The following is a 129,815-nucleotide window of genomic DNA, read 5'->3' on the forward strand; positions in this document are numbered from 1 at the left end:
CCCTCCCCCTCGCTGCCCCCCCCTCCCCCTCCCCCTCGCTGCCCCCCCCCCCTCGATTATCTGCAGGAGTGATGTGGAGAAGAGGCTGGTCTAATTGTCTACTGCTTGGATCAACACAGACATGCCCCTTCTCGGTTTCTTTCTGAAAATATTTGGAGTCTGCATGTCTATTTTCACAAACTTTGCTTTTGGACAGAAGTGAAAAGATTTTCAGCTGCTCTTTTTCCTTTTGCAGTGGGGACATGTGGGTGTGATGATACTAAAGGCTCCTCCTCTCTGGACAATGCCACTTGCTGTGGAGCTAAATAGTTTTTATTGGTGAAAAGTTTATTCAGTCTCCAGTTCAAGTGAGCAAAAAGCTCCAGCTTGAACAATATGAAGATCAAGCTGCCCCAAAACTGCCTGTCCTCCTGTAAAATAATTAACCCCAGAAGATCCAGCAACCAAACAGCACGATTGCCATACCTGGAGTTTGCTCGCTATTGCATTGGGCATCATGAATAGAGATTGGGCTGAATATAATGTTGCTGCTACAGTGAAACCACTGTCGACTCCCTTATACTGCCTGTCCCAAAGTTAGTCTTTAGCAAGGAATTTTCAAAACGTCTCCCAGACCTGGTTTTGGAGGGAAAGCTGGGTGAAGGTGAGGGGGCTTCATGATGCTGCAGAATGTTTCAAGTCAGTGTACAGTGACAGTAATAACACTCCTGTACAGCTGTAATTGTGTGGCATTGTGATTAGCACTGCTGCCTCACAGCGTCAGGGACCTGGCTTCGATTCCCGGCTTGGGTCACTGTCTGTGCAGAGTTTGCACGTTCTCCCTGTATCTGAGAGTTTCCTCCCACAGTCTGAAAGACGTGCTGGTTAGGGTGTATTGACCTGAACAGGTGCCAGACTTTGGCGACTGTGGGAATTTTGTTGAATAACTTCACTGCAGCGTTAATGTAAGCCTTACTTGTGACTAATAAATAAACTTTACTTTTTGAAAAACAGCTCCCTGCACACAGCTTTCTCACAGTTATTTCAGGGACTTTGAAGGTCAGGGTTCCCAGGATTACAAATAGCATCGGTATCCCAAAAAAAACCACCTGCGTTTGCCCACTGAACACGAATTGCTTGGCTGTCATGGCTTAAGGATGTCATGATGTGGGTATGCCGGCGTTGGACTGGCGTAAACACAGTAAAAAGTCTGACAACACCAGGTTTTAGTCCAACCTATTTATTTGATAATATTCTCACTAGCTTTCGAGGGGACAGCCTCTTCGTCAGGTGAATTCACCTGACGAAGAGGCTGTCCCCTCGAAAGCTAGTGAGAATATTATCAAATAAATAGGTTGGACTAAAACCTGGTGTTGTCAGACTTTTTACTGTGTTAAGGATGTCAGACATGATATACTGTTTCTGTTCCCTGTCTGCGGCTTTATTGGAATTTACAGCGTAGAAACGGGCCTTTTGGCCCACCTCATCTATGTTGGCATTTATTTCCCACTCAAGCTTTCTCCCACCCTTTCAACTACACTATCAGAGTAACCTTCAGCTTCTTTCTTCCTCATGTGTTTATCAATTTCCTTGATTGTATCTACACTAGAATCATAAAATGGTTATCAAAGTGTGAAGATGCTGGCGTTGGACTGGGGTGGACACGGTACTCAGGCAGTGCATTTCAGATCCAAGCCATTTGTTACATAAAGGAGTTTTTCCTCATGTCGCCTCTGGTTCTTCTAATCACTTTTAGAGTTCTCGGTACTCTGCAGGTGGGAACAGTTTCTCCCCATTTACTTCACCCAGATCCATCATGATTTTGAAAGCATCTAACAGACCTCTCAACCTCTTCAAGGAGACAGCCCAAGCTTTGCCAGCCTGTCCACATATTTGAAGTCTCCCATCCTTTGAACCGTTCTCATAAATCTTTTCTGCACCCTTTCTCAAACCTTCTCATCCTTCCCATTGAGGATGAACCAATGTTTTATGAAGGCTGTTATATATTTAAAAGTGGTTGCAGGTTTCTTTAAGGGCTGATCACATGATCTGATGGTGATGTCATTAGGGTGCTGCAGGCTGCTGTTTTACTCTGTTTGTACTCTACAGGCAAAAGCTGCTAAAATAAATCTGTTAGTTTGAATCTGTGCGTGCAAGCCACAGCTTTTCTTTTTGTTTAAAGCCTACAACCTTTAACATAATTAGGACATTACACAAAAAGAAAATTGGCAAAGAGTCTGGATTTGGTTTCATCATTGGTTCAGCCTAAGTAGGAACAAGTTGTGGGCCCTCACGCTTTGAATGTTTGAAGGCTGGGGAGAAGCAGCAACAGGATTAAAGATTGCCATGCCAGTTCAGGAAGACCAAGTAAGGAAAATGTTCTCTGTGTGATTTTAAAAGAAGGTTGTTTTCTTATAAAAGGAGATTCCAGGCAGTATCTGGCATGTTTAAAAATAAGAGATTTTTTGCTGTTCATCTGGGGTCATTTGAAAAGAATGCATCAAGTCAACTGTCCCCAGGTTTTAAAAAATGCAAGTATTAAGAAGACAGTAAAAAATATAGAGAGAGAGCAGTCTCAGGTCGCTGCGAGAGAAGTGGCAGGTCAGTCATTGGTGCTTTAGTGAAGGAAATGAACTGTAGAGTTCCTACGTAGAGTGTTTTCAGTACTTTGTACAAGCAAATAAAATTGAAAACTAGTTGCTCGTACCAGTTTTTCTCAGTACAGTAGGAAGTAAAACCTACAATTTGCTCTGGAACTTTGGTTCATGCAGCAACTAAACTTGCGTGACAAACACCCTTGAAGAGCATTATTCACTGAAACCATTGATCGTTGCAGAGCGATTTAGGTTCCATGGAAGGAATCAAGTGGAAAGTGAAAGTATTGCTCAGTTTGCCACAACATTGAGAGTTCGGTGAGTCATCAGAAGATACTCAGATTGTTTAGCTTGTGGACTCCAAAATGCAACTATCCAAAGGAGATTGCTTACTGAATATGCTCTGACTTTAAAGAGCAGTATAATACTGATGTGCCTGGAGCTGGCTGCTAAAGAGGCTTCGTGAAGGAATGAAGATCCACGAGTTAGGAACTGCCCATAAGAAGTCAAAAATGTTACAGATGGGCCAAAAAGGGCCATTCCACGAGTGAATGCTGGAGCAAGAATTGTGCTGAAATAGATACATTGCAAAAGCTAATTGGGCTAGACCAGTTTCCCTTGAAGTAAATTCAGAAGAATCTGGGTAGCTTCAAAAAGAACAAGTTGCATTCTACAAAAAGAATTTGCGTCATGGAAGAAAAGAATTAGAACCAAAGAAGAGAGTGTCCAGAAATGTGTGAAGATCTTCAACTGAACATCTTATCCATACAAGGTGAATCTCTCAGATTCTGGGTGATTCCAAAGTGGACAGTAGGATGGAGGTTGAAACTGGTGCTGTTGATCTTTAATTCATGAGCCTACAACAAGAGCTGAAACATCTTTCTTTAAAACCAGTTGATATGATTTTAAGGACATGGACGAGGTTGTGCTGTTCAAATATTACGTCGTGGTCAAAGAGCTGTGTGGGCAAACAGCGGAGTTACCTCTCCATGTGGTCCGTGGTAATTTTCCACCTCTATTTGGGGGATCATGGTTGGAGAAGATCAAGTTTAACTGGAGTGCTGTCCGCAGATTGGTCGCTGTCAAAACAGTGCCTTCTGGATAAGTGCAAGAGAGTGTATTCAAAGAGACGCTCGGCTTAAGGGAGTTCAAGTGAAACTCAAGGCAAAGGCTAATTAGCAACCAAAAAGTCTTAAAGCAAGAGCAGTGCTGTATGCACTTCTGCCCAAGGTTGAAAAAGAATTCATACGACTTGTTAACACTTGTGAGTTTGAGCCAGTTATAGTGAGTGACTAGGCTACCCTTATTGTATCTGTCATGAAACCAGATGGCCCAGTTCATATTTGTGGTGATTTTAAAACCATAAATTGAGTGATGTGTGCCGGTCAATATTTGTTTTCAATTGAAGATCTATTTGCTGGATTATCAGATTGATCTTTCACAACCATATTTACAGATGAATACAACAGTGATTCACAACCATTACTAACCATTGTTATTCATAAAGGTCTTTTTCATTATAAAAGATGATCTTTTGAAGTAACCTCCATACCAGCCCCATTCCAGGTATCAATGGATCAGATTTTAACTGGTCTCTCTGGTGTTCATTGTTACTTGGGCGATTTCTAATCACAGGGTCCAGCAGAAGCATTGAGATGATTTTTGGCGTATGAAGATTTCAACATTATTTATATTTCACATTATTGACTGATCATTGATCCTTAACACTTTTTGGTTGGTACAATGGAATACCATTAGCTGTTAGTCGATTGCAAAGTTGGTCACTGATTTTTATCTACATACTATATGTTATAAAATATTGTCATGCTGATGCAGTATCAGGCTTAACTTCACCTATTGAGTAGGTGCCATCAGCTAGCTTTGCCTGTGACGGATTCTCAAGTTCAGAGACATTCCAGAAATGATCCCGGGATGGAGAAGGTGATGGATATTGTATTAAAAGGAGTGATAGCTGGAATGCATCGTACACGTGCTGATTTGAAACTATATGTGTCAAGAAAATTTGAGCTGACTATCCGAGGTGTGTGTCTGTTTTGGGGAATCCGAGCGATCAATCCTCCCAGTTTTTGTGGAAGAGTTCTTGAACGACTACATGAAGGATATCTTGGTGTGGTCCAGATCAAGAATTAGTACAGTTATTTTTTGGTGCCTGGATCTGGGTGCTCGGATTGAAGAGAAAGTGGGATAGTGTCAATCCTGTGCACAAAAAAAAAATTCCATTGTCTACACCCTTAGGAGTAACCTAAAATGTCTTGGCAATGATTGAGTGTAGATCTTGCTGTTCCTTTTGATGATTATATGTTCTTGGTCATAATAGATGTACACTCAAAGTGGCCAGAAGTCATCCTGAGATCTACAACTGATCAAGCCATTGGAAAACTTGACAATATGCAAGATTTGATAAACCGGGACAGGTTGTTAGTGATAATGGGTCACAAATTACTTTGAGTTTAAAGATTATTCTAAAGTAAATAGTATTCACGTAAAATCTACACCTTATCGTACATCAGCCAGTGGATTGGCTGAGAATTTGTGCAATCCTTGAAGCATCCTTTTAAGACCACAGTTTATCACGTTGTGAGACTTTTTGTTATCTTATAGAAAAAATACTTACGGTTACCCAAAATTCATCTGTGTTATTACTTTTAAAGAGGAAGTTGAGAACTGTTTGATTTATTATTACCTCCAGAAACTTGAGATCACAAACAATCTCCAGTTGCTAGACGAGTGAGCGCAAAACAACAATCATTTCAACAAGGAGATCGAATGTTAGCACATAATTACGCTGCAGTGAGAAATGGGTACCAGCCATATTTTAGCACATTTTTTACACATTGCCAACAAAGTTCATCTTCAGTTTGCAATGCCATGTTGTCATCAAAGTAACTTCTCAGAATCATCTCCAGAAGCACCAAATTTCAATAGTCCCTAGTGTTGTGAATATTACTACGGAACAATTAGTTGAGTCTGAGTTGCCTGATGACTGTGACTATGCTACTAAACCATGTGGGAATGGTGCAGAATTAGGTCCAAGAGAAGAAACGTCATCTGAAGTTCTAGATCATACTACTTGGGTCACTTGCAGCCAAATTCCAGAACGTCGGAAAAGATGTCCTCTCGATCGAATTTCTCATTGACCGTGTATAATGATGCATGGTACTGTATAATGATTAATGATGCATAATACTGTGGAGTATTATTGATCTTCTATTATTGCATAATATCGTGATAATTTGTTGTCACGACTGCAGAAGTGATGGGAGGGTGTTATATTTAAAAGTGGGGCTTTGAGCTGATCACATGATTTTATGGTGACATCATTAGGGTGTTGCAGAGGCTGCTGTTTTACTTTCAGCTTGTACTCTGTACAGGCAAAAGCTTTTAGAATAACTCTGTTCTTAGTTTGAATCTACATGTGCAAACCACAGCTTTTCTTTTTGTTTAAAACCCACGTGGTTAGTACAAATGAACATTTGTAAGGCCCTGTGCCCCTATTTATGTCTGAGCATCCAGAAGCCTAATTTTTCTTGAAATCTATTACCATCTCCCTTCTCAGTTCACAAATCCAAGTCTTGCATGATCTTCAAATTTTGGAATTGTGGCTCCATATACCTGGGTCAGAGAATCTTAGAATCCCTACAGCACAGAAAGAGGCCCATCGAGTCTGCACCGACCACAATCCCACCAAGGCCTTATCCCCATAACCCCACATATTTCCCCTGCTAATCCCTCTGACACTAGGATCAATTTAGTATGGCCAATTCACCCTTAACCTGTACATCCTTGCATATAATGGCATGAAGGTTATTAATGTAAATCAAGAAATGATGTGTAGATGCTGGCGTTGGACTGGGTCAGGCATGGTAAGAAGTCTCTCAGCATCAGGTTAAAGTCCAACAGGTTTATTTGGAATCACGAGTTTTTGGAGCGCTGTTCCTTCACTCACCTGATGAGAGAGCAGCGCTCCAAAAGCTCATGATTTCAAAAAACCTGTTTGACTTTAACCTGGTGTGAAACTTCTTGCAATAAATCGAGAAAAGCAGTGGTCCCTCTGCGTGCCATCCACTAACTGTTTTCTGTTACTCATTTGACATTGAGATTAGCAACTCTAGACTCTGAACTTTATTCTCCATCTTGCCCCCTCCCCATTTATTTATTGGTTCCCTTGGCTTAAACATAAGCATAGAAACCCTACAGTGCAGAAAGAGGCTGTTTGGCCCACTGAATAACATGGCCAGTCAACCCAACCAGCGCATCTTTGGACTGTGGGAGGAAACCCACACAGACACGAGGAGAATGTGCAAACTCCACACACAGTGACCCAAGCTGGGAATCGAATCCAGGTCCCTGGAGCTGTGAAGCAGCAGTGCTAACCACTGTGCTACAATGCTGCTTGACCCAATACAAAGCCCTTCCCAGTAGGGCTACCTGTCTATTGTTCATTTTTGTTTCTGTTGAGCACTGACCTTTCTTCTATTAACACATGCTGCTATTTTCACCTTCATGCCATTATTAGCACCACTTCAGTCCTTAATGGCACCATTAATTAACATTCCCTTTGCCTTATGTCCATGATACCTTTGTCAATCTCTCCTTGACTCTGACCTATTCCTGACCTATATGTTTCTACAGCTATATAATTGATTACGTTTCTACCCCCAAATTCTGTGGAAGAGTCATAAGGACTTGAAAAGTTAACTCTTCCTGTCTCCACAAATGCTGCCAGACCTCCTGAGTTTACCCAGTATTTTATTTTTATTAATTTTACTGATGTTTGGGAACTCAAAGGATTAGTACTTGGGAAAACAATATGATAGGTTTAGAAATGGCATGGCTGACATGCTTGCTTTGAGCTGTCTGCAAGTCAGTTATCGTTATTATTTTCATAAAATCATACAGTGCAGAAGGAGACCATTTGGTCCATCAAATCTGCACAAACTACAATCCCACCCTGGCCCTATCCCCATAATCCCACACGCTTACCCTAGCTTGTCCCGCTGGCACTTTGGGGCAATTTAGCGTGGCCAATCCACCTAACGTGCACATTTTTGAACTGTGGGTGGAAACGGGAGGAAACCCACGCAGACGTGGGGAGAATGTGCAAACTCCACACAGTGACTCGAGGCTGGAATTGAACCTGTGTCCCTGGCACTGAGGCATCAGTGCTAATCACTATGCTGCTGTACTGTTCTTTATTATTGATGACTTTCCTTCTCTGGCTGGTTTTAATGGCAGATATCTCCCAGGTTGGACTGTTTGAAGTAATATGAGGATTTTTTAAAGAAATCTCCCTCATACATGAATTATTCAGTTTGACTTGGAGTCCAGGCTGCCAATTGTTGGATGCAGGAACAGGACAGAGGCCATAGTTGGAGGGATGCAGACTTCTCAGAACATTAGAGGAGGTCATAAGGCTAGGCAGGACTGAGGTGTTTGAACATGATGGTGGGTTTTACAATCTGTATTATAAGAAATAGGCCTGGGTGGGATTTTTGGCCACTGCAGACTCAGTGAGCCGAATGGCCTTCTGCATTATAGGATTCTGTGAAAACTTTAGGAGTCTAACTCCCTTGGTGAACAGTTTAACAATGACGAACTAAGTAAAAACACAGAAAAATGGATGATAAGCTTGTTGAAAACTGCTGTTTACCCAGTTTATAAATAAAGAAATTAAAGGATACAACTTAATCATGTTATATGTAGCTTTGAATAATAAAACAACTCAATTGCCAACTTGTAGAATCAAAGAGTGCAGATTTTATGTGTGGGGTGGGGGGGGGGAGGCGGGGGAAGGATTTTAGAAAATATTTCTTTGGTTGTAAACATTGTGAAATTCTTTATAACATATTGCAGAAGCAGACCAAAAACAGTTTTGAAAGGGGAGCAGTTCCTTGAAAAGGAAAATATTGAATAATGTGGGATTTAGTATGAGCTTGGGATTGGTCGCTTTAACAGCTGTTTGATCTGCAAGAGAGCTTTTCTTTATGTGAGTGACTCAGTCAGATCCTCTTCTGCTTTGTCCTGATCCAGTCAGCTTGTTTCCTGGCATCTTCCAGCAAGAAGTCTCTCAACACCAGGTTAAAGTCCAACAAGTTTATTTGGTAGTAAACGCACTAGCTTTTGGAACGCTGTTCCTTCGTCAAGTGAATGGAGAGCTCTGATCACAAACAGGGCATATAAAGGCACACACACAGTTTACAGAATACTGATTAGAATGTGAGTCTTTACAGCTAATCTGCTATTCAAGTCTTAAAGGTGCAGACAGTACGAGTGGAGATAGCATTAAGCATAGGTTAAAGAGATGTGTATTGTCTCCAGCAGGACAGTAAGTGAGATGTTGCAAGTTCAGGCAAGTCAGGCGGGTTACAGATAGTGTGACTTGAGGCTGTCCTCGTGTGCGGAACTTGGCTATCAGTTTCTGCTCAGCAACTGTGCACTGTTGTATGTTGTGAAGGCTGCCTTGGAGAATGTATACCCGAAGATCAGAGGCCGAGTGCCCATGACTGCTGAAGTGTTCGCCAGCAGGAAGGGAACAGTCTTGCCTGGTGATTGTTGAGCGGTGTTCATTCATCCTTTGTTGTAGTGACTGTATGGTCTCCCCAATGTACCATGTCTCGGGGCATTCTTTCCTGCAGCATATCAGGTAGACAAAGTTGGCAGAGTTGCAAGAGTATGTGCCATGTACCTCGTGGATGGTGTTCTCTCATGAGATAATGGCATTCATGTCGATGATCCAGCATGTCTTGCAGAGATTGCTGTGGCAGGGTTGTGTGGTGTTGTGGTCACTGTTCTCCTGAAGGCTGGGTAATTTGCTGCGGACAGTGGTCTGTTTGAGGTTGTGCGGTTGTTTGAAGGCAAGAAGTGGGAGTGTGGGGATGGCCCTAGCGAGATGTTCGTCTTCATCAATGATATGTTGAAGAGTCCGGATAAGACGACGTATCTTCTCCGCTCCGGGGAAGTACTGGACGACAAAGAGTAGGCTGACCACCGTGTTCTGTGATTGTCTTCTGAGAAGGTTGGTGCAGTTTTTCGCTGTGGTGCATCGGAACTGTCGATCAATGAGTTGATGCCATATCCTGTTCTTATGAGGACATCTTTCAGCATCTGGAGGTGTCTGCTGTGATCCTCCTCATCTGAGCAGATCCTGTGTATATGGAGGGCTTGTCCATAGTGGATGGCTTCTTTAACGTGTTTAGGGTGGAAGCTGGAGAAGTGGAGCATCGTGAGGTTATCTGTGGGCTTGTGGTACAGTGAGGTGCTGAGGTGACTGTCCGTAATGGAGATGTGTGTGTCTAAGAATGCAACCAATTCCGGAGAATAGTCCATGGTGAGTCTGATGGTGGGGTGGTTGATGTCATCATATAGTTGTTTCAGTGATTATTCACCATGAGTCCAAAGGAAGAAAATGTTATCAATGTACCTGGTGTATAGCATCGGTTGAAGGTCCTGTGTGTGAAGAAGTCTTGTTCAAGCCTGGGCATGAAGGTGTTGATATATTGAGGTGCGAATTTGGTCCCCATGGCTGTTCCGTGTGTCTGGATGAAGAACTGGTTGTTGAAGGTGAAAACGTTGTGGTCCAGGATGAAGTGGATGAGTTGTAAGATTGCACCTGGAGACTGGCAGTTGTGGGTGTTGAGTACTGAGGTAGTTGCAGCAATGCCATTGCCGTGGGGGATACTGGTGTAGAGTGCCAAGACGTCCATTGTGATGAGGAGTGCCCCTGGTTCAACTGCTTCATGTGTGCTGCGTTTCTGTAGGAAGTCTGTAGTGTCACGACAAAAGCTGGGGCTTCTTTGTACAATGGGTTTCAGGATGCCTTTGATGTAGCCGGAAAGGTTCTCGCATAGGGTCCTATTGCCCGATACGATGGGGCGGCCGGGTGTGTTTACTTTGTGTATCTTCAGGAGTCAGTAGAGATCTCAACACGGAGAGTATGTGGGATGAGAGCACGGAGTGTGCTCTGAAAGTCCAGATCAAAGGTCTTGATCAGAGTGTTGAGTTGACGGGTGTGCTCTTTGGTCGGATCTGGGGATAACTGTCTATAGTGTTCCTTGTTGTTCAGTTGTCAGTGCGCTTTGCAGTAATCCGTTTTGTTCAGTATGACGATGGCCCCTCCTTTGTCATCAAACCAACAGACAATGTTGCAGTTGGTCTTGAGAGCGTGGGTGGCGTTGCATTGTGTTCGGGTGATGTTCGGGGCTGTCTTGTGAGTGCGATTGATGAATCTGGTGTTGACACGCCTGCTGATGGCTTGGGGCATACATGTCAAGTTGAGGGCAGCGGCCTTCTGAAGGAGTCCAGTTGGACTCTTTCCCCTTCGGTTGCTGCACTGTGGTTCTCTGTCGGTTGTTCTGGTTCATTGGCTGTCACATTGTGTTCACTGTTGGCCTCTTGGGGTTTGTGGAAGAATTCCTGCAGCCTCATTCACCTGATGAATTCAGCAAACCAGTTTGTCTAGAGAAAGTGGACAGGTGCTGGTCTGTTTTTGCTCTTGAATGGGGGTTTGTGTCAAAGCAAGTCAACCAAATGGGGAGAGAGTGACGTAGGCTGAATTTTCCTTGTATATCCTATGAATTTGGTTCTCTTTACTATGCTTTTGAAGTTTTATGACAGTAGCAATCTTAATTTAAAATTTATTAGTGTCACCAGTATCAATGTAGTTGTACATTGCAATGAAGTTACAGTAAAAATCCCCTTGTCACCACACTCCGGCCCCCAATCAGGTACTCTGAGGGAGATTTAGCACAGTCATTGCATCCTAACCAGCACATCGTTCTGACTGGGAGGAAACTGGAGGAAACCCAGGCAGACATGGGGAGAATGTGCAGACTCAACACAGACAGTGACCCCAAACTAGGAATTGAACCCAGGTTCCTGGCGCTGTGAGGCAACAGTGCTAACCCCCTGTGCCACAGAGAGAGAATCAATGTTGTTTACCATGAATCAACAATGACTGCACCTTCTGACTCTCGATTCCTGTCCCACTGTGTCAAGGAAGAATTGCTAATAATCCCCCACGCTGAAGGTCAACGCACGTTTTCCAGAAATTAATCCTTAGTTGTTTGATTCATGAACTGGACAGGTTGATTAATTATCATTCAAGTTTTTAAAAAATTATCTTATGTGGATTGCATTTGAAGGAACTGTGCAGGTTCGTGCTGAAGTTTATAATGCTGTGTAGATCAGCATTGGAGTAAGTTGTAACTGTGACATGTTGGATAAATGATCTTCCTTTCCCATCACACACACAAACAAATTGTCAGTCAATTTCTTCTCTTTGCCCCTCCAGCGATAACGGGGAAGCTGATTCTATTTGGGTTTTTTACGGTCTAAACCCTAGGTTTTGTTTATGCCATAAGCTCCTATCCTGGTGTTCATTTTGATTTACAATTTAAAGCCAGGTGAATTTAGTTTCTGTTGAAAGAACGATAGTTCACTTTTGTGAGATATGGTACAAACTTGTACACACTTAGTGGATGTAGCTGTTACTAGGGGGCATAACTCTAAGGTTCGTGGTGGGAGATATAGGAGGGATGTCCGGGATAGGTTCTTTACTCAGTTGGGGTGTGGAATGCACTGCCTGCTGTGATAGTGGAGTCGGACACTTCAGGAACTTTCAAACAGTTATTGGATAGGCACGTGGAGCACTCCAGAATGATAGGGAGTGGGATAGCTTGCTATTGGTTTAGGAAAAAGCTCGGCACAGCATCAAGGGCCAAAGGGCCTGTACTGTTCTGTATTGTTCTATGTTCTGTTGTGTGAAGTTGTATCCTGTGTTTTGGTCTTTGTGAATGAAAGCTTTTTATTAGTTGGCTCAATGAGCTGTTCTTCAAATCAATCTGACATACCTTGGAATAGATCTGTATTAGTCTTGGATTACCTGATAGTGATGTTTGGTTATGCCAATATGGTGATACTAGTCTCAACCAGTTCAAGCACATCCCTGCCTGTGGTCAAGTTGAATAATTAGCTTGATTTTCTCAAGATTGGAGTTTAAAAATGCAAGTCTGCAATGCCAGATACATTGTTCAGTGCTCTGTGTGGTTTGCTATTGAACTGTAAGATATACTATAGCTTGTCGTGTAGCCAAAGAGTTCAGTCATTATTTAAGCATGACACACATCTCTGCCCATGTGCACACCACTGCTGCGTAATTACAGCATGTTCAAGGTTCTCTACTGACGGTCTCCACAATCAGACTTGAGTGTTTTACTGTTGCAGAAAGTACCGTCTGCCTTAGAATGTGTGAGATGGTCTGAGTACTATGTTAGGCTTCATGTGAAACTCTTTAAATTTCATTCCTGTAGTACATTGTCATTATGAGCAGATTTGGCCCTTGTAGCACATTTCACAACATTTGCTCATCAATATTTGTACAGAATTACAAGATTTGCATGGTTTGACTCGAAGCTGAGCAATAGGTGGGGGAGGCGGTGGGCAAGAGGTACGTACTTTACTACTGATTAAAGTATGATGCGCATCATTAATATCCTGTCATATTCTAGAGAGAATATAATCACATTTTGACAGTTCTTCTGAGTGAAACCCAATCAATTTGTGCTTTGTTGGTTCAGGAGTTAAGTTTGTTTCAGTTAATTATAATTTTCCTATTGTTTTTAACAGTAGACATTACTTTTACTGGTTGCAATTATGAGCCCTAGTTTATTGTTTATATGGTGTGTCTTGATAGCCTGATTTAGTTTTGTAGCTGATTGACTTTTGACTTCGGCAAGTGTTTGTTGGATGAGATGTATCTAAAAAAAAAGTGGGTATGTAGAGTTCAGAGGAAAATGTTAGTCTCCATTCTTGCTGAAACTCAGCTAAATTAAGTTTGTTTTACTGTCACAGGCTTACATTAACATTGCAATGAAGTTACTGTGAAAATCCCCTAGTCACCACTCTCCGGTGCCTTTTAGGGAAAATTAGGGAGAATTTAACATGGCCAGTGCATCCTAACCAGCACGTCTTTCTGACTGTAGGAGGAAACCCACGCAGACATGGGGAGAATGTGTAGACTCTGTACAGACAGTGACTCAAGCTGGAAATCAAATCTAGGCCTATGGTGCTGTGAGGCAGCAGAGCTAACAGCTGATGGGTGCAATCTATCTCACTAACTTTAAAACACTGAAGGGTGATCTGATCGAGGGATTTAAAATGTGAAGTAATAGGGGTGTATACAGAACAACTTCTTTCAGGGAGGGAGTGCAGAACTGGATGCATTGGAACATTGAAGAGTGAAATCAGCAAAAGCTATCACGCAAAGGGCAGTCAAAAGCTAGAACTCTTTCCCACCTCAAACCTCCTCACTCACCTTTCCAAAAGGCTGCGGAAATTGCGACAATTGAATCCTTCAAGACTGAGATCAGCTCTTTGTGTTGGTTAAAGATATTGAAGAATATGGATCTAAGGCAGGTAAATGGACTGAGATAGGTCCTATTAGGCAAAAGAATCAAAAGTTATCATGGGTAGATGGGAGTGTGGAACTCCAAACGTAACAGATCAGTCATGATCCCACTGAATGGTTGAGCAGTCTTGAGGGCCAAATGCCCTGCTTCTCAGCTGGAAACTAATTGAATGATGCAACAGGCTTGGGGTTGAATGGCATCCTCCTGTATTTTTGTGTGATCACTTTGTTAACTTAAATTCCTATATCTGTATTAATAATGGAAACTGCACTGTAATAGCGGAACTGCTGCAGTGTCGCCACTGGACAGGGTGTAATCACAGTGCGACAATTTTGCATGGACAGTTTGTATTTTAAAAAAAGAAGCACAAGAATTATAACAGAATAAAGAGGATTGAATCTTGCTTGCAGGTCCTGGCTTAGTTATTCAGCCACATTTTAGCCCTACTTCATCTTGTGGAGACGTTCTTTTTATTTTAATAAAAGACATAGTTTTAATGTCAAAATAATGTGTTTAATTAGTTAGAAGAATGACCAAGCTGAATATTGAGGAATCGTTTGCCTTGGGCACCTGAAATTCTTGGATTCTAACTTCAACCATTAATTTTTGTCTCTGCAGACTTAAAATGCTTGAGGATAAAGCTGGTCTCTCCGAGAAGGTATGCTGAAATATATGCCATTCAGATATATGCTGTCCCAAATGATAGTCCACCAATTAAAAAACACTTATTCCTAATATGCTGTTGAAGGATCTGAGGATCATCAGGTCAGAAGCAAGGAAATCCCCCTTTTTGCATTTTTTTTAAAGACTGTTGTAGGATTCTGTAATCTTTGCACAATTTTCCAAGATTTTGCCTGTGAACCTTTTTTCACTGCGTGCATGTGTGTGTTTGTGTTTTTGCTGCATCAAATAGAACAGATAGTTACTTTCACGAGTATTACTAAATCAAATCAGATTCCAGTTTCAGAAGGAGTGAGAAACAACTTTTGGTTGTGTTCCCCTTGCTATGCCATTGAAGTGATGTGTTCTGATTTTTTTTTTTGCCATGTTTTGTGCTCTCGCAACTTAAGAAAACCCCTTCCTCTTTCAGGAATGTGTGAAAGAAAAGCTGAGCTTGCTGCATAGCTTCTTGCAAACTGATACGCAGAATGACCTCAGTGAGCTGGAGACAAAACTCCAGAAAGAAGAACTGTCCGAGGTGAGTGGGTAACGAAACCTGGTGAGCACAAACACTGTTAGGGAAAAGAGTATTTGCTTTTTAAAGGGGAATGCCATCGAATGGACATGCTGAGGAAGGTACGAAAAATGACAGTGAAATGTTTAAAAACCCGATGCTAGTTTGCAGTGGACAGAATCATTGATATTGAAGAGTTGGAGCCTTCTGTGTCAAGTGGCAGCCGCAGTTCTGTTGTCTGCTAACTACCTCCTGCGTGGTGTCGATAAACCTGTTCAGTTGCTGTTCTTCCAACAATAAATTGTATCTCATTCTCTCTCCTATGGGAAACACGTGGGAGGACATCATTGTAGAATTTAAACCACTCACCATCCTTTTAAGACTGCTGCAGATTAGTATTTACTTCCTGACCTTGAATTTTCTGTTGGACAAAGGAGTGCTTGTGCCTTCTATCCACTGGGTTTTGAAACCTTGATCTGCTAAAGTACATTATCCCCACTCGACATTGGGACTGAGATGGGTCACTGTCATTCCACTAGTCTGAGGTAAATTGATAATCTGGTGCTGGATTTATTGTCTCATCTACATATGCCTGCTGCACACCTGTCTTCATAAGTTTTTTCACTGGTGTGACTGTCCTTTTTCAGGAGGGTTACCTGGCCAAAGTGAAAGCACTGCTCAGTCAGGAGCTTTTCGAAGGGAATGGAGATTCTGAGCTTGGCGTCAATTCAAATGGTTGCTCTGAGAATGGCGCTGTGGACAGCGATAAAAATGAGACCAACGGAGTGGCTGATGAGCAAAGTGGCCAAGAGGAGAACAACATGGAAACTGAAGTGGTGGCTTTCCCGACACCAAAGAATCGGGGCAAACGGCTAAGTAAAAGCAACGGAGATAACAAACGTATGTTTATTTCCATTGCTCTGTGTTGTTTATTGAGCCCTTTTGCTGAAAGATTTTGTATTTAGGCAACATGATGGTGCACTGGTTAGCAGTGCTGCCTCACAGCGCCAGGGACCTAGGTTTGATTCCAGCCTTGGGTCACTATCTGTGCAGAGTCTGCACATTCTCCCGTGTCTGCGTGGGTTTCCTTCGGGTGCTCCGGTTTCCTCTCATTTCCAAAGATGGTGCAGTTAGGTGGATTGGCCATGCTAAACTGCCCCTTAGTGTCCCAAAATGTGTATGTTAGGGGTATTAGCCTTGGTAAGTGGGGGGGGGGGGGGGGGGGGGGGGTGGGGGTGCGCGTGGGCTGGCTGGTAAGATACTCTGTCGGTGAGTCAGTGCAGTTGCAGTGGGCTGAATGGGCTCTTTTTGTACTGTCGGGATTCTGTGTTTTGCATCTGTGGGGCACACAATATATAAGAATAATCATCCATCTGGTTTTTACTCCTTGCATTTAATCTGAATAAACATCTGCTTCAATTACGCTTCAATTTTTTGCTGCATCCCAGAAGTGTTCTGTCAATTTGTGATATGGAAAAGCCAAAGAAAGGATTGAGGGGAAGAAAATATCAGCTGAATTTTTAAATTGATGAATTCCTTTTCCTCAAGTTTTCAGTAGTGTTTTTGATGAATTTCCGCCCTCCCCAAACGCAGGTTTACCTGATACCTAAACGACCAGGACAGAGTGCAAGGGGCGCAACGCTGTGAAACTCCGAGGGAAGAAATTGGCTGGAGCAGCGTGTTATCAAGCTAGGATTACTATCTTGGTCTAAGGCTGAGCTAGAATACCATGTCCAGCTGTGGTGAATCATAGGAACCCTGCAGAAGGAAGCCATTCAGCCCATCGAGTCTGCACTGACGACAATCCCACCTAGGCCCTATCCCCACAACTCCCGCACATTTAACCCGCTAATCCCTCTAACCTACACATCCCGGGACACTAAGGGTCAATTTAGTGTGGCCAATCAATCTATCCCGCACATCTTTGGAATGTGGGAGGAAACTGGAGAAAACCCACACAGACACAGGGAGAATGTGCAGATTCCACACAGACAGTGACCCAGGCTGGGAATCGAACCCAGGTCCCTGGAGCTGTGAGGCAGCAGTGCTAATCACTGTGCCACACTGCTGAGTATTAAGATGCTGGTGACTGCAGGAACATCATCAGGATAGATTGATGGGTTCATGGTGGTTGTCAGGATAGATTTGGGAACTGCAGCATGTTTTTCCCTCCAAGAAATAGTGACTTGAGCGCCCTGAGTGAGATGTTGTAAAATGATGAAGGAAGTGAATTTTTGTTGTGTGGGGCTTTTACTTAGAGCCTGATGGAGATGGAAAACCTTAGACACATTGGTATAAAATCCAAAACTTGCTGTTAGATTCAATGCCAGAAAGGAATTTCAGTAGATATAGATTTTTGGAAGGTGCTGGGCAGGATCTTGAGAGTTGAGGGCAATCTTGAGTGATAAAATGGTCAGGAAGAGGGCAGCTGATTATTATCACTACTTGGATAAGCATGAAGGATCACGTGATTTCCTGGCCCTTTTCAGGTGTTAGTTCTTGGCTTGCGGGTGTGGTCACATAGGCACATGCACCATATTAGCACCTTTCTCAATGCTGCCATTATCCATGCATTGGGCATTAGCATGTTCCATTACTATCTGCTTCGTACGGTTTCGTTAAGGGGAAGTAGTGTCTGACAAATTTATTGGAGTTCTACGAGGATGTGTCTAGGGCGGTGGATAGAGGAGAGCCGGTGGATGTGGTCTTTCTTGATTTTCAGAAGGTGTTTGACAAGGTACCTCACAAGAGGTTATTGCAGAAGGTAAGGGGGCATGGAGTTGGGGGTAGGGTGTTAGCGTGGATAGAGGATTGGTTGTCAAATAGGAGACAGAGAGTGGGGGTTAATGGGTGCTATTCGGATTGGCGGTTGGTGACTAGTGGAGTGCCCCAGGGGTCGGTGTTGGGGCCTCAGCTATTTACCATTTATATAGATGATCTGGAGGAGGGAACCGAGTGTATGGTGTCGAAATTTGCTGATGACACCAAGATTGGTGGAACGGCAAATTGCGCAGAGGGTGTGGAGAGTCTGCAGAAGGATCTAGATAGGCTGGGTGAATGGGCCAGGAACTGGCAAATGGAATTTAATGTTGGCAAGTGCGAGGTGGTCCACTTTGGTAGGAAGAATGGTAGGAAGGACTATTACTTACGTGGCGAAAAACTGCAGCAGGCGACGGTGCAGAGGGACTTCGGGGTCCTTGTGCATGAGTCGCAGAAACCCAGCCTGCAGGTGCAGCAGGTGGTCAGGAAGACTAATGGGATGCTGGCCTTCATAGCGAGGGGGATTGAATATAAAAGTAGGGAGGTCTTGCTGCAGCTGTATAGAACATAGAACACTACAGCGCAGAACAGGCCCTTCGGCCCACGATGTTGCGCCGACCAGTTAAAAAACAATGACCCTATAACCTAAACCAAACCCTTACCATCCATAAACCTATCCACGGATCTCTTAAACACCCCCAAACTAGGCGCATTTACAACTGCAGCAGGCAGGGCATTCCAATCCCTCACCACCCTCTGGGTAAAGAACTTACCCCTGACATCCGTCCTATAACTACCACCCCTTAATTTAAAGCTATGCCCCCTTGTGCTAGCTTTCTCCATCCGAGGAAAAAGGCTATCACTGTCCACCCTATCTAAACCTCTAATCATCTTATACGTTTCAATAAGGTCCCCTCGTAGCCGCCACCTTTCTAACGAAAACAACCTCAAATCCCTCAGTCTCTCCTCATAGGACCTCCCCTCCATACCAGGCAACATCCTGGTAAACCTCCTCTGCACCCTCTCCAAAGCCTCCACATCCTTCCTATAATGTGGGGGACCAGAACTGCACACAATACTCCAAGTGCGGCCGCACCAGAGTTTTGTACAGTTGCAACATGACGCTGCGGCTCCTAAATTCAATCCCCCTACCAATAAGCGGCAAGACACCGTATGCCTTCCTAACAACCCTATCTACTTGATTCCCAACTTTCAGGGATCTATGTACACATACACCTAGATCCCTCTGTTCATCCACACTATTCAGAGTCCTACTGTTAGCCCTATACTCTACACATCCGTTATTCCTGCCAAAGTGAATTACCTCACACTTTTCCACATTAAACTCCATCCTCCACCTCTCGGCCCAGCTCTGCAACTTGTCCAAGTCTCCCTGTAGACTAAGACACCCTTCCTCACTATCTACCACACCTCCGACTTTGGTGTCATCAGCAAATTTACTAATCCACCCAACTATACCCTCATCCAGATCATTTATAAAAATTACAAACAGCAGTGGCCCCAAAACAGATCCCTGAGGCACACCACGCGTAACTGAATTGCATGTCGAATACTTACCATCAACCACCACCCTCTGTCTCCTATCCACCAGCCAATTTCTAATCCAATTTCCTAGATCACCCTCAATCCCATCTGCAATTTCTGCAGAAGCCTTCCATGGTGAACCTTATCAAACGCCTTACTAAAGTCCATATATACCACGTCAACTGCCTTACCCCCATCCACCTCTTTGGTCACTTTCTCAAAAAACTCAATAAGGTTAGTAAGGCATGACCTACCCTCCACAAAACCATGCTGACTATCTCTAATCAATTCATTAGTCTCCAAATAACTATAAATCCTATCCCTAATAATTTTTTCTAAAACCTTGCCCACAACAGAAGTAAGACTCACCGGTCTATAATTCCCGGGGAAGTCTCTGTTCCCCTTCTTAAACAATGGGACAACATTCGCTAACCTCCAATCTTCTGGCACTATACCGGTGACCAACGACGACCTGAAGATCAGAGCCAGAGGCTCTGCAATCGCCTCCCTTGCCTCCCAGAGAATCCTAGGGTAAATCCCGTCCGGCCCAGGGGACTTATCTATTTTCAAACCCTCAAGAATAACTAGCACATCCTCCTTATCAACTGCAATACTGTCCAGTTTACAAACCTGTAACCCAGTGTTCTCCACAGCTACATTTATGTCCCCCTGCGTGAACACCGAAGAGAAATATTGGTTCAATGCCTCTCCAATCTCTTCCAGTTCCACACATAAATTCCCACTGCTGTCTCTAACTGGCCCTAATCTTGCCCTAACCAACCTTTTGTTCTTAACATATCTATAGAACGCCTTAGGATTCTCCTTAATCCTATCAGCCAAAGTCTTCTCATGTCCTCTTTTAGCCCTTCTTAACTCTCTCTTTAACTCCCTCCTAGCCAATCTAAAGCTTTCTAGTGCACTACCTGAGCCCTCAAGTCTCATCCGGACATAAGTCTCCTTTTTCTTTTTAACCAGCGAATCAACTTTCCTAGTGCACCACGGTTCCCTAGCTCAACCAATTCCTCCTTGCCTGACAGGGACATACATATCAAGGACTCGCAGTAGCTGCTCCTTGAAAAAACTCCACATTTCGGACATTCCGAGACCCTGTAGTCTCCTAGTCCAACCTATGCTTCCTAATTCTCTCCTAATAGCCTCATAATTACCCTTCCCCCAGCTAAAACTACTGACCCGAGGTTCATGCCTATCCCTTTCCATCACTAAGGTGAACGTAACCGAATTGTGGTCACTATCACCAAAATGCACCCCAACTTCCAAGTCTAGCACCTGGTCTGGCTCATTTCCCAGCACCAAATCCAATACAACCTCACCTCTAGTTGGCCTATCAACATACTGAGTCAAGAAACCTTCCTGCACGCTTTGTACAAAAACTGACCCCTCCAATGAGCTAGAGCTATAGCTATTCCAATCAATATTAGTAAAGTTAAAGTCCCCCATAACAATTACCCTATTACTTTCACTCCTATCCCGGATCGTCTCTGCAATCCTTTCCTCAACCTCTCTAGAACTTTTAGGAGGTCTATAAAAGACTCCCAACAGGGTGACCTCTCCTCTCCTATTTCTAACCTCAGCCCATACTACCTCAACAGACAAGTCCTCATCAAACTTCGTCTCTGACACCGTGATACAATCCTTGACTAATAATGCTACCCCTCCCCCCCTTCTACCTGTAGGGCATTGGTGAGGCCGCAGCTGGAGTACTGTGTGCAGCATTGGTCGCCGCACTTACACAAGGATATTTTTGGCCTTGGAGGGAGTGCAGAGGAGGTTTACTAGGCTGATGCCGGAGTTGAGGGGGTTGAGCTATGAGGAGAGGCTGAATAAACTAGGCTTGTACTCGTTAGAGTTTAGAAGAATGAGGGGAGATCTTATTGAGACGTATAAGATGATGAATGGGATGGATAGGATAGAGGTGGAGAGACTCTTCCTGCTCGGAAAGGACAGTAGGACTAGGGGGCACAGCCTCAAGATAAAGGGGGGGGGGGGGTTTAGAACGGAGTTGAGGAGGAACTTCTTCACTCAAAGGGTGGTGAATCTCTGGAATTCTCTGCCCGTTGAAGTGGTGGAGGCTACCTCGCTAAATATTTTTAAGACGCGGGTTGATGGGTTTTTGATAAGCGAGGGGATTAAGGGTTATGGGGAGAGGGCGGGAATGTGGAACTGAGCCACGACAGATCAGACATGATCTTATTGAATGGCGGGGCAGGCTCGAAGGGCTAGATGGCCTACTCCTGCTCCTATTTCTTATGTTCTTATGTTCACAGCTGAGCACAATTCTGTTTTATCAGATAAAAGCAAAATACTGCGGTTGCTGGAATCTGAAATAAAAATAGAAAATGCAGGAAAATTTCAGGTCTGACAGCATCTTTGGAGAGCGATTAGAACCCTGATCCTGTCTCACTAGGCTTCTGTACTTTTACAGCAGGATGTCACTGATGTTTGACTTTTTAAACTTCTGTTCCTTGCCCTGGGAGCACTGGCACCAGTAATAGAATCCAATACGTTCTGTGTCCCTGGCACCTTCTGCTGATGTGTATCAGCCTCGAAAGCCCGTGCTGAGGCCCGAAAGTTCTCTCCATGCGATAATTTCCTAAAAGGATTGAGAGGCATAGTTAAAAATTCTTCACTGATTCTGTAATGCCCAGTTCCCTACATTTGAGATCTCAAATTCAAATACTGAAATTCCACCTCTGCAATATAACAATAATTATTTCTGTTGTAGGGCTGTCGGGAACTCCAAGGGTCACCAGGAATTCAGTAAAGCAGCAAGCTACAATCATCTCCATGTTCGCTAAGGCGTGAGTATTCAAACATTCAGGCAACTCAAGGGAGGAATGTCTGGTGTTGAGTCAAGTCCTGGCTGATGAATTATAAGGGAATAGTAACCCCATTCAGTGGGTGCAAGTGAATTCAGGGTGATTAGTCATCTCAGCATTGGTTGCCTGCAACCTGTTGACCAATTTGATGTCTGTCAGCCTTGCTGGGAGATGAGAACTCTGAGCACATCTCATCTTTATGTATGATCCAGCTGTTTATTTCGTATTGTGAAAAATGGATATTTGCTTTGTTTAATGTGAAAAAGGACAGTTTTGATTCCATTGTGTGATTTTATGGCAAAGCTCTGAGTATTTGTCATTCTTTTTAATTCCGTATTCTTCGCTCTAACAAATCCAGTTATTTGTAGGAATTTCACTTGATAAAATTAAGTAGGTTGTATTTGGGAATCTGTTGGTCAGATGAAAAGGTATGACAAGTGAGAATGTGAGGATCAGCAGTGTGGCTGCGATCCAGGGGGAGTCAAAAATATACTTGGTTTTTTTTTTGAGCTGTACAAGTGATGGTTTATCACTGTATTTAGCAATTCTGTTGCCAGTGAGGTACCTGTAGCTCAAGTTATATTTGCCATTTTGTGTTGCTTGTGCAAGGGCTGTTGGGTTTTTGCAGTCTTGTACTTGTATTGAGAGTTTCAGAAGTATCATGTACAGAAACCAGCACTTTTCCTGGGTGAGGTGCAATTTAGAAGGTTGTAACATTTGACTCTGTCTTGGTAGGAAAGTCTGTTTTTAACAACTATTTATAGTTAGGGAAGATGTTTCATTGGTATGCTGAGTACATTGTGATAAGATAACTGGAGGCTGGCTGGAGAAGTCTGCTGCAGACCTCCTTTTACCAAATACAAAGATTTGTCAATGATATGTAATTCAACTCTGTCTCGTGATTTTATTCTCTTTCACTGGCACGGTGGCATAGTGGTTAGCACTCCTGCCCCATGCCACCAGAGACCCGGGTTTGATTCCTGGCTTGAGACACTGTCTGTGTAGAGTTTGCACGTTCTCCCTGTGTCTGTGTGGGTTTCCTCAGGGTGCTCCGGTTTCCTCCCACAGTCCAAAGACATGCTGGTTAGGGTGCATTGGCCGTACTAAATTCTCCCTTAGTGAACCCGAACAAGCGCTGGAATGTGGTGCCTAGGGGACTTCCATAGTAACTTCATTGCGGTGTGAATGTAAGCCTAGTTGTGACTAATAAATAAACTTAACTTACTTTGTGGAGAGTGTGGGTAAATCTCAATGGTGAAGGCGAATGCAATCATAGATGTGTAGATCCTGGAGCCATAATATTCCAAATACATGTTTCTGGTCATATTTCTGATCACTTGAACTAAATTGATCTTTCTCTACACCCTAGCTATGACTGTAACACTACATTCTGCACTGTCTCTTTTCCTTCTCTATGAACAGCATGCTTTGTCTGTATAGCGTACAAGAAACAATACTTTTCACTGTATGTTAATACACGTGACAATAATAAATCAAATCAAAAATATTTTCATCTGTTTTAGGGCAAACAAACGTAAGTCAGAAGATCTAAATGAAGTAGAAGCAACCAGTGTAAAAGAGGAAGAATGTGATGAACAGGTAAAGGCATTAGACTAACTTTGGTGAGGAGGCGATGCAGATTTTCACCTTTTGTGTCACTTATTTTTGTCAGTCCCATGCCTGCTGCTTGCTGACAAACAGTGCATGTCAGGGCTATTTGACTGTCGGGGGAGTCTCATCTCTGATACCTACTTCCCCTACACTGTTCTCTAGCATGGATGACCTGTTGCTGAGGATTGGGGGCTTATTTTTCCCCATTCCCCCTCTGTGGCCACTTGTTAGACAACTATAATAACATAAAGCAAAATATTGCAGATGCTGGAACCTGATACAAAAACAGAAAAATGCTGGAAAATCTCAGGTCTGACAGCACCTCTGGAGAGAGAATAGAGCAAACGTTTCGAGTCTAGATGACCCTTTGTCAGCACTGCTGCTGTTAGACTTAGAGATTTTCCAGCATTTTTCTGTTTTTGTTGTGTTAGAAAGCTTATAGTTAGGATCGATTTGAGTGTGATTAGAAATTGAACCTTGGATGTTCCAGCCTGCAAGTCTTAATATTTCACTAAACAATGCATTTAGCTGTGAATGAGGAACCCTTTAGCTGTTGCTTCACTGATCTGAATATCAGACTGCCTTAGTTATTGGTTGTGTGCCTTTGATATTGTGTCTGTGCACAGACACTAGTTAGCCTGGAATTAAAAAGGCTGTAGAGAAAAGCCCAGCCCCCATACCTCTCTTTCTCTTCCCATCCTCCCTCCACCACCTCAGTTTGACAGCTCTAAATACAATCGGCCTACGGGGATGGACTAAAAAGCATATTTAAATAAGGGATGGTATTTACCAAAAAGAATCAAGTTTGGGTTGCTAGTTAACCAAATTCATCAGTTCTTTACTGGAGTGAAATGGTTCACTAATATAGGGCAGTATTGACCAGTGGTAAAGAGAATATTACCACAGGTTACATTCTAATCAAATTCCTTTTTGCTTCCACTAAATGTATAGAATTAATTTTCTTGCACAGATTTGACAAAGTTTAGTCCTTTTGTCAAGTCAAATAAAGTAACACAGTAGCACAGTGGTTAGCACTACTGCTTCACAGCTCCAGGGACCTGGGTTCGATTCCCAGCTTGGGTCACTGTCTATATGGAGTTTGCACATTCTCTTCGTGTCTGTGTGGGTTTCCTCCGGGTGCTCAGGTTTCATCCCACAGTCCAAAGGTGTGCTGGTTAGGTTGATTGGCCATGCTAAAATTGCCCATTAGTGTCCTGAGATGCATAGGTTAGAGGGATTAGCAAGGAAATAAAGGTAGGGGCTGGGCGGGATTGCGGTTGGTGCAGACTTGTCGAATGACCTCTTTCTGTATTGTAGGGTTTCTCTGATTTCTATGACACATCATTTGGAAGTTATGGTTATCATTAGGTTCTGTTTAATTTCAGTATGATTAACACAGTTATGAGCCCGTGGTATTGTGTATGAATGGAGAATGATCACCGCAAAGAGGTGCAAGTATCACTGTTTGTTTTTTCTTGTTTAGACCGAACAGGATGAGAAGAGAATTAAAGTGGAATCTGAACAAAAGTAGGTTTTTGCTGCTTATTTCTTGTGTGTTTTTTCTGACGTTTAACGGTAACTAACATCATAGCAGACGTGTAACTTTGGGGATGTTTGGAATCAGAAACCTGATTGCATAATTTCAAACACATTTGGGAAGGATGTGCAGAGATTTGTAAGTGGCAACATATTCAAGAACGTTTTGGAAAGGAAGGGGAGATCAAAAATTGGTTTCAAGGTCAGAGAGGTTGAGGTTTGGTCAATGATTTTGGAAGGGAAACTTGTGATGCCATGAGGGCCAGGAAGAAAAGTTTAATGAGAATGGATGTTCTTTAGCATAAAATAAATTCAGAAGGGGCATTTTGAGAGATGCAAGAAAAACCAGAAAGAGATAACAGTTCAGGGCTGGGCATTGGGGGAGGTTGGCTTGTTGGGAAGAGGGCAAACAGGAAGATAGGTTTGAGGGGTTGAAAAAAGAAGCTGGAAGCTATCTTCTGTAGACCAAAGGATCCTGGGCTGGTGTGCGAGATTGGCAGTGGAAAGTTAATGATAGCACCTCATGTGGAGCTAGATCTGATTGGCTAAGCCAAGTGTTACATTGCTGAAGTTTTCACCAATTGGACTTGAGGGAGTGAAGATGGGCATCACCATGATGGAAGAAATCAAAAGAGTTTTTATGGTAGAAAAGTTATCAGTAGTGCAGATGAGTGAGTGGACAATCAAATCAAGTATAGAAGTATTGTGAATGGAAGAAAGCTCAGCAGTGAGAACAGATTCTTTTCTCCCCCAGTGGGAAATGCAGATGGAAGGGATAAGATGGATGTGGTGAGGGTCACAGGAACGTGGCAAGAGATGGATTTGAGATCGACCTACTGGATATTTTGAGTTGCAAAGTAAACTTAGTTGTGGCTAAAATGAGAAATGGCCTATCCTCAGCAAACATTACAAATGTTGGTGGTCATGCATCTCTCTGCAGTTAAGGAGCTGAAACCTGCATTAATGATGGGCTTTATTGGTGGGAATGTTGCCAAGTCTCAGTGAGATTAACAGGTATTTGCTTGCAGGCTGCCTGCTGACAGTGACGCTCCTCCAGACTCCAAACCCAAAGCTCAGCAAACTCCTAAGGTGAGTAGGATTAGAGTTGGTTCATCCGTTAGTAGAATATGTTTCATGTCGTAATGTGAATTAGTGAGAAACATAGAAACCCTACAGTGCCATTCAGCCCATTGAGTCTGCACTGACAACAATCCCACCCAGGTCCTATCCCCATAGCCCCACACATTTACTCCACTAATCTCTCTAATCTATGCATCCTGGAACACTAAGGGGAAATTTAGCATGGCCAATTCACCTAACCCTTATACCTTTGGACTGTGGGAGGAAACTGGAGCACCCAGAGGAAACCCACGCAGACACAGGGAGAATGTGCAAACTCCACACAGACAGTGACCCAAGCCGGGAATCAAACCTGGGTCCCTGGAGCTGTGAAGCAGTAGTGCTAACCACTGCCGGGAAGGAGTAGCGGAATTTAAAAATTTTAATAAAATAAAAGTGTATTCCTACGGTTTTAAATTTTAATAAAATAAAAGTGTACTTCTAAGGTTTAATATCAAGATGAACCTCAGATTCTTATTCGTGGTAGTTGAGCACATTTCTTATCGCGCTCATTTTGATGAGAAGCTGATCTGACTGTGAGCTGAACAGAAAGTTTTAAAAATTGTGCAAGTATCAGTTTGTCTGTGTATTGCCGTCATCAGGGGCAGCCCATGAAAAATCTGTCCTTGGATATGAATTTGAACTCTGGTGTCTGGTTGATGTTTTAGTTGGTGAATTGATAAAAATTGAGAATCCAAAATTTTTTTTCAGACTCCGCCTCCCAAATGCACAGACTGCAAACAGTTCTTGGATGACCCAGACCTCAAGTATTTCCAGGGCGATCCTGATGATGCAGTGAGTGTGTTGTTTTTTCCCCCAGTGCTGTTTTTCTCCTGAAGGAAATTTAAACTCTGGGCAGCCTGTCTGGGCCCTTCTCCAGCACTGTTCCTCGTGAGATTTCAATGTGTTGAGAGGCTCCCTTCTGGAAAGCATCATGAATTGTCCATGTCTGGCATCCACATGTACATTTTCAACAAGAGGTCACGGTGCAACAGAGTGGGGCAACTTTCCAGACCCAATCTGTCTCTCTCAGCTGAGCCTAGGTAATTGTTGAAGGACCTGGAGCATGGTTATACATGATGGGTGATGGAGAGGCAGACTTATGCATCTGAGTGCAACTGATTGCTGGGATTTTGAGGGGGTTTGATACAAAACTGTGAAATTTCCTGTGTAAGGAATAGCTTAGCCATCTTGCACTGTGCGCCAAACTGAGAAAATGAAGCTATGGACCTTTCTCATATTCTAGATAAAACTGGGGGATGAGCTGACTGGAGTTTGTACTTGGGCGTTTCTTTATTAGATTACGAACCAATAGAAACAGCTGCCACTTTAAAACAACTCCTACTGGAATGGTTTTTAAATGTGTTTACACGATGTGTGCATCAATGGCTAGACCAGCATTTATTGCCTATCCCCAACTGCCTTTGAGAAGGTGGTGATGAGCTGCCGCCTTGAACCGATGCAGGCCATGTGGGGTGTGGGTACACCTGCAGTGTTAGGGACCCAATTCCAGGATTTTTACCCAGCGACTTAATTATATTTCCAAGTCAGGCTGGCCTGGTGAGTTTCTTGGAGGGAAAGTTCCAGGTGGTGGTGTCCCATGTACCTGCTGCTTTTAAATGGTTGAAATTGCCATTAATCTGGTTGAAATGTGTTTCTGGTGCAGTGACCATACATCTATCTGGAAGTGACAGAGAAGTGCTTGAAGATTGTCTTGATCCATGCCATTATTTTTGACTTGAGCTCCTGATGTGGCATGGTGGATTATAGGAACAGGAGGAGGCCAGTCAGCCCCTCAAGTGCTGCAAGTCATTTAGATCATGGCTTATCTGTATCTCAAGTGCATTGTGGCTCTGGTGCTACAGAGCCAGTTAACATTTCTTTTCACATTGCTACGTGTAAAAGACCTGCTGTTTGCACCATTATGGGGGCGATCAGAAGTGGAGGCCTTTTGATACTTTGAAAGATGGCTGCTAAGCTCATTCACATGCATCGCCAAGAATCTGTTACATTTGGGGAAATGACTGGGAGTTGGGCATTCTTCTGTTCATATGGTGAAGAGAGTCCTGACATGATGAGGTTAAATTTAATACGTTACAAAAATCTGATTACTTCAACAGCTGGAAGAGCCGGAGATGTTGACAAATGAACGCTTGTCACTGTTTGAAGGAACAAATGACGAGGGATTTGAGAGTTATGATGATTTACCTCAACATAAAGTTACCTCCTTCAGGTCAGTGCAGATGCTTACAATGATAACTCCTTATACCCTCAAAATATTCAAGACTTGTTATAGAGTCATAGAGCTTTACAGCGTGGAAACAGGCCTTTCGGCCCAACTTGTCAATGTTGCCTTTTTTTTTTAAACCCCTAAGCTCGTCCCAATTGCCTGCATTTGGCCCATATCCCTTTATACCCATCTTACCCTTGTAACTGTCTAAATGCTTTTTAAAAGAAAAAGTTGTACCCGCCTCTACTACTACCTCTAGCAGCTTGTTCCAGATATTCACCGCCCTCTGCGAAAAAAAATTGCCTCTCTGGACCCTTTTGTATCTCTCCCATCTCACCGTAAACCTATGCCCTCTGGTTTTAGAGTCCCCTACCTTAGAACATAAGAACATAAGAAATAGGAGCAGGAGTAGGCATTTTCCATTAGGGAAAAGATATTGACAATCTAGCTGATCTATGCCACTCGTTATGTTACAGACCTCTACGAGATCACCCCTCAGCCTTCTACACTCCAGAGAAAAATGTCCCAGTCTATCCAGCCTCTCTTTATGACTCAAACCATCAAGTCCTGGTAGCATCCTAGTAAACCCCTTCTGCACTCTTTCTAGTTTAATAATATAGTTTCTATAATAGGATGACCAGAACTGTACACAGCTGAACTTGTTCTGTACTGTTATTTTTGACTTGAGCTCCTGATGTGGCATGGTGGATTATAGGAACAGGAGGAGGCCACTCAGCCCCTCACACACGTGCTGCAAGTCGTTTAGATCATGGTTGATCTGTATCTCGAGTGCGTTGGAACTTCGATGCTACAGAGCCAGTTTGCATTTCATTCCTTTTCTCATTGCCACATGTTAAAAGACCTGCTGTTTGCACCATTATGGGGGAGACTAGACAGCAAAGAAACTTGATAAATTTCACTGAGATCTAGGCCATGAGAAACAAAGCAGGGCCATTACTGTAAAGTTAAAGACAAAATCAACTGATACACAACTAGTGGAATGACACAGAACCAAATTGACGTTCTTTGTAGTTTCAGTGAACATTTAAAATTAATTTCTCTATAAAAATGAGCACTCTGAAAACTTGTGTTGTTGCAAATCCAGGTTTTGAACTTGATGCATTTTCTCTGCAGTATTTATGACCGGAAAGGACATTTGTGTCCATTTGACACTGGTCTGATTGAGAAGAACGTGGAGCTGTACTTCAGCGGAGTGGTCAAACCAATCTACGATGACAACCCCAGCCTCGATGGTGAGTGAATCCTGCCTTACAAATAGTAAATCCAAGTACGTCACTGAGACCACATATAAAGACGAGTTCTTGGCACTGACTCACTTTCACATCAGGATGATCATCGGTCAATGTTGTGCGGCCTGATGGACAGGAGGAAGTCTTGTTATTACCTCCATGTCATACACTAGTTCTAAAATAAAAACGTTTTGTATTTGTTAGCTCTGACACATGTGGATTTGTCCATAGTTCCTATCTCTGAAAATTCTTATCAGGATATATACCTATGTATTGGTGTCCACGGATCACTGGGGAGAATGTGAAGTCTGTATGTGAATGTACTGTGCAGTATACTTACTGGGACTTGATTTTAATTCAGTCCCATTGCTCCCTCCACCTGAAACCACTGGTACTTCACCCTTCAACTGAATGCTTGCTCTGGACATAACCTGGTTTTGAGAAGTTAAAATTTGTTCTTCAGCAGCTGGGGTATTTTCTTGCAGTTTAAATGGACACTGGAAGTTTCACAACATGATTATACTAACGGAAATGCTAGTGATAGACCCAGGAACTCTGTGCCTTCCCCTGGCAGCACCTCCACGGGGTGGGGTGGCAGTTTTGTGTGTGGGGCTGTATGCGCACATGCCTCTCTCCTGAAGCTTTGGCTGGCTTTCTGTGACTGGGCACATTGGACTTCATGCCTTTGGATGATGTTTCAGCGGTCGGTTGTGAGGGCAATGGGGCAGTGTACAGTGAGGAATTAACATGTTATGTATTCTCTTAAACAGGTGGAGTCAGAGCTAAAAAGTTAGGACCAATAAATGCCTGGTGGATAACTGGCTTTGATGGTGGTGAAAAAGCTTTGATTGGGTTCACTACAGGTAAAGAAATGTCGAGATTACCGAAACTTCAGGTTCTTTCATCCAAAGCACAGGCTTTTTAGCTGTGTTCAATACTGTAGTATTGATGTATGTGCTTGGTCTATAGGGAAGAGGAGTTGAATCAATGTTCAGATTAACTTTGCCGTCAGGTTAACTTTGTTTTTCCAATTTCATCCCGTTCACAAAGTGATTCTTTTGAAGAACATCAGTGACCATCGGTCGTGTATGAACCTTTGCAGTCAGTGTTGGTAGATTATTCTGCTGTGGGATAGTAGAGACCAATCCTATTCTCACCTGTTTCTGCAGGATAAATTCCCAAAATGGAAACTGGAGAGGCCAGGCTGACTTTTCTGTTTTCCCTGTCCTACCCCAGGTTACTTGCAGAAATCCTACTGCTAAGCTACCATGTCATAGAATCCGTACAGTGCAGAATGAGGCCACTCGGCCCATCAAGTCTGCACCATTTCTCTGACAGGGCATCTTACCCAGGTCCACCCCCCCTGCCCTGTCCTCATAACTCCACGTATTTACCCCGCTAATCCCTATAACATACATGCCTTAGGACACTGAAAGGCAATTCAGCATAGTCAATCCACCTAACCCGCACACCCTTGGACTGTGGGAGGAAACCGGAGCATGTGGGGGAAACCCACGCAGACACGGGGAGAACATGCAGACTTCAGACAGACAGTCACCCGAGGCTGAATGTCTTGGATAAAGTTCAGCACAAACTATTATTGGCTGAGGTTCACAGAGATATTCATAGTTACAAACTTTTAAGAAAATTATCGGATTGCATTGCAGCTGGCTTTGGCACTCCTGTCTGTTGTATTTCCAAGGCTAATGTGTAGAAGTACATTCTCACTTTGTTGGACCTCAGCCTTTGCTTCCACAACCAGCGCCATGTTCACTGAGCAGGGGAAGGGTACTTGCCTTGCCAAGTGGGCCTGCCTACTCAGAGCTTTAAAGAACACAGGAGAGTGGTGAGCTGTCAGATGTTAACAGCCTGAGTTCCACAGCGTAACGGGATGTCGTGTTTCCGTGTACTGACCTTTAGAAGTAGGCATTTGTGATGGAGCAGTGATGCTGGATTATTGGAAGGAATTGGGACGATAATAAAATGCGTTCTTTTCTGCACCCCCCTAGCATTTGCTGACTACATACTGATGGATCCCAGTGATGAATATGCAGCTATCTTTGCTGTGATGCAGGAGAAAATCCACATCAGTAAGATAGTCATAGAGTTTCTGCAGAATAATCCTGATTCCACTTATGAAGACTTGCTGAATAAGATAGAGGTAATGCTCTGATTTCGAGTGCGAGTTTTGAAAACCTGAGCTCCCTGTCATTCCAGGGCACTGAGGCCAGTTCTAGCATCACCTAAAACAATAGGGTATAGGAGCAGAATTAGGCTGTTTGGCTCATAGAGTCTGCTCCATCATTCAGTCATGGCTGATAAGTTTCTCAACCCCATTCTCCCACCTCTACTCTGTAACCTTTGATCCCCTGACTAATCAAGAACCCATCTATCTCTACCTTAAATACACTCAATGACCTGGCCTCCGCAGCCAGATTCACCACTCTCTGGCTGAAGAAATTCCTCCTCCTCTCAGTTCTAAAGGGTTGTTCCTTTACTCTGAGACTGTGCCCTCGGATCCTAGTCTCTCCCACTAATCGAAACGTTTCCATGTCCATTCTATCTGGACCTTTCAGTATTCTGTAAGATCCCTTGACTTGGCACATAACCTGTGATAATTGCTGCGAATTTCCCATTCCCTATGTCTTAGCTTCATGGTAAAGATCCTTTTTGATGTGAAACCTAAGAGATGGGTAAGTTTCCCTGTCCCATTCATTTTGAGTAACTCTCAGCTGTTTGTGTTGACAGACGACAGTGCCTCCTGCTGGTCTGAGTTTCACTCGCTTCACTGAGGATTCCCTCCTGCGACATGCTCAGTTTGTAGTGGAACAAGTGGAGAGTTACGATGAGGCTGGAGATGTGGACGAGCAACCGATCATCATAACTCCCTGTATGAGGGACCTAATCAAACTGGCGGGTGTCACCCTGGGAAAAAGGTGAGCTTGGGGATGATGAGAAACTAGTGAAATCTTCCTAAAGGGAGGGGGAGAAGTTAGTGCTAGGGTAGCAGCAGAAATGGGATGCCCCAAATGCAAAATTACAATCCCTGCTTCTTAACTTCCAGGCCCTCCTATCTTCCTTCCACCCACTCCCAGATAGTGAAAGCTACGAGGCCTGGCACACACACACACACTCTACATCGACACCATCGGTTTACAATTACTGGTCTTGGTAAATTGGAAGTGCGTTAAATAGGGAGTCATGGTGGTTAGCTCTGCTGCCTCATAGCACCAGGGACCCGTGTTTGATTCCCGGCTTGGGTCAGTGTCTGTGTGGAGTTTGCACGTTCTCCCGTGCCTGTGGGGGTTTCCTCCGGGTGCACCGGTTTCCTCCCACAGTCCGAAAGACATGCTAGTTAGGTGCATTGGCCATGCTAAATTCTCCCTCAGTGTACCCAAACAGGTGCCAGGGTATGGCGACTAGGGGATTTTCACAGTAACTTCATTGCAGTGTTAATGTTAAGCCTTTTTGTGACAATCATTAGGCTTTAATTCCTACCTGTGACAATTGATGTCAGAGAATAATACAGCAAAGGAGCCTGTTTGGTCCACCATTTCTGTGTAGACTCTGAAAGGGCATTCCTTGGATGGCTATCCGTTCTTCACCCCTATGGTCACGTGAAATGAATTGTTGCTCTTTATTGTAAAGGGGAATGACGGATGTAAATGAGCTGTTGTTTGAACGGTGCCTTTACTGTGGCTGTTGTGCTTGGTGACTAGACGAGCAGCAAGGCGACAGGCTATACGTCACCCCACCAAGATTGACAAAGACAAGGGACCCACCAAAGCAACCACCACTAAGCTGGTATATCAGATTTTCGATACATTCTTCTCTGAGGAAATCGACCAGAATGACAAAGAGAATGGTCTAAAGCGCAGGCGTTGCGGAGTGTGTGAGGTAAATGTTGTGTGGTAACTGCTAAATCATTATTTGCAGCATTGTTGGAACTTTGCCTTATTGCGGTGTAAAGCTTTACCACTTAACAGTTGTGATGTGGGCTGTTAGCAGAGGCCTGCATTGTGGGCACTTGGTCAACTCACCAGAGGAAGCTGGTGTTACAAATTGATTGAGCTTCTCACTGCGTTGGGGGAAGCAGAGTCCCTGGTGTCATTAAGGCTTGTATTGCTATTGGCCAGCAAACTATAAAGTTTATAACCTTGTGGTTGCTCGCTGACAGATTGCATTTGATGAGTTGCTGAACAAGAGATTACATTTGTTTTAAGTTATAATATAGAAGGTTATTTAACCAGCGAGCTACATTGGATGATATGCGGCTTCTGATGCCAGATTTATTTATTTAAACTGAATTCCTGCTGGTGTTGAGAAGTTGCCTGAAGTAATAATCTAGAAATGGCCATGAGGTTACTAGTTCACTGACATAACCTGACGTAGCCTAGTTAATAACCCATAGAAATGTAGACAGGAACAGGGGACGCCCGTTTGGTCCTTAGAGCCTGCTCCACCATTCATCGCGATCATGGCTGATCGTCCAACTCAATCTTGCGTTCTCCCCATAACCTTTGATCCCACTTACATGAGTCGCAAAAACCCAGCCTACAGGTGCAGCAGGTGGTCAGGAAGGCAAATGGGATGCTGGCCTTCATAGCGAGGGGGATTGAATATAAAAGTAGGGAGGTCTTGCTGCAACTGTACAGGGCACTGGTGAGGCCGCAGCTGGAGTACTGTGTGCAGTTTTGGTCACCGCACTTGCGCAAGGATATTTTGGCCTTGGACGGAGTGCAGAGGAGGTTCGCTAGGCTGATACTGGAGTTGAGGGGGTTGAGCTATGAGGAGAGGCTGAGTAGACTGGGCTTGTACTTGTTAGAGTTTAGAAGGATGAAGGGGGATCTTACTGAGACGTATAAGATGATGAAAGAGATGGATAGGGTAGAGGTGGAGAGGTTCTTCCCACTCAAAGGACAGCAGGACTAGAGGGCACAGCCTCAAGATAAGGGGGCTGCAGTTTAGAACAGAGTTGAGGAGGAACTTCTTCACTCAAAGGGTGGTGAATCTCTGGAATTCTCTGCCCGTTGAAGTGGTGGAGGCTGCCTCACTAAATATATTTAAGACGCGGGTAGACAGGTTTTTGGTAGGCAAGGGGATTAAGGGTTATGGGGAGAAAGCGGTAAAGTGGAACTGAGCCACTTCAGATCAGCCATGATCTTATTGAATGGCGGGGCGGGCTAGATGGCCTACTCCTCCTATTTCTTATGTTCTTACCCCAAAAGAAGATAAGGAAGTGCTTGTGTGGAATTCCCTCTGTGCGGGTGAAATGAACAGTGAACATGGTGCAGCCTGTGGTCTGTGCAAGTGACAGTGAATCACTCCCTCACCTAGCATTGTGTTACTGTGCAATGCTAATCTGTGAAGATTAAAAGACCGTAATACATAGGAGCAGAATTAGGCCATTTGACCTATCGAATCTGCTCCACCATTCAATCATGGCTGATATTTTTCTCATCCCCGTTCTCCTGCCTTTTCCTCATAACCCCTGATCCCGTTATTAATAAAGAACCTATCTATTTCTGTCTTAAAGACCATCAGTGATCTGGCCTCCACAGCCTTCTGCGGCAAAGAGTTCCACAGATTCACCACTCTCTGGCTGAAGAAATTCCTCCTCATCTCTGTTCTAAAGGATTGTCCCTTTAGCCTGAGGTTGACAGGACACTTCGAAGCTGTGACTAATACAGGGACTTGAGAGGAGAAGCAGGGGGAGAGAAAAACAATGGTTTACAGGTTGTCCAACCTCGAGACATGTTTGCTCAGTCTCTTTTGTTTGGTAACAGGTTTGCCAACAGCCTGACTGTGGAAAATGCAGAGCTTGTAAGGATATGGTGAAGTTTGGAGGCGCTGGTCGCAGCAAACAGGCCTGTTTACAACGAAGGTAAAATCATTATAAGATGTCAAAGCATTATAATGTAAACGCAAGAAGTATTGTACTTCTCCACAGGGACAGTGAATGTTAATTCAACATTGGGAAATATATACTTTTAATAATGTGCTGCATATAATTAAATCATGGTTGCAGTAGAAGAACCGCATAGAGTTGTTTTCGTAAAATAATCTCCTATTTCTGTGCTTCAACCTGTCAAATATACTTTGATCTCTGGATTCTACAAGCTCCAGAAACCTGCATTGCTGTAGGTTGAAAGCTGAGTATGCAGGTTCCGTCCTTAGTATTTGCTTCTGCTGTTTTTGCACTTTGCTGTGACGGTGTTGATAATGAGGGAAATGGTGGGTTTGGGAAAATAAGTGAAGCAGAGGTGAAGGTGTATTGACTCTAGAACCTGTGTGACCGGCCCAGCCACAGCAGAGTCCTTCATCTTAAAATTGATCATACGGGCTTGGCTGTTTGAAGTGCACGCTGTAATTAGTCACAGGTTGCTGAGATTGTTCTCCCCTTTTTCTTTCCTGAAGGTGTCCAAATCTGGCTGTGAAGGAGGCCGATGATGATGAAAATGATGAAGATGATTCTGAGATCATTGGCAAAGCTTCGCCCAAAAGAATGTTGCAAGGGAGAAAGAAGAAGCAATCCAAGAGTCACATCTCCTGGATTGGAGAGGCTATCAAGGTAGACACAATTACATTCACCATATTCGTATAAAACCAAACATCTGGCAGTTTACAAACCACTACAAACCTTTTGTCTTCTTGAATGAGGAACTTTCCCGCTTCGTTGGGCAATGCAATTTGTGCCAATGAGGAACATGAACTTGTGTCACATCTTACGATCTTGAAATATCCCCAAAGTCTTTCACGTATAATTTATTTAGACATTCAGTCATCTGTGCACAGAGTGACAACAAAACAGCCTAACAAAAAGTAATCAGGTGAATTAACAAGTATTTATTTAGTTTTTGGTGATGCTGGTTAAGGGAAGACTGTTGACCAGGGTGCTGACAAATTGCCTGCACTTCAGATAGTGGCTAAGGTGGGGCTGGCTTGGTACCAGAAGATACACAGAGCTTTGTTTTAAGGGGACATCTAAATGATGGCACCTTGGACAATGCAACAAATCTTTCCGCTATAGCTAAAGTCTCCAATCTTGGTTAATAATTAAGGCTAGGGCTTGAATCGGTGTTTGCTGTTGTCTTTCGCCTTCAGGCTGATGTGAAAGTATTCAATAATTGAACTATATTATGCAATGGCTCTGTGAGAAGTATTTGTAAAGTGCACTTGGACATTGGAGCAAAATGTAGGGAGCTGACTCGACAGGTCAGCCACAGTAACCCTAACCTGGAATTGCTTCGTGCTGTCATGGGGTATCAAAACTTTAAAAAAATAATAACCTCGCCTTCACAGAATTCACAACACTAGCAGAATTATTTCTGGCTCAAAGCCATCCTTTAGTTAACAGCAACATGCGCTTAGTACTTTTAGTGAAATGTCCCGTGATTAACATTGTAGATGCTAACATATCAAAGACTTTATAGGCTTGTGTAGACTTCTCGAATGCAAATAGCTAACAATCATATTTAAAGGAAAAATCTGGTGGTTAGATTTATGAAATGTCACATCCACACAAATGCTGGCCAGCCAGCAACACCCATGTCCCATGAATGAATAAAAAAACCACACTCTGCTGCAAACTGTCCTGACGTGAAGGACCAGGATCTACTCTTCGCTCACTACTTTGTCACTTTGGGGAATGGTGGATTGTCCCACCGCTGTAGCCACTGTAACTTCCTGAATGCACTTTTCAACGTGGTTTTAATTTGGTTGGTTCCTTCCACATAGCGAATGTAATCTATTTCCTTCTCATACCCTGTTGGTAGCACGTAGTAATTTAGAATGGTGCGGTAACGAAACCCTAAGATTGCTCCTTCAGTCCACGCACACCATTGTGATCTGCTAATTTTAACAGAATGTACGGATAGTTTGGATCATTGCAATCTAGGATAAAGCTCCATGTCTTGTGCTTGTTTTATTTCAGGCTGATGGAAAGAAAACCTATTACCAGAAGGTGTCTGTTGATGACGAAGTTCTGGAAATCAATGACTGTGTAGCTGTCAGCCCTGATGACCCCAGCAAACCCCTTTATTTAGCGAGGTTAGTATTGTATAACCTGTAGACCTTTCGTATCAAACCACCCCCACCCACCCCCACACACACACACACACACACACACAATTCCCCTGCATTTGTCATAGAATCCTACAGTACAGAAGGAAGCCATTCAGCCCATCAAGTCTCCACAGACCACAATTTCATCCAGGCCCCATTCCTGTAATCCTCATATTTACTCTGCTAATCTCCTAACACTAAGGTTAATTTAGCATGACCAATCAACGTAACCTGCACCGCTTTGGACTATGAGAGGAAACTAGGAAACCTGTGCAGACTCCGCACAGGCAGTGACCTGAGGCCAGAATCGAACCCGGGTCCCTGGCACTGTGAGCCAGCAGTGCTCAACACTGTTATTTGTTGTACTTATTGACTTCTGTTAAATGAACACGCAAACTAAAACATTCGTTGGCAAATCATGAGGGGCACAGCGGACAATTGGGACTAGATGGGAGGGCACCATGGTCACCCTGGACTGGTTGGGCCGAAGGGCCTCTTTCTCTGCTGCATTGCTCTTTGACTCTTCAGATCAATGATTGTTTCTTGTGGCGAGAGCTGCCCTGAATTGTTTTCAATTTTTCCGGGTGATCCCTCGCCAAGGAAAGTTTGTCAGTCAGTATTTAGAGCTTGGTTTCAGAGGACTAACGTCACGTTCAACAACACCAGAGAAATGCTGGAAAATCTCAGCAGGTCTGACAGCATCTGTGGAGAGAGAGTAGAGCCAGCGTTTCAAGTCTGGATGACCTTTCGTCAGAGCAGAGCTGAGATTTTCCAGCATTTTTCTCATTTTGTTTCGGATTCCAGTGTTTATACACATGTCGCATTGTTGGTCTGACATGCCTTTCTGCTGACCTCTGGTGGTGAAGGATGGTGATTCAGCTTGCGTTGGAATTATGAATTAGACGATGGAATCATTTCTCTGTGATGCATTCAGGCTGAGTGTGGCAGCTGAATACACATGCTGGAATATTTTTAAATTTGGTTTGGTATAATTGTTTTCACATACAAACGTTTCATACATTTTCTAAACAGGAGCATCTTATTAGATTACATGTTGGAATTATATCGCTTGATATCTATTCCCTTGAAGCGATTAGATTCAGGGATACTTTGGAACTCATTAAATAGAATTTATTTGCATCTGTCACTGGGTAACATACCTGCCCTCCAGTGTTGTTGTTATATCATGATGTGGAGTTGCCGGCTTTGGACAGGGGTGGGCACAGTAAGTAATCCCACAACACCAGGTTAAAGTCCAACAGGTTTATTTGGTAGCCAAGCTTTCGGAGCACCACTCCTTCATCAGGTGAGTGCCGTGAGTGAGCTCACCTGATGAAGGAGCAGCGCTCCAAAAGCTCGTGCTACCAAATTAAACCTGTTGGACTTTAACCTAGTGTTGCGAGACAACTTAATGTTGTTATAACAAATTATTGTACTTGTGAACAGTTACTTGATAATGGCTGGTTCTGTATATGAAGTTGATTCCTGTTAGGAAGTATCCAAGGTGCTCAGATTAAATCACTTTCTGAAATGGTGTTGAGTTGTGTAACAGTGATCAGCTGTGTAATTTTACTCTTGCCTTGCAGAATCACGTCCATGTGGGAAGATAACAATGGGAAGATGTTCCACGCAAATTGGTTTTGCCGTGGCACCGACACGGTATTGGGTGAGACTTCGGATGCCCTTGAGCTATTTCTGGTGGATGAATGTGAAGACATGCAGCTGTCGTACGTAGACAGCAAAGTTAAGGTCATCTACAAGGCTGCATCAGAGAACTGGGAGCTGGAGGTGAGGAAGCCTTGAAGCTGAAAATTGTCGGTTAGCTTCATCTGTGCTCCTTTTCATACTATGAAACTGTGTTTTAAAAAATTGAGTTCCTCCTAAGTCTCAAATTGTTGCTGGTATAACAATGTGTGAAGAAAATGTTCTATGGTATGTGGCCTCCCAGGCGAAAGCACCGTTTGATTTGTCAACTGTTTTTGGCACACGTTCATGAGCAACCTTGAAGATTGTGTGCCGGGATAGGCTAAAATCACACTACATTTACCTTTCCATCTGCGACATGCTATATGTCAGCAATGGATGGGCTTTTTAGGTGTTCCCTTTTGGGCAGAAGATCCAAATCCTGAACTTTATCTTTTCCCTAAATCAGGCTTTGCTCCCTGAAACTTTTATGCAAGTTCCAACAATTGACACAAAAGCAAAATACTCCAGATGCTGGAAACCTGAAATTAAAACAATGCTGGCAATACCCAGTGAATCTGGTAGCCATGGTGGGGGGAGAGAGAGGAAAAAAATGTTTAAAGTTTCAGATCTGTTAACTTTCATCAAAATAACGTCACAATGCCTGCCAAATATAAAGAAAAGCAGATAAAATATGTGATAATAGGAGCAGAATTAGGCCATTCAGCCCTTCGAGTCTGCTCTGCCTTTCGATCATGGTTGATATTTCCTCGTTGTCATTTTCCTGCCTTCTCCCCATAACCCTTCACCCATTACCAATTAAAAATCTGTCTAATTCCTCACATTTACCCACTGTCCCCAGAAGAAGGTTAGCCATGATCATATTGAGTGATGGGGCAGGCTTGTGTGTCTGCTCTTATGTTCCAATACCGCATCTAGCTCACTTAGAGCCATAGAGGTTTACAGCATGGAAACAGGCCCTTTGGCCCAACTTGTTCATGCCTCCCTTTTTTTAAGCTAGTCTCAATTGCCCACACTTGGCCCATATCCCTCTATACCTGTCTTACCCATGTAACTGGCTAAATGCTTTTTAAAAGACAAAATTGTACCCGCCTCTATTACTACCTCTGGCAGCTGGTTCCAGACACTCTCCACCCTCTATGCAAAAAAATTGCCTCTCTGGACACTATTGTATCTCTCCCCTCTCACCTTAAACCTATGCCCTCTAATTTTGGTCTCCCTTAACTTTGGGAAAAGATATTGACTATAAGATTACGCTTCAGAGAAAAAAGTCCCTGTCTATCAAGTCTCTCCTTGTAACTCAAACCATCAAGTCCCGAAAGCATCCTAGTAAATCTTTTCTGTACTCTTTCTAGTTTAATAATATCCTTTCTATAATAGGGTGACCAGACCTGCTTAAGTATAATTTTTGACCTGCGATTGATGACTGCTCAACTCAGGAGGCATTCATGGTCAGGTACTGATGGCGAATGAGAATCTTGACCTCTTCCTGTATCTATCTTTAATCAAAGTTGCTTAATTTAAAAACTTTAAATTGTGGGGTTTTATAAAAAATCCCACATTAAAAATTCTGGATTTCATATTTTTAAACAAAAATAGTGATTGTTTTGCCAGACCAGTCAGACACATGTCACAAACACGGCTGGCGTTATCTGAGAGTGTTATCCAACTCGGAACACCGGTTTGTGGTGGCGTATGATTTTGTTTAAGGGAATGTTGTGAGGAGCCACATGGGAAACCCAGTGAGAACAGTAACCAGCCCAGTCAGAGTATAACACTTATTAAAGACTATTACAATTAAGAAAAGACACATAACATCAAACTGGACTACAATGATCTAAAACAATTACAGTTAGGAATTAGTCAATACATTCAGCTTATGTAGAAATTACCCTTTTTGATCCAAAGTATATTTAACAGATCTGAACTCTTGCTGTTCCCAAATAACATTCACTTCAAAAGATCTATAAAGACTAGCTTATAGTTACCACAGTAGACAATTGAGGCATTACTCCAGAAAATGTCTCCTCTTGGTTCATTGAAAATATGGTTTTAACTGTCTCCACGAAGATTCTTGTCTCTACAACCAGCTTCCAGGCTGCTAGGTGGAGTCTGCCTGCCTACTCTTTTTCTTTCTGATTGTTCTCTGTGTGTTTACTGTCTGTCCCCTCTGTCTGTAGCTCCAAAGGATTGACATTTGTACATCCCTCCTTGATGGTTCAATTGTCTAAGTAAGGTCATAGATCATAGAGTTCCTACAATGCAGAAGGAGGCTATTCGGCCCATCGAGTCTGTACCGACCACAATCCCACCCAGGCCTTATCCCCTTAACCTCGTCTATTTACCCTACTAATTCTCCTGACACTGAGGGACAACTTAGCATGGCCAATCAACCTAACCCACACATCTTTGGAGTGTGGGAAGAAACTGGAGCACCCGGAGGAAACCCATGCAGACACGGGGAGAATGACTGGAATTTGCACAGTGAGCCAAGACTGGAACTGAACCCAGGTCCGTGGCTCTGTGAGGCAACAGTTCTAACAACTGTGCCGCCATGCTGCCCATGTAGGTGTTTCCTGTTGACATGACGATGTATCTTCTGGTCTGTGTAAAGCCTGCTGTTCTCGTCACTGGGGACACTCATCCTGTGAAATGCCTTTTGAAATGTTGGTGGCTTCTGCATAGTATTGTTACATTTCAGGTAATGCTTGTTACTGAACATGTTAATGAGACAGATGAGCTGCAGTCTGCAACTTGGAGCCTGCATCAGTCTTCCAATCTGTACAACCCTGTGATGTGACCTCTTTTTGTAAAGATGCTTCCAGCTATGTTTGTGTGGAATATGAAATGTGCACTGTCATTTTTGTGTACATTAGGGTGGAATGGATGATAATTTTGAGCTGAAGATGGTTGAAGACGATGGGAAGACCTACTTCTACCAGATGTGGTATGACCCGGAATATTCGCGATTCCAGACTGTTCCAAACAGTGAACCAACTGAGGAGAATAAACACAAGTGAGTAAAAACCACCATTTAATAAAAACTTTTCCCTAAAAATGACTCTCTTGTATGTTCCACGTTAAATTTTGGGCTGATTTTGAGGATCTGTCTGGGAAAGTTCTTACTTTTTTTCACTGAAGCTTGTAATTGCTCTACAATGTAACCTTGAATACTGTGTCACTTTATCTGAGAGACCTTTGGGCTGTTGGTTTTCTAGATTCTGTGACAGCTGTGCTCGATTGGCAGAAATCAGACAACAGGAGATGCCACGGGTTCTAGAAGCGCTGGATTTGAAAGACGACGCGAAGATTTTCTACTCATTGGCGTCTAAGAATGGAACTCAGTATAGAGTTGGAGATGGTGTTTACTTGCTACAAGATGCCTTTTCCTTCAGGTATTATATTCCTGACCAGAATTGGTTCTGCACTGGATGTGCGTCAGTGAGTGGAGGGAGTTATTTAATTCCTCAGCCTTTTCAGTAAAGGGACCATTCACTTTAACATGAGGCTGGATATTTCTGAACAAGTTAACTTGTATTTTCAAATGAAAGTAAGTACAAACTGGTGAAGAGATGTGTCTTCTAAATTGTAAGTGGTTTGAATTGGGATTAAACTTTTCAGAAAGACAGCATTACAGATTTAGTTTAAAGTTTATTAATTAGTGTCACAAGTAGGCTTACATTAACACTGCAGTGAAGTTACTGTGAAAATCCCCTAGTTGCCACACTCTGGCGCCTGTTCACATACACTGAGGGAAAATTTAGCATGGCCAATGCACCCTAATCAGCAAGTCTCTCAGTCAGTGGGAGGAAACCGGGGAAACCAACATTGACATCAAGAGAATGATTGGGGTATTTTTTTTAAACCCAGTTTCTTTTTTAAATATACTGACCTGATTTAAAATTTATTTATTAGTGTCACAAGTAGACTTACATCAGCACTGCAATGAAGTTACTGTGAAAATCCCCTAGATATCAATCAGTAAATGGCACTGCATATGCAGTTCTGAACTTGTACCAAAGGGTTTTAGAATTAGCCTGAATCCATGCTAAGGGCTTGCTCGCAGTTCCAGACCTAAAATTAGTATCTCCAAAAATTCACCAGAAATGTGCCACCTTGGTAGAAAGTGTGTGGGTTCACTCCTCGTGATTGAATAAACAGGACTCAGCCATAAACCCAGGAGGGACCATGTGGGTAGGTGATGGAAGAATTGGAGCTGTACCATCAGCAATTCAAACTTTGGGGAGAAAATTATTGGCACAAATTGTGATAAGGGTGCAGGGTGGCATGAAGCCATTGGAGTCCAAGTGAATCGGGGCCATTCTTTTTGAATCTATTAACTTTTCTAAGTATTTTCTCAATCCTATTCAAATGCAGTTAATGTTCAGAGGCGTGTGGTGGTGATTAAGACACAGTCATTCACTGGTTTGTTTCATTAGACAGTAGATGTAAGATGCGTGAAACCAGACCAAAGGAAGAAATTCGGATTGGAAGATCAGGGGTTTAAATTAATTTGAAGATATTCTCAATCTGGTTCACCAATAACTTTCTGTCCTTGGATTCCTTCAGTGTGAAACCGTCCAGTCCTGGCAAGCGGCCAATCAAGAAAGATGACGTGAATGAAGACCTTTATCCTGAATATTATCGCAAATCCTCCGATTATATCAAAGGCAGCAACTTGGACGCGCCCGACCCGTTCCGAATTGGCCGCATTCAAGAAATCTTCTGTCACAAACGTAGCAATGGCAAACCTAATGAAGCAGATATTAAGCTGCGCATCAATAAATTCTACAGGTGAGTAGGATCCCAAGTTGCAGTAAGTGTTCACAGTCTCAGTTTAGTAATGAGTTTGTGTTCGTTCATCAGTAGCTAAAATAGTTGATGAAAATACTGATGTGGCAATGCAGAGAACAAAGAACAGCACAGGGACAGGCCCTTCAGCCCTCCAAGCCTGCCATTTATATTTGAATCCTGCCTAAATGATGGGCGCATCATTTAGGCAGAGTTTTTCTTTGATTTTAAAAGAGTATGAAGTAGGTTTGTCATGTCAAAAATCATCTAAGAGGTAATTAGATTTTTGCACCTGCTCAGGAGCAGGCTGTTTACCTGCCTCCAAGCGTAAGAAGATAGTTTATCACCTTAACAAATCCATACAGTAAAATCCTGCCAATTGTGAGGATTAAGTTCCCACAAATTCTCACAAAGGGCAAAATCAAGAATGGTAGTTTATAATTGGAGTGAGTTAGGCTCCAGCCATCCCAAAATTTGAATGTTAATTGGGTTTTTCCTTTTGGCTGAGAGACTTTCCTACACTGAAGGCCGATTACATCTGATTCTCTCTCCAGTTCCCTTTTCTCCAGCTCCTCCTTTCTTGCTTGTTTTATCATGACAGGAGAGCAGAAATCATGGCCTGAGTCCCCAGCAGATTCCTTTCACTCCACTGTTACAGGGAGATAGGAAAGCAGTATTTAACAGACTAGGTTGTCCCCTTCTCCAGGTGCTCACTTCTCCTGGAGTGAGAGAAGTTCTATGTTTAAAAATTCATTGCCTCATTTTCTCTGTCTGGGGCTTTGCTTTAACATAAGGACAAAAGGAGCATTTTCCTTGCATCCCATCATACCCTAACTCCCTTTGTGCTCAGAAGTCAATCAAGTTGTTGTTTAATGTACTCAATGACTGAACATCCAAAGCTCTGAGTAGAGAGTTCCAAATATTCACAATCCCCTGAGTTGTGAAATGTTTAAGGGCTAGATGGCCTACTCCTGCTCCTATTTCTTATGTTCTTATGTCAGTGCGAGATGGCTGACGCCTTATCCTGCGACTGTGGCTCCTGATTTCTAGTTTCTTCAGCCAGATTCTTTTGATGTGTGCGAACTTTTGTGTTGGCAAATGCAGAATCCACTATTTATATAGTAAGAGTGTAAAAAGCAGATTGAAACCAGTTTGGTGTTGATTATGTGAAAAATCAGACACACTACTGTTTTGAATAGTTGAAAGCAAATTACTGTGGATGCTGGAATTGGAAATGAAAACATGAAATGCTGGAAAATCTCTGCAGGTTTGACAGCATCTGTGGAGAGAGAATAGAGCCAGTGTTTCAAGTCTGGATGATTCTTTGTCAGAGCTCGAGCGAAGACTCTTTGAATAGTGTTTTGGGATCTGCAGGCTCTGCCTGCACAGATAGTCTGGGGCTTTGGATTATTGTCCAAGGATGGCAGTAATACCTTGCAGCTGCCATAGTCTGTCAGTCCAGATTGTGGTCAGTGCTTCCAAGTGGGCATCCCAAACCTTGGGAATTAATTTGACTAAATGCATGTATCGCCTGGTTTGGGCAAGAGTTCCATTTTCCATTGGGTTTGAGATGTGCTTTTTCACTGCTGCCGCTGATTGGGAATTGTTTCTTCCAGGGCTGAGAACACACACAAGGGTCTTAAAGCCAGTTACCACACTGATATCAACTTGTTGTACTGGAGTGACGAGGAAGTGGTTGTGGACTTCAAAGATGTTCAGGGCCGTTGTACTGTGGAGTATGGGGAGGATCTCACTGTGTCCATTCAGGAGTATTCTGCTGGAGGGCCTGACCGATTCTATTTCCTGGAGGTTAGACTATTTTGAACCATCAGTCTACATAGCCTGTGCCACAATTGGTTGTAACTCATTTTCAATGGGTGTGTATAGTGGTCTTCTGCCACCTGTTACAAATCCCATCTTTAATTTGTGAACTAATCCTCAGGTTGTTGAGAATGAATTTGCAAAGCACAATTTGTACGATGGTGGGGGTGGGGATTTGTCAGGAAGACTCGGTAACAGACTTATAATCGTTGTTTCCTTCTCATTGGCTGAGTTCTCTGTCCCAGCCAAGTACTGTCTTTCATTAGCTGAGAGTTAAACTGGGCCCCTGTCTGCTTTCTCAGGTGGATGTAAGAGACTCTGTGGTACTATTAAGCGGCACAGTGGTTAGCACTGCTGCCTCACAGCTCCAGGGACCCGAGTTCGATTCCCAGCTTGGGCCACTGTCTGTGTGGGTTTCCTCCGGGTGCTCCAGTTGCCTCCCACAGTCTGAAGATGTGTGGGTCAGGTAACTTGGCCCTCAGTGCCAGGGAGATGAGCAGTGTAAATGCATGGAGTTACAGGGATTAGGCCTGGGTGGGATTGTGGTTGGTGCAGATTTGATGGGCTGAATGGCCTCCTTCGGCACTGTAGGATCCCATGAAAAAAAGAGGAGAATTCTCCAGGTGGTTCTGGACTATGTTAACCTCTCAACAAAAACATTTTGTAAAGGAGATGGTCATTTATTTTATTTTGTGCTAAGTGGCTGCTGTGTTTCCTACATTTCAAAAATAATTAACTGTGAGGTGCTTTGGGGCGCTCTGAGGATATGAAGGGCGATACAGAAGTGCGAGCCCTTCTTTTTCATATCCCCAGAATACCTCTTTTCAATAGAGGATCACCAAAGATGCTGAGACAAGGCACCTACTCTGATCAGAGAGGCTGGTTATAGTGATCCCACTCATGGTCTGGCTCAGATTGCTCATTCAGCGTGGACTGGTTGGGGGAGGGAGGGGTGGTGGTGATCGAAGCTTGGGTACACGTGGTTTGTGTGGCACACGCTACCACGTCATACAATCCACTTGCACAGTGAGTTTTCTGTTCTTAACAAGTGAACGTCTCAGCTGATTCAAAGGTGCAGGAGCCAGTTGTCCCCCAGGCTAAAATGTGTTTGTTTTACTGATATTGAGTTACCCACTGAAGAATTCTGGCTTAAAGATATTTTTGATTAGTCTGGAATAACAAAACATTTTTGGTTCTATTTAAGATCCCTGAATTGTCTAATCTCTTTGTAATTCTCAGGCCTACAATGCTAAGTTAAAAAGCTACGAGGATCCACCAAATCGTGCCCGCAGCTCAGGAAACAAAGGCAAGGGCAAAGGGAAAGGCAAAGGTAAATGGTGTTTGGGCATTACTGGCCATCGTGACATTTCTAAATAGCTTTGCTCAGTGTGACAGATCAGAGAGTCCTGGTCTAGTCTTCTGTCTGTACTCAATCACATCAGCTGCAGCATTTAACATGGGGTGATTGGTGGGTTTATTTGATTTGATTTATTATTGTCACGTGCATTAGTATACAGTAAAAAGTATTGTTTCTTGCATACTACACAGACAAAACATACTGATCATACAGAAGGAAAGGAGAGAGTGCAGAATGTAGTGTTACAGTCACAGCGAGTGTGTAGAGAAAGATCAGCTTAATGCAAGGTAGGTCCATTCAAAAGTCTGACAGCAGCGGAGAAGAAGCTTTTCTTGAGTCAGTTAGTACGTGACCTCACATTTTTGTATCTTTTTCCTAATGGAAGAAGGTGGAAGGGAGAACATCTGGAGTGCTGGGGTCCTTGATTATGCTGACTGCTTTTCCAAGGTGTCGATGGAGCCAGTGGTTGGTTTGCGTGATGGACTGGGCTATGTTCATGACTCTTTGTAGTTCATATACACTTGGTTGATTTTTTTTGTGCCATAACTGGCCCAGGTTGTCTGTCCCTCTTGTAAATCAGTTGGAATAAAATGTGGATATTGAAGAGAAATTGTGGTGTTGGTCTCTGATGCCTCATGAGGTTTTTAATAGTTCTGTAGTCAAATAGGCTGACAATGTCTTGGTGGTGTAAGCTTCCACACACCAAGAAACAGCCACTTGGTCAATAAATGAGTTCTCATAAAAGTAAATGGATCAAAGAGAAAAGTCTATGCTTGTACAGATTTGAATGCATTGTGAACCCAGGGTAGGTTGGGACTTTGGGTGTTTGAGGGGAGAGTTTTGTGTCTTTAATGCATTTTTTTGCTTGCAGGTAAAGGAAAGGGGAAACCCACGGCTGAGCCCGAGCAAGCAGAACCAGCGGTTACTGACGACAAGCTGGAGAAACTGCGCAGCCTTGATGTTTTCTCGGGTTGTGGGGGGCTCTCCGAGGGATTCCATCAGGCAGGTTAGTTTGCAGAGGGGTGGGAGGAGAGTTTCTGTTAATCAAATGAGTAGCTGAGCATTCAGACTCTGTTTTTACAGAGCCTGATGGATTTGGAAAACTACATATTTGATGCAGTGTTTAATCAAGAAAAATTAAAACATCAATAAAAATTCAACATTTCTGATATTTTTATTATGGTCAGTATAATCACCAGAATCATTAAGTTAAAAAATAGGTGTTGGAGTGGGTCATTTGGCCCTTCGAGCCTGCTCCCCATTCGATATGACTATAGATAATCAACCCCCTATCTCCACACTATACTCCTGCCCGTCTTTAGAGTTTAGAAATCTATCTGTTTCCATCAGTATAATCAGTGATTTGGCCTCCACAGCCTCCTTGTAGCTGAGAAGTCCACAAGTTCACCACCCTCTGAGTAAAGAGATTTCTCCTTATCTCAGCCCTAAATGATGTATCCCGTACACTGACACCTTGTTCTAGACACCCCGCCCTCTCCCCAAATCAGGAAATAACATCACTGCATCCAGTCTGTCCAGCCCTGTCAGCGTTTTATACGTTTCAGTGAGATCCTCTTTCTCCGGTGAACACAGGCCCAATCAACCCAATCTCTCTCCATACAACAATCCTGCCACCTCAGGATCCAGCCTGGCGAATTTTCGCTGCCATCCCTCTGTGGAATTACTGCCTTCCTTAAGTAAGGAGACCAAAACTGCACACACCAGGTGTGGTCTCACCAAGGCCCTTTGCAGCTGCAATAATAAATGCCTGTTCCTGGACTCAAGTCCTCCTGCAATGAAGATCAACATACCATTTGCTTTCCTAACTGTTTGTTGTAGCTGCATGCTCACTTTCAGTGACTGGTGTACAAGGACACCCAAGCCTCTTTGTACGTCAACATTCCCCAATCAATCGTTTAAATAATACTCTGCCTTTCTCTTTTTCCTCCCAAAGTGGATAACTTCTCATTTATCCATGTTGTAGTGCATCTGCCATATATTTGCCCAATCGCTCAACTTGAAGCCTCTTAACACCCTTCCATCATTCACATTCCCATCAGGTTTTGTCGTCAGCCAACTTGGAAATCTTACATTTGGTTCCCTGATCCAAATCATTGATATTGTGAATATCTGGGACCCAAGCGGTGATCCCTGTGGGTTCCCGTGCATACACAAGTGTCCAGTTCTGTTGTCTGACCCATGTACTCTGTGACTTGCTCTTCTTGTAATCCACTCCTTCAGGTGATTTTCTGTGCAAGTTGCTACTTCATCTTGGCAGCCCTGATAATGTGGAAAAGCATTAGAATTCTGCTTCCTCAGTGATGGATTTAAGATTTATTCACCATAGAATAAAAACCGTCGAATCCCTACTGAGGGACGCCATTTGGCCCATTGAGTCTGTACCAACCACAATCCCACCCAGGCTTGATTCCTGTAGCCCTCCACATTTACTCTGCTCATCCCCCTGAAACCAGGGTCAATTTATCATGGCCAGTCCACCTAACCCGCACATCAGAGGGCTGTGGGAGGAAACCCACACAGATAAGGGGACAAAGTGTAAACGCCGCACATTGGTCCAAGGCCAGAATTGAACCCAGGTCCCTGGTACTGTGGGGAAGCACTCAGTGGGAGGGGGGCTCTCCCAAGTTCAAATTGCAAGAACAGTGGCTTTTGTTTTGGAACTTGGCATTGAAATAAATAAACGCCTTCAGACAATTAACTTTGTTTGTATGGAGGGGATTTTTATATGCATTTAGTTGCATAGAATTCAGTTAATGTAATTAATCGAGATAATGATTACAACGTGTTCGTGTCGGAGTTGAGTGAAAGTGTCTTATGTTAGGCACACATTATGACTAATGTTTGGACGGTAAGTTGGTCGGTTATAGGGGAGAACTGGAATGTGGGACGAAAATGAAAGCTCTTTCATAGAGCCAGCACCAGCCTGATGGGCCAAATGGTGGCCTGATGTGCTGTAACTTTAACTTTCCCTTCCACAGGTATTTCCGAGACTCTGTGGGCTATTGAGATGTGGGACCCAGCAGCCCAGGCATTCCGTCTGAATAATCCTGGCGCAACTGTATTCACTGAGGACTGTAATGTTCTGCTGAAGCTTGTCATGGCTGGGGAGAAGACCAATTCCCTTGGGCAGAAGCTGCCACAGAAAGGTGACGTGGAGTTGCTCTGTGGTGGGCCACCATGCCAGGGTTTCAGTGGAATGAATCGCTTCAATTCCCGCACTTACTCCAAGTTCAAGAACTCCCTCGTTGTCTCTTATCTCAGGTCAGTGGGGGAGGTTGCTAAAATCTAGCTGCTTTTCACTGCTGTAAGACTGGGTTAGCTCATCTGTTTAGTCCTCTGATTGACAAGCAGGTCATTATATAAATGTTCTCATTTGGTGTTGTGGCTCAAATCATTATCGCAGTCTTGTTTGGATTTTATAGACAGCAACAAGTTATTGTAAGTGGGAGGGATGTGGGTGTTCAAAGGAATGATTCATAGATTCCCTACAGTGCAAAAGGAGACCATTCAGCCCATTGAGCCTGCACTGATGATAATCCCACCCAAGCCCTATCCCTGTAACCTCACGTATTTACCCCAGTAATCCCTCTAACCCACGCATCCCGTGACAGTAATGATCGATCAATCAATCTAACCCACACATTTTTGGAGTGTGGGAGGAAACCAGAGAAAATCCACGCAGACATGGGGAGAAGGTGCAGACTCCACTCAGACAGTGACCCCAGCCGGGAATCGAACCTGGGTCCCTGGAGCAGTGAGGCAGCAGTGCTAACCACTGTGCCACCCGAAGGAAGCTGAACTGCCTTGATGTGTCACTCGTGAGCACAGTTCCTGCACCAGATTCAGTGACTGGGATCACTGGCCGAGTTTTAATTAAATTTGGGGAGGGTGTTACTGTGTAAACAAATCATTTCAGAAATTCACACTGGTTATTTCCTTATCGTAAACCTCGGCATTGTTTCTGATGAAACTTTTCTATCTTTGTATCTACAAGGATTTTGGAAATAGCAGTGGGAAATCTATATTTTTATATACAAGTCTGTGTGATTGTACAGGTGTCTCCTGCACAATGCGAATTGCTGTATTTGTGTACTTTGCAGCTACTGTGACTATTACCGGCCCAGGTTTTTCCTCTTGGAGAATGTGAGGAACTTTGTGTCGTTCAAGCGCTCCATGGTTCTGAAGCTGACACTGCGGTGCCTGGTGCGAATGGGTTACCAGTGCACATTTGGGGTGTTACAGGTGAGCTGCTGCTCTGCTGGATGTGCAGTATGTAGTTGCTAGCAGGATGTCTTTTGTGTAGAGGGTCACACCTGTGATTGAACAACTGGCCCGGCTGTTAGTAGTGAGTTCAGCTGTGAGGGTAGACACAACCATTCATAACTGAGATCACTGGGCAATAATCACCCTTTTTTTAATTTCTCTACATGTAATAAACAATGCGACAATCAAACAAGACTTTAAATTTGTGTTTTCTTGATGTTAAAAGGTCTCTTGTTTATTAATTGGCAGTATGTAATGATGCAGTGTTGGAAAAGTTTATCTGTGCAATTAGTTGTTGCGCTTTGTCCCTCCTTCCCCCCCCTCCCCACCCTTTCTGAGAGCTCTGATTCATTTATAAAATATTGTTCCTGAGTGCCAGAAACTCCTGGCAGTCCAGACGATACCAGCAGCTTGCTCGTCTGGAGAGAACACAATAAGTGATTGATCCACTGTTACCAGACCTCCATCTTGCCAATGGGAGCCATTGAATAGAAATTGAAAACAGAATTTTAGGACAGACTTTTTCCTGCACCTGAGACGCAGTGGCCCAGTGTTAACCACTGTCCTGTCTAGAATGAGGTACCTAGACACAGGATCTGGCCTGGAACTGTTACTCTGAATGTCTCAAGGCTGCATTGGGCAGACACTTCCCGAGTTTAATATGCTTTAATGTTACAGTGATGCGCCTGAACTTTACCCTGGGTTTGGTTCTAATTCAGCCATTGAGTTTTAAAGTTTGTTTATTAGTGTCACGAATAGGTTTACATTGACACTGCAATGAAGTTACTGTGAAAATCCCCTAGTCGCCACACTCTGGCACCTGTTTGAGTACACTGAGGGAGAACTTAGCACGGCCAGAGCATCTAACCGGCACATCTTTCGGACTGTGGGAGAAACCAGAGCCCCCAGAGGAAACCCACAGAATATGCAGACTCCACGCAGACAGTGACCCAAGCCGGGAATCGACCTCGGGTCCCTGGCGCTGTGAGGCAGCCGTGCCATCGTGCCGCAATACAGTGGGTGAAGAGGTAGAGCTGAGTGGAGATGGCTGACTGCTTCAGACATTTGAAGTAACTGTGTCAAGTGTTTGTCTTGTATCTTTCTGAAAACAGTGTGACATTTGCCAGCGTGTTTTGTGATTCTCAGGCTGGTCAGTATGGAGTGGCCCAGACCCGGCGACGAGCTATCGTGCTGGCTGCAGCACCCGGAGAGAAACTGCCACTCTTTCCGGAGCCCTTACACGTCTTTGCACCCAGGGCCTGCCAGCTCAGTGTGGCTGTGGACGATAAGAAGTTTGTTAGCAATATCACCAGGTAAGAAAGAACCGCTGTACGGGATTTCCACATTTTCCAGCTCTGTCCTCCTTGCTCCTATGGTGTGGCTATTTGTTGTTACTGGTACCGTTCACCCTCTAATAATTCACCCAACTGGCCAATATCTCAAGTTTTGACCATAACCAGCAGTGGGCTGTTCAACCAGCATTGGCATCACAAGCAGATTGGAGTTTATCCATGCATGTTTTCAGCAGGATTGACTCAGGAACAGGACGTTGTCTTGTTCCCATTCTCCTTCACTACACCTGGGCTGATGAAGCCAACTCGAGCTCCCCAGCTTACAGCACAGGAACAGGCCCTTTGGCTCTCCAAGCCTGCACTGACCATGCTGCCTGACTTAACTAAAACCCACTACGCTTCCAGGCAGATCCCTCTATTCCCATCTCATTCATGTACTTGTCAAGACGCCCCTTAAAAGTCATTACCGTATCCGCTTCCACTACCTCCCCTGGCAACAAGTTCCAGGCACCCACCACACTCTGTGTAAAAAAAAAAAAAATCTGCCTAGTACATCTCTCTTAAAACTTGCCCCTTGTACCTTAAACTGCTCCCTAGTAATTGAGTCTTCCATCCTGGGAAAAAGCTTCTGACTGTCAATTCTGTCCATGCCCCTCATAATGCTGTAGATTCCTATCAGGTCTCCCCTTAACCTCCGTCACTCCAGTGGGAACAAACCAAGTTTCTCCAACCTCGCCTCATAGCTAATGCTCTCCATACCAGGCAACATCCTAGTAAATCTTTTCTGTACCCTCTCCAAAGCCTCCACATCCTTCTAGTAGTGTAGCGACCAGAATTCCAAGTGCAGCCTCACTAAGGTTCTATAAAGCTGCAACATGACTTGCCAGTTTTTAAACTCAGTGCCCCGGCCGATGAAGGCAAGCATGCTGTGTATGCCTTCTTGACTACTTTCTCCACCTGCATTGCCACTTTTAGTGACCTGTGTACCTGTACACCCAGATCCCTCTGCCTATCAATACTCTTAAGGGTTTTGCCATTTACTGTATATTTCCTATCTGTATTAGACCTTCCAGAATGCATTACCTCACATTTGTCCGGATTAAATTCCATCTGCCATCTCTCTGCCCAAGTCTCCAACTGATCTATATCCTGCTGTATCCTCTGGTCCTCCTTGCTATCTGCAAATCCACCAACCTTTGTGTCGTCCGCAAACTTACTAATCAATCCAGTTATGTTTTCCTCCAACTCATTTATTTACATTAGCAAAGGTCCCAGCACTGATCCTTGAGGAACGCCACTTGTCACAGTCCTCCATTCAGAAACACACCCTTCCACTGCTATCCTGTCTACTTTGACCTAGCCAGTTTTGTATCCACCTTGCCAGCTCACTTCTAATCCCATGCAGCTTCACCTTCTGCACTAGTCTTCCACGAGGGACCTTGTCAAAGGCCTTACTGAAGTCCATGTAGACAACATCCACTGCCCTACCCTCATCAATCATCCTCGTCACTTCCTCGAAAAACTCGATCAAGTTCATGAGACATGACCTCCCCTTCACAAAACCACGTTGCCTCTCACTAATACGTTCAATTATTTCCAAATGGGAATAAATCCTGTCTCGAAGAATCCTCTCCAATAATTTAACTCAATGATAATAACTCAAGACACTTGTTAGCCTCAACCAATCTCTGCATCAATTCAGGTGCAATGTTGCAACTGCATCTCAGACAAACTGGCTGCTCTTGTTACAAGAATATACTAGGTGTTTATTTTACTTTTGTCTTTCCACCCGCCAGGGGAGGAAAATTAACCTTTTTCCTAAATACACCGCACTAACAACCTAGTTTTTATTTGTATCCTGCAAGTGTTAATCACCACACAGCACCCACTGTCTTAAATAATAAAATCCCTTCAATGCAGCATAGGCCATTTGGCCCATCAAGCCTAGGCAGACTCTGACAGAGCACCTTACCCAGGTCCCCGCCCTAGCTCCATAACCCCACATATTTATCCCACTAATCCCCCTAACATTTGCATCTTGGGAGATTAAGAGGCAAATTAACATGGCCAGTTAACCTAACTTACACATCTTTGCACACCAAGGGGCAATTTACCATGGTCAATCCCCCTAAGCTATACATCTTTTAAGTGTGGGAGGAAACTGGAGCACCAAGGACACCCACGCAGACATGGGGAGAACGTGTAACCTCCACACAGACAGTGACCCAAGTCTGTGGTGCTGTGAGGCAGCAGTGCTAAGCAGTGTGCCACCTTAACTGATACTTAACATGATTTTATGCTCCTTGATTGAAGGCAGCTACTTGACTCTGACTGATAGTTGAACCTGGAGCCTGTCTAGTTGGTTTTCCTCAGTATTATACTCAGTATTACACTGGGTGGTATGGAATTATTTCTAACTTGGGGGTAACGTGAAATGATATTTGAGGGAGGAACTTTTTTTAACAAATGAAATTAAAATCTTCCAAAGGACAAAGTCTGCTCCATACAGAACCATCACTGTGAGGGATACCATGTCTGATCTTCCCGAAATCCGTAACGGAGCCTCTGCCCTGGAAATCTCATACAACGGTGAGCCGCAGTCCTGGTTCCAGCGGCAGATCCGGGGCACTCAGTACCAGCCCATTCTGCGGGATCACATCTGCAAGGTAAGGGAGCTTTCACCGCTCACTGACTGGTGCAGTGGGCTGAATGGTCCTGGACAGTAACACCAGCTGAAGCAGCAGCAATTCCTGAGTACTCGATCTGTAAAGTCGGGGAATAATACTAATCGATCCTGTTTTCCAATTCACCCCGTTTAACATCTTGTATTCTTATTACTTCACTTGTTTCACAGTCATTCTTTCAATAAACACATTATTTGGACTGCTTTTAAATATACTGTCTTTTATTGCCAATTTACAGCTTATTCTGTTCACCTTTCATTTAATATTTGATGATGTTCTTATGTATCTGAGGTTCTACTGTCCCACCCTTGTGTCATAGAGCAATACAGCAGGGAAACAGGCCCTTCAACCCAACTGGTCTATCCCGACCATGCTGCCCTTCCAGCTAGTCCCAATTGCCCACGTTTGGCCCATGTCCCTCTAATCCTTTTCCATCCATGTACTTATTCAAATCCTTTTTAAATATTGCCATTGAACTTGTCTCAACCACATACACTGGCAGCCCATTCCATATACACACCACCCTCTGCGTGAAGAACTTGCTCCTCAGGTCCCTTTTAAATCTTTCCCCTCTCACCTTAAACCTATTCTCTCTCGTTTTCAATTCCCCTTCCCTGGGAAAAAGATTCTGTGTTCATCCTAACACTGCCCTGGCTTTTCCAGTCTCTAAAGTTTATACATCTTATTTTTCCCCTTGATTACCAAATTATCTCTCTCTCCCCGACTCTGCAGGATATGAGTGCCTTAGTGGCAGGCCGAATGAGACACATCCCCCTTGCTCCAGGCTCTGACTGGCGTGATCTTCCCAACATTGAGGTGCGCCTCTCAGATGGCACCACTACCAAAAAGCTGAGGTACACACACCATGACAAGAAGAACGGCCATAGCAGCGCCGGAGCTCTGCGCGGAGTGTGCTCCTGTGCAGAAGGTGAGTGGAGGAGGAACGAATCTTAACTGTCTATAGTTGTGTGTGTGTGTGTGTGTGTGTGTGTGTGTGTGTGTGTGTTAGCCCCTTGATACATTGTGAAATAATTTGGGTCAGAATCTGCTGGGGTGGGAGGTTATTCCATAGAATCCTTAGTGTAGAAGCAGGCCATTCGGCCCATCAAGACTGCACCAACCACAATCCCACCCAGGCCCTATTCCCATAACCCCACACGTTTACATTTAGTATGGCCAATCAACCTAACCCGCGCATCTTTGGACTGTGGGAGGCACCCGGAGGAAACCCACGCAGACACAGGGAGAACATGCAAATTCCACACTGCCAATGGCCCGAGGCCGGAATTAAACCCAGGTCTCTGGAGCTGTGGGACAGCAGTACTAGACACTCCAATGTGGTGCTACAGGTGGGGTAATGCATAAAAGGAGAGAAATCACCAATAACAACTCTTCAATGTGCTGAAAGTAACTTTAGTTAACTTGGGGTTTGTTTTCATGGTTTCATTAGCACCGTCCTTACTGGCGTACAGATTTAAATTACAGGAGTGTAGATTTTCCAAGCTCCCTGTTAAACTTGCTATTTGTTTAGCCTGTCATTCCACTGTCATCTTGGTCTGTTCAACAACTTCTTCGTTGCAGAAGATATTTTAATAATCTTGAAGAAGCGAAAATATTACAGCTGTGTTTAAATTATTGAATGTTAAGTGTCTCTCCCACCCCAACCTCTTCTGCCTATCCTCAGTTGTCCTCCCTTCTGCAAGGGTTAGACACCACATGAGAACGAGGCGCATTCTGTAACTTCTGCTTTGCTTTACAGGTAAACAGTGTGAGCCAGCTGACAGGCAGTTCAACACACTCATCCCCTGGTGCCTACCCCACACCGGAAACAGACACAATCACTGGGCTGGCTTGTATGGCAGGTTGGAGTGGGATGGATTTTTCAGTACAACAGTCACCAATCCTGAGCCCATGGGGAAACAGGTAAATCACAGTGTCTGCTCAAACTTCACTTTAATTTGCATCAAAATCTCTGGCTCGCTTTTACATCCGGCCAAACAGAACTTTGAAACAAACATGTTACATGTTGGGCGACGGGAGGGTGAAGGCAGGGTCTGAAATTGCAATTGTCTGGTCGCTGGTTTCAGCCGCAGTTTGTTTTCTGGGAATATTTAGGCTGGGCTCCTCGTCCTGTTGATTTACCTCCTGCTTGATAAAGAATGTGCAGGCAGGCTCCCCCCCCCCCGCCCAAAAGAGCTATTGGTGCTCCGAGTAAGGAGCGGACTGACAACAGATAAATAATATACCTGATGGAATCTAATGTTTGGGTTTCTGTGTTCTAGGGCCGTGTGCTGCATCCTGAGCAGCACCGTGTCGTGAGTGTGCGAGAGTGCGCGCGTTCCCAGGGATTTCCAGATACGTACCGGTTATTTGGGAATGTTTTGGATAAGCACAGACAGGTGAGTGTTGTAGATATCTCCCTCCTCCCTCCCTGCCCCCTCCCCCCAATCCCCAAACAAGTTATTAATCCAGGGTTGGAAAAATGACAGTTGGATAGTTTGGAATGTTAAATGCTGCTGCTTCAGTCTAGCTGTGATGTGGCGATGCCGGCGTTGGACTGAGGTAAACACAGTAAGAAGTCTCTCAACACCAGGTTAAAGTCCAACAGGTTTATTTGGTGGCAAGCTGAACCACTCCTCACGCAGTAGTTCCCCATTGAGGCTGCTTCGCCTCACATTGCGAAAGACAGTGGCTTAATTTCTGGTACAGAATCCTGCAGGGGATATCTGCATATTGTACCACTGGCAGGAAATCAGCAGCACTGTAAAATCTGCTGGGATCTCGGAACAACAGTGAAAACCTCTCTAGTTCTTGCCAGCATGTTCGCTCAGGAGGGAATGATCTTGGCAGAGGCTAAGGGGTAAAGAGGTTTGGATGCCTTGGTAACAGCTGGATGGATTTATGTTGGGAGAGAGGCTGGATGACTCAGCCTTGGCAGTGGATATCTTTCATATTGTGTGTGATGGAGGTGGCTTTAATTACAAGGTAGTCACAGCAATACCTGCCATGCATGATCCATGTTACTCATCTACATTTTTATCCAAAACATGTTTCAGTCCCAGTACAAACCCCCTGCCGCACTGTGCCATCTGTCACTGAATTCTGCTTTCACACAACACTGATCTCATTGTTATCCCACCTTCATACTTCGATCAACACCTTCTCTAGCCTTTCACACTGCTGTTAACACTTCCTTTGTCCTGTGCCCTACGGATGTCTGCAGTGTCTCCTACCTCCCACCTACTCTGCTTCAGCTGCTCTGCCATCTCCTCGACTGTATATAGCCCCATCACATTTCTCACTTTCTTACCTCTGAAGATCACCTGGGCTTGAAACTTGTTGCTGAGGGAGGCAGTAAAGCTTGGAGCAGCCTTTACAGGTACATTGGGGAAAGGTCGCTGTCTGTAAGACCTTTTCAGCCACAGTGCAGTATGGGGCAGGGAATTGTACAGTCTTCTCGGGCTATGGATCTCGCATTGAAACACGGTGAATATCGCAATTGTAATAAAACATCTATCTGTGCATCGATCTATGGAGAAAATCTTAATATTACACTTTCTGTGGTGACCACTTTGAAATAACTGTCATGTTAGAATCGTAGGATCCCTACGGAAGCCATTCAGCTCATTGATCCTGCACCAACGACAGTCCCACCCAGGCCCTGGCCCTATCCCTAACCCTAAGACAACAAGCCATAAGGTAAAGGAAGATATCACGGAGCAACAAGGGTTGGAAGTGAGCCGAAAGTGGCAGAGCACAAAGAAGGAAATTCTGTCTGACCCCAATAACTAACCCTAACCTTGTAACCCCACATATTTACCCCACTAATCCCCCCGCCCCCAATACTAAGGGGCAAATTACCACGACCAATCCATCTAACCTGCTCATCTTTGGAATGTAGGAGAAAGCTGGAGCACTCAGAGAAACCCACGCAGATATGAAGAGAACGCCCAGGTTCCTGGTGCTGTGAAGCAGCAGTGCTACCTATGGCCACTGGGCAGCACAGTGGTTAACACTGCTGCCTCACAACGCCAGGGACCCAGTTCAACACCAGCTTGGGTCACTGTGTGGAGTCTGCATGTTCTCCTCATGTCTGCATGGGTTTCCTCCAGCTGCTGCAGTTTCCTCCCACACTCCAAAAATGTGCAGGTTAAGTGGATTGGCTATGCTAAATTGCCTCTTAGTGTCAGGGGGATGAACACGGTAAATGCATGGGGATAGATCTGGGTGGGATTGTGGTTGATGCAGATTTGATGGGCTGAATGGCCTCCCTCTGCACTGTAGGGATTCTATGATTCTAATCACCGTGCTGCCTACCAGATATTTTATGATTAAGATGTATTTTTGCAAAAAGAGAAGACCTGCTGGGTTTTGCTAGAATTTTATTTATTTCAGATTTCCAGCATCTGCAGTATTTTGCTTATATATGTTTATCTCCTGGATCTGGAACGGCAGCTTTTACTATTATGTGGCAGAATGATAAGTCTACCAACTCATTTTTTTAAACACAGGTTGGCAACGCAGTACCACCTCCTCTGGCTAAAGCTATTGGCCTTGAAATTAAACTGTGTATGCTTGAGAAGAAGAAGAAGAACTCAGCAGGTCAGTGGCTGGAAATTTATTCAGTATCAGAGCCACCAGCTTTCATGGCGCTCTGATCCTCTCCCTTTCAAACTCGGGAGGTACACAGAACAGGTGGCCCTCATAGTGAATGGAGGGAGGGAGGTACCAAACCAGTACCCAGAGATGGTGCTGGGGAGGAGGGGACTAGATGCTCGAGATGGTGGTGGGGCTGCAGGGAGAGGAGGGGGCTGTATGGAAGTGGGAGGGCTCAGGGCAGGAGGGTCTGGGTATTCAGGGAAAGAATTACAAGAGGTAAAGCAGTTAAAATGACCCTGTTCTACAATGGTTCAGTTCCTAATTGGTCTTTGTTTGGTCGCAGAGTGTATCAAAGCAGAGACCATGGACACTACTGACTGATTCTCCTCTTGAGCTGGATGTTCCCACGGAACCTTCGCACTCGACTGAAGGCAGGCAGAAATATACCTGTGAATGTTCAGTGAAACAATGTCCTTTTTAACTGGCTGGCTGGCAGTTGCCAATGAAGATGTAACATTGTTTTTAGTTAATGAACATTTTTCTTGATTGTGCAGTGCTGTCATGCATTGTGGATTTTAACGTGGTTTTAAAATGCACAGTATTGGAATAATTGCCCACTTTCTACAGTGGTAATTCATATGTTTAATGAACTTGTAGTTTTTATATGTTGTAATATTTCTTCCAATAAATACCTTTTATTAAGTGGAATGCTGGTATCCCAATGATTAGTTTCTATTTGGTAAGGTGTTCTGCTTTCTTTGTCTAATGGCCAGAGAGTGTGTACTATCTTCGGAGCTCTGGAATCCCTTCCCTAAATCTCTACAATTATCTCTTCTCTGATATGATGCTTCTTTAAAATACATTACTGTGAAGCTTTGTCACTTAGTAGCTTGTGCCTGTCAAATTTTGTTTGATAATTACCCCCTCCTGTGAAACACCTTTGGACATTTTACTGTTAAAGATGCAAATTGTTTTGATTTTTTTCAGTAATTTTTACAAGTTTTTTGGACTCGGGACTGCTGCCTACAGATTGGAGGGTAGCGAATGTAAGTCTGCTGTTTAAAAAGGAAGGTAGAGAGAAAACAGGGAATTATGGAGCAGTGAGCCTAAGTCGGTAACTGGGGAAGTTGCTAGAGTCCATTATCAAGGATTTCAAATCAGTATTTGGAAGATTGTGGTATAGAGTCTGCATGGATTTATAAAGTTAAAATCATACTTGACGAATCTATTGGAATTCTTCAAGGATATAACTATAGAGTTGACCAGGCGAGTGTGGTTTATTTAGCTTTTCACATGGTCTCACATAGTAATCTATGTAAAGTTAAAGCATGTGGGATTGCAGTTAAAAAGACCCATTTATGCTTCTTACGATTGATAGGCAGTGACTAGTGGGGTTTCACATAATACAGAATCTTTTAAATCATATATAAAATCTCCAAATTGACAGGATGCAGAGATGCTTCATGATTTGGGTAGGCTGTGTGTGTAGCAGATGCAGTATAAAGTGGATAAATGAGGTTACCCACTTTAGTAGTAATAATAGGAAGGCATTATTATTTGAATGGGTGTCAATGTGCAGATATAGTAGGCATTATGAAGGCCAAAATGCCACTTAGAGGATTTGCTGCAGTTGTATAGGATGTTGGTGAGGCCACATCTGGAGTATTATGCTCTTGCTATAGAGGGAGCACAGGTCTGTCAAATGGGGAGAGACTAAGTTGGTTAGGATTTTGAAAGAATTTCAAAGATATAAAATTCTAACAGGGCAGATTCAGAAAGTATTTCCAGTGGTGGGAGAGTCTAGAACTAGGGCTCATAGGTTGAGGATAAGAACATAAGAAATAGGAGCAGGAGTAGGCCATATAGCCCTTCGAGCCTACCCCGCCATTCAGTAAGATCGTGGCTGATCTGTCGTGTCTCAGTTCCACCTTCCCGCCCTCTCCCCATAACCTTTAATCCCCTTGCCTATCAATCCGCGTCTTAAATATATTTAGTGAGGCAGCCTCCACCACTTCAACGGGCAGAGAATTCCAGCGATTCACCACCCTTTAAGTTCCTCCTCAACTCCGTTCTAAACCACCGCCCCCCGCCCCCCCCCCCCCCCCCCCCAATCTTGAGGCTGTGTGCTCTAGTCCTACTGTCCTTTGAGCGGGAAGAGCCGCTCCCACCTCTATCCTATCCATCCCATTCATCATCTTGTATGTCTCAATGAGATCTTCCCCTCATTCTTCTAAACTGAGTACAAGCCTAGTTTATTCAGCCTCTCCTCACAGTTCAAGCCTCTCCACTCCACTATCAGCCTAGTAAACCTCCCCTGCACTCCCTCCAAGGCCAAAATATCCTTGTGTAAGTACGGCAACCAAAACTGCACACCGTACTCCAGCTGCGGCCTCACCAGTGCCCTGTACAGTTGCAGCAAGACCTCCCTACTTTTTATATTCAATCCCCTTGCTATGAAGGCCAGCATCCCATTTGCCTTCCTGACCACCTGCAGGCTGGGTTTTTGCGACTCATGCACAACCTTTTAGAACTGAGGTGAAATTCACTACTCCAAAGTAGTACAGGCTAAAATGTCTAATTTCAAGAAATTAGATACAGCTCTTGGTCCTTAGGGATGTATGAGGGGGAATCAGATCAAAACAGGGCCACAAGGCTGCCTCCTGGCAGTTCACAAGACATTGAGTGGTGGATCTATGTAAAGCACATTTTGGTCTTCACTATAAAAAAGTGAGTGAGATAGTAAGGACAGGGTTAAAGTAGATTCGCTAGATGCTGCCAGAGGTAAGGCAATAACAAAGCAAGAGAAGTTTGAGCTGTTTAACATTTTGAAGTTAAGGGAAGTAGTTAGATTGTAGGTCTCTGACTGTGGGAGGATTTCAAAACAGCTCTGATGAACAAAGACATGCTGGTTAGGTATGCTGGCCATGCTAAATTCTCCCAGAGTGTGTGGTGACTAGGGGAGGATTAACACTGCAATGAAGTTAGTGTGAAAATGTGAGGCTACTTGTGACTAATAAGTTAACCTTTAAGCAGTGGGTGACTGCTTACCAGAACCTTCAAGGGTGACAGAAATGCTGACTCTGCAAATGACAAATCCCAGACAGAAATAGCTGGTCCAGAAACTTTATTTGGTGATAACAGAGCACTTGCTATTTCAAGTTGATTTGTTTGTTCAAATCCTCGGTACTTTCTCAGCTGTTTGAAGGTCTGAAAGATGAAAGTAAAGTTTGTATCAGACAAAACACACACAGCTTCAAATGTCATCGATTTTTAGTGGCTTAAATTAGAAATGTCTCCCACAGCTGGATGTCAGTGCAATAAAAGACCAAAATCAACATTACATACACTTGAAATAAATGATTTAAAACAATTAGACCAAGAACGTTCTATGAGATATATTTATAAATCTCATGCTCTGGTCAATTGTGCTGTTATTAAGAACCTTACAGAGACAACAACAGACTAAAGATTTAAACACTTACTTAGCCCATTCCACATTGAGGATTAAGTGGTCGTAACCAAAGCCTGAAACCCCAGCAATAGCTCTAGCAGCATCCTCACGACGATGGAAGCTAATAAAGGCAAAACCCTGTAAACAAAAGAAACTAAATATAGAATAATAGCTAAAAGAATGCTGACCTGAAACAGAGAGCAGAGTGATACTTATCTCAAATCCAGACATTCAATAATCTTACCTTGGACTGGCCAGTATTCTTGTCCTTAGCCAAGTAGATTCTAGAAATGGAACCAAAAGGCCGGAACAGTTCCTGTAGGTCAGTCTCTCGAGTGTCCTCTGAGAGATTTGTGACACGAATTGTGGCATTGTCATCCGCTGGGGGAATGAGGGGGAAAACAGAAAATACATCAGCATCAACACCACACAGAATTACAGCAGAGGAACTGGCCCTCCAAGCCTGCACCAACCATGCTGCCCACCTGAACTGAAAACCCCCACCCTTAGGGTCAGACTGAAAAATAAAGCTTCCTCCCAATTACTTACAACTGTCAGGAGTGCGAACAACATCAGTCAGACCTCACCCAAGGAATTTTCCATCTCTTTACAGGTCCAAAGTTGTGCTTTCTGAAAGATGTATGAAGCATTAAGTATTAAACCCTGGCCCTTACCTCTGCGATTTGTCTGCATTGACTCTCCTCGCCGGTTAGCTCCATCCCGGAGACTGGGAGGCACGTACTTCCCGGTCTTGCTCTGAGCTGGTTGGACTGGTTCAGGTTCTGGGGGCAAATAATTAAACTTTAGAAAAACCCAAACTCCATCCTCACACAGGAATGTGTTCAGTAACATAGGTACCAGCAGGTAGACAGTTAGTTTTCTTAATACAAGAATTCAGGGAAAAACTCAGCAGCATCTGTGGGGACAGAGTTTACTTGCCGTACTGCTGTCTTTCTTTTAAACTTGTTCAGGAGATGCGGGCATCGCTAGCTGGGCCATTATTTAATGCCCATCCCTGAGAGATGCTGTGGCTCTGGAGTCACGTGTAGGCCAGACCGGGTAAGGACAGCAGATTTCCTTCCCTAAAGGACATTAGTGAACCGGGTGGGTTTTTCCGAGAATGGTTTCATGATCATCAGTAGATTCTTAATTCCAGATTTTCATTGAATTCAAATTTCACCCTGTCAGGGTGGGATTCAAACCTGGGTCCCCAGAGCATTACCCCTGGGTCTCTGTGTTACTAGTCCAGTGACAATACCACTTTGCCACTGCTTGTGTCTCAATCCTTCCCTCCACAAGCTTTTTGTAAAATAAATCTTAAAATATCAATGAATAAAAATCTAAATAAATATACAAAGAATTCAACTGAAGGGGCACACTGATGGCAGCTTCTGATAGTCAGCAGCAATCTAGGAAATGCTTCGAGAGGTATCCTTCTCTGATATTCAGCAGGCTTCACAGCGGCACTGGGCTAACTCACTGCTACTGAACATGATCAAACCTGTGTGTGCATCTGGTTCTAAGCCACTAACTGAAGAAGCTTTGACTTGGAACCATGTTTCCAAAAGAATGAGTTCAGCTCTGCATTAGCAAGACTGATCCACATTTGGTCACAGCACTCTCAACTTTATCCAATTTTCACAGAAAACAGCCTCGGGTCCTGTGGGTGGGAGAAATATCCTTCCGCCCAGATCATAAGCCTCAACACATTCCAGACTCGGAAACGAAAAGCGACCAGTTAACGTGGCAACAAAACACAAACTCGAATATAACCAAAGTGCCGTTACAGAAAAGAGAGTGTTTGACATGCACTGTACCCTGGAGATCTGACCATACCTGAACCCTTTTCTTTCTCAGCTGTGCTAAGTCCCAGTTGTTCAGCCAGCTCCTTCTGCATGGGTCCCAGGGTGTCCTTGTACGGACAGCGAGTTGTCCAGTGATCTCCTTTACAGATTCGACAGGACACAATCTTCTGGCCTTTCAGTTTGCTCATGGGGTCATCCTCTTCTGTATTATTCAAATCCTATTAAAAAGTTTAAAAAGGGAGTATTTAGCTGTGAACACTCTGAAATATACCCCCAGATATTACGTTAATCTCTATAGTAACAGAACTGGTCAACTATCCTATTAAGACCCTCAAATCCAATTGTGTGTCTTTGACCCACAGCTTTTACACCAGGTCCCCACCACCCAAACCTCCCAATATTCTGACTGAGAAACAGAAGCTGATTCAATGGAGGATGACTTCCGCAGGCAGCACAGTGGTTAGCACTGCTGCCTCATATCATCAGATACCCGGGTTCAATTCCCAGCTCAGGTCACTGTCTGTGCAGAGTTTGCACATTCTCCCATTGTCTGCGTGGGTTTCCTGAGTTTTCTCCCACAGTCCAAAGACGTGCAGGTTAGGTGGAGTGGCCATGCTAAATTGACCCTAGTGTCAGGGGGACTAGCTAGGGTAGATGCATGGGGTTATGGGGATAGGCCCTGATGGGTTTGTGGTCAGTGCAGACTCGATGGGCCGAATGGCTGCCTTCCGTACTGTAGGATTCTATTAATTCTGGAAGGCAGGATCAGCTTTTATTGCCCATCCCTTGACAGGGTGGTAGTGAGCTGAACTCTTGCAACCCATATGGTGTAAGTACATCCATCATGCTGTTAGGGAGGGAGATCCAGGGCCCAACCATGCTGAAGAGGACATCTGTTCAAGCATCTTGGTCCTATGATGTTTGCTAACTGATTTTGAGTCTGTAAGAGGAATATTGCTCAAGTTGGAACTCATAGCAGTTAAGTATTGTATCTTGTCATATTTTAAGTATTGTTCAATTGTTAACTGTTGAGTTAATTCATTTGTTATGGTTAAACTGTGTTGTTAAATGAAGTTTTTTTTGGATAAAAGCTTCCCAGTTTGTCAGCAAAATCGTGCCTGAAGTGAAACACAAACTGCTGGGGTCCAGTCTGACTTTATAACTTACGCTGGGGTTACTGATCTGATCCCTAACACAAGCCTGAAACTCTGGTGAGTGAGTAGTATTCGTGAACTATGTTTTGTGACTCACCTCTTTGCTGGTGATAAACGTCATGTACACATCATCACTGACCGTTGTCGTGGCAACATTAGGACCCGGTGGATCATACTCTGAGGTTCCAAATTTTTTCCAGTTCTGAAAGCAGAGGAGAATCCATCAATTAGTTGGGGCGGGGGGGGGGGGGGTTAAAGCATTTTGGGACACCAATGTCATGAAAGGCTCAAAATAAACACAAATCTTTCCTTCACGACGCATCACAAACATATCAGAGTTTGATCTGTTTCCTCCTGTTATATTTACCTGAGCCTTTGCATCTTCAGTATCCCGGGTTTCTCTAAATACACAGCTCCTTTCAGCACTGCCTGTACATCCTTAGTGAGTAAAAGGGTGGCACGGTGATTAGCACTGCTGCCTCACAGCGCCAGGGATTCGATTCCAGCCTCAGGTTACTGTCTATGTGGTGTCTGCACATTCTCCCCGTGTCTATGTGATCCAGTTTCTTCCCAAAGGTGTGTAGCTGAGGGGGAATGGCTATGCTGAATTGCCCAATGTCAGGGTGACTAATGGGATAAATATACAGGGTTAAGGGAATAGGGTCTGGGTGGGATTGTTGTTGGCACAGGTTCAATGGGCCACATGGCTTCCGTCTGCTCTGTGGGGATTCTATGAAAAGGGCCTGAACTATAGACTGCACTCCGAATACATTCTATTCCTTTATTGTTGTCAAGCACACGGATACTGGTTTCAGTGAGCACTCCCTTCAACAACAGCCCCAGATCTCACCCCTGTACTGTTCCCTTTCTCCACATTAAATGTTATTTATCACTAATCAGCTCCGCAGTTACCCCAGGGTCCAATGTAATTGGGGTGTTCTAGTTTGAAACCCCACAGGTGGTGTCACCAGCAAGCTTGGAAACTGGCACAGTGAAAACCAACAGGACTCCACTCAACATCTGTGTCATTGGTAAATGCTTGATGTTAGTTTGAGAACCATTCTCCATTGGTAAATGATATCTACCCAAATCCAAGTGTACAAGGGCCGCATAGCGACAGTGGTTAGCACTGCTGCCTCACAGTGCCAGGGACCCAGGTTCAATTGCGGTCTCAGGCCACGGTTTATCTGTGTGGAGCTTGTACATTCTCCCTGTGTCTGCATGGGTTTCCTCTGGGTGTTCCGGTTTCTTTCCACACTCCAAAGATGTGCGGGTTAGGTGGATTGGCTGTGTTAAATTGCCCCTAGCGTCAAGCGGATTAACGGAGTCAATTAGTAAGGGATAGGGCCTGGGTGGGATTGTGGTCAGTGTAGACTAAATAGGCCAAATGGTCTCCTTCTGCACTGCTGGGATTTTACGATACACGGAATAATTAGCTTCACATGTCGTACCAAATAAACATTAAATCTTTCTGACAACAATGTCCACAAACGTAAGCTCTGAGAAGTCACTGTTTGATGAGGAGGTGCCGATAGAGACTCACTTTTCGCCTGGCCACAGCTTTTGAAGCTTTCCTCGTTTCGATTCTGAATGTGCGGATAATCTGAAAATAAAGTTTCAACACTTTTCAGACAGTTACATAAACATCAGACACAAGCCTACCACTGCCTCTCAGCTGCCACCAGCCCCGACAAGGCCGACATTTCCCAAGAAGGTGGCGAATAACGTGAGTTGGGAACCAGGGAACAGATTTAAAGATTTATGGATAAAAAAAACCCTCAGTGAGAGTTACTGCTCTGGAACTCGCTGCAAACGGTGGTGGGGGAAGGGGAGATAAACAACTATTTTAAAAAGGAAATGGATGGGAACTTGAAAAAAATAAATTTTCAGTTTTACAGGGATTGAGAGGGAATGGGACCAACTGCATTGCTCTAGAGAGTCAACATGACCTCAATGGGCTGAATGGCCTCCTCTTGTGCCAGGTAGATAAAGCCCAGGTAAGTAAAAAAAGCCATCCTCCCAAAAACACACGTGAAGGCGGTTTATTTTTACAAGAATTGGGATCTTGAATCCACACAGAGTCTGCTGCCTGTAACTGGGTACTAAAAGATTTCATTGTCACCAGCTTTTTAACTTTCAAATTCTTAACAAATAGGATTAAAATTCTCAGGCCGTCACATTGAAATCTGATCTTATTTTCTGAAACATTAGCCCAGTAACAAAAGCACTGACTAACTGCAAAATTCTGGAGATTGGAACCGCTCAAAATTAAACAACTCACTCATTGCAAAGTTGGGTGCCTGCCACAGTCTGCACATTTTCCAGTTCTACACTTCACAGATACAAAATGTTTCAGCAGATGGATTTCTGCTAGTTTCCCAATTACACTGCAGCAAAGATCAGCCTGATAGTCAGGATTTAGCCCTAATCTACACAGAATCTTTCTGAATTTAACTGTGCTCCAATACCTGGCTTTTCATTTCCTTGTCAATGCTGAAGATAAATCCTTACCTTCAATTTTTTCCCATCCTCGTCGATCTTGTACTCGATGATAGTTTTAATATTTCCTTTGATCAGTTCTTTAGGTGAAGGAAGGGGACCTACAGATCATCAAAAGCTAAAGTTAATGAAAGCACGTTGATTGCTCATTGTAACGGGTTTGTGAAGTTTAGCACACAGTAACAGGTCTTCAAATCTCCCCTCATCATCAGTGCAAGTACACACAATCCTCAGATACTCCAACATCAGATCACAAGGTCCTTTGCAGAGCAATTTAAATCACCCCACTGCCCTGCCTCTCACTCTCCATAGGCCTGTATCAATCCCAAACTAATCCCACTGCCCCGCTCTCTCCCCATAGCCCTGTATCAATCCCCAAACTAATCCCACTGCTCCGCTCTCTCCCCATAGCCCTGTATCAATCCCCAAACTAATCCCACTGCCCCACTCTCTCCCCATAGCCCTGTATCTGTCCCTGAATTAAACCCACTGCCCCGCTCTCTCCCCATAGCCCTGTATCAATCCCCAAACTAATCCCACCACCCCACTCTCTCCCCATAGCCCTGTATCTGTCCCTAAATTAAACCCACTGCCCCACTCTCTCCCCATAGCCCTGTATCTGTCCCTAAATTAAACCCACTGCCCCGCTCTCTCCCCATAGCCCTGTATCAATCCCTAAACTAATCCGACTGCCCTGCTCTCTCCACGCTGCTCTGCTCCCTTCCCATAACCCTGTATCTGTGCTTGGTTGAAGTCATTAGGTTATATTTTAGCTTCATTTGAAGCAATTTTTAAAAGCGGCATCTCAGCCTTTTGACTAAGATGCAAATGAGATCAAGCCTTGGAGGAGGAGCTATGCCTACTCCAATCAGCTTGGATCATGTAGATCAAGCCCGAAACAGGAGGTGAGAGTCCTGTCTTGACAGCTTGGATCGGGAATGTCTCAACTTGTTTTGATTGAATTGGAATAAAAACAAAAAATAAACTATTCCTGTTGCCAGCACACTCTCCACAGCCTGTCTCAGCTTTCAATCCAAGTGCAGATGCAGCTCCTCTGACCAAGCTGGGAAAAGCAATATAACTCCACAGCGTAATTAGGATGTGTCTGGTTATAATAAACTTTCCTCTAGCTAAAGCAATGAGCCTTTCTAGCTGGGACCCTCTCCACACAGTGAGGGCACCGAGCTGGAATGAATTTCCCCACTGCTTGAAAAACTTCACTAAAACTGAAAATATGAACTGAGAGGGACTGCTCTCATTATCCAGCCATTAATCCCATTGCTGCTGTGGGGTCTTACTGTGCACAGATTCGTTATTTTACAATGATATTTCAAGACATGAGACTGTGAAAGTTGCTATATAAATGCAAGAACGTCCATCCTCTGATCATGAAGGTTAATCAGGCCGATTCTTGTCCATGGCCTCTGATAGGGGTAATTCCTCCAGTACCTTTCACCAGCTCTGAATGTTCCACAGCCTCTTACAGCCAATCAAACTTGGGAAGTGCAGCCATGGCAATGTGATAATGACCAGATAATCATACACGGACAGTGAGAGCTTCTTTAAACATATAGGGGCAGCATGGTGGGACAGTGGTTAGCACACCGTCAGGGACCTGGGTTCGATTCCCAGCTTGGGTCACTGTATGTGCAAACTCTGCATGATCTCCCCATGTCTGCATGGGTTTCCTCCAAAAAATGTGCTGGTTAGGGTGCACTGGCTGTGCTAAATTGCCCCTCAGTGTACCTGAACACGCACCGGAGTGTGGCGACTAGGGGCTTTTCACAGTAACTTCATTGCCATGTTAATATTAATTAATGTAAGCTTACTTGTGACACTAATAAATAAACTATACACTAAAGAGGAAGCGAGAGACCAAAGTGCACACAGGCCCCTTAGAGAAAGGAACTGGGGAAATAATAATGGGAACCAGGAAATGGCAGAGGAACTAAATAAATGTTTTGCGTCAGTCTAATAAAAGACACTAATAACATCACAAAAGTACTAAATAATTAAGGGCAAGGGGTCAAATAACTATTACTAGGGAAAAAGTACGAGGGAAACTAATGGAACCTAAGTCTGATAAGTCTCCTGGACCTGATGGGTTGCATCCTAGGATATTAAAGGAAGCAGCTACACAGAGAGTGGACGCACTGGTAATAATCTTAAGACTACTTAAGTTCCAGATAAGTTTCAGAGGATACAGAGGTGTACAAAATTATGAGAGACATGGACAGAGTAGATAAGGAGCAACTATTCCCCTTCATTGAACAGTCAGTTCCAAGGGGACATAGGTTCAGGGTAAGGGGCAGGAGGTTTGGGGGGAATGTGAGGAAAATCTTTTACACCCAGAGGATGGCGACAGTCTGGAATTCGCTGTCAGGAAGGGTGGGAGAGGCAGGATGCCTCACATCCTTCAAAAAGTACCTGGATGAGCACTTGGCACGCCATAACATTCAGAGCTATGGGCCAAGTGCTAGGAGATGGTATTAGGTGGGAGTTCAGGTGTCCATGCGGACTCGATGGGCTGAAGGGCCTCTTCTGTGTTGTATGATTCTATGATTGGAAAACTGCCAAGGTAACACCCTATTCAAAAAGGGACGGGGACAAAGAACAGATAACTATAGACAATTAGCTTAACATCTGTCATTAGGAAAGTGATACAGTCCATTATAAAAGATACAATAGCAGAACATTTAGAAATGCATAATGTAATCAAGCAAAGTTTGGGCAACACAGTGGTTCGCACTGCTGCTTCACAGTGTCTGAGACCTGCGTTCAATTCCAGGCTCAGGTCACTGTGCAGAGTCTGCACGTTCTCTCTGTGTCTGCGTGGGTTTCCTCCGGATTCCTCCCACAGACTAATGAGTTAGGTTGATTGGCAATGCTAAATTACCCCTTGGTGTCAGGGGGTTAAGAGGGCAAATGCATGAGGTTACAGGGATAGGGCCTGGATGGGATTGTCATCGGTACAGACTCGATGGGTTGAATGGCCTCCTTCGGCACTGTGGGGATTCTGTGATTCTACGAAACTCAACATGGTTCTGTGATGAGGAAATCATGACCAACATGATTATAAGAAATTTTCTGAGGTGGAAACAAAGCAGGATAGATAAAGAGGAACCAACAGATGTAATATACCTGGATTTCCAAAAAGCATTTGCTAAGATACCGCACAAAAGGTCACTTAATAAGATACAAACCCATAGTGTTGTGGGGTAGTGCATTAACATGGGTAGGGAATTGATTAACTGATAGAGAAAGAGTTGGGATAAGAGGAACATTTTCAGGATGGCAACCCTGTAACTAGTGGAGTTACAGAGGGGGTCAGTGCTGGGGCCACATTTAATTACAATATATATTTATGACTTGGATGAGGAGAGTGAATGTATTATTGTCAAGTTTGTAGACGACACAGAGATAGGTATGACGGCAACTGGTAAGGATGTTACAGAGACTACAGAGGGACATAGACAGGTTAAGTGAGTGGGCAAAAACTTGGCAGATGGAATATAATGTAGGAAAATGTGAAGTTATGCACTTCGGTAGGAAGGATAAAGAAGCTGAATATTATCGAAATGGGAGAAATACTGCAGAGGGCTGCAGCTCAGAGGGATTTGGGATCCTTGTGCATAAATCACAAAAACGTGACATCCAAGTTTAGTCTGCAATAATAGGGAAGGCAAATGGAATGCTGACCTTTTATTTCAAAAGGAATGGAATATAAAAATAGGGAAGTCTTGCTAAAACTATACGAGGCACTAGTTATACCAGAATGCTGTGAACAGTTTCAATCTCCATATCCAAGGAAAGATATACTGGCATTCCAGAGATCCAGGGTATGAGGGATTTTCTTATGAGGTGAGGTTGAGTAGGTTGGGCCTGTGCTCATTGGAAGTGACCTGATTGAGAAATACTGCGGGGCGGGGGGCGGGGGTGTGTGTGTGTGTGAGAGAGAGTGGGAGAGGGAGGTTGTGGGAGACTTGAGGACCAGCAGGCATCATCTCAGAGTAAGGGGCCACTCATTTCAGACAGAGATGAGGAGGAATTTCTTCCCTCAGATTGAATGTGTGGAATTCTTTACTTCAGAGGCTGGGTCATTAAATATATTTAAGGCTGAGACAGATTATAATCAGTAAGGGAATCGAGGGAGATAAGACAGGAAAGTGGAGTTGAAAATTATCACATCAGATCAGTCATGATCTCACTAAGTGATGCAGCAGGCTCGATGGGCTGAATTGCCTACTTCTGCTCCTACATCTTATGGTCTAGTCTGTTTAAGTGATGTTGGATGAGGGACGGGTTTTGGCAAAGCCATGTATGAAAACTCCCCTGTTCTTCTTTGGAATAGCAGCCATGAGTGGGCCGAAAGGACTTCAGTTTAAGATCACATTAAAAGACATATTGCATTGGGATTATTTCCTCCCAACTGGACTTGAACCCACAACTCCCGGACTGGAGCAGGTGACTGTTACCCATTGAGCTCAGGCTGACTCGCCCAGGTGGTCAGAAAGATCCCATGGGAATGGGTTTGATGGGGATTGGTGTAAATCTCAAGGGGCCACCCATCTGCATTGGGTGCAGTACTTCAAACCAGTTCAATCTGGTAAATGACCGGCAACTCGGTTCAATGGTCACCCCAGCTACTCGATCCTGGCAGAGTCGCGCACTGTCCAGTTAGAAACATCTTTCCAAGAAACTTTGGATAATAGGGAGATTGTGTGTGCAGCAGTGTGAAGGCAGACAGCTCTAATCAGCACCACTAAATGTAACTATTTTAACTAACTACTATTTAGCACTGCCGCCTACCTCTCTGCCTTGATCCATCCACATTTCTTTCAAATGTATTTTCAATACTTTTATCTGGAATGGGAAATGGGTTAAAACATTCTACTAAATAACAGCAGAACGACAAACAGCAATGGGGACTGGGATCCCCTGAGCATCACACTGGGGGTAAAGCAGTAACTGGGCTAAAACAAGAGGAATCCTTACCAAGTGTAGTTAACCCCTTCAAATCCTACAATTCTCTAGGCAAAATTATTCAGTAGACAGGAGAAATTAATCAGGTAAAACAGATCTGACTGAGTGTTATAGTGGATCAGAGTCATTCAAAGGCTCCAGACTCCTGAGCAGTCTGCTGGAATAGGGCCTTGGTGAGACCACATCTAGACTCCAGTGTATAGTTTTGGTCTAACTAAGGACAGACTTACCTTAGGGAGAGTCAACACAATCACGCTACTGATTCCGAGGATGAAGGGACATGGGATAAAGGAGCAGGCCATTCAAGACTGCTCCACCATTGGACGAGATCATGACTGATCTTTGCCCACAGTGCTATTTTCCTGCACTATCCCAATCCCTCGATGTAGTTACCACAGTATTTAGAAATATATCAATCCCTGTCTTGAATATGGTCAGTCAGTGAGCCTCCACAGCCCTCTGGGATAGAACATTCAAAAGATTCACCACCCTCAGTGAAGAAATTCCTCATCCTAGTCCGAAATGGCTTACCCCTTATTCTGAGACAGTGTCTCCTGGTTCTAAACACCCCATGATGTAGAGACGCCGGTGTTAGACTAGGGTAAACACAGCGAGAAGTCTCACAACACCAGGTTCAAGTCCAACCAGTTTATTTGATAGTAAACCCACAAGCTTTCGGAAATGGTGTTCCTTCGTCAGGTGTGTGGGAGTTCCTGATCAGAGAAGGGCATATAAAGACACACACAGTTTACAGAATACTGATTAGAATGCAAGTCTTTACGGCTAACCTGCTATTCAAGTCTTAAAGATGCAGACAATGTGAGTGGAGATAGCATTAGCATAGGGTAAAGAGATGTGTTTTGTCTCCAGACAGGACAGTAAGTGAGATTTTACAAGCCCAGGCAAGTCATGGGGGTTACAGACAATGCAACATGAACCCAAGATCCCGGTTGAGGCCGTCCTCATGTGTGCGGAACTTGGCTATCAGTCTTTGCTCAGCGACTCTGCACTGTCGTGTGTCGTGAAGGCTGCCTTGGAGAACGTTTACCCACAGATCAGAGGCCGAATGCCCGTGACCACTGAAGTGTTCGCCAACAGGAAGGGAACAGTCTTTCCTGGTGATCGTCGCGTGATGTTCATTCATCCATTGTTGTAGCATCTGTCGTAGCCAACACTTCAGTGGTCACGGGCATTCGGTCTCTGACCTTCGGGTAAACATTCTCCAAGGTGGCCTTCACGACACACGACTGCGCAGAGCAGAAATTGATAGCCAAGTTCCGCACACATGAGGGCGGCCTCAACTGGGGCCTTGGGTTCATGTTGCACTATCTGTAACCCCCATGACTTGCCTGGGCTTGTAAAATCTCACTTACGTCCCGTATGGAGACAATACACATCTCTTTACCCTATGCTAATGCTATCTCCACTCACATTGTCTGCATCTTTAAGACTTGAATAGCAGGTTAGCTGTAAAGACTTGCATTCTGATCAGTAATCTGTAAACTGTGTGTGTCTTTATATGCCCTTCTCTGATCAGGAACTCCCACACACCTGACGAAGGGACACCGTTTCCGAAAGCTTGTAAGTTTACTATCAAATAAACTGGTTGGACTTGAACCTGGTGTTGTGAGACTTCTTACTGTCTAAACACCCCAGCCAGGGGAAACGTCCTTCCTCCATCTAGCCCATCCAGCCCTGAGAATTTTGTATGTTTCAATATCACCTCACTCTCCTAAACTCTAGAGAATACAGTCTCCTCAATCTCTCCTCATGGGACAATCGCACCATCCCAGGAGTCAGCCTGGAGAACCTCTGTGTCACTCCCTCTGTGGCCAGTACATCCTTCCTTACCAAAACTGCACACTGATATGGTCTCACCAAGGCCCTATATCAGTGCAATAAGACTTCTTTACTCCTCTACTCAAATCCCTTTGCAATAAAGATGAACATACCATTGTCTTCGTAAGTGCTTGCTGCATCTGCGTGTTAACTTTCAGTGATTCATGAACAAGGTCTTCCAGATCCCACAGACCATCAACACTTCCCAGCATTTCCTACCAAAGTGACTAACTCACATTTTTCCACATTATATCCTCCTTGCTTTGTTCTTGTCCACTCACTCAGCCTGTCTGTGAAGCCTCTTTGTATCCTCCTCACAACTCACATTCCCACCCAGTTTTGTGTCATCAGCAAACCTGTGAATAGCTGGGGCCTGAGTACTGATTCTTGTGATACCCCACCAGTAACAACCTCCATCCTGAGTATGACCTGTTTATTCTCACTCCCTTTTCTGTCTGTTAACCAATTCTTAACCCATGTTACCCCTCAATCCATATCCTCTAATTTTGTTTACTAACGTGATGTGTGTTTATCACAAACCTCCTGAAAATCCACTAGCCAAATCCATTGATTCCCCATTCTGCCATTTATCCTTAAACATGTTTCCTTTCATAAATCCAAGCGGACTCTGCCCGACTGTATCATTATCTTCTAAGGGTTCAATTACCGAACCTCTACAGTGCAGAAGAAAATAATTCAGCCCATCAAATCTGCACTGACTCTCCAAGAGTATCTTATCTATACATCTTCAAACACTAAGGGGCAATTTAGCATGACCAATCCACCCAAACTGCACATCTTTGGACACTAAAGGGGCAATTTAGCACGGCCAATCCGCCTAACCTGCACATCTTTGAACACTAAGGGACAATTTAACATGGTCAATCACCTAACCTACACACCTTTGGACACTAAGGGGCAATTCAGCATAGCCAATCCACCTATGAACAAAGACAATTACAGCACAGGAACAGGCCCTTCAAGCCTGCACCAGCCATGCTACCCGACTTAACTAAAACACCCACCCTTCCGGGGACCATATCCCTCTATTCCCATTCTATTCATGCTCTTGTCAAGACACCCCATAAAAGTCACTACAGTATCCACTTCCACTACCTCCACCGGCAACGAGTTCAAAGCACCCACTATTCTCTGTGTAAAAAATCTGCCTTGTACATCTCCTTTAAACCTCGCATCTTAAACCTGTGCCCCCTAGTAATTGACTCTTCCACCCTGGGAAAAAGCTTCTGACTATCCACTCTGTCCATACCTCATATAATCTTTCTATCAGGAACTATGGTGTTCGCGTTTTTCCAACTGTCAGATTAACAGGTTTGTAGTTCCCTGTTTTCTTAAGGAGTGAGGCTGAATTTGCCACCTTCCAAACTGAAAGATCCAATCAAGAATTTTGGAGGATGATCACCAACACTTCCACCATCTCTACAGCCACTCTGTAGATCATCAAATGCAGGGAATTTGCTGACTTTCAGTCCCATTATTTCACTAATACGAATTCCTTCCCTCCCCCCAGTTCTCCAATATCCCTGGGAGGTTTTTGCATCTTTTCTGTGAAGACAACAGGGACTGATGAAGGGTGATCAAGGAGACCAGATCAACATTCTTTGGAGTTCAAAGCAGAATAAAAGTTTATTTCACTGTCACCTTGAAGACTGGAATTACAGATCAGGGTCAGAAAAAGGAGCTGGCCCTCTATGACTGAGAGGGAACATGTTGATTTTAATCGCTCCACAATTGGTGTCCCTGCTTTAGGTTCTGAATTCCCCCCCAAGGCCCAGAGAATTCCTTCTCTCTGCTCCCTTGACACGCTCCTTAAACATTGGCCATCTGACCAAGCTAGGATCACCTGCCCTAATCATTCCCTGTGGCTCAGTCTCAATGTTATTTGACAATAGATCCTGCAAAGCACATTGGAATGATTTTGCAAGTTAAAAGGTGCTATATAAATGCAAAATGTCAGTGTGGTATTAAACCAAATGCATAATTTCAGTCAGTGAATTGTAAACTTCACTATGGTTCAGTTGGTGAGCATAAATACCAATAAATACAGCTTTGTCTGCAACAGGAAAAGGCTGGATTCTAAAACCCCCACATCCCTCCAAACCTCCTCCCTCTGCATAACCACCCCCGTGAACCCCCTCTCTCCCCAACATCCCCCCCGTGAACCCCCTCTCTCTCTCCCCAACACCCCCCCTGTGAACCCCCCTCTCTCTCTCCCCAACACCCCCCCCGTGAACCCCCCCTCTCTCCCCAACACCCCCCGTGAACCCCCTCTCTCCCCCCAACACCCCCCGTGAACCCCCTCTCTCTCTCCCCAACACCCCCCGTGAACCCCCTCTCTCTCTCCCCAACACCCCCCAGTGAACCCCCTCTCTCTCCCCAACACTCCCCCGTGAACCCCTCTCCCAACACCCCCCGTGAACCCCCTCTCTCTCTCCCCAACACCCCCCTGTAAAATTCCTCTCTCCCAACACCCCCCGTGAACCCCCTCTCTCTCCCCAACACCCCCCTGTAAAACCCCTCTCTCCCAACAACCCCCCCGTGAACCCCCCTCTCTCTCCCCAACACCCCCAGTGAAACCCCTCTCTGCCAACACCCCCCCATGAACCCCCTCTCTCTCTCCCCAACACCCCCCCGTGAACCCCCTCTCTCTCCCCAACACCCCCCCGTGAACCCCCTCTCTCTCTCCCCAACACCCCCTCGTGAACCCCCTCTCTCTCCCCAACACCCCCCAGTGAACCCCCTCTCTCTCCCCAACACCCCCCCGTGAACCCCCTCTCTCTCCCCAACGACCCCCCGTGAACCCCCTCTCTCCCCAACGACCCCCCGTGTACCCCCTCTCTCTCTCCCAACACCCCCCCGTGAACCCCCTCTCTCTCTCTCCCAACACCCCCCCGTGAACCCCCTCTCTCTCCCCAACACCCCCCCGTGAACTCCCTCTCTCTCTCCCCAACACCCCCCCGTGAACCCCCCCTCTCACTCCCCAACACCACCCCGTGAACCCCCTCTCTCTCCCCAACATCCCCCCGTGAACCCCCTCTCTCTCCCCCCAACACCCCCCCGTGAACCCCCTCTCTCTCTCTCCCCAACACCCCCCCCGTGAACCCCCTCTCTCTCCCCCCAACACCCCCGTGAACCCCCTCTCTCTTTCCCCAACACCCCCCGTGAACCCCCTCTCTCTTCCCAACACCCCCCCTCTCCCTCCCCAACACCCCCCAGTGAACCCCCTCTCTCTCCCCAACACTCCCCCGTGAACCCCCTCTCCCAACACCCCCCGTGAACCCCCTCTCTCTCTCCCCAACACCCCCCTGTAAAACCCCTCTCTCCCAACAACCCCCCCGTGAACCCCCCTCTCTCTCCCCAACACCCCCAGTGAAACCCCTCTCTGCCAACACCCCCCCCATGAACCCCCTCTCTCTCCCAACAGCCCCCCATGAACCCCCTCTCTCTCCCCAACACACCCCGTGAACCCCCTCTCTCTCCCCAACACCCCTCCGTGAACCCCCTCTCTCTCTCCCCAACACCCCCTCGTGAACCCCCTCTCTCTCCCCAACACTCCCCCGTGAACCCCTCTCCCAACACCCCCCGTGAACCCCCTCTCTCTCTCCCCAACCCCCCTGTAAAACCCCTCTCTCCCAACAACCCCCCCATGAACCCCCCTCTCTCTCCCCAACACCCCCAGTGAAACCCCTCTCTCTCTCCCCAACACCCCCAGTGAAACCCCTCTCTCTCTCCCCAACACCCCCAGTGAAACCCCTCTCTCCCAACACCCCCCCCATGAACCCCCTCTCTCTCCCCAACACCCCCCTGTGAAACCCCTCTCCCAAGACCCCCCCGTGAACCCCCTCTCTCTCCCCAACACCCCCCCGTGAACCCCCTCTCTCTCCCCAACACCCCCCCGTGAACCCCCTCTCTCTCTCTCAACACCCCCCCGTGAACCCCCTCTCTCTCCCCAACACCCCCCTCTGTCCCCCCACTCCCTCAATCTGCGATGCTTTCCACAGTTGAACAGCCAGTATCCGGGGGGGGGGGGGGTGTTGGGGGTAATGAGATTAAAAGCACAGTGACCCGGGAACCCGCGTGTGCGGCCCGCTCCCCGGCCCCAGCCCGCGGCCCGGCTCCTTACCCTCGTCTCCCTCCTCCTCCACCTGGTCGGCCCAGCTGGGCTTCGAGCTGCGGGAGAAAGAGAGAGAAAAGCGGCGGTTAGTGAGGGCGAGGCGGCCCCGGAGTAACTCCCCCCGCCCCGAGCTCCGCTCCCCGCAACTCACTCAAAATCCATGGCGGACTCCAGCCCAGAGCCTCCTGACAACCCGGGGCAGGCCGCAGTGAGAGAGAGAGAGAGAGACAGACAGTAGGCCGCGGTCCTCCCAACACAGCGTCACCTGGCGGCTGGGAGGACCGAGTGGGAAGTGCGGCCACAGCGCCACCCGGAGACTGGGAGGACCGAATGGGAACAGCGGGCACTGCACCACCCAGCAGCTGGGAGGACCGAGTGGGAAGTGCCATCTAGCGTCTGGGAGGTCAGATTGCAAAATGGGAACACAGCGCGCCCCGTGGCTGGGAGGACCGACGCCACCTAACGGATGGGAGGACCAAATGAAAAATGAGGGCACAGCGCCACACAAAGCCTGGGAGGACCGAGTGAGAAATGTGGACCCAGAGCCATCCGGAGGCTGGGAGGACAGATTGCAACAGCGCCGCCCAGTGGATGGGAGGATGCGGACACAGCGCCACCTAAAGGCCGCGATCTGCAGATTCGAGTGAAGCAGTGGGTTCAGGATCAGAAGTGACCCTTGATTAGGAAACATTTCTTTCACATAAATTTGGAACTCTATCTCTTCCAAAGAGGCTGCAGTGGTGGGTTAGAAATTTGAATTCTGGGACTGACATTGGCCATTCAGAGATCTGGACCCAGGGAGGGGGAAATAGAATTGAGACAGCAGGCCTGAGCTGACTGACACGAGGGGCAGAATGGCCACCTCCTGTTCCTGAAGTCCCAGTTCAGGCAAGAGAAGGGGTGGCACAGTGCGTCAACACTGCTGCCTCACAGCGCCAGGGACCTGGGTTTAATTCCCAGCTCGGGTCACTGTCTGTGTGGAGTCAGCACATTATCCCCATGACTGCGTGGGTTTCCTCCCACAGTCCGAAAGACATGCTGGTTAGGGTGCATTGGCCGTGGTAAATTCTCGCTCAACTGTATAGGGCATTGGTGAGGCCGCAGCTGGAGTACTGTGTGCAGTTTTGGGCGCTGTACTTACGCAAGGATATTTTGGCCTTGGAGGGAGTGCAGAGGAGGTTTACTAGGCTGATTCCGGAGTTGAGGGGGTTGAGCTATGAGGAGAGGCTGAATAAACTAGGCTTGTACTCGTTAGAGTTTAGAAGAATGAGGGGAGATCTCATTGAGACATATAAGATGATGAATGGGATGGATAGGATAGAGGTGGAGAGACTCTTCCCGCTCAGAAAGGACAGTAGGACTAGGGGGCACAGCCTCAAGATAAAGGGGGGGCGGTTTAGAACAGAGTTGAGGAGGAACTTCTTCACTCAAAGGGTGGTGAATCTCTGGAATTCTCTGCCCGTTGAAGTGGTGGAGGCTACCTCGCTAAATATTTTTAAAACGCGGGTTGATGGGTTTTTGATAAGCGAGGGGATTAAGGGTTATGGGGAGAGGGCAGGAATGTGGAACTGAGACACGACAGATCAGCCATGATCTTATTGAATGGTGGGGCAGGCTTGAAGGGCTAGATGGCCTACTCCTGCTCCTATTTCTTATGTTCTTATTAGTGTACCTGAACAGAGGCTGGAGTGTGGCAACAAGGGGATTAAGTGCGGCACTCCATCAGTACTGACCCTCTGACAGTGCAGCACTCCCTCAGTACTGACCCTCTGACAGTGCGGCACTCCCTCGGTACTGACCCTCTGACAGTGCGGCACTCCCTCAGTACTGACCCTCTGACAGTGCGGCACTCCCTCAGCACTGACCCTCTGACAGTGCAGCACTCCCTCAGTACTGACCCTCTGACAGTGCGGCACTCCCTCAGCACTGACCCTCTGACAGTGCAGCACTCCCTCAGCACGGACCCTCTGACAGTGCGGCACTCCCTCAGCACTGACCCTCTGACAGTGCGGCACTCCCTCAGCACTGACCCTCTGACAGTGCAGCACTCCCTCAGTACTGACCCTCTGACAGTGCGGCACTCCCTCAGCACTGACCCTCTGACAGTGCAGCACTCCCTCAGTACTGACCCTCTGACAGTGCGGCACTCCCTCAGCACTGACCCTTCAGTAGTTCTCACTGATGTCTCTGTTGGGAGCCTCTAACCTGAGACAGGGAAATGCATTTCACTGCGATCTGGGATGAAGATTTAAAACAGGAGTTTATCAGAGCGTAGATTGTTAATCTCTGATAAGTAGATTCTTAATTCCAGATTTTTTAAAAAAATTATTTCAAATTCCACCATTTGCTGTGATGGGATTGCGAACCCAGGTCCCCAGGGCATCTGCTAAGTTTCTGGATTAATAGCCTAGATGATAATACCACTGGGCCATCGGCTCCCCCAGGTAGCTGAGCTATTGAATAAGTCAGTAAATTTGGATTGGATTTCTGCTTTGGGAAAGTGTGTCTGAGAGTACAGGAGTGTGTGTGTGTGTGAGAGAGGCTGAGGGATATCAGACACAGCAAACAGGGCAGGAAGGCCAAATCCCACACTTCTGGGCTCTGTAAGTGAGTCAGTCAGAAAGGAAACTATACAACACACACGCAGAGGAAAAGGGACATCACACAGGAACACTTCTCCATCACACAACTCTGTGAGTAAAATATTTTATTTGAAAATTAATAGTAACAATTTGCAGTTGTGAAATCAGAGATCTATACACCAGAATTCAAGCTGGCTTTGGGGTTTCTGTTTGCATAAAATCCCTACAGTGCAGAAAGAGGCCATTCAGCCCATCAAGCCTGCACCACCAACAATTCCCCCATGCCTCTTGATTCAATCTGATTTATTATTGTCACATGTATTAACATACAATGAAAAATAATGTTTCTTGCATGCTATACTGACAAAGCATACCATTCGTAGAGAAGGAAATGAGAGAGTGCAGAATGTAATGTTACATTCTATCTCTATAACTCCACGTATTCTCCCTGCTAATCCCCACTAGCACTCCGTCCCTGTTGATGTAGACAGGGCATTAAACTGGAACAAACCCACGCAGGCACGGGGGGAATGTGCAAACTCCACATAGACAGTCACCCAAGGCTGGAATTGAACCTGGGGCCCTGGCGCTGTGAGGCAGCAGTGCTAACCACGGTGCCACCGAGCTGTCCCTCACAGCTCACGTCTCAGTGTCAGCCTCACAAGGGGATCACTTATCTCTCTGCTCTCCCCTTCCCCCCGGGGGCTGGGATGGCTGTGAACTCCACTCCCAGCTCCTGCAGACTCTCAGAGAGAAACTCTGCTGACTCCCATTCTGACCTTTACTGCTGTCCGAGTTTATGCTCAGCATTTCTCTCTCACAGGAGAATCAGACATTCCCCGAGGGAGAGAGTGGTTAGCACTGCTGCCTCACAGCGCCAGGGACCCGGGTTCAATTCCTGGCTTGGGTCACTGTCTGTATGGAGTTTGCACGTTCTCCCCGTGTCTGCATGGGTTTCCTCCGGGTGCTCCGGTTTCCTCCCACAGTCCAAAGATGTGCGGATTAGGTTGACTGGCCGTGCTAAATTGCCCCTTAGTGTTAGGGGTTTAGTAGGGTAAATATATGGGGTTATGGGGATAGGGCCTGGGTGGGATTGTGGTCAGTGCAGGCTCGATGGGCCAAATGGCCTCCTTCTGCACTGTAGGGACTCTATTGAAACATACAAGATCCCAAGGGAATCTGACAGGATAAATACCCGGAGGATGTTTCTACCTGTGGGGAAGACCTGAACCAGGGGACACAGTTTAAGAATAAGAGGTTTTATTGTCTCTACTGGAGATGAGGAGAAAGTTTTATTTTCTCAGGCAGGTGTTTCCTCAAAGCTGGCACAGGAATTTCAAAGTGGAGTTAGATAGATCTTTGATAGACCGGGTGTCACAGGTTACTGGGGAGGCAGGAAAATGCAGTTGAGATCAGAACCAACCAACCCTGGTCCCAGCGAATGGTGGGGCAGACTCGATGGGCCAAATGGCCTACTTCTATTCCTGAGTCCTACCTTCCTCACCCAGTCTATACGTGACTCCCTACCCACGTGGCCTCTGAAAAAGGCCAACAAGAAACTCGGATGTGTCCAGGTTAGGTAAGGATTGGTAATAAATATCAATAACATCCACATCCCTGGAATAAATAATGAAACATTCGGGCCGATTTCTTATCACCATTCCCGGCGACAGGATTTTCCCATTCCCGCCAACAGGATTTTCCCATTCCCGCCGACAGGATTTTCCCAATCCCGCTGACAGTGAACTGAGTTCTGGCTGGGAGCCATATTCCCCGACCTGGCTGGAGCGGGAGCGTGGCATGGGTGGGCGGTGGGAGGGTGTGAGCAGGCAGTGGGAGGGTGTGAGCGGGCAGAGGGAGGGTGTGAGTGGGCAGAGGGAGGGTGTGAGCGGGCAGAGGGAGGGTGTGAACGGGCAGAGGGAGGGTGTGAGCGGGCAGTGGGAGGGTGTGAGCAGGCAGTGGGAGGGTGTGAGCGGGCAGAGGGAGGGTGTGAGCGGGCAGAGGGAGGGTGTGAGTGGGCAGTGGGAGGGTGTGAACGGGCAGTGGGAGGGTGTGAGTGGGCAGAGGGAGGGTGTGAACGGGCAGAGGGAGGGTGTGAGTGGGCAGAGGGAGGGTGTGAGCGGGCAGAGGGAGGGTGTGAGTGGGCAGTGGGAGGGTGTGAATGGGCAGTGGGAGGGTGTGAGCAGGCAGTGGGCGCAGGGTGTGAGTGGACAGTAAGGTCACACTGATGCTCTGGCCTATTGTGATTTGGGATCTATTTTAAAACTGTATCTCCTCCAATGCGAGGGTTACGTTTGGGTTTTGCAAAGACACAACCTCTTGAACTTGTTGAAAAAGGTGGAGTAGAGTAATGGGTGAATACACATGCTGAGTGTCAGCACACACTTACTCACCTGGTAGGCCAGGTAGATGGGTCCGGGCTTTCCATCTTCTGTATTATACAGACGCTGGTACAGGTTGATGTTCCTGAGCACAGTGTATGGAATGAACGATACAGTGTACAAGGTCAGGACAACACACACCAGGCGGGCTACCTGCCACCTCTCTGCACTGCTGACACTCTGACTCCTGCCTACCTCCCTGAATATACAAATATAGGACACAACATTGACTGCAAAGGGTAAGGCACAACCAAAGACAGCCAAGAACAGACTGTAAGGAAAATATTCCCCCAACATCTCATCAGTCGCAGAGCCCGAACACTCTGAGCGGTTCCCCTTCACATAGACTGTGGAGAAGTGCAGTGTGGGCGAGGTTAGGATCATGGCCAGGACACACACCAGCAGGCTGACAATCTTGCCGTGTTTGGTCTGGATCTTATTGCGGGTAAACATTGGGTGGACGATGGCCAGGTAGCGATTCAGGCTGATGCAGGTGATGAGGAACTTGCTGCCGTACAGGTTACAGGTGAAAAGGAAGCGTTCGATTTTACAAAGAGCCTTCCCGAATATCCAGTTCTTGTCATTGTCATAATAAAGAACTAACAGGGGCAGGGTGATGATATACAGCAGGTCATTCAGGGCCAAGGTAAAAGCAAAGACAGTGCCAGTGTGCCAGTCCTTCCTCTGGCACAGGAACAGCCAGATAGCCACAGAGTTGATGATAAATGCCCAGACAAACTGGATGCCGAATACCGGGGGCAGTAATGACTTCTGAACTTGTGCGAATGAAGAATTCCACAATTGCAACATCTCCAGCCCTCCCAACCAGTTCAAACTTCACCTCTGGAAGGTCAGTGTCTTCTGTATCTCCTTTAAGTTGACTGGATCCGCGGTGAAGGGGTGAGTGGTTAGCTCCGTGACACCTGTAGATTTAACAAGACGGCTTCATTTCTAAGGATTTTTTAAACGTTTATGTCACAAGTCAGGCTTACATAAGAACATAAGAAATAGGAGCAGGAGTAGGCCATCTAGCCCTTCGAGCCTGCCCCGCCATTCAATAAGATCATGGCTGATCTGTCGCTGCTCAGTTCCACTTTCCCGCTTTCTCCCCATAACCCTTAATCCCCTCTCTTATCAAAAACCCATCAACCCGCGTCTTAAAAATATTTAGCGAGGTAGCCTCCACCACTTCAACGGGCAGAGAATTCCAGAGATTCACCACCCTTTGAGTGAAGAAGTTCCTCCTCAACTCCGTTCTAAACCGCCCCCCTTTTATCTTGAGGCTGTGCCCTCTAGTCCTACTGTCTTTTTTGAGTGGGAAGAGCCTCTCCACCTCTATCCTATCCATCCCATTCATCATCTTATACGTCTCAATGAGATCTCCCCTCATTCTTCTAAACTCTAACGAGTACAAGCCCAGTTTATTCAGCCTCTCCTCATAGCTCAACCCCCTCAACTCCGGTATCAGCCTAGTAAACCTCCTCTGCACTCCCTCCAAGGCCAAAATATCCTTGCGCAGGTGCGGCGCCCAAAACTGCACACAGTACTCCAGCTGCGGCCTCACCAATGCCCTATACAGCTGCAGCAAGACCTCCCTACTTTTATATTCAATCCCCCTCGCTATGAAGGCCAGCATCCCATTCGCCTTCCTGACCACCTGCTGCACCTGCAAGCTGGGTTTTTGCGACTCGTGCACAAGGACCCCGAGGTCCCTCTGCACCTACATTGACGCTGCAATGAAGATAATGTGAAAATCCCCTAGTCGCCACTCTCTGGCACCTGTTCGGGTTACACTGAGGGAGAATTTAGCACGGCCGATCCACCCTAACCAGCACGTCTTTCAGACTGTGGGAGGAAACCCACGCAGACACGGGGAGAATATGCAAACTCAGCACAGACAGTGACCCGAGCTGGGAATCGAACCTGTGTCCCTGGCACTGTGAGGCAGCAGTGCTAACCACTGTGCCACGCCGCAGAGTTAGCGAGATACTGAACGGTGAGTAACTCTGAATTTTAACTGTTTCTCTGCCGAGCCACCGGATTTGACACAAGGTTCAGCAAATTCTACAGTTTCAGACTGAACCTTCATTTAAAAATTGAGGGAGATCAGGCAGATCTCAGCAAATGGGCTTCGGCAAATAAATTTGCATTGGGATGGTGACAGTGACTGGGTAACAGCTTCAGAAAGGCTTTCTGTGCAATTACTTCAATCATTCCTGACAGTAATGTTCCTTTCACCAATATCCCAGCCCCAGGATACTGAGCACAAAGTTACTGGATAAACCTGCCCCAGAGATATTCATTCTGCTTGTGTGACTGGATTTGTTATTGACACATAAATACACACTGTGAAAAGTATTGTGTCTTGCATACTATACAAACAAACCATACCATTCATAGAGTACTGAGGGAGTGCCGCACTGTCAGAGGGTCAGTGTTGAGGGAGTGCCGCACTGTCAGAGGGTCAGTGCTGAGCGAGTGCTGCACTGTCAGTGGGTCAGTGCTGAGGGAGTGCCGCACTGTCACAGGGTCAGTACTGAGGGAGTGCCGCACTGTCAGAGGGTTAGTGCTGAGGGAGTGCGGCATTGTCAGAGGGTCAGTGCTGAGGGAGTGCTGCACTGTCAGAGGGTCAGTGCTGAGGGAGTGCTGCGCTGTCAGAGGGTCAGTGCTGAGGGAGTGCCGCACTGTCAGAGGGTCAGTGCTGAGGGAGTGCTGCACTGTCAGAGGGTCAGTGCTGAAGGAGTGCCGCACTGTCAGAGGGTCAGTGCTGAGGGAGTGCCGCACCGTCAGAGGGTCAGTGCTGAGGGAGTGTCGCGCTGTCAGAGGGTCAGTGCTGAGGGAGTGCCGCACTGTCAGAGGGTCAGTGCTGAAGGAGCGCCGCACTGTCAGATGGTCAGTGCTGAGGGAGTGCTGCACTGTCAGAGGGTCAGTGCTGAGGGAGTGCTGCACTGTTAGAGGGTCAGTACTGAGGGAGTGCCGCAATGTCAGAGGGTCAGTGCTGAGGGAGTGCCGCACTGTCGGAGGGTCAGTGCTGAGGGAGTGCTGCACTGTCAGAGGGTCAGTACTGAGGGAGTGCCGCACTGTCAGAGGGTCAGTGCTGAGGGAGTGCCGCACTGTCAGAGGGTCAGTACTGAGGGAGTGCCGCACTGTCAGAGGGTCAGTACTGAGGGAGTGCCGCACTGTCAGAGGATCAGTGCTGAGGGAGTGCCACACTGTCAGAGGGTCAGTACTGAGGGAGTGCCGCACTGTCAGAGGATCAGTGCTGAGGGAGTGCCACACTGTCAGAGGGTCAGTACTGAGGGAGTGCCGCACTGTCAGAGGGTCAGTGCTGAGGGAGTGCTGCACTGTCAGAGGGTCAGTGCTGAGGGAGTGCTGCACTGTCAGAGGGTCAGTGCTGAGGGAGTGCCGCACTGTCAGTACTGGGGGAGTATTCAATATATTATTGTATATATTAATGTGTCAATAATGCAGTATGTCAGGTGATCTATGACCTCCAGGACTGTTACATAAATTTTTTTAGGGAGAATAAAAACTTGGAATGTTGGAGTCAAGTTTAAAGCTAGCCCGACTCTGCAATTTACAAACTGCAGAGCTGAGATGGACAGGATTCATACAGCAAGGCCTTAATCAACCTCACACCACAACCAGTCACGCCTGGAACTGCCAGGCCAAGTGTTAATGATGTGGAGATGTCAGCGTTGGACTGGGGTGTTAGTGGCTGCGTTGTTTATGAAAAAAGTGTTGTTTACATCTCCAGTAACCCTGTCCTGTTAGAACGCGACACAGACTTGGTGGCACCGGGCTGAGTCAGAGGCCAGAGACACAAGGTGACAAGGATTAGACCCAGAATCCTGGAGAAGATTCTGGTAACCATCATTACTCTACACTCTACTAATGTCTGCAAACATCTGCCATTGTTTTATTGTATTTATAACATCATATAACATCCCTGAAGGTGGCATTCATCAAACCTTTTAAATTCCATCACTTTTGGTCTAGTCATCATTCCCACGGCAACGTTCCCACGTCTGGGGAATTATTATTTTTCATTCATTAACCTTTCTCGAAGGTGTCCATGCACCAGTCCACCCAAAATCCAAACATTGGCTTCAATCCCCCAAAAACCAGTCAGGGGAAATCTGACCAAGATTGGCGATTTTAGGATTTAAAAAAAGGGGAACTGGGAGGAAGCAATTCCTAAAGAAGAAAATTAAACCATGGGGAAAAGATTTGGTCATGGAACAATAGTCATCTGTATATCGGTGTGTCTTCAGGGTGGGAATGGTGAGGATGGCACCGTAGTGGAGATGATGATGCGGAGATGCCGGTGTTGGACTGGGGTGGGCACAGTAAGAAGCCTCACAACACCAGGTTAAAATCCAACTGGTTTATTTGGTAGCACAAACCACGTCTCTTTAACCTGTGCTTAACACTCTCTCCACTCACATTGTCTATACCTTTAAGACTTGATTACCTGTAAAGACTCGCATTCCAACCATTATTTTGTAAATTGAGTTTGTGTCTTTATATGCCCTGTTTATGGGCGAATGGGCCAGGAACTGGCAAATGGAATTTAATGTTGGCAAGTGCGAGGTGGTCCACTTTGGTAGGAATAATGGTAGGAAGGACTATTACTTACGTGGCGAAAAACTGCAGCAGGCGACGGTGCAGAGGGACCTCAGGGTCCTTGTGCATGAGTCGCAAAAACCCAACCTGCAGGTGCAGCAGGTGGTCAGGAAAGCGAATGGGATGCTGGCCTTCATCGCGAGGGGGATTGAATATAAAAGTAGGGAGGTCTTGCTGCAACTGTATAGGGCACTGGTGAGGCTGCAGCTGGAGTACTGTGTGCAGTTTTGGTCGCCGCACTTACGCAAGGATATTTTGGCCTTGGAGGGAGTGCAGAGGAGGTTTACTAGGCTGATGCCGGAGTTGAGGGGGTTGAGCTACGAGGAGAGGCTGAATAAACTAGGCTTGTACTCGTTAGAGTTTAGAAGAATGAGGGGAGATCTCATTGAGACATATAAGATGATGAATGGGATGGATAGGATAGAGGTGGAGAGACTCTTCCCGCTCAGAAAGGATAGTAGGACTAGGGGGCACAGCCTCAAGATAAGGGGGGAGCGGTTTAGAACGGAGTTGAGGAGGAACTTCTTCACTCAAAGGGTGGTGAATCTCTGGAATTCTCTGCCCGTTGAAGTGGTGGAGGCTGCCTCGCTAAATATTTTTAAGACGCGGGTTGATGGGTTTTTGATAAGCGAGGGGATTAAGGGTTATGGGGAGAGGGCGGGAATGTGGAACTGAGACACGACAGATCAGCCATGATCTTATTGAATGGCGGGGCAGGCTCGAAGGGCTAGATGGCCTACTCCTGCTCCTATTTCTTATGTTCTTATGAACAGAACTCCCAGTTTCCTGATGAAGGAGCGAGACTCTGAAAGCTAATGGCTTATGCTACCAAATAAACCTGTTGGGCTTTAACCTGGCTGTGAGACTGACCATATGGAGAACATGCCCCTGCCTGCATCAACGGGGATGAAGTGGAAATGGTCGAAAGCTTCAAGTTTTTAGGTGTCCAGATCACCAACAACCTGTCCTGGTTCACCCCATGCTGACACTACTTTCTCAGAAGACTAAGGAAATTCAGCATGTCTGCTACGACTCTCACCAACTTTTACAGATGCATCATAGAAAGCATTCTTTCTGGTTGTATCACAGCTTGGTTTGGGCACCTGCTCTGCCCAAGACCAGAAAAAACTACTAAGGCTCATGAATAAAGCCCAATCCATCACTCAAACCATCCTCCCATCCATTGACTCCGTCTACAGTTCCCACTGCCTCAGAAAAGCAGCCAATATAATGTCCGCCCAATAATAGAAAGGATATTATTAAACTAGAAAGAGTGCAGAAAAGGTTTCCTAGGATGCTGCTGGGACTTGATGGTTTGAGTTATAAGGAGAGGCTGGATAGACTGGAGTGTAGAAGGCTGAGGGGGTGATTTTATAGAGCTGTATAAAACAATGAGGGGCATTGATCAGCTAGATAGTCCATATGTTTTCCCAATGGTAGGGGAATCTAAAACTAGAGGGCACAGGTTTAAGGTGAATGGGGAGATACAAAAGTGTCCAGGGGGACAATGATTTAAAACAGAGGGTGGTGAGTGTCTGAAAAAAGCTGCCAGAGATAGTAGAGGTGCTTTTTTTCAAAAAGCATTTAGACAGTTACATGGGTAAGATGGGTATAGACAGATAGGGGTCAAATGTGGGTAATTAGGACTAGCTCAGGGGTTTAAAAAAAGGGGACAGTATGGGCCAAAGGGCCTGTTTCCATGCTGTAAACCCCTGTGACTCATAATCAAGGACCCCACACATATCCTCTTCCACTTTTTTCCATCGGGAAAAACCCGCACATCTATCGACTGTGGGAGGAAACCAGAGCACCCGGAGGAAACCCACGCAGACACAGGGAGAACGTGCAGTCTCCACACAGACAGTGACCCGAGGCTGGAATTGAACCCGGGTCCCTGGCCCTGTGAGACAGCCGTGTTAACCCACTGTGTCACCACTTCTTCCTTGCTGGCATCAGACCTTTGAACAGATCTACCTTATATCAAGTTGATCTTCCTGTAACCCCAGCTATGACTGTAGCACTACACTCTGCACCCTCTCTTTTCCTTCTCTATGAACGGTACGCTTTGTCTGTATACTGCACAAGAAACAATACTTTTCACTGTACAGTCAATACATAACAAATCAAATCAAATCTAAATCCATCTCGGTATTCAGTAGGGTAGTGACAGATGCTACCTTGAGCTCTTTCAGGAATCAGTAGCTTTCAGCAGACAATCCTTCTTCTTATTGTCTACTCTGTCTTCAGGAGACAAGTCTAAACACGAGAGAATGACTCTGTCTACACGTGGCTCTCTCCTGCCGGTGCTGAGTGCGGTGTCTGGTGGTCTCAGAGTCCATCCACAATGTGACCGACTAGACAGAGTCTTTAATTGGAAACAGGAACTCACCAAGCTCCTGAAAGTAGAAGTGATGCGGAGACAGTCAACACTGACCACCATAATTAACCGTCCATAAGATCCCGGAGAACTCGTAAATAATTTGATCACTTCAGCTGTACAGTCTCCACGCTCCCAGGTATATCGACTAATTAATATTTTTCTTCATTTTTCTATTTTTTCCTAATGCTATTTTATTAACAGTATTATTGTAAGATAGTAAAGCAAAATGTTTATTTATTAGTGTCACAAGTAGACTTACATTAATACTTCAGTGAAGTTACTGTGAAAATCCCCTAGTTGCCACACTCCAGCACTTGTTCGGGTTACACTGAGGGAGAATTTAGCACAGCCAATTCACCCTAACCAGTGCGTCTTTCGGACTATGGGAGGAAACCGAAGCACCCGGAGGAAACCCACGCAGACACGGGGAGAACGTGCAGATTCCACACAGACATAGATCCAAGCCGGGAATCGAACCCAAGTCTTAGGCAGCAGTGCTAACCACTGTGTCACCATGCCACCCATAGTGTAGGTTAGTGTCAGATATTTGGACACAGTAGTTACCTGTGCTATGGTCTTAACCACTCGCTGTGTGAACCTGTCTCCACCACACTCTCAGACAGTACATTCCAGATCCTAACCTCTCGCTGTGTGAACCTGTCTCCACCACACTCTCAGACAGTGCATTCCAGATCCTAACCACTCGCTATGAGGCATTTAAATGGATACAAAATTGGGATCTTGACAGAATGTGGAGATGCCAGCGTGGGCAAATACATGCTTAATGCTACCTCCACTCACACTGTCGGCACCTTTAAGACTTGAATAGCAGATTAGCTGTAAAGACTCACATTCTAATCAGTATTCTGTAAACTGTGTGTGCCTTTATATGCCCTGTCTCTGATCAGAACTCCCCACTCACCTGACTAAGGGACAGCGTTCCGAAAGCTTGTGGCGTTTACTATCAAATAAACCTTTTGGATTTTAACCTGGTGTTGTGAGACTTTTTACTGTTCTTGCCAGAAACCAGAGGATGGTTGTAGAGAGTTCTTTTTCAAAGTGGAGGCCTGTGACCAGCGGTGTGCCTCAGGATCAGTGCTGGGCCCACTGTTATTTCTCATTTATATTAATGATTGGGATGAGAATATAGGGAACATGGTTAGTAAGTTTGCAGATGACACCAAAATTGGTGGCATTGTAGACAGTGAAGAAAGTTATCTCCATTTGCAGTGGGATCTTGATCAGCTGGGCCAGTGGGCTGATAAATGGCAGATGGAGTTTAATTTAGACAAATGCAAGGTAATGCATTTTGGTAGACTGAACCAGGGCAGGACTTACTCAGTTAATGGTAGGGCACTGGGGAGAGTTACAGAACAAAGGGATCTAGGGTTACATGTTCATAGCTCCTAGCGAGCTATGGTAGTTCATAGCGAGGGGGATAGAATATAAAAGTAGGGAGGTCTTGCTGCAACTGTACAGGGCACTGGTGAGGCCGCAGCTGGAGTACTGTGTGCAGTTTTGGTCGCCGCACTTGCGCAAGGATATTTTGGCCTTGGAGGGAGTGCAGAGGAAGTTCACTAGGCTGATACCGGAGTTGAGTGGGTTGGACTATGAAGAGAGACTAAATAGACTGGGTCTGTACTCGCTGGAGTTTAGAAGGATGAGGGGGGATCTTATAGAGACGTATAAGATAATGAAAGGGATGGATAGAGTAGAGGTAGAGAGATTCTTTCCGCTCAGAAAGGACAGCAGGACTAGAGGGCACAGCCTCAAGATAAGGGGGGGGCAGTTTAGAACGGAGTTGAGGAGGAACTTCTTCACTCAAAGGGTGGTGAATCTCTGGAATTCTCTGCCTGTTGAAGTGGTGGAGGCTGCCTCACTAAATATATTTAAGACACAGGTAGATAGGTTTTTGGTAGACAAGGGAATTAAGGGGAGAAAGCAGGAAAGTGGAACTGATCCACTTCAGATCAGCCATGATCTTATTGAATGGCGGGGCAGGCTCGAGGGGCTAGATGGCCGACTCCTGCTCCTATTTCTTATGTTCTTATGTTCTCCTTGAAAGTGGAGTCACAGGTGGACAGAGTGGTGAAGAAGGCATTCAGCATGCTTGGTTTCATCGGTCAGAACATTGAATACAGGAGTTGGGACGTTTTGTTAAAGTTGTACAAGACATTGGTAAGGCCACACTTGGAATATAGAAAGGATATTATTAAACTAGAAAGAGTGCAGAAAAAATTTACTAGGATGCTAAAGTATTTACTGTTATAAGGAGAGGCTGGATAGACTGGGACTTTTTTCTCTGGAGCGTAGGAGGCTGAGGGGTGACCTTATAGAGGTACATAAAATAATGAGGGGCATGGACAAGGTAGATAGTCAGTATATTTTCCCAAAGGTAGGGGAGTATAAAACCAAGAGGGCATAGGTTTAAGGTGAGAGGGGAGAGAGACAAAAGTGTCCAGAGGGGCAATTTTTTCACACAGAGGGTGGTGAGTGTCTGGAACAAACTGCCAGAGGCAGTAGTAGAGGCAGGTACAATTTTATCTTTTAAAAAGCATTTAGAAAGTTACCTGGGTAAGATGGGTATAGAGGGATATGGGGCAAAAGGGGCAATTGGGATTAGTTTAGGGGTTTTGAAAAAAAGGGTGGCATGAACAAGTTGGGCCGAAGGGCCTGTTTCTATGCTGTAAACATAAGAACATAAGAAATAGGAGCAGGAGTAGGCCACCTAGCCCCTCGAGCCTGCCCCGCCATTCAGTAAGATCATGGCTGATCTGAAAGCGGTTCAGTTCTACTTTCCCGCCCGCTCCCCATAACCCTTAATTCCCTTATTGATCAGAAATCTATCTACCCATGACTTAAACATTTTCAACGAGGTAGCCTCCACTGCTTCAATGGGCAGAGAATTTCAGAGATTCACTACCCTCTGAGAGAAGAAGTTCCTCCTCAACCCTTCTAAATTGACTTCCTCTTATTTTGAGGCTGTTTCCTCTAGTTCTGGTTTCCTTTCTAAGTGGAAAGAGTGTCTCTGCCTCTATCCTATTGAGCCCCTTCATTATCTTGTATGTCTCTGTAAGATCAGCCCTCATCCTTCTAAACTCCAACGAGTACAGGCCCAATCTACTCAATCTTTCCTCATAAGCTAACCCCCTCATCTCCGGCATCAACCTGGGGAACCTTCCTCACCAGTGCCCTGTACAGTTGCAGAAAGACCTCCCTGCTTTTATATTCTATCCCCCTCGCTATAAAGGCCAACATCCCATTCGCCTTCTTGATCACCTGCTGCACCTACAGACTGGGTTTTTGCGACTCATGCACAAGGACCCCCAGGTCCCTCTGCACCATCGCATGCTGCAGCTTTTCGCCCTTTAAATAATATTCCATTTTACTATTTCTCTATATTCACCAAATGTCAATTGCCCAGCTGATGTGGTAAGATTTGAACTCTGAGCTCTGCCTCGTCTTCCAAATCACAGGAACATTCACACTTTGCTGCTGTTCCCTATTCGAAAAAAAAGGGAAGTCTCTCTCTCTCTCTCTGATCCGGCCAATATTTATCCCTCAATTAAAAATCACTGAAGCAGGTTATCTGCTTGTTGTTGCTTTGCATTTCTGTGGGATCTTGCTGTGTACAGATTGGCTGCCACTTTTCTCACATCACAACAGCGGCTACACTTTGTAAAGATGCTCCCATTGGCTGGGAAGTGCTTTCGGAGTTCTCGAGGTGCTTTATATAAAAATTCAAGTCTCCCTTTGAATCTTGTTTCTGTGGAGTCATTCTGAGGTCAGGATATGTCTCAGCTCCTTGCAGCCAATGTCTTTGTTGTGAAGTACAGTCAGAGTGGAACCTGTGCACAGAGTGCGTGACCTACAAATATTCATCAAACTTTACAGGGTAAACAATGGCCACGTCAAGATCCCAAAACCGGCACCAAACTTCCAAACAGCAGGAAGTTTCTATCCACATGGTGAATTAATAGTGAGGTTAAATTTGGCTCCATTCTCACAATTACTTTCTTTACAATGGGGACTGTTCAATCTAACCTGCAAACAGAACACCATCTCACCTGTGATTATGTTCCACTGACTCCAGACAGATCAGGAAGTACTGACACATGGCTGGCATGGTGGCACAGTGGTTAGCACTGCTGCCTCTCGGCGCTAGGGACCCGGGTTCGATTCCCAGCCTCGAGTCAGTGTCTGTGTGGAGCCTGCACATTCTCCCCGTGTTTGAATGGGTTTCCTCCGAGTGCTCCGGTTTCCTCCCACAGTCAGAAAGATGTGCTGGTTAGGGTGCATTGGCTGTGCTAAATTCTCCCTCAGTGTACCCGAACAGGCGCCAGAGTGTGGCGATTAGGGGATTTTCACAGTAACTTCATTGCAGTGTAAATGTACGCCTTACTTGTGACACAAAGAAATAAACTTCAAACATCAGTTCCCCACCAACTGAAGCTCATGGTTCCAGTCTCTGTGATCTGTCGGGGATCCACTGAGTTTAACAAGTGTAGAATCACACACAAACTGCCCTCCAAACTGGCTAATCTTAGTCACACACATACAACCTAAACACACTTCTTTGCTTATTTTAGCCTGAGGCGCTGTACTGTCTGGGGCACTGCACTGTCTGGGTCGCTGCACTGTCTGGGGCGCTGCACTGTCTGGGGTGCTGCACTGTCTGGAGATCTGTACTGTCTGGGGCGCTGCACTGTCTGGGTCGCTGCACTGTCTGGGGCACTGCACTGTCTGGGGCGCTGCACTGTCTGGAGATCTGTACTGTCTGGGGCACTGCACTGTCTGGGGCGCTGCACTGTCTGGAGATCTGTACTGTCTGGGGTGCTGCACTGTCTGGGGTGCTGCACTGTCTGGGGTGCTGCACTGTCTGGGGCGCTGCACTGTCTGGGGTGCTGCACTGTCTGGAGATCTGTACTGTCTGGGGCACTGCACTGTCTGGGGCGCTGCACTGTCTGGAGATCTGTACTGTCTGGGGCGCTGCACTGTCTGGGCAAATAGGCCATGGTAAATAGGGCATATATACATACAAACTCAATTTACAAGATAATATTATTTACAAGATAATTTACCTGTTTGAAAACCCAACTCTCCACTCACCTGATGAAGGAGCAGTGCTCCAAAAGTTCGTGCTGCCAAATAAACTGTTGGCCTTTAACCTGGTGTTGTGAGACTTCTTCCTGTGGAATTTTAACTCAGTACCTTCTTACCCAGAGACAAAGTCAGACTAGATTAGTCCCGGCATCTGTTCTATTCGAGCTGCATTGCTTGCAACATGTTAAACTGGGTGAGATTTGAGAGAGGGTGATGGTGTTCTGACAACGTCCCATCGTACAGCTCTGATTTCTAATCTCCAATATACCCCTCCTCCTAATGACAGGAAACGCTACAGAATCAGATAGAGATGCGGTTGCACTAATCTGTAATTTGAATTGAGTACAAATGTCAGGGTGTCATGTTGCATGCAGATTTACAAAACTTTAATGAGAGTATTGTGTTCAATTCTGCTCACCACACTACTGGAAGCTTTGTGGTTCCCGACCCTTTCTCTGTTACAGCATATCACTACACTACAAAACAATTTGAGGCACAATTTAAGGTGTGGAGGATGCAAAAAAAGGTTTTCCAGGATGTTGCCTAGATTAGAGGCTATGAGGAGAGGCTGAATAAACTAGGATTGCTTTCACTGGAGTGGCAAAGAGGAGACCTGATAGAAATCTATAAAATTCTGAGAGGCAGAGATCGGATTGACAGTCAGAATCATTTTCCCAGAGTTGAAGTGAATACCAGGGGGCCCACACTGAAGGTGAGAGAGGGAAAAGTTCAAAGGAGATGTGAGGTGCAAGTCCTTTACACGGAGAGTGGTAGGTGATTGGAATGTGCTGCCAGGGGTGGCAGTGGAGACAGATACGATGGGGGCATTTAAGGGGCTTTTAGATAAGCGTATGATATTAAGGGGTGGAAAGGTAGTGCAGCCTCACAGAGCCAGGGATCCGGGTTTGATTCCTGGCTTGTGTCCGTGTCTGTGTGGAGTTTGCACGTTCTCCCTGTCTCTGTGTGGGTTTCCTCTGGGTGCTCCGGTTTCCTCCCACCGTCTGAACGATGTATTGGTTAGGGTGCATTACGAAGCCAAACAGGTGCTGGACTGTGGCAACTCGGGGAATTTCACAGTAACTTCATTGCAGTGTTAATGTAAGCCTTACTTGTGACTAATAAATAAACTTTAACTTTAAAAATGTGAAAGACGTAGAGGGATATAGACCAAGGGCAGGCAGCAGGGATTAGTTTAATTAGGTGTCCTGCTCAGCACAGCATATTGGGCTGAAGGGCCTGTTCCTGTCCTGTGTTCTCTGTACAGGAGACCAGATTCCACATCTCAAACCTTTGTGTGATATTAAGAAGTGATCTAATTCTTTCCTCAGAGAGAAAGCTAGGTGGCGTATTGAAACGTGCCCCCCAGAAAAATTGCATCGATTGAAAAGAGAGCAGAAATTTTGACCCATTTCTCTGATCAGAGACTTGCTGAGGAGGGACAAGGTTAATTAACACAGCCCAATTATCTCTCTCACACTCACCCAAATCTCAGTCACCCGGAGCTTCTGCGAGCAGGAAGTCTCCACCTGCTAACAAACTCTCTTTTTCCTTCTCCTGGGTGATTTTCTCACTTGTAGCTGATTCTGGTGAGCTCTGTACAACACGTTCATCTACATCAGAACAGAAATGTTGGTTCTGGGTGGATACCAGCCAGCTTTGTATTTCTGTGCTTCCTGTGGGAGATTTGTTGAGCAGTCAATGTGTACAGGAAATCGTTGATTACTCAGTCAGGGAGCGAGTTCTTATCACACACCCAGTGACATGTGTACAGACAAGTCTGGACTAAGGTCTGCCCTCAATCTCAGTTAGTGAAACTTATCTGGATCGGTAGATCAGGGAATCCGCAATTGCCGTCAGTCTCAGTGACTTAACAAAAGGTGTTATTTATTTATTAGTCACGAGTAAGACTTACATTAACACTGCAATGAAGTCACTGTGAAATTCAGCGTTTATCTGCTGTACATCACTTACCCCAGTAAGAGAACGCTCTGACTAGCGAAATGTACCAAATCTGAAAGAATTTACAGACAGAGAAATCAACTGAGAAACTCCAGAAGATTCCAAAAGATACAAAACCTGGTTGTAAATTTTTTGAGAGTGGCTAAATACTATTATTTTTTATTTGTTAATGCATGGGCATTAGTAAATCTGTAAATCACTTACCCCAGTAGGTCCCCAATAGTGGGAATCAGGCTCAGCTGCGAAGACTGCCCCAGTTGACTAACCCACGTAAAAGTGCATCAGTTGAATGAAAACACGAACTTTGCAAACACTGATCAAAGCTCATTGGCTTGAAGCGGATTGTCTGGAGAATTTCCAGCATCATTTATGATCAGTTTGGGAAAGTCTACCTCTTTCTTTCTGGCAGGTGGCACTCTGAGCCAGTCTCTGAATATTCTCATCTGCCGATCCAACAAGAACTAAAGCCACAAATAGCTACAAACTCATCCCTGAACTGATGTGGGGAAAACATTAGAGCCAGCATCGGTAATGTGTTGCAAAGTTGGGTTTCTGAAGTTGGAACTGTGGTGTCCCTTTAAAAGCTGGTCATTGTTTCAGTGAGAAGTCTAATAACACCAGATTAAAGTCCAACAGGTTTATTTGGTAGAAAAAGCCACGAGCTTTCGGAGCAGCACCGATATTTACCCTGATAATCACCCAAATTTAACATGGCCAATCCACCAAACCTGCACATCTTTGGAGTGTGGGAGGAAACCGGAGCACCCGGAGGACAGCGATGGCCTAGTGGTATTATCACTGGATTATTGAACTAGAAACTCAGCTCATATCCTGGGGACCTGGGTTCGAATCCCATCACGGCAGCTGGTGGAAATTGAATTCAATACAAAATATCTGGAATTAAGAATCTACTGATGACCCATTGTCAATTGTCGTGACAACCCGTCTGGGTCACTAAAATAATGTGGGTTTTTATTAGTGTTCTGAGCTCCTGTCACTCTGGTCACACTGAGCTGCAGCTCGAAGGGTTTTATCTACCATCCCCCATGGGAGCAGGAATCACAAGGAGTTGGTTTGTAGGTACATCAGGTAATTAAGGCGGCAAATGGAATTTTGTCCTTCATTGCTAGAGGAATGGAGTTTAAAAACAAGTGAGGTTATATTGCAGCTGTGTAAGGTGCTGGTGAGGCCAGACCTGGAGTCCTGTGTACAGTTTTGGTCTCCTTACTTGAGAAAATATATACTAGTATGGAGGGGGTGCAGAGGAGATTCTCTAGGTTGATTCTGGAGTTGAAGGGGTTGGCTTGTGAGGAGAGACTGAATAGGGGCTATACTCATTGGAATTTAGAAGAATGAGGGACAATCTGTAGAAACACAGAAGGGAATAGATAAGATAGAAGCAGGGGAGGGCGGGTGAAACTAGAACTCGGGGACATGGCCCCAGTAAGGGGAAGCAGATTTAGGATTGAGTTGAGGAGGAACTTCTTCACACAAAGGGTTGAGAATTTGTGGAATTCCCTGCCCAGTGAAACCTATCAACCTGCGTCTTAAATATATGTAGCGAGGTAGCCTCCACCACTTCAACAGGCAGAGAATTCCAGAGATTCACCACCCTTTGAGTGAAGAAGTTCCTCCTCAACTCCGTTCTAAACTGCACCCCTCTTATCTTGAGGCTGTGCCCCCTAGTCCTACTGTCCTTTCTAAGTGGGAAGTATCTCTCTACCTCTATCCTATCCATCCCATTCATTATCTTATACGTCTCTATAAGATCCCCCCTCATCCTTCTAAACTCCAACGAGTACAGACCCAGTCTATTTAGGCTCTCTTCATAGTCCAACCCCCTCATCTCCAGTATCAGCCTAGTGAACCTCCTCTGCACCCTCCAAGGCCAAAATATCCTTGCGCAGGTGCGGCGACCAAAACTGCACACAGTACTCCAGCTGTGGCCTCACCAGTGCCCTGTACAGTTGCAGCAAGACTTCCCTACTTTTATATTCAATCCCCCTCGCTATAAAGGCCAGCATTCCATTCGCCTTCTTGATCACCTGCTGTACCTGCAGACTGGGTTTTTGCGATTCGTGCACAAGGACCCCCAGGTCCCTCTGCACCGTAGCATGCTGCAGCTTTTCACCCTTTAAATAATAATCCCTCCTGCTATTATTTCTACCAAAGTGGATAACCTCACATTTGCTAACATTATATTCCATCTGCCAGGTCCTCACCCACTCACTCAGCCTATCCAGGTCCCTCTGCAGACTTTCCGTGTCTTCCACGCAATTTGCTTTTCCACTCATCTTCGTGTCATCAGCAAATTTTGTTACCCTACACTCAACCCCCTCCTCCAGATCGTCTATATAAATGGTAAATAGCTGAGGCCCCAGCACCGATCCCTGCAGCACTCCACTAGTCACCAACAGCCAACCAGAATAGCACCCACTGATTCCAACTCTCTGCCTCCTATTAGACAACCAATCCTCTATCCACGCTAACACCTTACCCCCAACTCCGTGCACCCTAACCTTCTGTAGCAACCTTTTGTGAGGCACCTTATCGAACACCTTCTGGAAATTTAAAAACACCACATCCACCAGTTCCCCTCTGTCTACCGCCCTAGTCACATCCTCATAGAAATCCAATAAATTCGTCAAACACGACTTCCCCTTAACGAATCCGTGCTGCGTCTGCTCTATCAAACCGCTGTTTTCTAGGTGTCTCGCTATGTCTTCTTTGATGACGGGTTCTAGCAATTTTCCAACTACAGACGTTAAACTAACCAGCCTATAATTCCCTGCCTTTTGTCTGCTACCTTCTTTAAACAGCGGCGTAACATTAGCCGTTTTCCAATCTTCTGGCACTTCCCCGGAATCCAGCTAAGTTTGGTTAATAATCACTAAGGCATCTACTATCACCTCTGCCATGTCCTTCAGAACCCTGGGATGCATTCCATCTGGTCCTGGGGACTTGTCCACCTTCAGTCCCATTAGTCTATCAAGCACTACCTCTCTAGTGACAGTAATTGCATTCAGGCCCTCAACTCCTACCATCCTTCTATCCTTAATATTCGGCAAACTATTTGTGTCCTCCTCCATGAAGACTGAGGCAAAAAACTTATTTAAAGCCTCAGCCATTTCCTCGTTACCGACCACTAAATCCCCCCTCTTGTCCTCCAAGGGTCCAGCATCCACTCTAGCCAGTCTCCTTCTCTTCATATATTTGTAAAAACTTTTACTTTTTTTTTATATTTAGAGCTAGTTTAGCTTCATACTCTATCTTTCCTTTCTTTATCGCTTCCTTAGTCATTCTTTGTTGTTTTTAAATCGTTCCCAATCTTCTAATCGCCCACTATTTTTAGCCGCTCTGAATGCATCAGCTTTTAACTTAATACTCTCCTCTATTTCCTTCGATAACCACGGCTGGTTATCCCTTCTCCTACAGTCCCTCTTTACCATCGGAATATATTTCTGCTGAATACCGAAAAAGATCTCCTTAAAAATCCTCCACCGTTCCTCAGCCGTCCTACCGACCAATCTGCGTCCCCAATCTACATTCGCCAATTCCGCTGTCATCCTATCGTACTCCCCTCTGTTCAAACAGAGGACACAGGTTCGGGACCCTACTTTCTCATCCTCCATCTGTATCAAAAACTCAACCATACAATAATCGCTCGTCCCAAGAGGATCCCTCACAAGAAGATCCCTAATTCTACCTGCATCGTTACACAGTACCAGATCTAAGATAGCTCGCTCCCTCGTAGGTTCCGTCACATACTGTTCAAGGAAACTATTCCGACAGCATTCCAGGAACTCTTCCTCAAGCCCACCGCGTCCGACTTGGGTCATCCAATCAAAATGCAGATTAAAATCCCCCATAATTATCGCCGTTCCGTTTTTGCACGCATCATTTATTTGCTTGTTTATAGCCCTCCCCACCTCAGAGTTATTATTTGGGGGCCTATAGGCCACACCCACAGTGTCTTCCTCCCCTTACTATTCCTTATCTCCACCCACAACGATTCCACGTTCTGCTCTTTGGAGCCTATATCTTCCCTTACTACCGCCCTGGTATTATCCTTAATTAACAGAGCTACCCCACCCCCTTTTTCTTCCCGTCTATCCTTCCTAAACACTTGATACCCCTGGACATTCAGCTCCCAGTCCCTGTCACCTTGCAACCACGTCTCTGTAATGGCCACCAGATCGTATCCATTTGTGCTGATCTGCGCCACCAGCTCATTCACTTTATTCCGAATGCTTCGTGCATTCAGGTAAAGTGTCTTCATCCCAGCCTTCACCTGGACCCTATTTGTAGAAACGCTACTAACCTCTCTCGTGCCCCCTACTCCTTTAATTATTGGGACATCCTCAACATTAACCTGCATACGTACTCTCTCTACTTTAGGTTTTGTAATTTCCCCCACTCCTGCAACCCCCCCCACCCCCCAGTTAGTTTAAAGCCCTGTCTACAGTCCTATTTATACGATTCGCCAGGACTCTGGTCCCAGCACAATTCAGACAAGGACCATCCCACCTGAACAGGTCCCACCTACCCCAATATTGGTGCCAATGCCCCATAAATTCAAACCCATTCCTCCCACACCAATCCCTGAGCCACCCATTCAAATCCTTAATCCTATTTACCCTGCACCAATTTGCATGTGGTTCAGGTAGTAATCCAGAGATAACCACCTTGTCGGTTCTGCTTTTTAATTTGATTCCCAGCTTTTCATACTCCCTCCCCAGATCCTTAGTTCCTATTTTGCCTATGTCATTGGCACCCACATGTACCACAACAACTGGATTCTCACCCTCCCACTCCAGGTTCCTCTGCAGCCCAGATGAGACATCCTGGACCTGAGCACCAGGCAGACAACACACCCTTCGGTATTCTTTATCATTGTGACAAAAGACAGTGTCAATACCCTTAACTACACTATCCCCAGTTACCACTACATTCCTGTTTACTTCTTCCTCTTTGTCCTGTGTCTGCACCGCTGTACCGTGGGCAGTTTGCTCGTCCACATTGCAGTCCTCGTTCTTGTCCACACTGGGAGCAAGAACCTCAAACCTGTTGTGCAGATTCGGGGGCTGAGGTTTTTGGGTCTCCCCCTCCTTCCTCCCCCCATTCCCCTCCTTCCCCTCAGCTACCCCTCTTGTTCCTGACCCTCAGAGTTTGTCAGTTTAGGGGGTTTGACTTTCTCTTGTTACCCATTATCCAGGTTACACTCGCCCTCTCCCTGATGAGCCTCAGTGTCTGAAGCTCAGAGTTTAACTTGTCTACTTTGAGCTGGAGCTCTTCAAGCAACCATCACTTACTGCCAACACGCTCACTGGGAATGACCTTGGGGTCCATGCAGAAACAGCACATCACATGTCCCCCCCATCCCGGTCACCGAGTGTATTCTAGACCCAGTGAAGAATTTAAACTTTCCCTGCCCTTTTCGCCCAAGCCCTGTGAGCCAAAGCCCTTACAGCTCACACCCTGCTCCCTTTTCACTCCACTGCCCGCTGTCTACTGCAGCCCTCCTTTTATACTTTGTGCGGGAAAAATCCCTTCCCAGAAGACCCCGCGGCCCACTTCCTGTTTAACTTTTAAAGCTGGATTTCCGTTAAAAAGCCCGTGAAAAACTTTACAAAGTCAATCACTTACCTTTACTCTCTTTAACCTTCTCTCCGCTCACTTCAACGAACAAAATGCTCGCACCAACGAACAAATTATGTTCTTGTTGATACTTCCCCAATGTTGCTCCAGGTCAGATCATTGTCCCCCCCATCAACTACCTCCATCCTCCTCCCTGTCCCTCCCGAATATAACCTCCCCCCGCCCCACACTGCCATCCTAACACTGTCCCCCGCCCCACCAGTTCACTAATGTCCTTTAGGGAAGGAAATCTGCTGGCCTTACCCAGCCTGGCCTAGGTGTGACTCCAGGCCCACACACACAGCAATGGGGTTGACTCTCAACTCCCCCCTCTGAAATTATTGTGTGAAACATTCAGTTCAAGGGTGATTAGGGATGGGCAATAAATGCTGGCCAGCAGCAATGCCCAAGTCCCACGAATGTATTTTAAAAAAAGAAACCCATGCAGACATGGGGAGAACATGCAAACTCAGACAGTGACTCGAGGCTGGAATCGAACCCGGGTCCCTGGCGCGGAGAGGCAGCAGCACTAACCACTGTGCCACCCAATAGGCCGGTAGCTAATTTAAGAGAGTGTTTTTCACATTAACAAGTTCTCTGACTCTGTGTTCGTCACATCTCAGAAACATCCTGATACTTACATCCAATGTGTAATATTGAAGACGACGGTCGTTACTCTGGGAGCGAGGACAGTACCCAGTGTCTGCAGGAGTCTGGGTGGGGGCGGATTTGCTAATGTGAAAGCATTCTCTAGCAGCCCAACACGGAACTATCAGCCCCGTCTCCAATAAGACTCGCTCCACACAGGAAAGCTGCTGTGTGAGAGCAAAGCATTTATTAAAATAATGTGGGTTTTTATTCGTGTTCTGAGCTCCTGTCACTCTGGTCACACTGAGCTGCAGCTCGAAGGGTTTTATCTACCATCCCCCATGGGAGCTGTATCCCTCCCCAGTGTTGGTCCAGTTCATTGTCCCTCCACCAACTACCAGCACCCCCTCCTCCCCCCGACATTGCCCCCCCCCACCCCGACAGTGCACCACACACAGTGTGAGCTGTGACCTCCTCCACAATGGCTGAAAAAGTGTTAACCAAACTGATAGAGGTAACTACCGCAGTCCTTTCTATTTGAAGTTTTGAGACGTTAAATCATTCAGCTTTCTGGTTAAAATCTACAATAACAGGAAGTGGTCTGTCTTCATTCTATAAGAGAATTTCCAGTAAGTCACACCTATTGCTGCCACCCCAGCTCTCTATGCCCCTCCAGGCGTATCTTGCTTACGTCTGCAAACCTCACATTTCTCTCTCCATTCTTGGGGATGTGGGCTCTGGGTAAAGCCAGTATTTGGTTTCCGCTGGAAAATGATGGGCCATCTTCTCGAACCACTGAGGTCCATGTGGTGTAGGTACACCCACAGTGAAGTTAGCGGGGGAGAGCTCAGAGATTTTGACTTAGCGAGAGGGAAGGAATGAGGATTTGGTTCCCAGTCAGGATAGTGAATGATTTGGAGGAGAGCACGCAGGTGGTGGTGTTCCCTAAGGGTGTAAAGATCATGGGTTTGGAAGATGCGATAGGAAACTTGTTACAATGCATCTTGTAGCTGGTTCAGTGCAGCCACTGTGTACTAGTGGCTGAGGGTGTAGGTGCTGAATGGAAAGGTACGACCAGTAAATGAGACTCATACCTTTACAGCTCCCTTACTGTCAGATTAACCAAGGCTGGAGAGGACTCGAGACCAAAATACTCACCTGATGAACTCATTGAGAAATATCAACATTATTCTCTTTTTGCCAATAAGATCTTCAGTGTGTGTGACTGATAACTGACCTGCAGCTCACTCTCTTGGGTTCTTCAGCCCAGACAGGATATTCAACCAAGGCAGTCATATCTGCACCCACCGTCACCACCTGACTTTACATAACACTCACAGTGGGTGGCAGTGGTTATGAAAAGTGATACTAAAACTTACTCTGTCCTTGAAGTTACAAAGTAAAAAGTCTGACAACACCAGGTTTTGGTCCAACCGATTTATTTGATGATAGACTCACGAGCTTTCGGGGTTAGCCCCTTCATCAGGTGAATGGAGAGTTCTGGCCTCAGACAGAACATATAAAGTACAGACAGTTTAGAGATTACTGATTAGAATGCGAATCCTTACACCTAACCTGCTGTTCAAGACCTGAAGTGGCTGACAATGTGAGTGGAAGGAGCACTGATCACAGGTTAAAGAGATGTGTATTGTCTCCAGACAGTACAGTAAGTGAGGTTTTGCAAACCCAGGCAAGTCACGGGGGTTACAGATAGTGCGACATGAACCCAAGATCCCTGTTGAGACCGTCCTCATGTGTGCGGAACTTGGCTATCAGTCTCTGCTCAGTGACTCTGCGCTGTCGTGTGTCGTGAAGGCCGCCTTGGAGAATGCTTACCCGAAGGTCAGAGGCTGAATGCCCATGACCACTGAAGTGTTCGCCAACAGGAAGGGAACAGTCTTGCCTGGTGATTGTCGAGCGATGTTCATTCATCTGTTGTCGTAGCGTCTGCGTGGTCTCCCCAATGTACCATGCTTCGGGACATCCTTTCTTGCAACGTATCAGGTAGACAATGTTGGCTGAGTTGCAAGAGTATTTACCATGTACCTGGTGGATGGTGTTCTCACGTGTGATGATGGTGTCCGTGTCGATGATCCGGCATGTCTTGCAGAGGTTGCTGTGGCAGGGTTGTGTGGTATTGTGGTCACTGTTCTCCTGAAGGCTGGGTAGTTTGCTGCGAACAATGGTCTGTTTGAAGTTGTGTGGTTGTCTGAAGGCAAGTGGGGGTATGGGGATAGCCCTGGCGAGATGTTCGTCTTCATCAATGATATGTTGAAGACTCCGGAGACTGTGAAGACGAACATCTCACCAGGGTTATCCCCACACCCCCACTTCTTGCCTTCAGACAACCACACAACCTCAAACAGACCATTGTTCGCAGCAAACTACCCAGCCTTCAGGAGAACAGTGACCACAATACCACACAACCCTGCCACAGCAACCTCTGCAAGACATGCCAGATCATCGACACGGCTACCATCATCACACGTGAGAACACCATCCACCAGGTACATGGTAAATACTCTTGCAACTCGGCCAACATTGTCTACCTGATACGTTGCAAGAAAGGATGTCCCGAAGCATGGTACATTGGGGAGACCACGCAGATGCTACGACAACGGATGAATGAACATCGCTCGACAATCACCAGGCAAGACTGTTCCCTTCCTGTTGGTGAACACTTCAGTGGTCACAGGCATTCAGCCTCTGACCTTTGGGTAAGCATTCTCCAAGGCGGCCTTCACAACACACAACAGCGCAGAGTCACTGAACAGAGACTGATAGCCAAGTTCCGCACACATGAGGATGGTCTCAACAGGGATCTTGGGTTCATGTCGCACTATCTGTAACCCCCGTGACTTGCCTGGGTTTGCAAAACCTCACTCACTGTGCTGTCTGGAGACAATACACATCTCTTTAACCTGTGATCAGTGCTCCTTCCACTCACATTGTCAGCCACTTCAGGTCTTGAACAGCAGGTTAGGTGTAAGGATTCGCATTCTAATCAGTAATCTCTAAACTGTCTGCGCTTTATATGCTCTGTCTGAGGCCAGAACTCTCCATTCACCAGACGAAGGGGCTAACCCCGAAAGCTCGTGAGTCTATTATCAAATAAATCGGTTGGACTAAAACCTGGTGGTGTCAGACTTTTTACTGTGTTTACGCCAGTCCAATGCCGGCATACCCACATCTTGAAGTTACAAAGCCAGTGCTCAGAGTGGGCGACGTAAACCCGAATTCATTCCCCGCTTGCTCCAAAAATCAAACTCAAAATCCAACTCATGTCCCCACAAGGGGGACAAACAAGATCCAAGCTGACACGACAAGACACCCCCATCTTGGGCTCAGTCTGATGTTTAATCTGTCAAAAGACTGAGAAATGCAATAATAAATCTGATGTGGGTCGTGTGGTAAGAGCGCAAATCACAGCATTTGTACACCCAGCCTGTAATACCCCCAGCAGACCGGAATCCTCAAGGGAGCGGCACAGCACCAGGGATCCAGGTTCGATTCCCGGCTTGGGTCACTGTCTGTGTAGAGTTTGCACATTCTCCCCGTGTCTGTGTGGGTTTCCTCTAGCTGCTCCGGTTTCCTCCCACAGTCCGAAAGAAAATTTGGTGTATCCGCTACGACTTTCTCCAAATCTTACAAATGCACCATAGAAAATATTCTTTCTCATTGTATCACAGCTTGGTTTGGGCTCCTGCTCTGCCCAAGACCACAAGGAACTACAAAAGGTTGTGAATCCATCACATAAATCGGCCTCCTATCCATTGACTCTGTCTACACTTCGCACTGCCTCAGCAAAGCAGACAGTATAATTAAGGACCCCACGCACCCCGGACATTCTCTCCTCCACCTTCTTCTGTCGGGAAGAAGATGCAAAAGTCTGAGGTCACATACCAACTGACTCAAGAACAGTTTCTTCTCTGCTGCCGTCATACATGAGAACGGCCTCAACCAGGATCTTGGGTTCGTGTCATACTATCTGTAGCCCCCACGACTTGCCTGGGGTTGTAAAATCTCACTGTCCTGTCTGGAGACAATACACATCTCTTTAACCTGTGCTTAACCCTCTCTCCACTCACACTGTCTGTCCTTTTAAAACTTGATTACCTGTAAAGACTCACATTCCAACCATTATTTTGTAAATCGAGTTTGTGTCTTTATATACCGTGTTTGTGAACTCCCAACTGAGCTGATGAAGGGGCAGTGCCCTGAAAGTTAGTGGTTTGTGCTACCAGATGAACCTGTTGGACTTTAACCTGGTGTTGTGAGACTTCTTACCGTGGCTGAATCCCCCGGGGGGGGGTGGTTTGGTGGTGGTGGGTGGCGGCAGGCAAGGGCCCAGGGCTGGGTGAGGGAGTTGGGAGAGGGTCCAGGGCTGAATGAGGGTCCCAGGTTCTGAAAGCCTCTCTCTGAGCCATCACCAGAAGAAGACCAGCACCTCTGGCACTGAGCCAGCCAATGTTAACCCTCAAGCATTAGATCTTGTGAAATCAAGTTGCACAGAACCTGCTCCCCTCCAAAAAAAACACTTCCTTAAAACCTCCATGTCGCTGCATTGCTTTATTAATAAACTCTTGTTTGGGTTTACGTTCTCCTGGCAGCTTTACGCTGCCCTTGTCTAACCCAGAGCTTGAGGGATGTAAACCAGAGAAATTATGTATTATAAATGCAGTAAGGTCAGTTTTTATTGTCTCTGTACAGGCTGCTATTCACATTTTCATTTCTTTGCAAAAGACAGTTTGATTTTCCTTTTCCTCTGAGTTTGACCTTTGCCCTTGGAGCCCGGATCCCGGTGACCCTTGCCCCTGAATGCAGGTTTAGTCCCGAGCACAGAGCCCCTGAGCTTGGAGGAAATCCGAACTGGCTGCTTTCTGCCCCTGTGTAAAGGCTTCTTTTTGTTTGGATCCGGGCGGGCGTGCTTCTTGCTGGCTGCTTTACCTGGACCCTTTGCCCTCTTCTGCTTCCTGCCTGATTGTGGCGACTTCTCTCTCTTCCTTTTCCCGTGTGTTGGGAACAGATCTGAGGGGAAGAACAAGGTTTGGAGTTAGCTTGGACCAACATAACCTGAACAGAATCTCAGCACACTGTACACAGCCTGCAGAAGCTGATCTAACCCCGTGTTCACTTACTCCCAAACAGCTTTCCCCTCAGAGTATACAACACAGAGGGGGGGGGGGGGGAGGTTTAACAGATGGAATACAATGCAGAAAAGTGTGAGGTTATGCACTTTGGAAGGAGGAATGGAGGCGTAGACTATTTTCTAAAAGGGAAAATGCTTAGGAAATCAGAAACATAAGGGACTTGGGAGTCCTTGTTCAAGATTCTCTTAAGGTTAACATGCAGGTTCAGTCAGCAGTTAGGAAGGTAAATGCAATGTGAGCATTCACGTCGAGAGGGCTAGAATACAAGAGCAGGGATGTACTTCTGAGGCTGTGTAAGGCTCTAAGTCAGACCCCATTTGGAGTATTTTGTGAGCAGTTATTGGCCTCAAATCTAAGGAAAGATGTGCCAGCCTTGGAAAGGGTCCAGAGGAGGTTCACAAGAATGATCCCTGGAATGAAGAGCTTGTCGTATGAGGAATAGTTGAGGACTCTGAGTCTGTACTCATTAGAGTTGAGAAGGATCGGGGTGGGGGGGATCTTATTGAAATTTACAGGATACTGTAAGGCCTGGATAGAGTGGACATGGAGAGGATGTTTCCACAAGTAGGAAAAACTAGAACCAGAGGGAACAACCTCAGGCTAAAGGGACAATCCTTTAAAACAGAGACGAGGAGGAATTTCTTCAGCCAGAGAGTGGGGAATCTGTGGAACTCTTTGCTGCAGAAGGCTGTGGAGGCCGGGTCATTGAGTGTCTTTAAGACAGAGATAGATAGGGTCTTAATTAATAAGGGAATCCGGGGTTATGGGGAAAAGGCAGGAGAATGGGGATGAGAAAAATAGCAGCCATGATTGAATGGCAGAGCAGACTCGATGGGCCGAGTGGCCTAATTCTGCTCCTTTGTCTTATGGTCTTAACCAGGGTTTTAAAGCTTGGTAACGTTATGGCATTAAAACACAATAAGGGCAATTTTAACCAAACTCCCCACATGAGAAACCCACAGGGTCAGATGGAATTGCAGTCTAGGGTTTAGGAAGAGATGTATCTATCTCTGTGACAGGGGAATAAGTTTGCTTCCTTTGTGATTGATTTAAATCAATCAATAATGAAACAGTGTGTGAATTCATTATTATTCGGTTTCTGGCTTGCAATAAGTTCAGAACATGCTGGAAAAATTCAGCGGTTCTGACAGTATGTGTGGAGAGACAAACAGAGTTAAATGTTTCCCTCAATGTGGATGGCCATAAAACAATAGATAAGGGTCATGGGTGGAGGGGGGACTGGTGGTGTTAAAATGGTGATGCGGGCTCGTTGGGCCTGTTTCCCGGGCTGTGTTGTTCTTTGAGTCTGGATGACTCTGTCAGCACAGCTCATTGACAATTGTGGCTCTGCTCTAACACTTTCTAATCAATGCCATGGGCTTTGTTCAATTTGTTACCAGCCTCACATTTCATACAATCCCTACAGTGTAGAAGGAGGCCATTTGGCCCATTGAGCCTGCACTGATCATAATCCCACCCACACCTTATCCCCGTAATCCCACATATCCAACCTGCCAGTTCCAATTACTAAGGGGCAATTTACCATGGCCGATCCACCTGAACTACACATCTTTGGACACTTAAGGGGCAATTGACCATGGCCAATCCACCCTAACCTACACATTTTTGGACTGTGTGGGAGGAAACCGGAGCACCCGGAGGAAACCCACGCAGACATGGGGAGAACTTGGAAACTCGACCCAGGCCGGGAATCGAACCCTGGAATTTCAGTGTCACTTGTTTGTGTACAGTTTGTTTCACCTATAGGAAGGTAATTAAAATCAAAATGGTCATTTGTAGACAATGCCAGGACCTGCTGTCTAAGCGCTGTGTTCAGCCTCAGGCTCTGCTTACAGGAACTAACACTGGCTAAAATTCAAAATAAAATGAAAGTCTTTTCAATGTCGCTTTTGTTTCAAAGATGAAACAATTTCTCCCAAGCAGCTCTGCTTAAACTGCTCCTATATTCAGGAGATGGATTCCACACAGGATATATTACAGCTATATCACTGATAGTAAATGATCACAGCAGTTACTTTTCCTGTTTGTTGGTTTTTGAGGGTTTATTCACAATGAATGTGGCGGCAAATCAGAATCAATCGGGTTTCAAAGGCAGGTCAGATAAACAGCTTGTAAATGTGAGAGGAGACTCTCTCAGGATGAATGGAGGGAGCTGACACTGAGAGGAACAGAAGGGATTAACCTTCTCCTCCATACTCTGGGACTTTGTATCCGATTGGACAGAGGCACTCCAAACAACGATCCGATTCCTGTTATAAACAGGCGGAAGGTTTACTGACAACCGGTGAACCAGACGGGTTTTTGTGACTTCTAAAATCAGATTTTTATTCAATTCAAATTTCACCATCTGCCACGGTGCGATGTGAACCCACCTTCCCCCCAACACTGTCCTGCCCCTCCCACACATCATCTGCCCCCACCCTCCCGCCACGTTTCACCATGCCACCCCAGCTCTCTGGGTGACCAATCCAATGACATTACCGCAATGCTCCTGTCATAAACCAAAACAGACAACTCAACCACTGATAAGGACCCCCCACCCACGGAACTAAACCCCCTCCCACTCCCCACGGAACTAAACCCCTTCCTGCTCCCCCTGAAAATAAACCCCCACCCCCCCAGAGCTAAACCTCCTCCCACTCCCCCTCAGAACAAAACTCCCTCCCACTCCCCCCTCCCTCAGAACAAAACTCCCTCCCACTCCCCCCTCAACTCAGAACAAAACTCCCTCCCACTCCCCCCTCCCTCAGAGCTAAACATCCTCCCACTCCCCCCCCCCCCTCAGAGCTAAACGTCCTCCCACTCCCCCCCCCCCCCGCCGAACTAAACCCCCGCCCTTGGAACGAAACAACTTTCAACACAACAACCAGACAGAAACTGCCAATACAGCCCAAGGTTGGAAACTCTGATAAAGAGAGAGAATCTGTTACCATCGTCTGGCTCCACTCCAACTTCCAGTTTGTAATATTCCCGATCGGAATCAGCATCAGACTGATCACTCGGTGCTTTCTCCTCAATCCCCGGATCCTCAGCGTCCTCCTCCCCCTCACCCTCCAGCTGCCGCTTCCTCTTCATTCCAGCCAGACTCTTTCTCCTGAAACAAAGAAGGTTCAAACTGAAAATTAAAACAAATTTCCCGTAACCGGTGTTTCCCTGAACCGTCCCCTCTACACCCTCCAAGCGCGCGTAACCCTCGGCGTAGCTCGCCACTCCCTCCTCCCTCCCTCTGCTCGCCGCTCCCTCCTCCCTCACTCACTACGAGGAACTGATAGCCTCATTTCTACAATCTCCAGGCTAAACTTTGATGCCATCCAATCACTTCCCCTCGATTTACCAATCTCTGAGTGAGTGACGCTAACACATTGCCGTGTGTGGTTTAGCTGCTCCTGTTGCTGCCTCCTCTGGGAGACTGTGAGCCACTCTGACCCACACAGCCCGGACAGAGCAGCTGAATCGGATAAATTGTGTAAATACCGGGCAGGTTTATATTCAAAAGGAGCAGGAACACTATTAAACCATCAGGGATGCCAGGAGCTGCTTCCATTCAGATCTTAACACACTGGGTGTCAGTGACAAGGAGCCATGTAACCTTACCCCGTGTCGAGATAACGCTGTGGGGATAGTATTTCTCTCAATCTCTGGAACAGGTTCGAAGCGAGGCAGTTTGCACCTTTCATTCCATCACAGATTAAATGGAATTCTTTCAGAATTCTTTTTGAGGGGTTATAGGGATAGGGCCTAGGTAGGATTGCCGGCTCGATGGGCTGAATGGTCTCGTTCGGCACTGTAGGGATTCTACGCTCAGGGGAACAGGTAATTTTGGTTTCCAAGTCTTGTCATCAATGGGGGCATTTCTCACCTTGTGCTGTGACCTGTGATAGACTCACTGATCGAGACACATCGCTCTGATCAGTCACAATTCCAATCTCATCAACCCCGGCGAGGGGCAAAGGGCAACGTCACAAGGCACAACCATCTGTGTGTTTAAATAACACTGCTGGATTGGAGGATTCAGAAAGAAGAATAATCTGAGGAACAACAGGCCGGGGGTGGGGGGGGGGGGGGGGGGACAGGGCGGCGGTGGGGAGGGGACTGGGCGGCGGTGGGGAGGGGACTGGGCGGCAGGGGGTAACTGCGTGGTGGGATTGGGGAGGACTGTGAACACTGAGGTCGGGGAACACTTACTTGTGTTGCTCCCGCTCTGCCTTCTTGCGTCGGATGTCTGCCTCTTGCTTTTTCCGGCGCTCCTCCTTGAGTTTTTGTCGTTTCTCTCTCCGCTGAATTATCTCTTGGAGATCCTCCTTTGATTTTTGTACTGGGACAGATTTTAGACAAAGGATGGAATAAATCACAGGTCTCTCCAACCATCCTCCCGGCAAAACGTTACTTTATCCGCGCGGGAAGCAGGGTTAACAGGAAAACCGTCAGTCGGTTGCCACAGAGAGGAATTTGAGGTGATTCTCTCATGCTGAGCCACACAGGTGAACACAGTCCATTCGGGATCTGCCTTTAATAATCAGAGGCTTTGGAAAAACTATAGCACCCCCCCCCCAACCCCCGCGCCCACCCTGACACACTCCCGGGATCAGGCCGAGGCTCCTGTTCTCCTGGAGGATTCTGCAGCTAACACAGAGTCACCCAGCCACCAAGCTCGCGTCCAATTCAATTTCACCACAACCCAGGCAGCAACGAAAGCTTGGAATAAATATTTGAAAAAACAAACTTGTCCCAACAGGTGCCCACATAAACATAACCTCCACTGCTCCCCTACCTCTGACAGGCAAACATCTAACCCTAACCCCCACTCTCCACATCCAACCATCTAACCCTAACCCCCACTCTGCAACTCTCCACATCCGACCATCTAACCCTAACCCCCACTCTCCACATCCGACCATCTAACCCTAACCCCCACTCTCCACATCCGACCATCTAACCCTAAACCTGCCCACCAGAGAGTCTGTGACCAAAACCATTTCTCAGTGAATCTGAGCCCCGGCCTGGCGGTGAGTGCAATTCTTTCACTGGAACTTACCGAATGAATGATACATCACTTCTCCACTGCACAGCCCCTCCTCAATCTTCACCAACTCCAGGGTCATTCGAGGGCCAATCTGAGACAGGATTGCAATGAGAAAGGGGAAGTCCGAGTTTTCCATCCTTGTCACCACCCCCAGGACGGAGCCAGTGAGTTCAGAGGTCACAGCTGGAGACTAATGGTTCACCACTCTGACCCACCCTGGGCGGATGGAGCCCGAGACCTGGAGTCCATTACTGAGAGCCCACTCTGGCCTGTGGACAGGTCAGTGCAGGCCTGAGCAGGAGTGTGCTGTTAGACTCCACTGATGCATAACTCACTGACCCCACATCCCCACCCACCCAGACAAAGGACACCAACGTCACAATGAAATATTTCCCACTGAAAACATCTCGGGCAATTTCCCAACTCTCAGCAAACAGTGGGCTAGAGATTCCCAGGAAACCGGCAAGTTTGAGACTGAACCCAATCAGGGCAGCACAGTGGCTAGCACTGCTGCCACACAGCGCCAGGGACCCAGGTTCGCTGGGTCACTGTGTGCAGACTGCACATTCTCCCCATGTCTGCGTGGGTTTCCCCCGGGTGTTCCGGTTTCCTCCCACAGTCCAAAGATGTGCATTGGCCGTGTTACATTGCTCTTTAATGTCAAAGGATACTAGCTAGGGTAAATACGTGGGGTCACGGGGTTAGAAGCTGGATGGGATTGTGGTCGGTGCAGGCTCGATGGGCCAAATAGCCTCTTTCTGCACTGCAGGGATTCTATGAATCAGGTCTGGGGAAGATTGGGAAAGTCACTGACCTCGGTGAGTCGGATGGCGCTTTGCTGAGCCTTCAGGTTTCCGCGTCCAGAGTAGACCTGAGGAAGCTCCGTGATGTTGTGATCTCCATCCGGCTCTGCCTCGCTCTCCGACAGGTTAGCCCCCCTGAAATCCCCACAAAGAAATGGGTCAGAGTCTCTCGGCATTCATTACATGGAGAGGGTGGGGGAAGAGGACGCAAGAGTGGGGGAGGGGGGTGCGAGAGGGAGAGAGCGGGGAGAGGGAGGGGACGAGACGAGGGAGAGAGAGAGAGAGAGGGGGGCGAGAGAGAGAGGGGGAAGAGAGAGAGGGGAGGAGCGAGTGGGGGGAATGTCACATCAAGAGAGAATCAATCAGATGTTGTGATGGAGACACCAGAAAGCCCCGAACATCAGTGATGAGATCACCAATCCAGCCGAGAGGCTGTGTGCAGTTCACCCACATTGTAACCCAGAAAGCAGCTAAAGGATCCAACTGCAGCCAGTCTTACACACACTCTTTACAGAGTTATATCCTACAGACCTCTCAACACACACAGCACAGCTTTAGGCTCTGTCAACAAATCAATCCCCAGTTAATGAGACCATTTGCCTCTAATTAATATAAAATTAATAACTCCAACCTGTCCAGAGGGAGGGCAGCAAGTCACCCAATGTGATACCTTGCTGTGCTCACAGACACAGGAGTGGACACTGTCCCACACAGACAGACTGCAAGAGAACAGGACCCTGAGACCAAACCAGGGCCCAGGGTGAGCCTTGAGAGAGGAAGGGAAATGTAACCATGGCCGTTCCCACATCACTCACTTCATCAGCAGCTCACTGATATCGTCAAAACGGCTCATGTTGGGGAACTTCTCCTGAAGCAGTTTCTTCATTCCTCGGCTCATCCCCACAGGAACCACCTTGATGGAGCTGCAGACAGTAAGAATGTGCTAGTTACAGGAAGCCATTCAGCCCCTCGACACTACCCTGCTACTAGATCATTGCTGTCTGTCACTCCATTTACCCACAACACCCAGCCACCGTTAAACCCAACAAAACTACTTCAACCTCAAAATATTCAATTCATTGTTTCTCCAGCAACCCCCCGCCCTCAATGAGGGGGCTGGAAAGGTGACATGGGGGCAGATTTAGGTCACAGTGACACATCTGATCTGAATTATATCCTTGGTTGCACTGAGTGAGAGTAAAAAAAGTCCCTTTCAATTCTCAAACTGACAACTCATGCAAAATGCAGAACCACCGAGCAACTGACTTCTCCCATCCCCTCCCTCAGGAAGCAGGGGGGAGCTATCCGCCCCCCGCCACCCCCCACACCCTCGGGAATCAGTGGGGAGCTGTCCCCCCCTCCCCCCCAACCCCACACACACCCCCCCTCGGGAATCAGTGGGGAGCTGATTCACGCCCCCTACCCTCAGGAATCAGCGGGGAGGTGACCGGCTCTCCCCGGAAGCTCCTTTAGTCTCCCCTCCTTCCTGAGACTACATCAACAATGAGTGAAACTGTGAAGCTGGGAGCGGAGTGGAGATTCTGCACATTCACTTACTAATGTCTGATGCTAACCATGTGCGTCTCGGGGTTATAACTGATCAGGACACAGCGCTTAATGGTATTTAATCTAACCTGGAAAGAAACAGATAGGACAGGATTAGACACAACAGTGAAACAATGTGCAGGGGGACAGAACTGGGGGGTGGGGGGGGAGGACCAGGCGCTGGGGCAGGGACAGCGAGAGCACGATGCCACGCAGGCTCAGTCACTACACAGACTCATCCCCTGCCCCATAACAGTCCATAGGAGTGACCCTTGCTGATTGAGAATAAACAGAGACACCCAGAAGACCAGAAACATGACCAAGAAGTCTCTGGTTTCCATGGATCAATTTTACAACACGCGATACAACAACAACTTGCATTTATACAGCATCCCTGGGCTATCCAACACTGCAGCAAAATCTGACCCAGCCCACAAATACAGGCGTTGGTCATAGCAGCAGAGGTGGGCTGGCGTGAGGGAGGGAAAGAAAAACAGCAAGCCAGAGTGAGCTCAAACTCAATGTCTCCCCACTCCTTGCCTCTCCCACTGCCCCTCCCCCACTCCCCATGGGCCACACACCCCCCTCCCTCCCTCCACCCCCACCCAGTTACCTTGTAGACGTTGATTGTGGGGAACATGTTCTGGAACATGGTGGCCATCAGCTTGATGTGCATCCCGTCCCCTCCAAAGTTATTCAGCACCAGCAGGGGGTGATGGGTAAACTGCTGTGCGTGCATCCGGTGTCGCTTCAGCGAGGAGACAACGTCCTTCACCAGGGAATACTGGGAATGGCAGGACACACGGAGTTAATCCTGGAAAACAAGTCTCAATACAGCAAACTTCAGCCCAGAAAGGGAGAGAGAACGACTGGGGAGGGTGGGGGGGAGAGAGAACGACTGGGGAGGGTGGGGGGGGAGAGAGAACGACTGGGGAGGGTGGGGGGGGGAGAGAGAACGACTGGGGAGGGTGGGGGGGGGGAGAGAGAACGACTGGGGAGGGTGGGGGGGGGAGAGAGAACGACTGGGGAGGGTGGGGGGGGGAGAGAGAACGACTGGGGAGGGTGGGGGGGGGGGGAGAGAACGACTGGGGAGGGTGGGGGGGGAGAGAGAACGACTGGGGAGGGTGGGGGGGGGAGAGAGAACGACTGGGGAGGGTGGGGGGGGGAGAGAGAACGACTGGGGAGGGTGGGGGGGGGAGAGAGAACGACTGGGGAGGGTGGGGGGGGGAGAGAGAACGACTGGGGAGGGTGGGGGGGGGAGAGAGAACGACTGGGGAGGGTGGGGGGGGGAGAGAGAACGACTGGGGAGGGTGGGGGGGGGAGAGAGAACGACTGGGGAGGGTGGGGGGGGGGAGAGAGAACGACTGGGGAGGGTGGGGGGGGGGAGAGAGAACGACTGGGGAGGGTGGGGGGGGGAGAGAGAACGACTGGGGAGGGTGGGGGGGGGAGAGAGAACGACTGGGGAGGGTGGGGGGGGAGAGAGAACGACTGGGGAGGGTGGGGGGGGGAGAGAGAACGACTGGGGAGGGTGGGGGGGGGAAGAGGAGGTTGGAAGATTGGGAGTCGGGGGGTGAATCAGGAGGGATGGGAGGGCGGGGGGTCCAAATGCGGCCTAACCAACGTTCTGTACAACTGCAACATTAGACTCCAGCTCTTATATTCTATACCCCTTCCTATGAAGGCTAACATACCATAGGCTTTCTTCACCACACTCTCCACTTGCACTGCTGTGCACTTGCACCCCCAGGTCTCGCTGCGATTCTATACTCCTTACAGGCTTACCCTTTATCATATAACTTACCCCTACATTATTCCGGCCAAAATGCATCACCTCACATTTATCCGGATTAAACTCCATTTGCCACGCATCTGCCCAATCAACAAGCCTATCAATATCCCGCTGTATTGCCAGACACTGCTCCTCACTGCCCGCCAATCCAGCCATCTTGGTGTCATCAGCAAATTTGCTGATCACACCACCTACTCCCTCTTCCAAATCATTTATATACACTACAAAAAGAAGAGGTCCCAGTACCGAGCCCTGTGGCATACCACTAGTGACAGACATCCAGCTAGAAAAGGACCCCTCCACTACTACTCTGACTCCTCTTTGCAAGCCAGTTCTCTACCCATCTAGATACCTGACCACATATCCCATGAGCTTTAATCTTCTGTACCAACCTACCATGAGGGACTTTGTCAAACGCCTTACTGAAATCCATATAGACGACATCAACGGCTCGTCCTTTGTCAACCGTTTTTGTCACCTCCTCAAAGAATTCTTCCAGATTCGTAAGGCAAGACTTCCCCTTGACAAAGCCATGCTGCGTATCCTTAATCAGATCACAACGCTCCAAGTGCGCATACATCCTAGCCCTAAGAATCCTCTCCATCAACTTAACTACCACTGACGTTAAGCTCTATAGTTAGCTTTTATAGGAAGGGGTATAGAATATAAGAGCTGGAGTCTAATGTTGCAGTTGTACAGAACGTTGGTTAGGCCGCATTTGGAGTACTGCGTCCAGTTCTGGTCGCCTTACTACCGGAAGGACGTGGAGACTCTGGAGAGAGTGCAGAGGAGGTTTACCAGGATGTTGCCTGGTATGGAAGGACTGGGGTATGAGGAAAGATTAAGAAATTGGGGCTCTTTTCCCTTGAAAGACGCCGACTGAGGGGGGATCTAATAGAGGTATATAAGATTATGAAGGGTATAGATAGAGTAAACAGAGGTAAGCTATTTCCTATAATAGAGTCACGTAGGACAAGGGGCCATGGACTTAAGGTGAGTGGGGAGAGGTACAACACAGATATTAGAGGGAGGTTTTTCACACAGAGGGTAGTGGGGGTATGGAATGCTCTGCCAAGTAAGGTGGTGGAGGCAAACACGCTAGAGTCCTTTAAGAGTAACTTAAACAGGCACATGACTGAGTTGGAGATGGGTGGATATAGGAGAACCTTTTAAATAAGGGTCATTAGCATTGGGGCGTCCCTGGTACTGTAAATGGATATAGTATGATAATAATGTTTTTTCTCTTTTCATTCACAGGTTTTAAGTCGGTCCACCTCGTGTCCAACGAGGGGCATACACGCGATGGGTCGTACTGGGGCTGCTCTTGGTTGTTCGAGATCGGCCTAGTGCTTCATGTCGTTAGTGTGTGCTTAAACTGGACAAGATACTGGGCAAGACGACAGCTCAGTGACTATCACTGTTTTCTGTGCAGGCACATGGATTTGGGCCGGTGTCTGTGGGAGTTTGCGCATTCTCCCCGTGCTTGCGTGGGTTTTCTCTGGGTGCTCCAGTTTCCTCCCACACCCCAAAGATGTGCTGTTAGGCTGATTGGCAGGAATAAATTGTCCCTAAATCAGTTTCCCTCAATCTGGATGGCCATAAAACATTAGACAGGGGTCGTGGATAGAGAGGTGGACTGGTGGTGTTGAGATGGCGGCACGGGCTCGTTCGGCCGAAGGGCCTGTTTCCCGGGCTGATTTTGTTCTTTGGGTCAGGAGGGATGGGTGGGGGGATTGGGAGCCAGCTCTGGGTCCAGGAGGAGTGTGAGCAGAAGATGGGAGAGGGAGAGCAAGTGGGAGTGGGGTGAGAAGAGGGGAAGGTTCTGGGAGGTGTAGGCCCATGGGGAATGAGAGGTCCAGGTGTCTATGCCTGGGGAAGTGCAGCTGAGAGTTATGGGGAAGGGGGAATGAGGTGAAGGAGAGGCTTGGTGGAAGGAGTGAGCTGTGAGCAGGGTAATGCTAAAGGACTTAATATTCACTTAGCCCATCAGCACTGCTGGCTACGGCTTCTGACAGTGCTGCACTCCTGCAGCGTGGGATTAGATCAGACCCTAGATTGGAGCCAAAATCAAAATTCAAGCCTCCTAAACCCAACCTCCCACAATGAGAGAGAGGGGAGCTAAATCAGATCTAGAATGAGCTGGTGGGGTAAATACCTTTACAAAACACCAATACTGTCAAGATAATCAAACTGAATCAAGGTTCATCTTAATAAATCTTGCCGCCATTCTGGTAGTCATGTGATTGTGTTAGCAATGTTCTCTGTAACAATTTCCAACAAGGGATCAGCACCAAACTGATCACATTCCCAATGAATTCCCTGGACTTCCACACCAACCAGCTTTACAATTTATTCAGTAAAGCACAGGAATAGAGAAATGTTCCATTTAGCTGCTCTTCGCCTGAGTAACAGATCAGCAGCAACCAGACGCATCAAGAGCATTGTCACTGCAACGACTGGCAGGGAAGTTTGGGAGATAGCGAAATCTAGACACTTACCTGGTGAACTTTGAATGTGAGCGTGGGACCTCTCGGTAAACGGGCCATTTTCTGAGGGACAGTTGAAAAAAGCACAAGTCAGCGATCCAATGGTAACAGTTTGAGTGTTTTCCTTAACCCACCATCAACACCATTGCCAAGCTCAGAGACAGCTCATTAAAGGTTTCCAGGGCCTTTGTTAATTTGATGTCCTAAGTAAGTGGATGTGAAAACAATCATTCCCATTCTACCCTCCAGTGCCCTTTCACAGAGAGAGACAGTGACTCTAATTCTACCCTCCAGTGCCCTTTCACAGAGAGAGAGACAAAGACAGTAATAGGAACAATCACTAAAGTAAGATGAAATGATAAGAAATGTTTCTTTTTCCCCAGAGGAAGATGTCCAGTTTACTTACGAAATTCACACTAGCTGATGATTTGGTAAAAATGAGGAAATGTGTCACTCCGAGTGGTCCAGCCACCGCGACAAAATCCTTCAGCAAATTCTTCTTCCGCACCTGAGAACGCACACAAACACAACCACGTTAGCAAAAGGACAGCAAGTTCCCTAGTTACACTGCACTGGGCATGCGCAGTAATACCTCACACTTAAATCACACTCCATTCATTTAACTCAGGAACATTTACTGCTCTCATGTGTAAGTGGCAGCGACAGACCTATGACCATCATGTGATACACAATTTAAACATTCTGAGCAGACAGGGAGGGCCCTAACTTCGAACTGCATCTTCTTTTTGAACTGATTCACAGGATGTGGGCATCGCTGACTAGGCCAGCATTTGTTGCCCATTCTGATTGCCCCTGGGAAGTTGGCAGTGAGCCACATTGGGCCATTTCCAAGGGCAGTAATGACATGTCATGGACTCGATGGGCTGAATCCATCCCTTCACCTACTGCTATTCCTCCCTCAGCACTGTTATTGGACAAGGTTATAATGGGATGTGAAGTTACGACAAGTGTGTGAAGCCATGATGCTGTTGAACCATGGAGTAGGCTTGAGGAACTGAACAGTTGCTTCCTGTGCTATCCTTACCGGCCTAGCCCCCTAACCAGAATCAGCTTTTCCCCAGCTAGCTCTGGTCACCTGAGCAGACCAATAACGTGTTCCCAAACACAATGACAACCCATATCCGGGGCATCAGTTCAGACAAGGCTTTCCCTACAAATATAAAGATGCTCTCCACAGCGTCTGGGAAATCTGCTTCTCCAGATTTCCTCTATTGTGTTGCAAACCCTCATCAGATGTAGCAGCATCTGTGCAGAGAGCAACAGAGCCAACATTTTGAGCCTGTATGACTCTGTGTTGGAACTAAAGAAAGGCTGAAATGTGATGGTTTAACCAAAGCTGCTCATTGCCTCCTGATCCATTCGCTTCCTGAATTGTGTTTGCTCTTGCAGAGATTTCTTAGCTGTGAGGGTTCCCAGGGTGGAACAGATCACAGCGACATAACAACTAGGATTCAGCAATGCAGCCTTTTGAGTTTGTTCTACTACTTAATACGATCATGGCTGATCTCATCTTGGCCTCAACTGGCGAAGCAGAAATGGTCGAGAGCTTCATGTTTTTAGATGTTCAGATCACCAACAACTTGTCCTGGTCTCCCCATGCTGACACTATAGTTAAGAAAGCCCCACCAATGCCTCTACTTTCTCAGGAGACTAAGGAAATTTGGCATGTCAGCTACGACTCTCACCAACTTTTATAGATGCCCCATAGAAAGCATTCTTTCTGGTTGTATCACAGTTTGGTATGGGCTCCTGCTCTGCCCAAGACCGCAAGGAACTAGAAAGGGTACTGAACAAAGTCCACTCCACCCACAAACCAGCCGCCCATCCACTGACTCTGTCTACACTTCCCACTGCCTCGGAAAAGCAGCAGGATAATTAAGGACCCCATGCAGCCTGGGTATGCTGTCTTCCACCTTCTTCGACCGGGAAAAAGATACAGAAGTCTGAGGTTATGTACCAACCGACTCTGTAACAGCCTCTTCCTTGCCGCTGTCAGAATTTTGAATGGACCGATCTTTTATTAAGCTTATTTTTCTCTACACCCTGTTACTGCAACACTACATTCTGCACTCCCTCCTCTCCTTCTCCCCCATGTACTCTATGAACAGCATGCTTTGTCTGCATAGCATGCAAGATATTATACTTTTCACTGTATCTAATACATTTGACAATAATAAATCAAATCATCTTCACTTTCCTGCCTGCTCCCCATAACCCTTCACCCTGCAACTTATTTAAAATCTCCCTATCTGCTCCAATTTGTTCAGTGTTCTGGCATGCACTGCACTCGAGGTAGAGAATTCCACAACCCCTTTGAGTGAAGTAATTCCTTCACATTTCTGTTTTAAATCTGCTGTTTCCTAACTTAAACCTCTCATTCTAGAATGTCCAAGATGGAGAAATACCTACTCCATACTTACCCTGTCAAACCCTTTAGCATCTTATACACCTCAGTCAGATCTCTCATTCATTCACCGTGTTTCTGCCTGTATAACACAATAAGAAGTTTCACAACACCAGGTTAAAGTCCAACAGGTTTATCTGTACTAAACGCCACTAGCTTTTGGAACTGTCTGTTCCTTTGTCAGTTCTGAAAGCTAGTGGTGTTTGCCACAAATAAAGCTGTTGGACTTTAACCTGGTGTTGTGAGACTCCTCACTGTGTTTACCCCAGTCCAACGCCGGCATTTCCACATTATAACTGTGTAACTCCAGGAGACTCACCTGCAGAGACCGGGCGGTGAAAGGCTCCATCAGCTTCCTCATGTCTGTGATCAGCTGGTGGATATTCATCCCCACTTGCCCTCGGTTAAAGACGAAGGAGTGAGGGACGCTGGAGAAGTCCTCCAGCTGCAGGTGAATGGCATTTGCCCGAGCTTTCTTCTGATTCTTGGACTGCAACGGGAAACAAAGAAATGTTCGTTTAACAAGAGCTGTGACGGGGGGGGGGGGGGGGTGGAGAGAGTGACCGGCGGGGGGGGGGGGGGGTGTGGAGAGAGAGACGGTGGGGGGGGGAGAGAGACGGTGGGGGGGGGAGAGAGACGGTGGGGGGGGGAGAGAGAGAGACGGTGGGGGGGGGGAGAGAGAGAGAGACGGGGGTGGGGAGAGAGAGAGACGGGGGTGGGGAGAGAGAGAGACGGGGGGGGGGAGAGAGAGAGACGGGGGGGGGGGAGAGAGAGAGACGGGGGGGGGGGAGAGAGAGAGACGGTGGGGGGGGGGAGAGAGACGGTGGGGGGGGGGAGAGAGACGGTGGGGGGGGGAGAGAGAGAGACGGTGGGGGGGGGGTAGGGGGGGGTGATGATGGTCATTCTCACCCGGCCGGGTTTCCTCATCACTCTCCGGTTCCGCCGCTCCCGGGGGGTCGGTGTGTCCCGGTTTCTCTTCCCCCGCCTTGGGATCCCGCACGCTCCCCGACACGTGATTCCAGGTCCGTCCCGCGCCCCGTCCGGAAACTCCCCGAGTCCCGAACAAAGGTTCCGGCTCCAAACTGAACTGACCCCGTTCTTGCCCCGCCCCCCGGCCACAAACCCCGCCCCCCGGAGTGGGGACTATCCCAGCACAGAGACCGGGAATGGGGATTCTCCCAGCACAGAGACCGGGAATGGGGATTATCCCAGCACAGAGACCGGGAATGGGGACTATCCCAGCGCAGAGACCGGGAATGGGGACTATCCCAGCACAGAGAGCGGGAATGGGGACTATCCCAGCCCAGAGACCGGGAATGGGGACTATCCCAGCCCAGAGACCGGGAATGGGGACTATCCCAGCACAGAGACGGATTCTCCCAGCACAGAGACCGGGAATGGGGACTATCCCAGCACAGAGACCGGGAATGGGGATTCTCCCAGCACAGAGACCGGGAATGGGGACTATCCCAGCACAGAGACCGGGAATGGGGACTATCCCAGCACAGAGACCGGGAATGGGGACTATCCCAGCCCAGAGACCGGGAATGGGGACTATCCCAGCACAGAGACCGGGAATGGGGACTATCCCAGCCCAGAGACCGGGAATGGGGACTATCCCAGCGCAGAGACCGGGAATGGGGACTATCCCAGCGCAGAGACCGGGAATGGGGACTATCCCAGCCCAGAGACCGGGAATGGGGACTATCCCAGCGCAGAGACCGGGAATGGGGACTATCCCAGCGCAGAGACCGGGAATGGGGATTCTCCCAGCACAGAGACCGGGAATGGGGACTATCCCAGCACAGAGACCGGGAATGGGGACTATCCCAGCCCAGAGACCGGGAATGGGGACTATCCCAGCCCAGAGACCGGGAATGGGGACTATCCCAGCGCAGAGACCGGGAATGGGGATTCTCCCAGCGCAGAGACCGGAATGGGGACTATCCCAGCGCAGAGACCGGGAATGGGGACTATCCCAGCACAGAGACCGGGAATGGGGACTATCCCAGCACAGAGACCGGGAATGGGGATTCTCCCAGCACAGAGACCGGGAATGGGGACTATCCCAGCGCAGAGACCGGGAATGGGGACTATCCCAGCACAGAGACCGGGAATGGGGACTATCCCAGCACAGAGACCGGGAATGGGGACTATCCCAGCGCAGAGACCGGGAATGGGGATTCTCCCAGCACAGAGACCGGGAATGGGGACTATCCCAGCGCAGAGACCGGGAATGGGGACTATCCCAGCGCAGAGACCGGGAATGGGGACTATCCCAGCGCAGAGACCGGGAATGGGGACTATCCCAGCGCAGAGACCGGGAATGGGGACTATCCCAGCGCAGAGACCGGGAATGGGGACTATCCCAGCGCAGAGACCGGGAATGGGGACTATCCCAGCGCAGAGACCGGGAATGGGGACTATCCCAGCGCAGAGACCGGGAATGGGGACTATCCCAGCGCAGAGACCGGGAATGGGGACTATCCCAGCGCAGAGACCGGGAATGGGGACTATCCCAGCGCAGAGACCGGGAATGGGGACTATCCCAGCGCAGAGACCGGGAATGGGGACTATCCCAGCGCAGAGACCGGGAATGGGGACTATCCCAGCGCAGAGACCGGGAATGGGGACTATCCCAGCGCAGAGAGCGGGAATGGGGACTATCCCAGCGCAGAGAGCGGGAATGGGGACTATCCCAGCACAGAGAGCGGGAATGGGGACTATCCCAGCGCAGAGAGCGGGAATGGGGACTATCCCAGCGCAGAGAGCGGGAATGGGGACTATCCCAGCGCAGAGAGCGGGAATGGGGACTATCCCAGCACAGAGACCGGGAATGGGGACTATCCCAGCACAGAGACCGGGAATGGGGACTATCCCAGCACAGAGAGCGGGAATGGGGACTATCCCAGCAGAGACAGAGAGTTTACACACAGTATGTGAGGCATTGACACAGATACTCAACCTCACAGTACAGGCCATAGGAACATCACCCCAGGGCCATCACTGAGACAGTGATTCATTGCACTGTTCTAATCACAACTCGCTCAGAAAGTCAAAGGGAAAATGCTGGAAAATCTCAGCAGGTCTGACAGCATCTGTGCAGAGAAAATAGAACCAATGTTTCTCAATCATTAACTCTAGTCTCTCTCCACAGCTGCTGTCAGACCTGCTGTGATTTTCCAGCATTTTCTGTTTTTATTTCAGATTCCAGCATTCACTGTATTTTGCTTTTAAATTCTTGGAAAAGCTCAGGGATCTGGCAGCGCTTGCACAGAGAAGCACAATATTAACAACATAAGGCTGTGCATATTTGAAGGGGAGGCACTGGCCTAGTTGGATTATTGCTAGATTATTAATCCAGAAACTCATCTAACGTTTTGGGGATTTGGCTTTGTTAGATGGTGGAATTTGAATTCAGTAAAAATAATCTGGAATTAAAGTCTACAGATGACCATGAAGCATTGTCAATTGTTGGAAAAACCGATCTGGTTCACTAATGTCCTTTCAGGAAGGATATCTGCCGTCCTTACTCGGTCTGGCCTACATGCGACCCCAGAGCCACAGCAATGTGGTTGACTCTCAGCTGTCCTCCAAGGGCAACCAGGGATGGGTAATAAATGCTGGCCCAGCCAGCGATGTCCATGTCCCACAAATGAATTAAAAAATATTAGACTTGAGACGTTCACACTGTCTCTCTCCACAAATGCTGTCAGACCTGCTGAGATTTGTTTTATTTCAACGTTCCAGCACCTGCAGCACTTTTATTTTAATAAGAAAGACTCGTACTTCACAGGAGATGCTTAGTCATCTGTTGTAATGTGGGAAGCATGGCGTGCAGACTACACAGCAAGCTCCCAGCTTTGTTGCAATAATGTATTACGAACCCACATTGAGATGATGGTAACGTCATTGAACTAATAATCGAGGTGCCCCGGCCAATGGGCTGAGTGACGTCGGTTCAAAACCCACCAGAGAATTGAATTGATAAATTCTTGGCTTGGGTCACTGTGCAGACTCTGCACAGACATTCTTCCTGTGTCTGTGTGGGTTTCCTCCGAAACACTTGCTGGTTAGGGTGCATTGGCCATGCTAAATTCTCCCTCAGTGTACCCGAACGGAGGTCAGAGTATGGCGACTAGGGGACTGTCACAGTAACTGCATTGCAGTGTTAATGTAAGCCTATTTGTGACACTAACAAACTTTATATCAGAGTTGAAAACTAGTCTCAGTAATGATGACCGTGGAACTATCATTGATTGTCATAAGAACCCATCTGGTTCACTAATGTACTGTAGGGAAGGAAGTTTTTGGACACTAAAGTGGTCATTTTAACAGCAAAAGTAAAAGGATGAAAATGTTGGCATATGGTGGGTTATTGAACCAGCTAGTGGAGCTTTATTCAAGAGATGTTACAGTCCAGGATGGGAGACAGCCTCTGATGTCAGAATGTAATCATGTGGCACACTACACAGAGATTCATTGGTTTATAATACATGTCAAAAAGCTGCCACCTTTCTCAGGTCTGGCCTATGTGTGTGATCCAGTCTTAACTGCCCTCTACAACATTCAAACACTCAGTGCAGGAGAGCAACAAATGTTGGCTTTTACCAGCAATGTCCACACCCCATCGGAGAATAAACTGGAAAACAGGTACAGTAATCACTGGATAAAAACTGCAGATGCTGGAATCTGAAACCAAAAGAGAAAATGCTGGAAAATCTCAGCAGGTCTGACAGCCTCTGTAAGGAGAGAAAAGAGCTGATGTTTCGAGTCCAGACAAGCCTTTGTCAG

The 129,815-nt window shown here is 46.4% G+C and overlaps 4 protein-coding genes across 9 annotated transcripts; 1 reads left to right on the forward strand and 3 right to left on the reverse strand.

The window, feature by feature from the left end:
• The first annotated feature begins 14,622 nt into the window (after positions 1 to 14,622).
• Positions 14,623 to 61,358, forward strand: dnmt1 (DNA (cytosine-5-)-methyltransferase 1). The gene is made up of 33 exons (XM_080183956.1): positions 14,623 to 14,657; positions 15,090 to 15,197; positions 15,821 to 16,073; positions 22,222 to 22,297; positions 23,839 to 23,914; positions 25,410 to 25,453; positions 26,491 to 26,551; positions 27,293 to 27,376; positions 28,702 to 28,814; positions 29,946 to 30,064; positions 30,832 to 30,924; positions 32,071 to 32,222; positions 32,810 to 32,997; positions 33,781 to 33,958; positions 35,848 to 35,945; positions 36,479 to 36,632; positions 37,995 to 38,110; positions 39,712 to 39,913; positions 42,706 to 42,845; positions 43,048 to 43,224; positions 44,399 to 44,623; positions 46,237 to 46,429; positions 47,681 to 47,771; positions 48,670 to 48,804; positions 50,798 to 51,080; positions 51,920 to 52,061; positions 53,229 to 53,395; positions 55,863 to 56,040; positions 56,791 to 56,986; positions 57,818 to 57,981; positions 58,341 to 58,457; positions 60,570 to 60,660; positions 61,001 to 61,358. The coding sequence occupies exons 1-33, from the start codon at positions 14,625 to 14,627 to the stop codon at positions 61,036 to 61,038; spliced, it is 4,485 nt and encodes a 1,494-aa protein (XP_080040082.1). The 5' UTR covers positions 14,623 to 14,624; the 3' UTR covers positions 61,039 to 61,358.
• A 2,408-nt stretch (positions 61,359 to 63,766) lies between these two features.
• On the reverse strand, positions 63,767 to 80,791 carry eif3g (eukaryotic translation initiation factor 3, subunit G). Of its 2 annotated transcripts, XM_080183957.1 has the most exons (11): positions 80,675 to 80,791; positions 80,533 to 80,579; positions 74,376 to 74,429; positions 69,579 to 69,667; positions 68,611 to 68,670; positions 67,165 to 67,269; positions 65,945 to 66,131; positions 64,783 to 64,890; positions 64,353 to 64,489; positions 64,140 to 64,246; positions 63,767 to 63,864 (listed from the first exon to the last, which is right to left on the reverse strand). In XM_080183957.1, the coding sequence occupies exons 1-11, from the start codon at positions 80,683 to 80,685 to the stop codon at positions 63,849 to 63,851; spliced, it is 921 nt and encodes a 306-aa protein (XP_080040083.1). In that variant the 5' UTR covers positions 80,686 to 80,791; the 3' UTR covers positions 63,767 to 63,848. The 2 variants fall into 2 exon arrangements, with proteins under 2 accessions (XP_080040083.1, XP_080040084.1); XM_080183958.1 differs by lacking the exon at positions 74,376 to 74,429 and having other exon boundaries at positions 80,675 to 80,790.
• A 4,502-nt stretch (positions 80,792 to 85,293) lies between these two features.
• p2ry11 (purinergic receptor P2Y11) lies at positions 85,294 to 99,579 on the reverse strand. Of its 5 annotated transcripts, XM_080183962.1 has the most exons (3): positions 99,077 to 99,269; positions 97,602 to 97,921; positions 85,294 to 86,409 (listed from the first exon to the last, which is right to left on the reverse strand). In XM_080183962.1, the coding sequence occupies exon 3, from the start codon at positions 86,294 to 86,296 to the stop codon at positions 85,394 to 85,396; it is 903 nt and encodes a 300-aa protein (XP_080040088.1). In that variant the 5' UTR covers positions 86,297 to 86,409; positions 97,602 to 97,921; positions 99,077 to 99,269; the 3' UTR covers positions 85,294 to 85,393. The 5 variants fall into 5 exon arrangements, with proteins under 5 accessions (XP_080040088.1, XP_080040091.1, XP_080040089.1 ...); XM_080183965.1 differs by lacking the exons at positions 97,602 to 97,921; positions 99,077 to 99,269 and adding an exon at positions 99,567 to 99,579; XM_080183963.1 differs by lacking the exon at positions 97,602 to 97,921.
• A 10,754-nt stretch (positions 99,580 to 110,333) lies between these two features.
• Positions 110,334 to 125,941, reverse strand: ppan (peter pan homolog). The gene is made up of 12 exons (XM_080183960.1): positions 125,931 to 125,941; positions 125,341 to 125,511; positions 123,003 to 123,104; positions 122,609 to 122,659; positions 118,935 to 119,105; positions 118,334 to 118,410; positions 117,592 to 117,699; positions 116,788 to 116,911; positions 115,986 to 116,064; positions 115,136 to 115,265; positions 113,881 to 114,044; positions 110,334 to 110,807 (listed from the first exon to the last, which is right to left on the reverse strand). The coding sequence occupies exons 2-12, from the start codon at positions 125,407 to 125,409 to the stop codon at positions 110,506 to 110,508; spliced, it is 1,377 nt and encodes a 458-aa protein (XP_080040086.1). The 5' UTR covers positions 125,410 to 125,511; positions 125,931 to 125,941; the 3' UTR covers positions 110,334 to 110,505.
• Between the last annotated feature and the right edge of the window lie 3,874 nt (positions 125,942 to 129,815).

The sequence above is a fragment of the Carcharhinus amblyrhynchos genome, unplaced genomic scaffold (assembly GCF_965287045.1).
Source record: "Carcharhinus amblyrhynchos unplaced genomic scaffold, sCarAmb.v2.hapA scaffold_498, whole genome shotgun sequence".
Taxonomy (NCBI): domain Eukaryota; kingdom Metazoa; phylum Chordata; class Chondrichthyes; order Carcharhiniformes; family Carcharhinidae; genus Carcharhinus; species Carcharhinus amblyrhynchos.

What these genes read in the sequence shown, in the direction of transcription:
- dnmt1 (XM_080183956.1), top strand. Translation starts at nt 14,625, where the DNA reads ATGCTTGAGGATAAAGCTGGTCTCTCCGAGAAG. An exon ending in ACTGAGGAGAATAAACACAA is followed by an intron (nt 42,846 to 43,047) that starts GTGAGTAAAAAC and finishes TTGGTTTTCTAG; the next exon opens with ATTCTGTGACAGCTGTGCTC. An exon ending in CTCGTTGTCTCTTATCTCAG is followed by an intron (nt 51,081 to 51,919) that starts GTCAGTGGGGGA and finishes TGTACTTTGCAG; the next exon opens with CTACTGTGACTATTACCGGC.
- eif3g (XM_080183957.1), bottom strand. An exon ending in AAGCTGTGGCCAGGCGAAAA is followed by an intron (nt 67,270 to 68,610) that starts GTGAGTCTCTAT and finishes CTCTGCTTTCAG; the next exon opens with AACTGGAAAAAATTTGGAAC. An exon ending in CGTTTATCACCAGCAAAGAG is followed by an intron (nt 66,132 to 67,164) that starts GTGAGTCACAAA and finishes ACTTTTTAATAG; the next exon opens with GATTTGAATAATACAGAAGA.
- p2ry11 (XM_080183965.1), bottom strand. Translation starts at nt 86,296, where the DNA reads ATGTTGCAATTGTGGAATTCTTCATTCGCACAAGTTCAGAAGTCATTA.
- ppan (XM_080183960.1), bottom strand. Translation starts at nt 125,409, where the DNA reads ATGAATATCCACCAGCTGATCACAGACATGAGGAAGCTGATGGAGCCT. An exon ending in TCACCGCCCGGTCTCTGCAG is followed by an intron (nt 123,105 to 125,340) that starts GTGAGTCTCCTG and finishes GTGCGTTCTCAG; the next exon opens with GTGCGGAAGAAGAATTTGCT. An exon ending in CATCAGCTAGTGTGAATTTC is followed by an intron (nt 122,660 to 123,002) that starts GTAAGTAAACTG and finishes ACTGTCCCTCAG; the next exon opens with AAAATGGCCCGTTTACCGAG.